We start from the raw sequence: 144,179 nt of genomic DNA on the forward strand, positions 1-144,179 counted from the left end.
ACTTCTTTAATAAACGAATAAACACTAAACAAACTAACAAAACAGCAAAACGACCCGTGAAGCTATTTAAACCGAGTGCAGACACGTAACTACACATAGACAACTACCCACAAATACAGGTGGGAAAAGGCAACCTAAGTATGGTTCTCAATCAGAGACAACGAAAGACAGCTGCCTCTGATTGAGAACCACACCCGGCCAAACACACAGAAATACAAATCATAGAAAAAGGAGCATAGAATGCCCACCCAAATCACATCCTGACCAAACCAAAATAGAGACATTAAAAGCTCTCTACGGTCAGGGCGTGACACTTATACAAACAATGTTGATGCAACTCTTATTGAAACAGTGTCCTTGTAGTGTTATCTTAATTCCACACTGCTCTTGTGATTAAAAACTGCAATAATGCCACAGGCGTTTCTACATGTTCAAATGAGACCCCAAAATGAAAAACCTCATAAGAGAGTTATCACCAGTGCTGTCTAGGAAAGCAAGCGGAGACAGGTCTGACGCCTGCAGGATTATTTTGTTGTTGAAATGTGTTATCTTTTCTGCCTTGATCTTGTCCTTCAAAGTGCGTTGTTAAATCGACTAAGAAGGCATCCAGACAAGAGAACTAATGTGCACTGACTCATATCCGTGTGTCCCAAATGTGTTGCGAATGTTATGTTCCAGACCATGTCCTCTCCCCAAAAATGTACAATTTGTGTAATCCTTCCTCAGCCACTCAAAACAAAGAGAGTATTGATTATTAATACAAGCTTTAACTGTTATGGAGGCTTGTGTAAGGGAGGATATCTGGATCTCTTTTCGATGTCTCCCTCATTTCACCCTCCAACTGTCTGCAGAAGAACGGAATGTTTCTTTTAACAACCTGGACAAGGCCTAGTCACTCTCCTCCATGAACTCAGGGATGAGTAGGAGAGAGTAGAAGAGAGGCGAAGATTGACTGTGGGGTGAACTTGGGTAACATTGCAATACTGTATTGCTGCTTTTACTGAATAAGACGGAGTATAAGCGAAGCAGGCCAGAATCACGCCTTGCTTTTGTCCCTTCTCTAGTTTTCTCTCTGCCTCTCTATCGCTCCATGGCAATGTCCACCCTTCGTCTTAATCAGCAAGGCTGAAATTCGTGAGGCCTCCAGGGACAAGGCGCCCTGTGTGTGTGTGTGTGTGTGTGTGTGTGTGTGTGTGTGTGTGTGTGTGTGTGTGTGTGTGTGTGTGTGTGTGTGTGTGTGTGTGTGTGTGTGTGTGTGTGTGTGTGTGTGTGTGTGTGTGTCTCGCCTGACCGAGTGTTTCTGGAACAATGTGTGGGTGCTCTTAGATGTAGGGGGTACGGGGTAGCGAGAGAGAGGGGCGGGCAGGAGCCCGGAGCCCGGAGAAGGACACATTGGTTCCTGGCAAGGACTCAGATTTATGGTGTAGGCCTCCTCAGATGTTGCTTTGTCTTTATGGGCACATTGGACATAAGATGAAAAGAAGCCCTTGTTCCAGCCCCCCCAGCACCCCCCCCCTCCCCCCTTCTCTTTCTTGTCACATCTTGCATGCAGTGTGGATCTGCAAGACGGGCAATAGGTTTCACATGGGGGAGAGGAGTGGTTTGATCCTGGCCTAAGGAGGTGGTGGAAGGTTTAGTATAGTCTATTGGGTCTGGAGGGTTGGAGAGGTTGGAGTGCATGGACCCAGGATAATCTGAGGTGACACTGAGAGGTCAAAGCGCCGTGGACATGGCTGAGAGGTCAATGGGCGACCCTCTGGGAGACCGCTTCTGGCGCAGCCCTAAGAAAGGTAGGAGACAAACCAGACTGATACGACATTCCTAAGAAAGGTAGGAGACAAACCAGACTGATACGACATTCCTAAGAAAGGTAGGAGACAAACCAGACTGCTACGACATTCCTAAGAAAGGTATTTCCTTTGGTGGATGGTTGAGGTGCATGCCTTAAAGTGTTGTTCAGAGCATTCCTCCCTCTCCCACATTATTTTTTCCCAGTTGGTTTTCAGTTTCCCACATTTCTATACGTTTTAGACGGATATGTTGTGCAGGTACTGCCATCAGCCAAGTGTGTGACTGAGATGATTTATTTTGGTCTAATTATAAATACGATAGAGTTTGTGGCTACTTTCTTTTACGTTCTAAGCGTGGCTGAAATATGACATGTCCTGCTTTCCATTCTACGTAGTCTGCCATCCAGAGGGGCTATAGCGGAGAGATTGATATGAGAGATTATTGGACCCCACAGTCTGCCCATCAATGGTTAATCCTGACTGGAGAAAAAATGAAATAATCATCCTGATGTTTTTTGGCTGCTGCAGAGCTGTGCTGTGTGGAAATCTATGGCTCTCACAGGGAATCTGTTTCACATTCCCTCCTGACCTCCGATCAGATCCCTATGTCTGCGGGAACTTGTTCACTGCACACAAAGCCTTGGTGTACAAAATGTACCACCAAACTCTCAAACCTGATTTTCATTATGAAATGTTACATGAAAATATGAGAGTTTTGGCATACACATCTTACTTTTTCTCTTCAGAATTGAAACATTGATGTGAAATGAAGCTTTGCTCAATAGTCTGACAGGTTTTTACAATAGTAATGATATAGTTGATAAATATGGTACCATAATGTAATATACTGTAAATCTGCATGCCCATGGTTTCAGCCCTTGCCCATAGTGAGTTCCATTGGGAACCTCCTCTGCCAGGGACTACAGGGGGCGCAGTTACAGTTAGGTTGGTCAGCGCGCACACCACTGTCCCCCACCAAATGTCAGCTCATTAAATTAGACAAGTAGCAACACTGGGAGAGGGAGAGGTGCTTATATTCGTTGGGTGAGGGATAATCTCTGACTTCATATCCACTTTCCACTCTGGAAAAGGAGAAGTTGTTTTTTACCTCAAGCTCTGCACCCAATTTATAGGTTTTCCATGTGTGTTTTGTGCCTCTGAGAACTCGACAACAGCCAAGCTGCTCTCCCTTACACCTACGCTGCTGCTAAAATGATTATTAATACCACTAGGCTACTGTTCATTGATTATTGATCGCCATTATTAGTATCTATCTATTTATCCTGCTACTGGTCACTTACTGCTGTTAACATATATATGACCATTAGTATATTACCATAAGTATTTGTTAGCTATATTCTTGTTATCAGTCACTTTTCAGCCCTGTTTACACGTATATCCACCTATCATGCCTACGGTGATACTCTTGCACACTCTCACACTAACACCTGTACACACATTCACCATCACGCACACACCCAGCCACCACTTATGCTGCTGCCATATTGTTTACTATTATTAATATTATTATTATTTTCTCCTGCTACCAGGCACTTTCTCCTAATCCCTGCCTACATGTACAGTTGAAGTCGGAAGTTTACATACACTTAGGTTGGAGTCATTAAAACTATTTTTCCAACCACTCCACAAATTTCTTGTTAACAAACTATAGTTTTGGCAAGTCGGTTAGGACATCTACTTTGTGCATGACACAAGTAATTTTTCCAGATGATTTCACTTATACTACACTTTATCACAATTCCAGTGGGTCAGAAGTTTACATACACTAAGTTGACTGTGCCTTTAAAAGCTTGGAAAATTCCAGAAAATGATGTCATGGCTTAAGAAGCTTTTGATAGGCTAACTGACATAATTTGAGTCAATTGGAGGTGTACCTGTGGATGTATTTCAATGCCTACATTCAAACTCAGTGCCTCTTTGCTTGACATCATAGGAAAATCAAAAGAAATCAGCCAAGACATAAGAAAAATAAATTGTAGACCTCCACAAGTCTGGTTCATCATTGGGAGCAATTTCCAAATGCCTGAAGGTACCACGTTCATCTGTACAAACAATAGTACGCAAGTATAAACACCATGGAACCACACAGCCATACCGCTCAGGAAGGAGACGCGTTCTGTCTCCTAGAGATGAACGTACTTTGGTGCGAAAAGTGCAAATCAATCACAGAACAACAGTAAAGGACCTTGTGAAGATGCTGGAGGAAACAGGTACAAAACTATCTATATCCACAGTAAAACAAGTCCTATATCGACATAACCTAAAAGGCCGCTCAGCAAGGAAGAAGCCACTGCTCCAAAACCGGCATAAAAAGCCAGACTACGGTTTGCAACAAAGATCGTACTTTTTGGAGAAATGTCCTCTGGTCTGATGAAAGAAAAATATAACTGTTTTGTCTGTATTTTGGGTTTGGTCAGGGTGTGATTTGGGTGGGCATTCTATGTTCTATTTTCTATGTTTTTGTATTTCTTTGTTTTGGCTGGGTATGGTTCTCAATCAGGGACAGCTGTCTATCGTTGTCTCTGATTGGGAACCATACTTAGGTAGCCCTTTTCTCTCCTTTCTGTGTGGGAGGTTGACTTGTGTTTGTGGCACTTAGCCCTCGTGAGCTTCACGGTTGTTTTCTTCATTTGTTGTTTTGTTGGCATCATTTTCTATAATAAAAGGATAATGTATGCTCACGACGCTGCGCTTTGGTCCACTTTGGTCCACTTCCACTTCCACATGTTTGGCCATAATGACCATCGTTATGTTTGGAGGAAAAAGGGGGAGGCTTGCAAGCCGAAGAACACCATCCCAACCGTGAAGCACGGGGGTGGCAGCATCATGTTGTGGGGATGCTTTGCTGCAGGAGGGACTGGTGCACTTCACAAAATAGATGGCATCATGAGGATGGAAAATGATGTGGATATATTGAAGCAACATCTCAAGACATCAGTCACAAAGTTCAAGCTTGGTCGCAAATGGGTCTTCCAAATGGACAATGACCCCAAGCATACTTCCAAAGTTGTGGCAAAATGGCTTAAGGACAACAAAGTCAAGGTATTGGAGTGGCCATCACAAAGCCCTAACCTCAATCCTATAGAACATTTTTGGGCAGAACTGAAAAAAGTGTGTGCGAGCAAGGAGGCCTACAAACCTGACTCAGTTACACCAGCTCTGTTAGGAGGAATGAGCCAAAATTCACCCAACTTTTTGTGGGAAGCTTGTGGAAGGCTACCAGAAACGTTTGACCCAAGTTAAGTAATTTAAAGGCAATGCTACCAAATACTAATTGAGTGTATGTAAACTTCTGACCCACTGGGAATGTGATGAAAGAAATAAAAGCTGAAATAAATCACTCTCTCATTTCACATTCTTAAAATAAAGTGGTGATCCAACTGACCTAAGACATGGAATCTTTACTAGGATTAAATGTCAGGAATTGTGAAAAACTGAGTTTAAATCTATTTGGCTCAGGTGTATGTAAACTTCCGACTTCAACTGCACATATCTACCTCAACTACTCCAGTATCCCTGCATATTGTACATTTGGTATTGATACTGACCCTGGATATAGCTTACATTCTCCTTTTTATTTAACTTTTATTGTTATACTAGTTCGATATTGAATACTGCACTGTTTGGAAGGGCTTGCACGATAAGCATTTCACTGTACTTTTGCATGTGACAAATAACACTTGAAACTTGAAACTTCCTCTTGTAAAACACACAATATGCTATTCTTCAGATGTGACATCAGCATAATTTTTATATAGGTGCCAATGACTGCCAATGACTCTGCCAATGACTGTCCAAGAGAAAAGTGCTTGGCACACTAACATCTTATGTAAACGTGTAGTTTTTACCACTTATCCATTCCGACTTTATTTACTTGATTCCAAAACTATTTCATTTATTAGGCAGCGTCTGGAGACAGTTCTAGCTTGGCTGAGTTTGCAGAACAGCTCTTGGAGTCTGACATTGATCTCTGCACAATATGTGTGTTTCTCTCTCTCTGTGCACCTCTCATGGCCTCAACATCCTCTGTGTCAACGTGCCATAACTTTCTCCCCTCGCAGTCGAAGTAGATGTTTAATTTCAATTATCCGAGAACAGTCAAGTTGTTTATTTTACTCACAATGTGTGGGAATGCCAATGGCACCTCTTTTTCTCTCCTACTCCCTCTCTCTTTTAGCCAGCTCATGAACAAAACACTGCTCCTTTGTCTGCAACAGGCCTCTGTGGTTTTCCAGTCTTTCCTTGTGGTGGTCTTTGATGGTTTACCGACAGAGGCTGTCCTTGCGATGCCAACTCACCCACCACACCTCTCTTCTCTGTTCCTCTGGTTTAGAACTTCATGCCAAGTCACACCAGTGCCCCTGAAGCACTCCATTTAGGATCTTACTAGATCATCACAATTTATTCGCCCGCTTCGTGCCAGGGGTTAATCTATGCTGCTCTGGCCCTCTTGCATTTCAAAGGTGCCACTCAAGACTGGCCAAGTTGCTAATTGGCATGGCCCGTGAAGCTGCAATGAACAAGACACACCATAGATCAAGGTTACCACAGTGAATGAGCTCTCTGGCCCTTAAGGTCACTTGATGCCGCTCTGGTCATAAACCATGTTATAACAAGTGATCACTCAAGAGATATAGAATTATGGGTTTAAAACCTGTTGACCTTTGTTATTTTTTAAAGCTGTCAGTCACCTGGATGACACTTTTAACCATTACCGTACAGAGAAGAGGTTAAAAGGTGCTTTCTAAATCTAAGTAGCATCTGTCAAGTTGCTGAGGCTCCCAAACCCTGTTACCCCAATTGGGATGGTGTTCTTCGGCTTGCAAGCCTCCCCCTTTTTCCTCCAAACATAACGATGGTCATTATGACCAAACAGTTCTATTTTTGTTTCATCAGACCAGAGGACATTTCTCCAAGTGCAGTTGCAAACTGTAGTCTGGCTTTTTTATGGTGGTTTTGGAGCAGTGGCTTCTTCCTTGCTGAGCGACCTTTTAGGTTATGTCGATATAGGACTTGTTTTACTGTGGATATAGATACTTGTGTACCTGTTTCCTCCAGCATCTTCACAAGGTCCTTTGCTGTTGTTCTGTGGTTGATTTGCACTTTTCGCACCAAAGTACGTTCATCTCTAGGAGACAGAACGCGTCTCCTTCCTGAGCGGTATGACAGCTGCATGGTCCCATGGTGTTTATACTTGCGTACTATTGTTTCTGCAGAAGAACGTGTTACCTTCAAGCATTTGGAAATTAGTCCCAAGGATGCACCAGACTTGTGGAGGTCTACAATTTTTTTTCTTAGGTCTTGGCTGATTTTTTTTGATTTTCCCACGATATCAAGCAAAGAGGCACTGCGTTTGAAGGTAGGCATTAAAATACATCCACAGATACACCTCCAATTGACTCAAATTATGTCAATTATCCTATCAGAAGCTTCTAAAGCCATGACATCATTTTCTGGAATTTTCCAAGCTGTTTAAAGGCACAGTCAACTTAGTGTATGTAAACTTCTGACCCACTGGAATTGTGATACAGTGAATTATAAGTGAAATAATCTGTCTGTAAACAATTTTTGTAAAAATTACTTGTGTCATGCACAAAGTAGATGTCCTAACCAACTTGCCAAAACTATAGTTTGTTAACAAGAAATTTGTAGTGGTTGAAAAATGAGTTTTAATGACTCCAACCTAAGTGTATGTAAACTTTCGACTTCAACTGTACATGGAGAAGACTTAATCAAGTCATCTTGACTAGTCGTCTTGACTTAATAAGCTAGTCGTCTTGACTACTTTCTTATCTATTTCTCTCTTGCATCAAAGGTTAAACATTTTTTAATAGGAGACAGAATGCGATCGGATCCTCATCTAATTGGCCTTCACATAACTCTTATAGAATTTCTACGTGGGTGGGGATATTAGAAATTTTATCAAGGTTTACTGGAGGACAACTTATTTTTAACTAACACAAAATCATTTATAACTGGATTTTTCTAGTATAATATAGGTTCATCAAATCCCCTTATTGTTTGGGATACCTTTAAATGTACCTTCACAGGTCATTCAATTCAATATTCATTAATAATAATGAAGCTGGCTAAGTTTCTGGCTAAAGAGACAAGACTAACAAGGGAAATACATGATCTAATAGTACAGGTAGATAGCAATCACAACGATACTACAGAGATGCAAAATAAGTTAGAGGAAAAACAAAAAGAACTTGAGGAACTTATTCAAGAATGATCTAATGTAATCTGTTACAAAAACAAAGCGAACTGGATGGAATATGTAGAAAAATGCACCATATTCTTCCTGAATCTCCAATACAGGAACGCTAACAAAAAGAATTTGCAGAAACTCGTTACTGAAGACGGAGTCATCTATGATTCTCCGAATATTTAGGCAGATGTTCTCTTTTCCGTCTCATCCTCTCCCACTGAAGGAAGATTAAGGTAAGGAATTGTTTCCAAATAATATAAAAAATGTAAAATTAACAAATTTACAGAAATATCAGTGCGAAGGCCAAATTACAGAGGAATAACTTTTTGAGGCTATTAAATCCTTACATTCTGGAAAAACCCCAGGGCTTGATGGCATACCGGTCGAGGTATTTCAAGCCTTTTTTGATATACTAAAAGCTCTATTGTTAGATTGTTTTAACTACTCCTATAGAAATGGTAGTCTGTCAGGTACTCAGCAAGAAGGTCTGATTTCACTATTATTAAAACAAGACCCAGATGGCAAATATAAAGATCCAGTCTATCTAAAAAACTGGAGGCCCCTTACACTTCAATGTTGTGATGCAAAAATACTAGCGAAATGCATAGCACTCAGAATTAAAAGGGTTTTACCAGGTATTGTTCATCCTGATCAGACAGGTTTTTTACATGGGCGATACATTGGAGATAATATACGACATCTACTAGAAATAATAAAACATCACGAAACATCTAAGAAGCCAGGCCTGGTATTTATAGCGGATTTTGAAAAGGAATTTGATAAATTAAGCCTGGATTTTATTTATATTTTGGGGATTCTCTTATAAAATGGGTAAAAATAATGTATAGCAACCCTAGGTGTAAAATAGTAAATAATGGCTACATCTCAGAGAGTTTTGAATTGACAAAGAGGAGTTAAACGAGGGTGTCCGCTGTCACCATATCTATTCTTTATGGCCATCGAAATGCTAGCTATTAAAATCAGATCCAATAACAACATTAGAGGATTATAAATCCAAGGCTTAAAAACAAAGGTGTCCATGTATGCCCATGACTCAAGCTTTATATTAAGTCTGCAAGCTAGATCCCTGTAATGTCTCATTGAAGATCTAGATAACTTTTCTGTACTCTCTGGACTAAAACCGAATTATGATAACTGTGAAATATTACGTATTGGATCTTTAAAAAATAAAACTTTTACATTACCCTGCAGTTTACCGATAAAATGGGCTGATGGTGAAGTAGGCATTCTTGGTATTCATATCACAAAATATATAAATAAGCTCTCCACAATGAATTTAAATAGAAAACTTGTAAAAATAGACAAGCTCCTGCAATCACGGAGAGGTAAATACCTGTCTATTTATGGAAAATTGCCCTGATTAACTTCTTAGTCATATCTCAGTTTACTCACTTACTTATGGCGCTGCCTACTCCTGATGATTTGTTTTTCAAATCATATGAGCAAAAAATATTTTGCTTTATCTGGGATGCTAAACCAGACAAAATAAAGCGTGCCTATCTGTATAATGAATATGAATTGGGTGGTTGAGATTATTAAATATAAAAGCACTAAACCTCTCTCTGAAAGCTTCACTTATTCAAAAGTTTTACTTGAACCCAAAATGGTTCTCAAGTAGATCACTAAGAAAAGCTCACCCATTGTTTAAAAATGGCCTTTTTGCCTTTGTGCAGATTGCCATCTATCATTTTCGATTATTTGAAAATTGTACTTTTTTCAAAGTATCTCTCTTTTTCAAACAAGCATTGCACAGCTGGCTACAATTTCAATTTCATCCGCCTGAAAGTTTAGAAGAAATATTATAACAAATATTAAGGCTGAACTCGAATGTGCTGGTTGATAAAATACCTGTATTTATGTATTGTATTTTGTTCTTAAGTGACATTGTAAATTGGAATGGTGGAGTTATGTCCTTCATGGAGTTATCAGAATTGTACGGGAAGGTCTGCTCAATCCAAGAGTACAACCAATTGATTACAGCATTACCTCAAAAAATGGAGTAGGCAGGTGGCAGCCCAATATAAAGGATCAAAACTGGCGGAGGAATAAAAATAGCATAAATAGGAAAGTATACCAGTTTCATTTGAGGACCAGGATGTTGACAACTGTGCCATTCAGATTGCAAAATAGTTGGGCAGAGATTTTTGATGTAACGATTCCATGGTACAGGGTGTATGAGATGATATACAGTGGGGCAAAAAAGTATTTAGTCAGCCACCAATTGTGCAAGTTCTCCCACTTAAAAAGATGAGAGAGGCCTGTAATTTTCATCATAGGTACACTTCAACAAAAATTCCAGAAAATCACATTGTAGGATTTTTAATGAATTTATTTGCAAATTATGGTGGAAAATAAGTATTTGGTCACCTACAAACAAGCAAGATTTCTGGCTCTCACAGACCTGTAACTTCTTCTTTAAGAGGCTCCTCTGTCCTCCACTCGTTACCTGTATTAATGGCACCTGTTTGAACTTGTTATCAGTATAAAAGACACCTGTCCACAACCTCAAACAGTCACACTCCAAACTCCACTATGGCCAAGACCAAAGAGCTGTCAAAGGACACCAGAAACAAAATTGTAGACCTGCACCAGGCTGGGAAGACTGAATCTGCAATGGGTAAGCAACTTGGTTTGAAGAAATCAACTGTGGGAGCAATTATTAGGAAATGGAAGACATACAAGACCACTGATAATCTCCCTCGATCTGGGGCTCCACGCAAGATCTCACCCCGTGGGGTCAAAATGATCACAAGAACGGTGAGCAAAAATCCCAGAACCACACAGGGGGACCTAGTGAATGACCTGCAGAGAGCTGGGACCAAAGTAACAAAGCATACCATCAGTAACACACTACGCCGCCAGGGACTCAAATCCTGCAGTGCCAGACGTGTCCCCCTGCTTAAGCCAGTACATGTCCAGGCCCGTCTGAAGTTTGCTAGAGAGCATTTGGATGATCCAGAAGAAGATTGGGAGAATGTCATATGGTCAGATGAAACCAAAATAGAACTTTTTGGTAAAAACTCAACTCGTCGTGTTTGGAGGACAAAGAATGCTGAGTTGCATCCAAAGAACACCATACCTACTGTGAAGCATGGGGGTGGAAACATCATGCTTTGGGGGTGTTTTTCTGCAAAGGGACCAGGACGACTGATCCGTGTAAAGGAAAGAATGAATGGGGCCATGTATCGTGAGATTTTGAGTGAAAACCTCCTTCCATCAGCAAGGGCATTGAAGATGAAACGTTGCTGGGTCTTTCAGCATGACAATGATCCCAAACACACCGCCCGGGCAACGAAGGAGTGGCTTCGTAAGAAGCATTTCAAGGTCCTGGAGTGGCCTAGCCAGTCTCCAGATCTCAACCCCATAGAAAATCTTTGGAGGGAGTTGAAAGTCTGTGTTGCCCAGCAACAGCCCCAAAACATCACTACTCTAGAGGAGATCTGCATGGAGGAATGGGCCAAAATACCAGCAACAGTGTGTGAAAACCTTGTGAAGACTTACAGAAAACATTTGACCTCTGTCATTGCCAACAAAGGGTATATAACAAAGTATTGAGATAAACTTTTGTTATTGACCAAATACTTATTTTCCACCATAATTTGCAAATAAATTCATTAAAAATCCTACAATGTGATTTTCTTTCCTCATTTTGTCTGTCATAGTTGAAGTGTACCTATGATGAAAATTACAGGCCTCTCTCATCTTTTTAAGTGGGAGAACTTGCACAATTGGTGGCTGACTAAATACTTTTTTGCCCCACTGTATAAAACAATGCAAGATTCAAGACTTCGTGCTTTTCATCTAAAATTATTATATAGAATTCTTGCCACCAACAAAATGTTGAATATTTGGGGCATAAAATCCTCAAAGCTCTGCAGATTTTGTTGTGAGGATACAGAATCAATAGAGCATTTATTTTGGTATTGCCCTCAGGTAGCCTGTTTCTGGTCTCAGGTTCAGGAATGTGTAACGGCTTTCCTCCTCCTCTTCATCCGAAGAGGAGGAGCAAGGATTGAACCAAAATGCAGCTTCTTGAGATGACATGATTTATTAAATCCTGTCTGGTTGGCGGATCTGGCAGATCCTGTCTGGTTGGCGGCTCTGGCAGATCCTGACTGACGAATGGCTCTAGCGGCTCCTGACTGACTAACGGCTCTGACGGCTCGGGACAGACGGGCGGCTCTAATGGCTCGGGACAGACGGATGGCTCAGACAGCACTGGGCAGACGGATGGCTCAGATAGCGCTGGGGAGACGGATGGCTCAGATGGCGCTGGGGAGACGGATGGCTCAGATGGCGCTGGGGAGACGGATGGCTCAGATGGCGCTGGGGAGACGGATGGCTCTGGCCGGATGAGGCGCACTGTAGGCCTGGTGCGTGGTGCCGGAACTGGAGGCACCGGGCTAAGGACACGCACCTTCAGGCTAGTGCGGGGAGCAGGGACAGGGCACACTGACCTCTCGAAGCGCACTATAGGCCTGGTGCGTGGTACCGGCACTGGAGGCACTGGGCTGGAGACACGCACCATAGGGAGAGTGCGTGGAGGAGGAACAGGGCTCTGGAAACGCACTGGAAGCCTGGTGCGTGGAGTAGGCACTGGTGGTACTGGGCTGGGGCGGGGAGGTGGCGCCGGAAATACCGGACCGTGCAGGCGTACTGGCTCCCTTGAGCATTGAGCCTGCCCAACCTTACCTGGTTGAATACTCCCCGTCGCCCGACCAGTGCGGGGAGGTGGAATAACCCGCACCGGGCTATGTAGGCGAACCGGGGACACCATGCGTAAGGCTGGTGCCATGTAAGCCGGCCCGAGGAGACGTACTGGTGGCCAGATATGTAAGGCCGGCTTCATGACATCCGGCTCAATACTCAATCTAGCCCTGCCAGTGCGGGGAGGTGGAATAACCCGCACCGGGCTATGAACACGTACAGGAGACACCGTGCGCTCTACTGCGTAACACGGTGTCTGCCCGTACTCCCGCTCTCCACGGTTAGCCTGGGAAGTGGGCGCAGGTCTCCTACCTGCCCTTGGCCCACTACCTCTTAGCCCCCCCCCCAATAAATTTTTGGGGTTTCTTCACGGGCTTCCGTGCTAGCCGCGTACCTTCATATCTCCGGTCTTGAGCTTGATTCTCCGGCTTCCAGCCACGTCTCCTTGCTGCCTCCTCATACCACCGCTCCTGGGCTCTCGCTGCTTCCATCTCCTCACGAGCGCGGCGATATTCCCCAATATGAGCCCAGTGTCCTTTTCCCTCCAATACTTCATCCCATGTCCAGGATTCCTGTGTAGCAGGCCACTGCTCGAATTCATGCTGCTTGGTTCTGGTGTGGTGGGTGGTTCTGTAACGGCTTTCCTCCTCCTCTTCATCCGAAGAGGAGGAGCAAGGATTGAACCAAAATGCAGCTTCTTGAGATGACATGATTTATTAAATACAAGACGAAAAAACACGAAAACACTTTAACAAACTACAAAACAACAAATGACGTAGACGCACCTGAACATAAGAACTTACATATAACGAAGAACGCATGAAACAGGAACAGACTACATAAACCGAACAAACGAACAAACAAACCGAAAACAGTCCCGTGTGGCGCAACGTACACAGACACAGGAGACAACCACCCACAAACAAACAGTGTGAAAACACCTACCTTAATATGGCTCTCAATCAGAGGAAATGAAAACCACCTGCCTCTAATTGAGAGCCATATCAGGTCACCCTTAACAAACATAGAAACACACAACATAGACTACCCACCCAAACTCACGCCCTGACCGTCAAACACATACAAAATAACAGAAAACCGGTCAGGAACGTGACAGAATGGCTGAAAATGCATAGCATTGATCTAAAATTGACCCTAGAAATAGTACTGTTAGGAGATCTGGAGAGACCGGGTCAGTCAATTACTAATATACTAATACTCTTAGTAAAAGTATTTATCTTCAACTCTCAATCTGTGGATTCTATTAGATTAGATAGATTGAAATTGTACGTTAAACATCACAGCATAGTTGAAAGATATGTGTATAAATCCGAAGAGGGTGGCCAGCAGAGATAGATGGGATGAGCTGAGGGAAGGTGAGGGTTGGGATGTGGAATTGGAGACAAGTGGGAGTGGAGTTGCTGTGTGGGAGATAGATTGATGGTCAAAGATAAAAGTCAAAAATAAAGTCAAAATAAAACATAATAAAAAGTGTGTTTTTACAGCTAATGCTGGTTTGCCTGAGGCTGATGCCGTGCAGGTGTTTGTACACATGCATATAAACGCACTCTCATTCAAATAAACGTATACAAGAACACACACATACGTACATGTAGTAGTGCCAGACATGCACACAAACATATACAGTTGGCATTGCTGTTATGGTTTTAGTTGTCCTTGATGTCCTTGTTTGCTGTTTTCTTTTTTAAATCTTTAGTTCATTTTCTTGGTTGTTGGTGCATTTGGGGGGGGGGTTCTTGGAGGGTTCAGGTTCACTTTTTTGGCCTACTGGGAGATCTGTCAGCATGTCCTTGAGCAGGGCATTGACCCTGGATGCTTCCGTGTGTCTCTCTGAATGGGAGTCTGTTGGATGACTGGTGTGGTGTAGTTGTTGAGCAGCTTCACTGCAAGTATATTGTATGTTTCGGGATATAAAAAAAATATAAAAAATCCTGTTGACTCGCTCTCTTTATTTCTCTCAAGTTGAGATCAGGTCAACTCCAGCCAACTTTTACATTCTTCCTCCCAGAGACAGAGGGTAGGAGTCTCAGTCATTTATTAGCAGCTGTAATTACATCTACCAGCCACATGAATTTCAGCTCCATTTGATTCCTGGACGTATTACTCTCAATGCAACAGATATACACAACTGGTCTCTAAGAAATATCCTGATGACCTTTGTTTCCCCCTGGGAGTGGCTGGAATCGCTTGGGGTCTGATATCAGAGTGGGCAGGCAGTAGGCACGTGTCTTGGATGGGCCATTGAGCCCCAGAGCACAGACCGTTTACAGTGGGCATGGAGCCCAGTTAGCGTCGCTGGTGTGGCTGCTGACATGTCTATTCTGGGCAGAGTGGGTTCTCTGACACATCCAAGCAGACTTACCAGGAACAGGTTCTGGTTGGAGTGGACTTTCCTACAATCACGCCTCTCTTTTGTTTCTGATTATCTCGTTCATCTCTCGATCTATTATCAATGTCTACTTCCACTGCCTGGCCCGACGCTGTCCCATTGCCAACTTCAGCAGTCCAGAGATAATGAACAGCTTATTCAGTACAGTGGAAACTCTTCCCCCTCCGTTAGACATCTATTTCTGACCATTAATTTGTCTGATAATGCAAACATACAGTATCGGCAATCATAAAGCAATTGCAACCATTATGACATGTTGAAAGACTGAATTGATGGTCAGCTGTGTTATAGAGTGTCATATTTTTGAGGAAGGGGTTATACATGGGTCTGGGCATTTAGCCAGTTCAGAGGTCAATGTGAGACATCGGGTGGTTCAGTGAGCACTGTGTGCACAAACAGTGGATGAAATCCCACTGATGGGCAGTTCTAAGAGGAGGGTGTACGGCATGTGGATGCAAATGATCCCTAATGAGGAGTGCTGGCATGGGTAGAGGGGCACAGCTAGGGGACATGGCATGGCACAGTGAAATTGGGGCTATTGCCAGTTTATAGTTTTTAACCAGGAGCACATTTTCTTAAGAAAGTAATCGTGTAATCTCTGTTCATTATAACCTGATAGATCATGATGCAGTGCAGGAATGCAGTTATTCCTTTTGAAATGGATGATTAATTGGACACATTTTCGTTTTTTAAAGGAAAAATTAAATAGTGACTTATAGATCTGTCGTTATCATTGAAAGCAAGTCTAAGAAGCGATAGATCTGTTCTATGTGAGCTATTTCTATGCTTCCCTTGCTTAAGTTTCGTTTTTGCTTCTTTTACTTTCGGTTTTGTACACCAGCTTCAAACACAATATTTTTGGTAATTGAAAATATATTTCACAGCGGTTTAGATGGTACAATGATTCTCCACAGTTGTTTTGTCACATAAACTGAAATTAGGTGAACTATTCGCATTTTAGCAACCAGGAAATGGCGAAGAGATTTCTGCATATTGCACCTTTTTAATAGGAGTACAAATGCACACCTGCACCACCTTCCTGTCTGTGGTTAGGCAGACTGTAGCATGTCAATGGTCATCCATTCCATTTCTTTTGTAAATCGCAAGGGATGTGTTTGCAGTAGTTACCTTCAGCATTCGTTGTGCTTTTACGCTGTTAACTGTGGCCACCGCCACTTCTTGTGAAAGAGTTGCTAGGCTTGAGCGTCGGTAAAGACATGTTAGGTTAAAAGGTTATGGTGTTTTATAATTTAGCTATCTATGTAATAGAATAAGCTTTCAAATGATATCCACCTGACCCAGATTGCGATTTATAATGGAACGTTTTTGGATTATGTCAACAACAACAGTAATTGTGTGATGGTGGGGACACAAAGCTGTGTTCCAAACAAAACAACAAATGTGCTTTCTTCAGTTCCTCAGTGGCAAAGCTTGGAGAACAAAAAAAAAAGCCCCTTACAGTTGAAAACTATTTTCTTGAGTCATAAAAATTACCCAGTTTGGACAGGTGTGTGGCCACTTGGAGACACCAGTTAGACCTCTCACTCAAACCCTTGTAATAATTTTTTTCTTCTTATGTTTCCCCTTCTCCAAAATTACAGTGAATATTCTTATTATGTTGAATATATCCAGAGTATTTTCAGATGTTGTTATTGATTGACAAATGCTGTGAAAAGTCCAGGTAAATGTCAAATGCACCAAAAAATCTACATTGTAATGTTTGGATTCAGTCTTGTGTCAGTCAGGTAAACAGTTGTGTCCTCACTTTTGGTCTGACAATTTCCAGTCTTTTCTTTCAATTGCTACCCAGCTCATGCATATGCTTTTTATAGTTCCTTTTTTTTAGAAACATTTCAATGTGTCCCTACAAGTCTTCGGTGTTCATGAAGTCGGCTATTATTGTGGCGGTATGCACTTTTTTAAATGAACGCCTTGGATTTTAATTGCATGCAGTTAGTCTTAACGAGTTGTCTGTATTCCTAAAATACAGACCTAAAGAGCGCAATTACATCAGGTGATTATTTCGGATGACTTGATTGGTGATGGAAGGCCGACATGCGCCTCATGGTTGTGGAGTTTGACAGAGAGCGCAATGCTAACTGTTGCAGACAGCTGTCTGTGAAGTGACAGTAGAGTCAAGCTGCCCTGAACAACATATTTATGCCCCACTGCAGCCCTGAAAGAGGATATAGAGAAATAGTAACGGTGTCTTTTTGTAGGCACTAACTCACCATGAGTTAGTGCCTACAACGCCAAAAATAAGGTTTGTGGTAAACACAGGCTTAGGAGATCTGTCACGTTCCTGACCTGTTTTCTGTTAGTTTTTGTATGTGTTAGTTGGTCAGGACGTGAGTTTGGGTGGGCAGTCTATGTTTTCTGTTTCTATGTTGGTTAATGGGTACCTAATATGGTTCTCAATTAGAGGCAGGTGGTTTTCATCTCCTCTGATTGAGAATCATATTAAGGTAGGTGGTGTCACATTGTTTGTTTGTGGGTGGTTGTCTTCCGTGTCTGTGTTTGTTTGCACCATACGGGACTGTTTCGTTCGTTCATCGTTTTATGTAGTCATTTTTCCTGTTCGTGCGTTCTTCGTGTTATATGTAAGTTCGTATGTTCAGGTTTGTCTACATTCGTTTTGTTATTTTGTAAGTATTCAAGTGAAGTTCGTGTTTTTCGTCTACACTTAAATAAATTCATTATGTCTAAATACAACGCTGCAGTTTGGTTCAATCCCTGCTCCTCCTCTTCGGATGAAGAGGAGGAGGAAAGCCGTTACAGAACCACCCACCGAATCAGAACCAAGCAGCGTATGTTCGAGCAGTGGAATACACAGGACTACTGGACTTGGGAGGACGAGCTGGATGGAAAAGGACCTTGGGCACAGCCGGGAGAATATCGCCGTCCCAAAGCTGAGCTGGAGGCAGCGAAAGCAGAGAGGCGGCGATATGAGGAGGCAGCAAGGAAGCAAGGCTGGAAGCCGGAGAATCAAGCTCAAGACCGGAGATATGAAGGTACGCGGCTAGCAAGGAAGCCCGAGAAGAAACCCCAAAAATTTCTTGGGGGGGGGGGCTAAGAGGTAGTGGGCCAAGGGCAGGTAGGAGACCTGCGCCCACTTCCCAGGCTAACCGTGGAGAGCGGGAGTACGGGCAGACACCGTGTTACGCAGTAGAGCGCACGGTGTCTCCTGTACGTGTGCATAGCCCGGTGCGGGTTATTCCACCTCCCCGCACTGGTAGGGCTAGATTGGGCATTGAGCCAGGTGCCATGATGCCGGCTCAACGCGTCTGGTCTCCAGTGCGTCTCCTCGGGCCGGCTTACATGGCACCAGCCTTACGCATGGTTTCCCCGGTTCGCCTACATAGCCCGGTGCGGGTTATTCCACCTCCCCGCACTGGTCGGGCGACGGGGAGCATTCAACCAGGTAAGGTTGGGCAGGCTCAATGCTCAAGGGAGCCAGTACGCCTGCACGGTCCGGTATTTCCGGCGCTACCTCCCCGCCCCAGCCCAGTACCACCAGTGCCTACACCACGCACCAGGCTTCCAGTGCGTTTTCAGAGCCCTGTTCCTCCTCCACGCACTCTCCCTATGGTACGTGTCTCCAGCCCAGTGCCTCCAGTTCCGGCACCACGCACTAAGCCACCTGTGCGTCTCCAGAGCCCTGTACACCCTGTTCCTTCTCCCCGTACTCGTCCTGATGTGCGTGCCCTCAGCCCGGTGCCACCAGTGCCGGTACCACGCACCAGGCAAATAGTACGCTTTGAGAGTCCAGTGTGCCCTGTCCCTGCTCCCCGCACTAGCATGAAGGTGCGTGTCCTTAGCCCGGTGCCTCCAGTTCCGGCACCACGCACCAGGCCTACAGTGCGCCTCATCCGGCCAGAGCCATCCGTCTCCCTAGCGTCATCTGAGCCATCCGTCTCCCCAGCGCCATCTGAGCCATCCGTCTCCCCAGCGCTATCTGAGCCATCCGTCTGCCCAGTGCCGTCTGAGCCATCCGTCTGCCCAGTGCCGTCTGAGCCATCCGTCTGTCCCGAGCCATTAGAGCCGCCCGTCTGTCCCGAGCCGTCAGAGCCGTTAGTCAGTCAGGAGCCGCTAGAGCCATTCGTCAGTCAGGATCTGCCAGAGCCGCCAACCAGACAGGATCTGCCAGAGCCGCCAACCAGACAGGATCTGCCAGAGCCGTCAGCGAGCCATGAGCGTCCAGAGCCGTCAGCCAGCCATGAGCGTCCAGAGCCGTCAGCCAGCCATGAGCGTCCAGAGCCGTCAGCCAGCCATGAGCGTCCAGAGCCGTCAGCCAGCCATGAGCGTCCAGAGCCGTCAGCCAGCCATGAGCGTCCAGAGCCGTCAGCTAGTCATGAGCGTCCAGAGCTGCCATGTATCCAGAACTGCCACTCAGTCCAGAGCTGTCTCTCTGTCCGGAGCTGCCCTTCAGTCCGGAGTTGCCCCTCTATCCTGAGCTACCTCTCTATCCTGAGCTACCTCTCTATCTTGAGCTACCTCTCTATCCTGACCTACCTCTCTGTCCTGAGCTACCTTGTCCCGGAGCTGTCCCTTATTTTTGTGTTGCCTCTTATATTAGGTGGGTGGAATAGGAGGGTGGTCATTCTGAGGGGGAGAAGTAAGCTGGGATTGACTATGGTGGGGTGGGGACCTCGCCCAGAGCCTGAGCCACCACCGTGGTCAGATGCCCACCCTGACCCTCCCCTAGACTTTGTGCTGGTGCGCCCGGAGTTCGCACCTTAAGGGGGGGGTTATGTCACGTTCCTGACCTGTTTTCTGTTAGTTTTTGTATGTGTTAGTTGGTCAGGACGTGAGTTTGGGTGGGCAGTCTATGTTTTCTGTTTCTATGTTGGTTAATGGGTACCTAATATGGTTCTCAATTAGAGGCAGGTGGTTTTCATCTCCTCTGATTGAGAATCATATTAAGGTAGGTGGTGTCACATTGTTTGTTTGTGGGTGGTTGTCTTCCGTGTCTGTGTTTGTTTGCACCATACGGGACTGTTTCGTTCGTTCATCGTTTTATGTAGTCATTTTTCCTGTTCGTGCGTTCTTCGTGTTATATGTAAGTTCGTATGTTCAGGTTTGTCTACATTCGTTTTGTTATTTTGTAAGTATTCAAGTGAAGTTCGTGTTTTTCGTCTACACTTAAATAAATTCATTATGTCTAAATACAACGCTGCAGTTTGGTTCAATCCCTGCTCCTCCTCTTCGGATGAAGAGGAGGAGGAAAGCCGTTACAAGATCTTATACGTTTTGTTCTATGAGATAATCTTCATCAGCTAACGTCACTTGTGAATTTATGTAATCGTAAAAATCATCATTCATAAAGGTCATGTTAACTGACTGATATTATCTCGTAGAACAAAACGTATTTCCTAAGCCTGTGTTGACCTCAGACCTTATTTTGGGCGTTTATCCCAAAACCTTATTCTTTCCCCATTCATTTCCCTAATAGGAATGGCTGAACGAACCAGAGGTAACTCATTTCCGGGTTTTAGGACTACAAGCCGGTGAGCTCTATTTGACTTACTCTAAACTGGAACACTGGCAATGGAACAGAAATATAAATAATTCAGTGTATGGATCTGGATCTGACTGCAACCCACTGTGGTTGGAAATAGTAGCCTATGAGTTTCCTCATGGCTTTTTTTCCGTTGTCGCCGCAGGCGTTACTCACATACAGGCACTACTCGGTGACTTTCTGTCCCAAGTTCTTCGTGTACCTGATATATGTGTGAACAGAATATAATTTAGACAAATGAAATGTTCTGCCTCGATCTCTCCTCCCCTAAGGGAACGGTTTCCAGTTCTTCTCTCTTACACACGACTGCACTAGAGGCTCTCTCTGACACATCGATGGATGTGATATCATGTTACTGGGTGCTGTGAAAGGGTAGCTATAATGCACAGGCTCTTTATATAGTCGAGTCAGGTAATACAAGTTCACTGGCTATATCAGGGCATGAACCCTCCGTATGAGCCGTTTGGACAGGGGGAATAAGTGGTTCTTACAGCCCGTTGCATCACTTTAATGGGTTACATTGGGAGAAGTTGGTGGGACTCTTTTATTTCCTCTCCACCTGGTGCTGACTGTGTAATCTATTAACAAAACACTGACGCGAATGGAGTTGAATTAAATCAATTGTTTGACTAGTTATATGAGTGGGATCTGGCTATACCTCTTTGGCTTGTAAACATTAGTGAATGATTAGTGAAATCATTTCAGTCCATAGGGCTATTTGTGTTTTCAACCGTGACTTGTCTAACTATCAAGTTACAGTAATATAGCTGTGGCTATAGCCTATCTCTCTTTTATCTCTCACACTATCTATATATGTCATACCTCATTCAAGAAGAAAGTATTTCTGCTTTTCTTAGGCATGGGGTCTGGAGACATGCAGTTCTCAGTCAGATCCTCTGTTTGTAGGGCAAAAGTCATGCAGTCAGTGATACTGGATCTTAAATGTGTAAACCAGGGTAGTTGAGGGTGCCAAGCTTCCAGTAAGTAAATGTCTAGTGTGTCTCTGCAGTGTAGGATGGTATGCCTAAAGGGTGTCTCCCTTTACTGTCGCTAGCTAATCTTTCCTGTTCCAATCCACGACATCAGTGAGTGACTGTGCGAGCACACGAATGTGGGTGGGCGTCTTCTTTTAGTAACAGCCCTGCATATGCTCAAGTACTACAGAGGTGTGTTAGTAGCTTCCATTCATTTGACTTTTCTTTCACTCGCTTATCCTAATCTAATCTCGATTGCACACATTTATTTACCCCCTCATCGGTCATTTTCGGCCTTCTGTCATTGTTTAAGTTTGTTTACTCAGAAGGTTTTTTTTCCATACCAACTTTTCCTCAACTGTAGAGAGAAGGTAGGAGGAGCCGTTTGGAGTAGTGTGCCTCTCTCTCGTTCTCTCCCTCTCTCACACACACACACACACACACACACACAGACTCTCTCTCTCTCCTTCTGTCACTGCCGCTGCATGCATCAGACCGGAGTCTGTTCACTTCCAAGCAAGTCTGACTAAAGGGGGGAACAGTACTCTTTTGACTTAGTTTCTGGATTCTTCACAACATTTTCCTCAGAAAAACGTTCTCTGTTTCCTCACGCGCTCAAAGGCAACAAGAAGAGAGTGACGAAGAAGCAATAAGAGGACTTATTCATACTTTTTGTGATTGGATTGAAAAGCACGTGCAGACGGTTTTAGCCACTGGACCCTTTCAGAGACTGAGAAGTGAGGTCATCCTGTAATACATCCTCCCTTGGCGGAGTGGCTCCAGCTTTGCTGTTAGTCATACTTTGAAGAGACAAACACACACACACACACACACAGAGCAACAATGGTGGCCGGAATGGTGATGCCCTTGGTGGACTTGAGGGCCATCTACGAGCTCCTGTTTCGCGATGGTGTCATGGTGGCCAAGAAAGACAAGCGGCCCCAGACCAAGCACCCAGAGATCCCCAGCGTGGGAAACCTGCAGGTGATCCGCGCCATGGCCTCCCTCAAGTCCAGGGGCTACTTGAGGGAGACTTTTGCCTGGAGGCACTTCTATTGGTACCTGACCAACGAGGGCATTGTTTACCTGCGCGACTACCTCCGTCTGCCTGCTGAGATCGTCCCCTCTTCCCTGCAAAGGGTTCACCGTCCAACAGCAACCTTGGCCATTGCCCAAAAGGCAGCGCGTGGGGTCCAGTCAGTGGATGGCCCCACATCTTATGTCCCCAAACCTGGCAGGGAAGAGAGTCAGGAGGCGATGGCTGAGCGCCAGGTCTACCGACACAGGAGGCTGGACGCAGCCGAGGAGGAAGGCCCCTCTGACAGGACGCCAAGGTTCAGAGGTCGCCCGATGGCCACCGAGCCGGTCAGACCAAGAGCATCATGGGAATCTGAGTCCCAGGCCCAGCCTCCCCTGTGGAAGGGGCGGGGCTTCCGCACTGAGGCTTCAATGATGGAGGAAAGCCAGGGGAAGAGGGCCTCCACGGTTACCTTCTCTCAGACCACTGAGGCTAGTAGCAGTAAAGCAGTGGCGTCCTCCCAGGAGAAGATCATCACTAAGGTTCGTGCAGAAAGGTCCCAGGTGGTTCCGGTTCAGAAAAATTCTACTTCAACACATGAATCACAGGTCAGCATCAAGTCAGTCTCCTCCAAAACAGCCCTCCCATTAGCTGTTACTGCAGTAGCTAGTGCTGCAGGAGCTGGGGCTGCATTAGTGAAGGTCTCAGCTGAATCCTCTTTCAATAAAGCAGGTATAGAGAAGCCCAAGAAAGCTGCAGCAGTTGAGGAGGCCCCCAAAGTCTCTGCTGATCCTGTACCCAGTAAGCAAGCCATCCCAGCACCCCTGCCCTCTACTAAAGAGATTAAGGAGGATAAAAAAACAGAAGTGAAGGTGATTCCAGAACCCAAGAAAGCATCAGAAATGACTGTCCCCCGAGAGACCCCCAAACTCTCAGCCGAACCCACCGAATCATTCAAAGTTGATATCACTGATCCCTTATCAGGGGTCAGTGGCAGAGACAGTGTTGTCACTGAAAAGGTTATTGAAAAGGTTATTGAAACTAAAAAAGGGATGATTGAAGAATGCTCCAAATCAAAGAAGAAGAAAAAATCTCCCAGAGAAATAACGAAGGTTGTGATGGCTGAATCACCTGTCACAAAGGTATTCCCAGAAAAAGGACTGAAGACCCCCGAGGAAGAGACACAGGAGCCCCCCAAACCCCCACCAGCTTTTACATCATCAATAAAGCCCAAGGGACCAGAATCCACTAAAGAACCTAAGGCTGAGGTTCAAAAATCAAATGAGGCTGATCATCAGACCCCCAAACCAGCAGTGGAACAGAGCAACACTAAGTCTATAGTATCACAAGCTGCAACCCATCCCATTGCAGCCCCTCAGGTGCAGGAGAAAGCTGAGACGAGCAATAAAGTGACCTCAGGCTCATCTGGAAAATTCCCCCACGTGTCAGAGATGAGTGTCACTAAAGTGGAAATGGTGAAAGTGCAGAAGACCATAAAGATGGAGATGACACAGGAAGCCCTCAAACCTGTGGAGGTTACCTTTACACTGCCACCGCAACCACCACAACCTGCCATAGTGTCGGAGGCTAAAGCCCCTATAGAAACAGCTGTGGTTGATTCATCAAAGGCAAAAAAAGCTAAAAAGAAAAAGCAGATTTCTTCCCCAGACCGTGAGACCACAACCACAAAATCATTATCTCCACCCGCAGCTAAAACATTATCACCAACAGAGAAGGTGTCGATGACCATGGCCGCCGTTAAGGTTGACCTCCTAAACACCCCTGGGGCAAAAGTAATGGACTGCTCTCCAAAGATGCCTCAGGAAGGAATGTGGTCTGAGGAAACCAGCATGGCAGCAGCTGTGCAGGCTGGGGCCCCTGCTTTAGACAAAGGAGAGGCGGAGCCTGCCCAGCTCTCTGCTGAAAAAAAACGGGAGGACTCGAAAACAAAAACCTCCTCTGCAAGGGAAGCACCCGTTGCAGCCGGAGAGACAGCGTCAGCCGGAGCCGAGGCACGGGCCAGCCTACACACTGAGCAGGGGGAGCTTCCCAGAGTTGTTGCACAACACGCTCTAACAGCAGCACAGAGCACAGAGGAGAAGAAGAAAAGTCTATCTGTTCCTCCCAAGGCCTCGGAGCAGGAGAAGGACAAGGAAACCCCACAGACCCCTGCTACCACTGCAGCCACCACCCCTCTGCCAGCACAGCCTCACCTGGAGTACACCTGTGACCAGCCTGTAGACGAGGCCAACATGAGGAAGAAGATAGTCGTGGTGGAGGAGGTGATTGAGGTGCAGCACATCACTAGCCCGCAGGCAGTGGCTGGAGGAGAGGTTCCTCCTGCTGTTGTACCTGAGATAACAGGGCAAGAGCTGGACTTTGATGTCCTGCACGCACTGGCCGTTGAACGGGCTCTCCTGGCCGGAGGAGCGGTGATCGAGTCCGCCCAGAGCACCGTCTCCGACGATGACTGGGACCACTCTCTGGACGTACCCGAGGAGAAGACCTTCCCCAACTTCATAGAAGGTTTGAGAGAATTTCTTGTTTCCCCCCTGGTTACTTCCTGTCCTGTGTGTTTGATGTGTGATGTCACTGCAGTTGCCAAGGTTTCCTCCCTTGTATGTACTGTGGGAAGTCTTAGGTGGGCGTTGTGGTGATGGCACTACCATGTCTTTTACCATGTGCTATTATGTTCTATTTGCATATGGTATAAACAGTGTTTTAGGTTATTATACTTCTCTTCACAGTATATCATTTGAAGTTGAACATATGGTATTACGTTGGTCAGCAAAAATCTGTATTATAGTCCCAAACCTTAGTTTCAGTGTTTGATCTATTCTATTATAGAGTCGGTTGCTCATTAGAGATAGTTTCAGTGAGATGATGAATGAGTACAAACCAATTACAATGAATCTGTGATTTAGGCATCTGTGAGAGAGCATGCAACTATAGTTTCACTGGCAGGGGAGATAACTCACACTACAAAGTGGCAAATGTGATAGATGTCCATGCATAACAGCATATTGTAGCATACGAAGCATGTTGAAACACGCATTCTATTGTACAGACCTCAGTGCCACATGACTTTGATTTTAGACTTGGGCAATGCACACGCGCTGTCTCCCTGTCAGAAATGATTCAGACGTGCAGTAATTCCTGTGGTGTGGCTATGTGCTACGCCTAGCTTACTCCCCTCCTGTCTTTTCTCCGTGGAGATGACCTGCGTGATAAAGGGAAGAAGAGAATGAATGAGAGAAGGGGGTGTGGTGCTTTTGGACTCTCTCTATCTCTCTCTCTCTCTCTCTCTCTGTGTGTTTTTTTAGTTAGGAAGGCTGTGTTCTTGGCACTGTGATTTTTTTGGAACGCTGGTCTCCAGTTCCTGGTTTTCCCTCTCGGGTCAGATAATAGTATGCCTTTGTATGTGTTATCTAACAACAGGCTTTGTTAGGTGGGCTTTCTGAACAATATGTTGTCACGCCTGCTGACAGCTCCCTGCCCCCCCCACCCCAGATTGGCTCATGAAAAGTGCTGGAATGTGCATAAAAATATTGGCAATGCTATCCCATGTTGTTGGCTTTGACTAAACTGAAAGTATACATCGTTGTTTCTCTGCTGTTGTTTGCTGTTATTAAAGCAAGATGCATGTTGGTAGACACTTTGGTTTTTGAGACGTGTCATGTGGGTGTTTATGAGTGTATACTGTAGCATATAACCCTTGCACAGAGTGGCAAGAGACTGCAGCACACATGGGCGTTGTCTGTACTGTTGTGTGAGAGAGAGAACAGACAGGAAATTGGAATAGTCTGCTCATACCATAGCTGTACTATTCTGGGTGTGTGTTCCCCGGTTCCACACGTGACACTGCTTCTGCAGGTCTGGAGTAAATTAGCAGCATTGCTCATATGACAGGCAGCGGTCAAGCTGTGTTAGTCATCAGGAGAATGAGTCCACTTTCAGAAATGTGAAGTTAGTGTGTGTTTACAGATCAACCGGTCAACAGCATTTGTGAGCGTTTGAGATCTGGATCAAATAACACGTCTGGAAGCAAAATCTTCTTCAAAATATCCAGTGGCATATTGTTACACTGTATGTTAGGGCCTTACATTCCTTTTGTTTTGGCATCAGTGCAAAATGTAAAGAAAATACGCTTCCTCTTTATGTGAATATCATGGGATAAAAAAGGCTGTGTAACTGATCAGGCAGGAAAGCCCATCATGCCTCAGACTGCCATCCTAACCACCGATAATAGCAATGCTTGCTAACTCACTGCTGCCACCTACAGTGGATGATCCATAATAGCCATGTGTATACGCAAATTACCCCAGAAATACCACTGTCGAAGCGTAGTGCCTTTCTCTGGGCTATTTTTATTCATTTTGGGAATGCATGTCATGTGACCAATCATGGAGTTTGTCAATCATACCGTAAGATACATTAGGCACAGTGTCTATTTGAAGGAATATATCTGGCAGTGGTTGAAAATGACGTCAAATGGAGATGTTTAGCAGACACCACATTGGTATGTGGGTGTCTCTTCATGTCTGATGATCCTAGAGCGTATTAGTATTGATAGTATTGATGGTATGAAATCGAATTATGTAGCTGTACGATTCAGTAATACCCTCGGAGTGTTCTGCACCACGCCTACTTTTACACTGCTACCGTAGCACTGTCCGAGACTCTCAGAACTCAATCAACCCTTTCTCAGACGTCTGTCAATATGGCTTCGGTAGAAATCAAAACAGGGAACTTTAGATCGGGCATTGACAGGTTTCGCACCTTGTCGCTTTAAAGCTCTTTATACATCAGGCCGAGCCAACGGTGACTCTTGATCTGGGAAATCCCAGGAAAATACATAAGCTGTGTCTGTGACATTTGCAATCATGTGTGATGAATGAATACGACTGCATGTTCAAACAAAAGTTACATTGTTTATGATTAGTGGGGCACAGGCCATTACCCTAACTCATATTTAAGACATTTCGTGTTGTTTTCCTAGGCTTCTCCCTCCACGGTGCACGACATTCCCACATATTTGTGAAATATGTGAAACTACCAGCAACTGAGGATTCTCCTTTGTCCCGTTTCATACTAATGGCTCACGATTGTGGTGTGGTGTATGTGAGTGTGTGAGCCTGACCTTTCGCGAGTGAAAAAAAAACATGGGGGTCGAGCACTGTTAGCCGTCACGCTATCAGTAGCCCGTGTTGTGATATCGCATGTTGAGTACAGTGTAAGACTGTAAATCTGGGCTTTGCTGTTGTGCTCAAAACAAAGTTGGGTAGCTCAGCTGCTCCTCTGTCTTTCCGCTGACACCACCTGGCATGTCTCCTGGGTTGGGATGGCACCTGTGCGCTTACAGGCCGCCTGATGAGGAAAACACGTGCTGCTCCGCATTTCCAAAATAACGAGATGAAATGAGAGGTCGTTCTTCGTCTGCTCGCGCAGAATTGTGAATTGCATCACATGCTTGACGTCACTGATCCAATTGTAGGAACGTTTATCAAACATTAAAACAATGTAGATACTAGTATAATGTTTCGCTGAAGTGTATACATGTTGTGTAACATGTACAAAGTCCTCTCACAGGAGCCTGCTGGGTAATGTCTTCCAGCGTAGGCAGGCAGAGTGGTTGCCAGTTGGAGCAGAGCTGGCTCACATGGAGGAAAAAGGCGGCTGGAACAACCAGCGGTAATTATAGTCTGTAATACAATGTAATGAGTGCAGCCTGGCTGGCTCACGTCAGAGTGACTGGGAGATCTACTGCCTCCATATAACAGTTAACTCACTGTAGTCTAAACTATGGAACAAACACACAAATCAATAGCATATGTTCCTGTAATGAGTACTAGTCCAAGATGAGCTGATGTTAGGTGTTTCCCACGGTACATATTGGATTTTGGTCCTTGGTCAACAACATATCTTAGAAGCTACAGTACCTTCAGAAAGTATTCACACCCCTTGACTTTTCCCACACTTTGTTGTGTTACAGCCTGAATTTAAAATAAGATTGTGTGTCACTGGCCTACACATAATACCCCATAATATCAAAGTAGACATTTTTACAAATTAATGAAAAGCTAGAATGTCTTGAGTCACTGAGTATTCAGTCCCTTTTGTTATGGCATGCCTAAATACGTTTATGAGTAAAAATGTGCTTAACAAGTCACATTGTAAGTTGTACTTTTGAAGGACTAGCTTGTCTTTGTACCCCACACATATCTCTAAGGTCAAAACACAGATTCATCCACAAAGACCAGAGAGGTTTTCTAATGATTCGCAAAGAAGGGCACCTATTGGTAGATGGGTAAAAAAAAAATGCAGACATTGAATATCCCTTTGAGCATGGTGAAGTTATAACACTTTGGATGGTGTATCAGTACACCCAGTCACTACAAAGATACAGGTGTCCTTCTTAACTCAGTTGTCGGAGAGGAAGGAAACCGCTCAGGGATTTTACCATGATGACAATGGTCACTTTAAAACAGTTAGAGTTTAATGGCTGTGATAGGAGAACTGAGAATGGATCAACAACATTGCAGTTAATCCACAATAGTAACCTAAATTACAGAAGGAAGCCTTTACAAAATTACAAAATATTCCAAAACATGCATACTGTTTGCAATAAGGCGCTAAAGTAAAACTGCAAAACATTTTGCAACGAAATTAACTTTTTGTCCCGAATACAAAGCGTTATGTTTGGGGCAAATCCAACACAACACATGACTGAATACCACTCTTCATATTGTCAAGCATGGGTGGTGGCTGCATCATGTTATGGTTATGCTTGTCATCTGCAAGGAATAGGGAGTTTTTAGGATAAAAATAAATGGAATAGAGCCGAAGCACAGGCAAAATCCTAGAGGAAAACTTGGTTCAGTCTGCTTTCCAACAGACACTGGGAGATAAATTCACCTTTCAGCAGGACAATAACCTAAAACACAAGGCCAAATATACACTGGAGTTGCTTACCAAGACAACATTGAATGTTCCTCAGTGGCGTAGTTACAGTTTTGACTTAAATCGTCTTGAAAATCTATGGCAAGAGTTGAAAATGTCTGTCAAGCAATGATCAACAACCAACTTGACAGAGCTTGAAGAATTGTTTTAATAATAATGGGCAAGTCTAACTTAGAGACTCTTAGAGACTTACCCAGAAAGACTGGGCGAGTCTAACATGTATTGACTCAGGGGTGTGAATACTTATGTAAATGAGATATTTCTATATTTCATTTTCAATATATTTTAAAAATATATATAAAAACATATTTTCACTTTGTCATTATGGGGTATTGTGTGTAGATGGTTGAGAAATCAATTTTGAATTCAGGCTGTAACACAACAAAATGTTGAATACTGTAAGTGAAGGGGTATGAATACTTTCTGAAGGCACTGTATGTGGCCCAGGTATGACTATCCTCCCCTCTGGAGACGCACAGGAGGCTTGGTGCGTGGTGCCGGAATTGGTGGTACCGGGCCGGAGACACGCACCATAGGGCGAGTGCGTGGAGGAGGAACAGGGCTCTGGAGACACACTGGAAGCCTGTTGCGTGGTGTAGGCACTGGTGGAACTGGACTGGGGCGGGGAGGTGGCGCCGGAAATACCGGACCGTGCAGGCGTACTGGCTCCCTTGAGCACCGAGCCTGCCCAACCTTACCTGGTTGAATGCTCCCCGTCGCCCGACCAGTGCGGGGAGGTGGAATAACCCGCACCGGGCTATGTAGGCGAACCGGGGACACCATGCGTAAGGCTGGTGCCATGTATGCCGGCCCGAGGAGACGCACTGGAGACCAGACGCGTTGAGCCGGCTTCATGGCACCTGGCTCAATGCCCAATCTAGCCCTACCAGTGCGGGGAGGTGGAATAACCCGCACCGGGCTATGAACACGTACAGGAGACACCGTGCGCTCTACTGCGTAACACGGTGTTCGCCCGTACTCCCGCTCTCCATTCTGTCACGATCGTCTTGCTGTGAGAGATTGGACCAAGGCGCAGCGTGTGCAAAATACATCTTCTTTATTTTTAAGAAGAGAGAAAAAACAAACAAGAAACGAACAACTAATCACGAACTAACAAAATAACAAAACTGACGACCGTGAAGCTATAAAGACAGATAGTGCTGACACAAACACTACACAGACAATTACCCACAACAGCTAAAGCCTATGGCTGCCTTAAATATGGCTCCCAATCAGAGACAACAATAACCAGCTGTCTCTAATTGAGAACCAATTCAGGCAACCATAGACTTTCCTAGACACCTACACTGAACACTAAACCATCTACTCTACTTAACCCCCTAAACCATACAACACCCTAGACAATACAAAAAACACACAAAGACAACCCACTCCAACTCACGCCCTGACCAACTAAATAAATAAAAGAAAAAGGAACAATAGGTCAGGAACGTGACAAGAGCAGAGAGGGACTCCATGGTTTAGACAGAATATCTGAGCTTTCTTCATTAGACATATACATGGGGCCCTTTTGTGGTTTGGTCGAAAATGGATGTGGTTTTATGGTCAGTTAAATGAGCAATTCTGTATGTTCCAATTGTGTGCCTTTCTTAGACACTGTTCTTGTATTTGTTACTTCCAGTCTTTCTGTTGAAAAAAATCCTTTAGAAAAAATGTATTTACAAAAGGTTTAAGGGAGATAGCAAAGATAGCTGTATTTCTCAGGTCTTCAATATTCAAAGCCTTTTTAGGCACTAACTCCTCATCACTCCAGAAATGTGAGTGATGTGTGTATGGATACCACAACGGTGAACAATAGGGGAAAGGGGATACCTAGTCAGTTGTACTGAATGCATTCAACTGAAATGTGTCTTCCGCATTTAACCCAACCCCCCTGAATCAGAGAGGTACTGGGGGCTGCCATAATCGACATCCACAACTTTGGCGCCCGGGGAACAGTGGGTTAACTGCCTTGCTCAGGGGCAGAACAACAGATTTTTACCTCGTCCACTCTGGGATTTGACCCAGCAACCTTTCGGTTACAGGCCCAACGCTCTATCTATCTGTTCACATATAGAAATGCCAATAGGAGCTCATGTCTTTGGACTACTCTATGAGCCCCCAAGGGGTGTTGTAATATAGCTCTATTTCAGAAATGACTGCGTCTCTTTATTGGTTAATTTGGTGGAACTATTCCATGTCAATATCACTAGGAACTGTGTTTGGGCCATAGATAATCCGATAAGAACATCAGTTCCTAGCAGAGAAAATATTGAAATCTTCAATATCTGTAGCTGTATTTTCAGTTTTACAGTGCTCCGAATGACCAGGCCTAGTTAACATAGAACACATAATAGTGATTTTAGAAAGGCCTATTTCATCCTCAAACATAGGGGACCAACGAAAATGTGTCTAAGACAGTAAAGTTGTGAATGGAACATACATTGTCAATACTGCAATTCACAATGCCACATGCACACTTAGATACATAGCCTCCAATAAAAATAAAAATAAATGCTATATTTAGCCAATGTTATACATTGCAGGGGTCCCCAAAGCAACAGGGGATAATTAGTTAGAGAGGCTTGGATTAGGTCATGCCAATCTATCTCTCACTAAACTGGAGTGTGTTCACTGGCATTTATGACAGTTAAGTTTGACATTCCTAAACCCAGTGCCAAAGAAGACCACCAAGCCAGCCTGAGCCGGAATAGTTTCAGTTCTGGATATGAGAAATTGTCCTTTTTTTGGGCGTTTTGTGTCATTTTGTTTTGTGTTTTTCTGTTTTCACTTTTCCATCAGGTTTATGTCAGAGTACATTGTAATTGACACAGTGCTTCATTGAGAACCATTTGTCCTGCTTCACCTGTTGATTTTTCACGTGTGTCTTCATGTCACATGGATGATAGGCTTTTGGCTCAACTGATCGTAATGGTATTAGATAATGGCTATATAGTAGGCTATTTGCTGACCGTATTAGCTGATGGACATACTTCAGGTATGTAGGCACAGTATGTGCTCAGGCAAACTGTATACATCATCAGATTCCTCTTAAATGGGTCAGGTCTCTTTCCTGGCCCGGCTGAAACCTGTGACATAATCGCACTGAATAAAGATCTCCTCATCTGAGGAGAAAAGTAGCCTGGCGTAGTGGGCTACGGCAGCAAATAATGGCCGCCAGAGTGGTTCCATCAGCTTCTAAACTGTGATGGTGTGATCATCTGTCCCTGTCTGGTATTTATAGCCCCACTGTAAGCTTCAATACCGCCCCTTGCCTCCCCCTCTCCTCCTTCCCCCTCCACGTCCCTGCCACCCCGGCCCTGTCGGGTCCCCTTGCCCCCCCTTCTAATTGTGAGGCCACTAGAGAGCAGGCTGACAAATCCTAGCAGCAGGCACGGGGCTGTCAAAATTAAGAAGGTGGAGAAACGGGGCAGCGGAGAGCAAACAAACAGGAGTCCTCCTCTTTCCCCTCATTCCCGCTGATTCGGCTCTCTCTGTTCCTCCTACTTCCTCTTCATCTCTCTTTTCCCGACAACATAGATGAAGATCATACCTGGTAGGTCAACCGACTAGGGTGACTGTTGTTGTGGTCAGTGTCTCTCTGTTGGCTGTCCGTCTGTGTGTTTTATTGGCAAACGCAGTGTGTGAAATGTTGTTGTGTTGCTGAGAGGGGGGGGGGGGGGACGACGCACATCCGTACTACACACAGACGCACATTCCCCACACACACACACACACACACACACACACACACACACACGCACATAAACACCACTGCCGCTTAACCGCAACCTTCAGCTACCGATGTAGGGATTCTATTCCATATTTAAACCTGTTGGCACTATGGCAGACTTGAATTGCGAATCATGTATATATATATATATATACAAGAGAGTTGTGACTGGCTAAAAGGATGGTGTTGCTCCTTTTGAAACTCTGTGTGTGTTTGATGGCTCTCTGTGTCTGTCCGGGCTATTTGTGAATACTGAATAGATTTTAAAAAAATACAAAAAGACAAATAAAGCCTACACATGTTTTCCTGTCTTGCACAAGCCTTGCTCAAGCCACAAGTGTCGCCAGGCCATTTGGGATTGTTGTTGTGTGTAAGCAAGTTAACCGGTAGTCTTTCTGTTTCTTTTATAGAGATTTAGAAGGCAGGATTATTTGGATGACACTTCAAATTGTCTTTGCTTAGTTCATTCTTATTCTTGAAGGAAATGATTTGCAAGATAGAGGTGACACTGTACATTGTGTGAAAGTGTAATCGATGGGCTAGTATGGTAAATATGCCGCTCCCCTCTCTATCCCTGAGACAGATAGTGAATAATGCATGTGAATGCCACAACGGTTGCGTAAAGACCTTTACCCTCGGATGATGGGCCTTACTATGATTACCATTCTTCCTTCGGGCTGGGCTTTCTTCTTTTGAAATCACTCCGTGACAGGACCATTTAGATAACACTTCCAGACCAACCAGTCCTGCTTTAATTGACCTAACAAAGACATTTGTATCACCTACTTCCTTGTTGAAATACTGTAGAACTAAATCCTTGTTCAGTTGAACTACGATGTACTGTATGTGTAGAGGTTGAAAAAGAGGGGGATCATTCATTGGGGAACATAATAGTGATTAGGCTGCAATGAGAGAGAGAATGGGGAACAAAAAGAACATCTCGGATGGAATGAGTCAGAGAGGGGGTTCAATTTAATGTGGTAAGAACACAGTACTTTCAATGTAAACTTCCACCTACTGTCAATGTTTGCTTAAATTATAAGCATATTATCAGATTGTTTTAGTGCTACTATTTCAAGAGGGAGAATAGGATTTTGACATCATTTTACAGTGGTACAGTCGTTTTTTTTAAACTGTTCCTTCATTTGAAGTCTAACTTGCCTTTGTGACTCCGTGTGTGTCTCTGTATGTTTAATGAACAGATGAACAGAGTCTAGTAAAGTGCCCAGTGTGACTAGATACACTTTAGTTTAGACAGCCCTTTGCAGTGAAAGCAGATACTGTAAACACGGAGTGGGCTGGTTATTAAAGAACAGACACACACATTATAGAAATATACATTTAGAATGTAGAGAGAGGAAGAAAAGAGAAAGGAAGAGAACGACTGAGTTGTAAACACAGAGGACTAGATGAGGGACAGAAGACGTGTTGAAAGAAGAGTAGCACCAAGTGAGAGAAAGCTAGGGGTTCACTGTTTTGGCCGGGAAAGGTTGAAACTGCCCGTCTTTATTTTTTAAACCACCCTCCCACCTTCTCTTCTCCTCTGGCACACCCACACAGCCCCACTCCTCTCACTCCATGCCATCCCACCTGTCGATCAGCGCTGCCAAAGTTTTCCTGAGTTTTATCTCTGTCCAAATGCCAGCTGTGGCAAGCCCCCCAGGACCCATGTTCCCCGCCCTGGTGGTTTTTGGGCACATAGTGACCCTGATCACAGTCTGGCGCTTGACAAGACTGAGGAGGCAAGGTAAGAGAACTTCAGGAGAGCGGAAAGGGCTTTTCAATGTTATTCTCCCACCAAGAAGACACACTAACCTTAAATTAAGGAGAGTCAAGGTCATAGAATAGCCAGCTGTACCATTCAGTAAGAGGGTGTCTCCTTTTCCCTCTAGTTCTCTCTCACCAGCCCTCTCTCTTCCTACAGTCTCGGTCTCTCTCTCATTATTGCTTTACTCTTTTCAGCCCTCTTGTGTTGGAGGTTAACCCTCTAAATGCTGGCTACTATCCTAGTCATGTTAGCAGTCATGGTATGTGGTATGAGAGGCATGAGGGAGTGTGGCTGATCTGTTCACATCACGCTAGTTGTTATTCTTTGGATCTGAATCAGTTTCCAAGGTTTGAAAGGAAGTCATTACTTATATCACAAATATATGAATTGCAAATCTGTCAAGCCTCTATGAATAAATAGTAGCTACAGTATTTACAACACTTATTGTTTATTTATTGCTTAGATCCCCACCAACCATTTCCCACATTCTTTGTGAGAAATATTGTTTCAATGTCCTATGTTTTGATGTTAAAGTCATTCCACTCTCAATACTGCAAAGGCAAGAGAGAGAAAGTTTACGACCGACATTAACTCAAGTCTATCCAAGATGGCGTAGCAGCAAGACGTGTTTGTTTTTGTCCCATTATTGTCCCATGTAAATATTCAGCTTTTTCTTTGTTTCTGTATACATTTAAATCTCTTTTTCCATTTTCAAATTAAATGTACCTTCCTGCAACCCACCTCACCCAACGTGGTACGGATCTGCTATTTCTTTTTGAAATTATAACCGGAACCCGCATCAGGGGCTAGCCTTCAGAAGCCAGCCAGCTAATTAGCTACTAGCTATTTAGTCATTGTTAGCCACTGCTAGCAGTATTTACCTTTAGCACAGACACCAGCCGCTTTAGCCCGGATAGCCCGGATAATATCCGCCAGTCTGCACAGCGCGATAACATCCCGGAGCATATCGGAATGTTTTTTTCCCCCACTACATCACCGGATTCCTGTCGCAAGCTCTGGACCATTACACCGGATCATCGCAGCTAGCTAGCTGCTAGCGAGTGGCTATCGTGGCTAATGCCCTTGTCCAGAAGCAAACACCAGTTAGCCTCGAGCTAGGCCCATTCCCCCGGCTAGCAAACGAAGAAAACCAACTACAACACCTCTCTTGCCAATTAGCCTGGACCCTTTGTCGACACGGAGCCCCGCCGATCCATCGTGACTGGTCTGTTGACGTATTTCGGTTGATGTGCTCTCGACCTCTGCGTCGTTGATGTCGGTGAGGACCCAGCTACTAGCCCCGGCCTGCTAGCTCTCTGAGTGCCGTGTCTCCCGCTCGCCTAGCGTAGTGACGACTGCCAAGCGGCTCCCTTTTTTGTCCATTGCTGCTTATTAGACCCTATGATCACTCGGCTACACAGCTGATGCCTACTGGACTGTTCATTAACACGGTACTTCATTTTGTTTATCTGTCGGCCCCTACCTTGAACTCAGGCCCTGTGTGTAGCTAACTGACCCTCTCTGCCCATTCATCGCCATTTACCCGTTGTTGTTGTCTTAGCTGGTTTACCCGTTGTTTTCTTAGCCCTCCCAATCAACACCTGTGATTGCTTTATGCCTCCCTCTAATGTCAATATGCCTTGTATACTGTTGTTTAGGGTAGCTCTCATTGTTTTGTTTTACTGCGGAGCCCCTAGTCCCGCTCTACATGCCTCGGTTAGCTCCCCTGCCCCACCTCCCACATATGCGGAGACCGCACCTAGCTTAACTGGTACTTCCAGAGATGCAGCCTCTCTCATTGTCACCCAATGCCTAGGTAGACTGGACACATGACCTTTTTAACAATGCTTTTTTCTAATAAAAAGTAGTTAATTGCATTAGCGGTGGAGCCCAGTTTCATAATATTACCATATATCCCAGCTGCCTGCCGTAGATTTGAAGTAATCACGAAAAAACAGGCCTTATTTTAGGGCATTTTTCCCTGCCAGCTCCTATTAGTTCTATTGAGCACTGTGGCACCAACTCGCCTTCCGAACGTTCTAATCCCATTTTGTTGTACTATGTCACAATGGCAGCTTCGCAATGGAGACCTGCTCACATTGTTTATAGTTCAAATGTAAACATCAAAAAATTCCTCATGTAACTCTGAGGTCATCCCATTGTTTACTATAGGGAAATATAGGTATGTCTGTCTATTTTGCCAAATATCTCGCAATGTGTATATTTTGATGTTTTCAATTCGGACACCATGCTAATCATAAGAATCTCCTCTTTCGATTTATGTAAGGCCCTTGTCTGTGCATTATGCCCTGAATCTATCCTACCACGCCCAGAAGTCTGCTCTTTTTACTCTCCGTTCCGAACGCATTAGACGACCAGTTCTTATAGCCTTTAGCCGTACCCTTATCCTACTCATCCTCTGTTCCCCTGGTGATGTAGAGGTTAACCCAGGCCCTGTGTGTCCCCAGGTGCTCTCATTTGTTGACTTCTGTAACTGGAAAAGCCTTGGGTTCATGCATGTTAACATCAGAAGCCTCCTCCCTAAGTTTGCTTTATTCACTGCTTTAGCACAGTCTGCCAACACTGATTTCCTAGCCGTGTCTGAATCCTGGTTTAGGAAGGCCACAAAAAATTCTGAAATTCTATCCCCAATTACAACATTTTCTGTCAAGAAAGGGGGCGGAGTTGCAATCTACTGTAGAGATAGCCTGCATAGTTCTGTCCTACTATCCAGGTCTATGCCCAAACAGTTAGAGCTACTACTTTTAAAAATCCATCTCCCCGGAAATAAGTCTCTCACTTTTACCGCTTGTTATAGACCCCCCTCAGCTCCCAGCTGTGCCCTGGACACCATATGTGAATTGATTGCCCCCCATCTATCGTCAGAGTTCGTACTGTTTGGTGACCTAAACTGGGATATGCTTAACACCCCGGCCTCCTACAATCTAAGCTAGATGCCCTCAATCTCACACAAATTAACAAAGAGCCTACCAGGTACAACCCCAAATCCGTAAACACGGGCACCCTCATAGATATCATCCTGACCAACTTGCCCTCTAAATACACCTCTGCTGTTTTCAACCAGGATCTCAGCTATCACTGCCTCATTGCCTCCGTCCGTTATGGGTCCGCGGTCAAACAACCACCCCTCATCACTGTCAAACGCTCCTTAAAACACTTCTGCGAGCAGGCCTTTCTAATCGACCTGGCCCGGGTATGCTGGAAGGATATTGACCTCATCCCATCAGTAGAGGATGCCTGGTTGTTCTTCAAAAGTGCCTTCCTAACCATCTTAAATAAGCATGCCCCTTTCAAGAAATTCAGAACAAAGAACAGATATAGCCCTTGGTTCACTCCAGACTTGACTGCCCTTGACCAGCACAAAAACATCCTGTGGCGCACTGCACTAGCTTCGAATAGTTCCCGCGATATGCAACTTTTCAGGGATGTCAGGAACCAATATACACAGTCAGTTAGGAAAGCAAAGGCTAGCTTTTCAAACAGAAATGTGCATCTTGCAGCACTAATTCCAAAAAGTTTTGGGACACTGTAAAGTCCAATAAGAGCACCGCCTCTCAGCTGCCCACTGCACTGAGGCTAGGAAACACTGTCACCACCGATAAATCCATGGTTATTGAGAATTTCAATAAGCATTTGTCTACAACTGGCCAGGCTTTCCACCTGGCTACCCCAACCCCAGCCAACAGCTCTGCACCCCCCGCAGCAACTGGCCCAAGCCCCCCCCTGCTTCTCCTTCACCCAAATCCAGACAGCTGATGTCCTGGAAGAGCTGCAATATCTGGATCCCTACAAATCAGCTGGGCTTGACAATCTGGCCCCTCTCTTCCTAAAATTATCCGCCGCCATTGTCGCAACCCCTTTTACTAGTCTGTTTAACCTCTCTTTCGTATCGTCTGAGATTCCTAAAGATTGGAAAGGGGCCGCGGTCATCCCCCTCTTCAAAGGGGGAGACACTCTAGACCCAAACTGTTATTGACCAAATACTTATTTTCCACCATAATTTGCAAATAAATTCATTAAAAATCCTACAATGTGATTTTCTGGATTTTTTTCCCTCATTTTGTCTGTCATAGTTGAAGTGTACCTATGATGAAAATTACAGGCCTCTCTCATTTTTTTAAGTGGGAGAACTTGCACAATTGGTGGCTGACTAAATACTTTTTTGCCCCACTGTATATCACTCCAGTGTTAATTGCTAAATTGTAATTACTTTGCCACTATTGGCCTATTTATTGCCTTACCTCCTTACTTAATTTGCACCACTGTATACAGATTTCTCTACTGTGTTATTGACTGTACATTTGTTTATGTGTTGTTTTTGTCGCACTGCTTTTGCATTATCTTGGCCAGGTCGCAGTTGTAAATGAGAACTTGTTCTCAACTGGTCTACCTGGTTAGCTAAAGAATGTAAATAAAAAATAAACCCAACTTCCCCCCTTGCTCTCTGGTGGGAGAGAGGGGCACTATATTTGATCCCCACCCGGGAGCGAGAGTCATGACATAACCAATAATAACAAATCTGAACAAATATATATATATATATATATACTGTATAATAAAGAAAACATAAGAATTAAGAGAGGAAGCTATATACTGGGTCAGTGTCATTGTAAGTGGGCGTGGCTAAGTAAAACCATTAAAACTCTCTCTCACGTACCAGGTGCATCACCTTTCATTCCCTCTCTGAACTTTAAACTTTCCATTTGTGTTTGTTTACCATAGCCCCAGGCAACCATACCTAGCAAATTCTTCCTTTAGGGGTCATGCCAAATACAGTATTTCAACTGTTGAGGGGTCTACCTTTTTGAAGGATTTTTTTTCTACACCTATTATGTATAGTGTGTATCTAGTAGGTGTGTGGTATTCAGAGGCTGGTTAGAATTGAGAGGGTGTTTCTCAGATGGTTGATGGAACGTTTGAAGTGTTTTGCGTAATTGGTACATACTTCATCAGTCTAGTTCTCAGGCATAACATGTTTTACAGGTGGTTCACAGTTTAATCAAGGCTTATAGCGATCCTTTCTCATGTAGATAGATATAGAGATTGTAAATGCAACATAGAGATTGTGCCGGGGGTTGTCACCCTACTTTTCCAGTAACTCAAGAGTTGCAACATTTTTATTAGAATTGATCTTTGCTTACATTTAACACACACAAATCATTATCTGTTGTCCAAGAGATGACACAACCAATCATAATGCTGTAGTAGGCTGATGCTATAGAAGGACTGGGGTGAGTGGCTTGGCACTGAGTCTCTGGTGTAGAGGAAAGCTCCACTGTGTTTCCTGCAAACAATCACAACTCCCACACCTTCTACTCTGGAGGCTGCGACCGACATTCCGGGAGGAAGGCAGGGAGTGATTCAATTTGATTCAACACCAACACTCTGTCTGTAAAGCTGTGTTGGTGTGGGACAGTATTCATAACAGAAAGTTCCAGAATTTCAAGATAAACAGTGGACATATGCAACATGTGCACATGGGGAGCAGAGAGTTATAAATGAGACATGTAGTTTGGTTCAGATTGTTGACTTTGGATGCTGTTCAGTGTCCTCTGGGAGAAGGGGAGAGGGGGAGAGGGCAGAGCAATTGGCCCCTGCCAAAACACAGAGGAACAACGTACAGACCTCATGTGGACCTCATGTGTGCCAGTCATTGAGGCTGTATTTTTGAGTTGCTCTGGGACCATGGAAACACATCCGGTCCTAGACTAAGAGTTTATTTATACCTCTCAGCCCTCACCGGGGGATTTCTCAACAGCACACCCTCGTTAGTATACATACGCATCATGCTGTATATCCCGAGAAGTTCTTTCTAAGTGATATTTAATCTAGGAGAAGTATCTCCCATTATCTGTGAAGCCCTAAAACCCTTAACAAAGCTATGTGACTGCCCACTAAAGAGTACTGGTTATCCCCAGTGGACAATCTCCTGATGAAAGCGGAATGACCTTAACACACAAGACAACTGTTCACCTGCAACAAGGTGCAAGAGATCCAATATACGATTATGCAAGTCGGTTCATTGGACTCCCATTATATGTAATAAATGAATGAAGAGTTCTCTGACACTTGCAGTCAGTATAAGAAGGAAAAGGCACTCGTGGCCATCTGTTTTGGACTTTAATTACAACTTTCTGGGAAAATGTCAAAATGTAGTTGGAGGGCATGTTCATGTCTTATAATAGTGGATGGACCCATGGCTATTTCCACTAGTTGTCGTCGTGAACAGGCCCTCACTTACCTTAGCACAGCTCAATCTTAAGAAATTACTCTTTGTGGCCTGCAAATGCGTTTTCCTTAACCAGATGAAAGACCAGCCACCAACAATAAATCAATGGTACTGTGAGATCTTGTGTTACCAAAGGAGAACATTGTGCTATATTTAGGAACAAGGAAGGCGAGTTCTATGCAATATGGGATCCCTTTTTACTATCCCTTCCTCCTAATCTTGCAGATACCCTAAGAAGTGTCAATATACACATTTTATGAATTTATTGGTCAACTGGACCTGGTCTCTTTCTTGTATACAGTACAATAAATATATTGTTGTATAGGCCTCTATACTCTTTGAGGGGTATTTTACACACTAAAGCCACACATTTTGCGACAGTCAAATGATTTAAGGTATGTAAGGAAAATACAAAATAACAATGTTATTGAAATATTAAAGTAATGGAAAATTAAGTGCAGAGAACTGAAAGGTAATGTATAATTGTTATTGCTTTTGTATGCTTTTGTTTTGGTGTTTGTTGGTTATGTTATTTTGGAATTAAAATATATGTACAATTTGTGAATGATGACCTGAAACAAGGAAAATTATATAATAATAAAAATGTATACTTGAAGAGTACTGGTTACATTGAATGTTCATGGCCATTGAAGAGTACAGGTTTGTTGTACTCAAACAACATAAAAGCATATACTGGAAAAAGCTATGCCTCATTTAATGATACAGAAATGGAAGCTTGTCTGAGTGACAAGTTTCCATTTACAACATACAGTGCCTTCAGAAAGTATTCATACCCCTTGACTTATTCCACATTTTGTTGTGCTACAGCCTGAATTCAAAAAGGATTAATATATTTTTTTTTCTCACCCATCTACACACAATACCCCATAATGACAATACATTTACAAATGTATTGAAAATGAAATACAGACATATCCCATTTACATAAGTGTTCACACCCCTGAGTCAATATATGTTAGAATCGTCTTTGGCAGCGATTACAGCTGTGAGTAATTCTGGGTAAGTCTCTAAGAGATTTGCACACCTGGATTGTTTAATATTTGCCAATTATTCTTTTCAAAAAACGATCACACCACACTCAAGAAATTCTTCAAGCTCTGTCAAATTGGATGTTGGTCATTGCTAGACAATCATTTTCAAGTCTTGCCATAGATTTTCAAGCAGATTTAAGTCAAAACTGTAACTCGGCCACTCAGAAACATTCACTGTCTTCATGTTAAGCAGCTCCAGTGTAGATTTGGCTTTGTGTTTTAGGTTATTGTCCTGCTGAAAGGTGAATTCATCTCCCAGTTGCTGGTGGAAAGCAGACTGATCCATGTTGTCCTCAAGGTTTTTGCCTGTGCTTAGCACCATCCCGTTTCTTTTTTATCCTGAAAAACTCCCTAGACCTTAATGATGACAAGCATATCCATAACATATCCATAAAATACAGAGAGTGTACTCAGTAATGTGTTGTATTGGATTTGCCCCAATTATAAAACGTTGTATTCAGGACAAAAGTAAATTGCTTTGCCACATTTTTTGCATTATTACTTTAGTGCCTTGTTGCAAACAGGATTCATGTTTCTGTACAGAATTCCTTCTTTTCACTCTGTCAATGTGGTTGATCCATCCTCAGTTTTATCCTATCACAGCCATTAAACTCTGTAACTATTTTGGCATGGGGAAATCCCTGAGCGGTTTTCTTCCTCTCCGGAAACTGAGTTAAGAAGGACGTCTGTATCTTTGTAGTGACTGAGTGTATTGATCCACCATCCAAAGTGTTATTAATAACTTCACCATGCTCAAAGGGATATTCAATGTCTGCATATAAAAAAATAATACCCATCTACCAATAGGTGCCCTTCTTTGCGAGGCATTGGAAAACCATACTTTTATCTCTCCTCAGGGCACATTCCTAAACCTTCCCAAATCTCTTAGTTTCACTCAATACTCATCAACAGTAAACGGTAGTGATTACGTTAGAATACACGTTAGAATGTTAGAATGTGGAACACGTTAGAATGTGGAAAAAACAAGTGACTTAAGTGACTTTGAGTGTGATGGTCAGTGCCATGCGTGCCAGATCCAGTGTCTCAGAAACGGCCCCCCATCCTGGCCTTTTCACGCAAGAATGACGTGACAAACAAAAAAACATTCGATTTGGATATGTGACCGACCACCTCGATTCGGTCTTATGATGCAACATTTGAAAATGTGTTTTTTTTAAAGTAGAGACTCAGAGCTACAAAATGGTATATAATGTACTGCAGTTGGGGAACAATGGGGAAGTAATTCTACTTTGAAAGTTGATAAACTTGTAACACCACTTTTAAGAAAATGTCCCTTGAATGTTTTGATACTACTACTACTACCTATTCAGCATAGTTCACACCCTCTTAAGCCTTAGCCCCACCCATCTCTTTAAGGATTCACGTGAGGGCATGTGCTAAACAGAGTGAGTAAGGTTAAACCACCAAAGATTCCAAGACTAAAAGTGGTGAAAGTAGAGTAGCTTACAATAAGGAAAAACTCCAGGTAAATATACACTTTATCTAGTCCTTGGCCTATATCCTAATCTGACTTTGGTGCAGGTCATGTTGTTAGTCTCTGGTAAACACACACTATATCAAATAAAATCTAAGTTTATTTGTCACATGCACAGGATATAGAAGGTGTAAATGGTACATTGAAATGGTTACTTGCATATTTGCATAGCAGCAATATAAAAAATAAAGTGTCCGGATAAAAATATTTAATTAATATTTTCTAATTATTAGATGATGCTTACCCGGACACACTTGTATAAATTGATGGGTCATGTGAAAGAAAATGCTTTAACTACCTCCCAGCCACATCTAGCTGTGGATGGGTCACTATTGTCTAGACATGTACACATGTTCATGTCATACAATAGATGGCCTTAATCACTCCCAGACACACCTGGCTAATTTGAGTCATGTAATTATCTGGCGAAGTGAAGTATTTTGTTTAGACATGTAGCTAGCTAGCTAAACAATGAACCATAATCACAATCCGTCTCTGGCGCCAGTGAAGATTGCTGACGTTTTATGTGCTCCTAACCGATTGTGTTTTTATGTTCGTTTTTTTGCGTTATTTTTTTAACTTCTGTTGTACATAATGTTGCTGCTACCGTCTCTTATGACGGAAAATAACTTCTGGACATCAGAACAGCGATTACTCACCACGAACTATCAGAAGCTTTTTTTTCCTTTAACGAGCCCGATGTGAACGACATACTGCTTTCCCGGGAACAGGCCCAAATCCCCGTCATTTGTGTGAAGAGACGACAGAAAAAAGAGGACGGAGGTCGGGCTGTCCCCACAGTGACCGTACGCACATACCCCAACCAGAAGCCAAGGATTACAGGCAACATTCGCACTGAGCTAAAGGCGAGTGCTGCCGCTTTCAAGGAGCGGGACTCCAACCCGGGAGCTAATAAGAAATCCCGCTATGCCCTCCGATGAACCATCAAGCAGGCAAAGAAGCGTCAATACAGAACTAAGATCGAATCGTACTACACCGGCTCCGACGCTCGTCAGATGTGGCAGGGCTTGCAAACCATTACAGACTACAAAGGGAAGCACAGCCGAGTGCTGCCCAGTGACACGAGCCTACCAAACGAGCTAAACTACTTCTATGCTCGCTTCGAGGCAAATAACACTGAAACATGCTTGAGAGCACCAGCTGTTCCGGACGACTGTGTGATCACACTCTCCACAGCCGATGTGAGTAAGACCTTTAAACAGGTCAGCATTCACAAGGCATACCAGGACGTGTACTCCGAGCATGCGCTGACCAACTGGCAAGTGTCTTCATTGACATTTTCAACCTCTCCCTGTCCAAGTCTGTAATACCAACATGTTTTAAGCAGACCACCATAGTCCAGGTGCCCAAGAACACTAAGTTAACCTGCCTAAATGACTACCGACCCGTAGCACTCACGTCTGTAGCCATGAAGTGCTTTGAAAGGCTGGTCATGGCTCACATGCTGACTCCTTGCTGTCCCCAGTCCACCTGGTCGTGCTGCTGCTCCAGTTTCAACTGTTCTGCCTGCGGCTATGGAACCCTGACCTGTTCACCAGATGTGCTACCTTGTCCCAGACCTGCTGTTTTCAACTCTCTAGCGACAGCAGGAGCGGTAGAGATGCTCTGAATGATCGGTTACGAAAAGCCAACTGACATTTACTCTTGAGGTGCTGACCTGTTGCACCCTCTACAACCACTCTGATTATTATTATTTGACTCTGCTGGTCATCTATGAACATTTAAACATCTTGGCCATGTTCTTTTATAATCTCCACCCAGCACAGCCAGAATAGGACTGGCCACCCCTCATAGCCTGGTTCCTCTCTAGGTTTCTTCCTAGGTTCCGGCCTTTCTAGGGAGTTTTTCTTAGCCACCGTGCTTCTACACCTGCATTGCTTGCTGTTTGGGGTTTTAGGCTGGGTTTCTGTACAGCACTTTGTGACATCTGCTGATGTAAGAAGGGCTTTATAAATACATTTGATTGATTGATGTGCTGAATACAACAACAGTGAAATACTTAAAAGCCCTTAACCAACAATGCAGTTTTAGGAAAATAAGTGTTAAGAAAGTATTTACTAAAATAAACTGAAGTAAAAATATATAAATAATGTAAATTAAAAAAAATACAATAGAAAAATAACTAATTAGAGAGCAACAATAAAATAACGGTAGCGAGGCTATATACAGGGGGTACCGGTAACTAGCAATGCTATCTCAGATAGCAATGCTTTCTGAGATACTAATAATATTACTACACAGATCATACACGTAACGTTAGCTAGCGATCCAGCAAGCTGTTGTTCACTAGATAGATAACAGTACGCTTTAACTTGCAATGAAAACGACTTTCTGACAAATTTAGAAACGTATAATATCAGAAAATGTAGCTAGACTCTTACCCGTATGCCCAGATGAAGGCTACACGGCGGACTGGAACCCCTTTTCACGCTGTTTTCTTTGTACAGATTTTTTGACCCGCTTTGTGTCAAGACACTCCGGTTCACAATGACCATGATCAGAAAGTAGTCCATCACAACTGTTTCCCACTGATCTTTGTCAACAGTGCCTGCAAGATTTTGGCAGCAATGTTGTTGAGCAGTAGCAACACTTTTGCAGTTCTCCATGGCTAACATTATAGGTCAAAAAAGCCACGGTAGCAAGGTTTATCTACACATACTGAGCAGCTTATGTTCTAGACAAAAGCATGCTACATGGCAGACCAATCCGAACTCATCTCTCGGTATGTCCAGCCCATCTATCATCTCAGCCAATCATGGCTTGCGGGAAGGTTCCGGGCTTTTTCCATGGCTAAACCAACTCGGCTCGTCATTTTAACAATAGTATTCCTATTTACAGATGGCATACACGTTTGTTGTTAAGGCACATGAAAGTTCCAGAAGGCACTTAAATAAATCAAAAATTTATTTTGATTAAAAAAATGTGTTTTTGTGCAAATTCCTCTCCTGGGAAGTAGCAACATACGCCAAACTTCCTGACATGGGTCACATAATATTGCTTAAAGGTTAGAAGTGAGAATCGTAGGTCCATTTTCCCAGACCCAGATGAAGCCTATCCATGGGCTAAAAATCACTTTCAATGAAGATTGTCCATTGTCCATATGCTTTTTAGTCCAAAGGAGGCTTTTTACAATGGGTGCGGGAAACCAGTCCTTAGTGCCTGAAGACAAGTGCAGTTGTATGTTTGTGGAGCATAGGTCAGTCATCTGTAAGAGAAGTCTCATATTCAGGCCATCAGTCTGCTTTTTCCCCTTCCTTTTACTTTCATGATAGGCTTAATGATAATTCTGCCCTAACAGTGGTAGAAGGGTTGGAGACTTGAAGTACTGTGAGTTCCAAGGTGGAATACAGTACTAAGGGAGCCTCAAAGGTAACCTGATGACAGTTTTATAATAATAAATTCCTATTATAAGATCTGTATCACCCCAGGCCACTGTTAAAACTGCCAAAGAGCCCAGATAACACACTCCATAAACCACAACAGGTTCTGAAAGGCACAAAGTGAAATAATTAAACTATGTATTTCACACTTTATATTTCCCACCGAATATAAAATTAACTGATCAAATATTTGCTTTCATTGTCATACATAAATATTGCAATTGTAATTGAACCTTATCCCAAGAATATTAAAATAAATTTGAACAAAGTTGAACAATTCATCTTTTTTTTATTTGTTTATTTATTTTTTTACATTTCACTACATTGAATGGATAGGCCTATATACTGTATATATCTATTGATATGGAACAGGGTACAAGTCCATATACCTTTGGGAAATAAAAGGACCCAAATGAGATGGGCAGGGCTGTCGTGAAAGTGAAACATTCACCCATTTTCTCTCTCCTTTGACTGTTGCACCATGGCCAGTTCGCTCTGAAAGCGGGTGCGTTTACATTCTTGCTCTCCGGATTGTCGGTGAGTGGATCTTGAGAAATCGTGTCGCTTTTCACCTGGCGACGCAGGGGAGCCCCAAAGTTCCAACTGGAGCGATGTCGTTTTTTCATCTGGGAATAGATTATGAACGGGAATGTCACCTGCACGAGATGAGCTATGCAAAAAGAAGCAAATATTTGTACAGCAAAATGTGTTGTGTAGGTGAGTGGCAGAAATACAAGTACTGGGGAATGGGGAAGGGTTGAGCAAAGTAGGCGTTCCCAACACTGGTTTTAATCCTACAGTAGTAAATATGATCACATGTAATACAATTCTAGTTACTGTTAATAATTGAAGTTTATAATGTAATAATTGGTTTAATAAGTTTAATATATGGTATAGGGCCCTGTGTTTTGCGCAATCATTTGACACAGCAAGATTTGTTCCTATATTTTAAACCTAATCCAGAAATGAGAATTGCACCAAAAATGTAAACGTTTGTCTGAGGATGGTGCTGGACCACCCTTTTCAGGCATGTAACATGATTGAGCAAAACACAGGGCCCTACAACATGATAATTAATATAGTATTATTTTCCATTTCCAAGTGAAAATGAAAATGTTCTTTCAATGAATTACCATTTAAATCTGAGGCAACTGAATGTTTTCAGAATGTATGGTATAATTCTCAAATAAATACATTATACATATTAGTAGCATGTGAGATTTGTGAATGGGGGGGGGGAGAAAGCGTAAGAGACTTGATTATCTGTCTCTTTTTAGTGTTACAGTTAAACTAGTCCTGGATTCCATTTGTATAATGTCGGATGTTTTGCTGATTGCCTCCAGCTGACTCATGTCCAACTCACTTCCATATGTGTTTAAAGTAGAACACTGAAGGAGCTCTCACTCCCCAGCTCTCACACAAATCACAAATGACTAGCATCACGGGCTTTGGCAAGCCTCTCCAATGGGGTTGGGTCTTCTTGACTCACACTCCCACATGAATATACACATGAATTAGGCTACCGGCTATTTGTTCTCTATGCGTGGGAACTGCCTACAGGTCTAACTGTTAACAGTTTAGTATTAGTCTATAGTAATTAATAACTACTCCAGTATATGGTAAGTGTTAAATAATAATGCACTTGTTATTCCTCTGTGACACAGTTCACAGGTTTTTATTGCACATCTGGGTGTGACATGGCAGCTGGGTAATATGCAGAGTGACTGGGAGGGGAGGGGTTTTATTGGGTAGGGAGGGTGCTCTGTGGATGACTCACCCTGACTGGATTAAGCAATGTCCCGACAGTTAGGCTCAAGTGTGTCATTCAACTATTATAACTATTACAATTTTAGAGACACTGATGACGAGTAGTGTCTCCAGTAACACTTCCAGTTGCTTATAACTATCTATAACCCAGTTTTAGAGTATTCAGTGGGTATGAAGTCTAGTTGTGTATCCCCTTCCATAAATGCACTCTGAGAGGGTCTGAATAGCACCATCATTATATTTGCTTTTTCATACGTTACTTTTTGTGTGATTTGAAATGTCTAATGTATGCAGGATTGGCAAGTTTTCATTACTCTGTTTTTTTATTACTTGTTCATTTTTGATGATAACTAGATCCGGGAGTTTTTCTTCCTACCATGTATCTTGACTATAACCGACCTATATGGAGCCCAGAGTTTATCCTGGTTAGGTCATGGCCACAGCAAAAAAAAGTATAGCAACATAATAACAAGGCCAGTTAAAGTCACCCTGTCCTCATTGTGCTTTGTTACCATCTAGTGTTCACTCTGTGAACGTTCTATTATTTTCTCCCTCCCGAGGAGAACCACTGTTTTCCTTTCCCTATGAAGTTAGTCAATCATGGAAGACACAGCCCCCAGTCTAAAAATACAGCCATGAGTAATATAACTCAAATAACCCAGCCACAGGCGCAAAAAGCTACCGTGTGTTTGGAGATGTTGCCACAGCAACCCCTCTCATGTTCCTCTTTTTCCATATTCAAATGTATGGAAACCAGTAATAATGATTTTTGAAGGGATAGCGAATGAAGTGAGAGTGACGTTTTGACAGTTATTCTCAATAGCAATATGTCATTTCCATTTTTACATACTTTAAATAAAGCGTCTGTTGCCCTCAGTCGAAAACTATTGTACGTAATGAGTACATAGGCTGGTGTAGTATGATACCATCTCCAAAAGAGGGAGACTGGGTGTTGTATTGCAAAGGTACTGTACCTACACCTTGATTAAACAGACACACTATAATCTCTGTGTAAGTTTACTGAAGGAAAGTCCATGAGAGTGGGCGTTAATTTACAGATGTGGGGCTTTCCACCATGGCTCCAGGAGCGGTAGACTAATTAGCCATTTTCAACCTCAGCTGTCAGGGGTAATCCATTCCTTGTTGAGTCAGAGTTAAATTGGGCTTACAGCTTCATCTTTTGATCTAATTCTGACTATGACGTTTCATCCTGCTACAGGGATTTAGATCTGGGAAGATAAAGTCGGACAGTGAGTGAGTAATTCCATAGCTATGGCAGAAACCCCCTCATGTCCTGTTATACAGACAGAAAAAGTGAATTGAAGACTGGACAATATGGCTCTTGAACTTCGTGAATATCTCAAAGGTACACTGTGCTGATGACCACAGCTGACCCAAACTGGGTGCGCGCACACACACACACACACACACACACACAGTCAAGGTGTATCCCGGTTATTCCTCTTGGTTTTATTTTATTAACATTCCGAGCACACGCTCCCACTTGCATTGGGCTGGAGTGACAGCAGAATGGGAGGGAGAGAGTCAGTGAGGTGGATGTCCCTCTTGTCAGGTTTTGGCCAAGACTGTTCGGGTTTTGGTCACTAGATGTCCCCATTGCACCTTTGTTGTACCTTTTGTTTTTCTTGCTCTAATTATTGTTTGCACCTGTAGGTCATTCCCTTGTTAGTATTTAAACCCTGTGTGTTCCTCAGTTCCTTGCTCAGTGTTTGTAAGTTAGCACCCAGCCCCTGCCCAAGCCTTGTTTTATATAGATATTTCTCTTGTTGGATTTTCCAGAGGTTCTCTGGTTTAGTTCTTGTGTATTATTTGAGTAGTCTTTTGAGGTTTGTTTTTCCCTGCTGTTTTTTTTTTTTTTTTTTTTTTTAAATGCATCCAATTATAACTCAGTATGTTTACACATATGAATATTACATCCCCCTTTTAAAACAAAAGAAAAATGTTTACATATTCTAAGCGTTTCTTTTGAAAACATGCTCTGCAGTTTGAACTCAAGGTAAGTAACCATTTATATTGCATACTACACCAACTGAATCAACAGACTCTGAAACAATGATCCTGTCAGGACCCGGTGCGAGAAACAGTCACTAATAATCGTCAGAACCCAGAAGATGAGGCAGACACAGCAGTACTAGAGATGGTGGTTTAATTAAAGAACAAAATCTTCAGGCAAAGAAACTAAATCCACAATGTCCAAAAATAAAGCCAAGAGGCACAAAGTGGAAATCCTCCAAAATACAAAAGAAACTCCACAAAGTGGTAAAAAACAGCAGGGAAAAACAAACCTCAAAAGACTACTCAAATAATACACAAGAACTAAACCAGAGAACCTCTGGAAAATCCAACAAGAGAAATATCTATATAAAACAAGGCTTGGGCTGGGGCTGGGTGCTAACTTACAAACACTGAGCAAGGAACTGAGGAACACACAGGGTTTAAATACTAACAAGGGAATGACCTACAGGTGCAAACAATAATTAGAGCAAGAAAAACAAAAGGTACAACAAAGGTGCAATGGGGACATCTAGTGACCAAAACCCGAACAGTCTTGGCCAAAACCTGACACCTGTAAGGGAGGAATGAGGCTGCTCCCTTCTCTGGAATGAATGGCATTAACCCTACCCTCCTCTCCTCACCTTTTCTCTCTCCATGATCTCAAGACTATCTAAACCATGATGGCGGATTTCTGTTCTGCTTTAATCTCTGTTTTCCGAAAGGAATCATGTTCCCTGTGACTACAAGACCGATTGTCTGAGTCAAAGATGCTTGACCGGATGATTTTTGGTTTTGACATTTCAACTTTGAAGGGTCAGGCAATAGCATTGCATTTATGTGACCGTTTACAGTTGCGAAAGAGTTTAAACAGAAAGGGCGTGAATAGTGTTGTGATTATGTTATGTTATCTTCTGTTTACTTCGGATGGTTCTCCATTTCTCTACCCTTGAACTCTGGGTTAGAATGTCTGCGGGGGACACTTTTCTATCTCTGCAGGAGTAGGCCTACCTCTCCGGAGGTTTTGCAATGGAAAACGGGAACAAACCTTTCTTATTGAACAAGTTTAGGAGGTCACTCCATGTTTCAGTCTGTTGTGTGGCTCATGAACACAACCTTGGTTTATTATGGCTGTGATGCTAATCTCTGCTGAGTTGAGATAGTGGAGTGAGTTGAGTGAGTAGGGTTGAGTACAATGAGAAGCAATTTGAAATGGAACCTAGTTGTTTTCTATTTGAAATGGAAAACAACTACCACTGTTGATTTTGGAGAAAAATCACAATTTCCGTCAACCCAATTTGACAGATCTTTCAGAGACAAGGACGTAGTATTTTGGGAACTGTTCAGAGGATTCGCAGTGACATATAGACCTGTTTGGTGTTTTCATCTGGGACTTTCTACAGATATATAGGCTTGTGGCATATTATTTTCTATTTAGTTTGGAGATGAATACACAACTGATAGTGTGGGATGCTGACTCATTCTGACATCTGACAAACATCTGACAAAGTTCGGCTTTGTAGAGTCTCTAAGTTCTTTGAATATGCATGAGCCTTGAAATTAAACATTGGGCATACAAATTAGAGGGGTGGATCCAGGGGTTTTCCCCCTTTTCCCTCCACCAGAATGATCCATTTACATCATCCACAAAGAAACGCGTGAGCTGAGTTCCCACTTCTGGCTTGGTTGAATAGCTGTATCCCTGAAAACCGGATGCATCTGGTTGTTGGCAAATCCGCTAAGGGTGTCCACATATGACGCACAGTCAGTGTGGGAACACACGAGGAGAACCCCAAGACACTCTCATACTTTAATCTGTCCCGTTCTATGTAGCAATGAGAGAACCTCAAGCATGCCATTTGGAGAGAGAGAAAAAAATCTCTTCATGTTTTCCAGTCTTTCTGTTTTTAAAAGGCCAAACGTTGCATCTGGTTTAGATGAGGGCAAATGTTATAAGCATGTGTAGACCTTAATGATACATCCTTTCTTTGCAGCGTCTTTGGCGAAAACAGTTTCATGGGTAAGATTTTCCACGGTATCTCTGACGTTGGCTGCTCTTTTGAGTTTGGGCCTTCCTGTGACATTCCACATTTCCCGTTGTTATGCCCCCCTGGGCTTGGTATTGTTATGTGTGAAGTACCTAACACCCTGGTGTTGGTACAGTGCCTTGGGAAAATATTCAGACCGCTTGACCTTTTCCACTTTTTGCTACGTTAGCCTTATTCTAAAATGGATTAAATAAAAAATGTGTCAGCAATCTACACACAGTAACCCATAATGATAAAGCGAAAACAGGTTTTTAGAAATCTTTGCAATTTATTAAAGATAAAAACCAGAAATACCTTATATGCAGACCCTTTGATATGAGACTCAAAATTGAGCTTAGATGTTTCCATTGATCATCCTTGAGATGTTTCTACAACTTGATTGGAGTCCACCTGTGGTAAATTCAATTGATTGGACATGATTTGGAAAGGCAAACACCTGTCTATATAAGGTCCCACAGTTGACAGTGCATGTCAGAGCAAAAACCAAGCCGTGAGGTCGAAGGAATTGTCCATAGAGCTCCAAGATAGGATTGTGTCGGGGCACAGATCTGCGGAAGGGTACCAAAACATTTCTTCAGCATTGAAGGTCCCCAAGAACACAGTGGTCTCCATCATTCTTAAATGGAAGAAGTTTGGAACCACCAAGACTCTTCCTAGAGCTGTCTTGGCTGTCGGGGGAGAAGGGCCTTGGTCAGGGAGGTGACCATGAACCCAATGGTCACTCTGATAGAGCTCTAGAGTACCTCTGTGGAGATGGGAGAACTTTCCAGAAGGACAACCATCTCTGCAGCACTCCACCAATCAGGTCTTTATGGTAGAGTGGCCAGATGAAAGCCACTCCTCTGTAAAAGGCACATGCCTGCTTCGAGTTTGCCAAAAGGCACCTAAATACTCTCAGACCATGAGAAACAAGATTCTCTGGTCTGATGAAACCAAGATTGAACTCTTTGGCCTGAATGCCAAGCGTCATGTCTGGAGGTAAACTGGCACCATCCCTACGGTGAAGCATGGTGGTGGCAGCATCATGCTGTGGGGATGTTTTTCAGCTGGGAGACTAGTCAGGCCGGAGGCAAAGATGAACGGAGCAAAGTATAGAGAGATCCTTGATGAAAACCTGCTCCAGAGCGCTCAGGACCTCAGACTGGGGGCGAAGGTTCACCTTAAAACAGGAGAACGACCCTAACCATACAGCCAAGACAACGCAGGAGTGGCTTCAGGACAAGTGTCTGAATGTCCTTGAGTGGCCCAGCCAGAAACTGGACTTGAACCCAATCTAACATCTCTGGAAAGACCTGAAAATAGCTGTGCAGCAACACTCCCAATCCAACCTGACAAAACTTGAGAGGATCTGCAGAGATTAATTGGAGAAACTCCCCAAATACAGGTATGCCAAACTTGAACCCATGAAGACTTGAGGCTGTAATCGCTGCCAAAGGTGCGTCAACAAAGTACTGAGTAAAGGGTCTGAATACTTTTGTAAATGTGATCTTTTTTATTTTTATTTTTTATGCATTGGCAAACATTTATAAAAAACAGTTATTCTTTGTCAATATGGGGTATTGTGTGTAGATCGATGAGGTGGGAAAAACGGTTTAATACATTTTAGAATAAGGCTGTAACGTTACAAAATGTGGAAAAAAGGGTGGTCTTGGGTCAGTTTTGCATTTCCCCCATGAATGGTTAGGGTTCAGAATGGGGCAGGGGAAGCTGATCCTAGATCTGTACCTAGGGTAAACATCACACCGGAGCTGTTCGTATCATTATGTCACACTGCTGAAGAGAAGTGCCTAACATTGGTGTTCACACCTGTGAGGGGAAAGCCCTTTGCCACTGCATAGCAGTGTTGACCTACAATACTGTACGGTCCAGTATGTCAAGCTATTAACGATCCAGTGACAAGCTATCAAGTTCTATACAATAAGCTACACCCAAGATGTACCTTTATATTTCATGCTTATTACAACACATTTTTTTATGTGATACGGCAGATGACGTGATTGTGATCTGTATGGCCAGATTTGTCACATACTGTATCAGCCTCTTGTAGGCCTACCAATCCTCGCTGTGTGGGGGGGTAAGGGTGTGTGTTTGTTTGGGGCGGTGGGTTAGGATATTTAGGTTGGGACTTTGGCCCAGTGCACCGGCCAGCCGAGAGGAGATCGCAGACACATTCCAACAGCTCATCACATCGCCGTGCTCTGTCAGCATCCTCCTAGCTGTATAAGCAGTAGTCCATATGATCAAAGCCCTTTCCTTTCACCTTTTTTCTAGCTTTCTTTCAACCCCATGCACCTTGATATTTGATTCCATAAACTCCCTCTGTTTCATAAAACTCCCAACCTGTTTTAAGGTACCAGTAGCAGTTAACGTGTTGTGGTCTGCTAAGCACATAGAAATCAATGACATCATATGTTAATCCTTTCTTTCCCAGGCTACACTATCCAAACTCTCCTGCGAGAGGTGACCATATGAATCCTCAATGTTTTTATGTTTAGCCTCCAGCACTGTCGAGGTGGGATTATGTGTGTGTTGTTATTACTATTCTCTTCCCTTGTATGTCTTGGACTGTACAGTATTATGGTATTTGCTTGCCCTCCGTAATTCCTGTTCTTGCCTAGACGTGTGGAAGTACACAAAGCTATTATTTAAGGTGTGCCTCTCCACAATTTTCAAATGTTGTGAACTTAGTGTCAAATAAAACAAACACACACACACACATCTTGACACATCAACTGCTTCATGTTCAAACAAGATGCAACTAATCACCTCACATTGGAAAGAAAAGTGTTTTTTTTACATTCTTCCTAATGTCATGTCAGACAGGGTGTGGAAATGAGACGCATTCCTTCTTAATGTTTAGCGGGCCTGTTGGTCACACCCTGTGGCATAGGTTTGGGTGTCAGCACCCTACGGTTCTTATAGGGGGTCAGACCACAGTGAAGGGACCTTAGTGAAGCCCGAAAATACACAGGCCTAGGAACCCGGAGGGGTATACTACAAAGCAGATTCAAGGAGTTAGCCAACTAACTAGCCTAAATATTGACTTGAAGTAAAATGCATGTTTCTGAAAGATCTTGAAATGGGTATGGTCTAATTGATTCAATAATCAAAAACACATATTTAAGTTGAACTTTTTTTAATGAACTAGAAAATCAAGTAATTTAGTGTGTTTACTTTGGTGTTTACCAAAGTCAGCTGGCTAGCTCCTTGATCCTACTTTGTAGTATATCTCCCTGTTCTTACCTGGGTCTGTCTTAAGTGTATTTTGGGTTTTCCCGTGTTTTGGTGTCTCATTCCCTCATAATAAGTCCTCACCGATGACCCCTCACTGATATAGTGTCTTATCAGTTATCTGAATGGTCATCTCTGGGTGAGAGGCTGATCAAGGACTGATAATCATAATCACGGGTTCAACAATACTAGCTGGTTGTAGTGGAGGTGTGCTAGAATGTCTCTGTAATGTCTTTACATGTGAGTGTTGAGTTTGAGGAAATCAGGTCTGTGAGCGTGCATGAGTGTACTTTAGTTCATGCTGGTGTAGTTAAAGGGAAAACAAAAAACACACACACTGTCAGGCCTTCAGCAGAGCAGAAGGAGTATGTACTCCTTCACTAATTGTCTATTTTGAGAATCTACATGTCGTTGATGAGGGTTTAGCTAGTACTGTATAGTCTTGTTGAGGGTTGGGTCATGGCTGATCTCTCAGTGTGTGTGGATGCCAAAGTAGCCCTTCCCTCAGCCTCCCCCTTTTCCTCATCACACTGAGTAACACCCACAGCTCTCTCAGGAATGCCGTGAGTAGGCAATGATTTATCACACTGGTACGTGCGTGCGTGTGTGCGTGCGTGTGTGTGTGATAAAAAGTAATTAGACATTGAACTGTGTTCAAAAACAATAATGAAATGATATCAAACCGTAAAACAATATTGCGTTATTTATTCCGGTGCCATTCTTCGTTATTGCTTATACAGCCATCGTAACGAAGTATAAGGATTCAGGGTGTGTACTGTGTACTCTTCTGTAAACGAAGGTAAGATGACAAGTAAAAGTGTATGCAGATGGTGTCTTTTATGGCACAACGGCCTGCTGGCCACCACACCTTGTCTGATCACTCACTCTCCTCAGTCCCCGCCCTCTTCCTGCTCTCACCAGCCACACCAATATGACAGGGCAGAGGAAGGGGTGTGGTCGAGCCTTACCCACCACAATGTCCTCCAAACACACAGGCAGTTATCATACTGTACAGATCAGCACAAGGACAGGCCCAGACACTGTACCCCACAGGCATAACCTATTGCTAAAGGAGGAGAGGGAGAGAAAAAATCAACGGGAAGAAAAGAAGAGAAGAGCTCATACGGAGGTAGAGCGAGAGAGGAATACATCATAGGCTAGATCGAAAGTGCCGACTGGAACTTAGCCACACGACTGCATGCTCCCTCTGAGCGAAAGGAGCACTGAGGAATTTGTCAGTGGAAAAAGAGCAGGAAAGAGAGAAACGTTATAGCCCCCGACAGAAACCTTGTGGTGACAAAGCGGTCACATAGAGCGCGTTAGAGGGGACTTTCGATTCATTCATTCGGAGTTGAGTGGCACCATGAGCGGTCAGCAACAGAGATACAGGAACTTCTCGACAGATAGCAGTGGTGGCAGGGATGGAAGGGACAGGGTGCCCTCAGACGAAGGCTACTACCAGGGGATGCTCAAGTCTACGGACGGCAGGAAAGGTACCAGTATGACAGCATTAACTCGGAAGCTATGTGTTTACGGTACATGAAAAGTTTGACTTTGATGAGTTTGGTTATATGTATGACAGTGTTCACCTAGACAGTGTGTCAAATAGGTTCATATGGAAAGTTTGCCCCTGATACTATGGTCCGTGATTGCATAAGGGAGAGAGTTACAATTCTGGGTGTTTTTTTTTTCCTGTGAAAGGAAAAGTTTTACTGCTGTAGTTACAGGTTTGGACCATTTTCATATCCCTGCACAGACAAGTCTCTTCAGAGGTTCAAGTCAGGGCCCGATTGGCTAGTCTGTGAAATAATGAGCCCCTTCATGATGCTGAGATACATACCAACTGTCAGTGTCAATTTAAATTGAAAGAGGGCTTGTGGCTTCCACTGTGAGCCTTTACTGCACTCTCAATTACAGTTTGAGCTTTCTCTAATCATCATCTATGGGAATACATTTAGATTTAAAGTGATGTTGTTGTTTTTTTTGCTGTAATGTCTCTCCAGTGGGCTACATTTGTGACCAAGAGTGGACACGCCCACTAATCTAACACATCAGCCGTTCCCTCCCACTCTAGTGGTCAGCGAACCCATTCACAAAATGTGGGGATGAAATCTCAGTAGGCCTATACCTTGTTGATAAAACTCCTATAGAAGGACCCAAAAACATTCCTTACCCCAGGACACTTCAACGGTTGACTATCCAGGAGAACAAAGAAAAAGGACCACTAGGTTTCCGCGTAGATCTGAAATATTTATATACGGTACACAAACAGGCTCCCGTTTCGGCGTAAAATGCCTTCAAGACTCTAATGAAGGCGTTTCACGCCGAAACAGGAAGCTGTTTGTGCCCTTTAAATTTATTTTTTGTTGTTTTCTTTCTCTTCCTGCATAGTCACCCATTGAAATGTCCTGGGGTAAGGTTTGTTTTTTTGTAATTTCAAGTCCCTCAGTCGAGTACCTGACTCCCTTTTTCATTTAAGCTGGGCTGAAGTGCGTTTGGGTATACCTTTTTTCTTATTGAATGACATTTAAAGATATTTTCTTACTTGCTCATTCACTTCTGGTTATTTTATAGTACAGTGGAGTAATAGTCATGTGTCTATTGGTTAATAATCAATTATAAATCAGGTGCTGAGAGTGACTCACTCAGGAGGAGGACCTATTAGATTACCACTTTTAAGATGGGTTGAAACACTCCTTTGTCCTGCAGTGAATCAAGGAGATGGCTTTGGGTAAAGGAGGTAGAACTTTCGCCCCTTTTACCCATTGTGAATTTGTGATCACTGTGTTTATCTTTGGCATCACACAATGCAGTTTAAATAGTTTGTCTTAGCCCGAGTCATGACTGGTGCACTGTGTATGCTGATTGCAAGCTGGACACTACTGCTGGACTAGCACAAGTATTTGTGTTAGTCCCCCTGACAATGATACTTGAGCATTCACCTCACATAAACTGTGAACAGGAGTGTCCCGTATAAATCAGGTTTGCCCTCGTATTGTAGCTTTATTGATGAACAGACAGAAAATGACAGAGGTCAACGTTCCACTAGTCTCCAGGCACACACACACCCCCTTATGGTTGCCATGGCAACGCGTTTCCATAACACAATAGCAACATGGCGGACGCGCCCACCTGAGAATACGAAAGTGTAGCCTGCGGGTTCAGTTTGCAGACACAGTGAATCAGCACACGCAGTTGTACTCTGGTTCTGCAGTGCCTAGCCTGTGAGTGGTACTTAATATGCTTTTCACTACCTCGTAAGACTGATAACGTTTAACTTATATAGCACGTTTAACAGTTCATCCAGTAACATGACCTGAGCTGTCATAGGAGTAGCTGAAGACCCGAGGCTTCCTTAAAGTCGCACTGTGCAGAAATCGCTCTGCCATTTCCTGGTTGTTAAAACTCGAATAGTTCGCCAAATGTCACTTTATGTCACAAAATAAGCTAGTTTAGTGTAGAGAATCATTTTAACATCTAACCCGCTGTGAAATATATTTTCCATAACCATGAATATTGTTGTTTCAGCTGTCTGAAGCTGGTGTACAAAACCGAAAGTAAAAAGATGCAAAAGCAAAACTTAAGAATGGGAAGCATAGAAATACCGCTTCTTAGACTTGCTTTCAAGTAGAATGATAGATCTATAACTCACAATTCTACATGACTTTGGCCGGGTCGGCCAAAAAGTAACATATTGCCACCTTAAGGGAAAATTCAAAAGAGAAATGAAACTTCGTATTCATCATCTCCAGCACCACCTCAACATATGTGAAAATGGCGCATTTTTATTTATGTTTTTGTAGAAAAGATAGAGGTAGATAAGTGTTTCCCATGACATCATTGGTGTGCATCGTGTGATTTTAACCAATTATTATTATTAGGCATTTGTCTACAAATTGTCTACTAATTGGTGATGATGATGATGTCATTGGAAACATTTTATCTTCCTCTATCTTTTTTTACTACAAAACATAGAAACGCGCCATTTTCACATAATGTTGATTTTTGGGGTGGTATTTTCCCTTTAGTGGTATGGTAGGCTTTGATGAAGAACCTTAAATGCAGTTTGTTAATGAAATATTATTAATATGGACATCCATGTCTTTTATCTGGATAACGAGATATCAGTGTATCAGTGTATCAGATATCAGTATTTTCTTCAATGCGACGTATGCCTTTCAAAACAAACCCTATTGGAATTGCTATTGGATTGGCCATCAGTACTATCTCACTTGATATAACTGATGGGCTCACTTGAAGAAGAGATGTATTTCTCAATGTGACTTCTTTGGTTAAATAACGGATGCAAAAAAAAATCAACAATCTTCCAGTGAAGTGGTGTGGCATGATGACTAACTGTTGGTGACGTGCCTCTTGGTTGGGGAGGGTCAGTGTCTACAGTTGGTACGCCCGTGTCTGCGCTCTGCAGTATGTTTTCCAGTACCCCAGGGTAGTGGGGTTTGTCCAGGTATTTGACTGAGGGTGTGTCAATTCCACTCAGTATGGTGAGGCTGAAACCGTATCTATCTGCTAGATGTGAGTATCTGCCCGTTAAGGCACCGTTGTCTTACTCTCTGAGAGCTACCATATCTCGTCATGTTCCACAAGCGCAGCAGTGTCCGTTACAGTACGTAGCAGCATATGTGTACATACAGTACCATGGCCTATAGAGATTCTGATGCTTCCACTAAGCCTCAGGCCCTGCCTGTAGTCATATCTTAGTGAATAGCATTTGCAGACACAACTCGACAATGAGGGTGTATATCTAGACACTGACTGCTATGATGATTTCTCGTGAGTCAGACATGTTTAGTCCAGACGCTCTGGTATCATGTCTCACTAGGCTAGACAAATCCCATTCCAATTACTTCTCTTTGTCTCAGGGAAGTACAAAACGATGGCGGCATCTGGAATATTTGTTTGATTTCAGCTCGTGTTGTTCATGTTAAATGTATTTTAAATCCTTTGATCTTTTCCTTATCCCTAATACCCTGCAATCTGTTTTAATTTAGACAGTTTTCTCAACCCCTGTAAAGAATACCTCAATATTTCTTATTTTAATGTACTCAGAGGGTTTATCAAATCTTTTTATTTTTTACGTTTTTTTTTTAATAATCATGTCTGACGTTTGCTCTTTGTGTCTTGCAGATGAACGGGATCGAGTACAGAAAAAAACCTTCACAAAATGGGTGAACAAACACTTGATAAAGGTATGGTCACACACTACCAGAGTACATTTATATGCTCAATAACTCAATACCTAACTCACTCTCCCTGTCTTGCTTACTTTAATGCACAGATTACTGGTATCAATAGTTTAGACACAAAGACAATCACACGCACACACACACACCGACTCATTTTTAACCAACATCAGTTTTATTTCAATAGATTTGTGTCAATTTTGTTTCTGCACTTTACTGGACTTCTCACAGTGACTCATACAGTGTTCTCAAAATTGGTATTCCTGTGTTATTATCCGTAAATATCAGTCGAATACCATAAAACGAATGAAAATGGCTGAAGTGGTTACAGAACAACCGCAGAAGTTCTCAAAGTAGGATTTATGTTGAGTTGGATCACTACTGGTCCAGAAGTGATGTGTACGAATGGCAAATGGCAGATATTTCCTTCGTGAATCATACCTCGTAATTGGCCAACCAACCACATGGGGGCTGAGCTGTGTGTTTTCTGACGGTTGCAATTTAGTCTCTCGGCAAAAATGGATTTTTAGCTTCAGAAGTAATTTTGCCACTAATGACATGAGTAGGCTAGAATCTTTGGCGGGAATCGTAACGACACCGGCCAGATACTTTATTGATGTGTTTTGGATGTGTAGTTCTGTTTCTCAAATTTAAAACGGGGACGAAGCTTAACAAACACCAGGGCTTGTATTCATAAAGCATCTCAGAGTAGGAGCGCTGGTCTAGGATCAGTTTTTATTTTACATTATAATGAATGGACATGGGGTGACCTGATCCCAGATCAGTACTTCTACTCTGGGACACTTTATGAACAAAAGCCCAAATAGTTTCTGTATCAGAGGAAGACTATGTTCTCACCTTTTTATGTTTATAATAATTATTTTGGAATAGGGGATATCTGTGTTGGTATGTTAGTAGATGAGATGTGACCATCTGAATTAACCATTACTGCATTACTATGAGTGGAGCTGGGGTCCATTTTGGTCTAGCCATGCTGAGCATGCAGGTGCCATTGAAGTCATGATCCCATGTATCCATGGACAACACAATATTATGACAGCGAGTTTTGATCCCCCATCAGACAGATATCCACAGATATCAAACCATCAAGTGTTTGTTTTTCTAATACCATCTCATCCTACTACATCAGTACAGTCAGACAGGCCAACCCCTTTGGAAGGGCTTCATTGAAAGTGACATGCATTGGTCATACACAGACGTGCAACACAGATGTGCAACACACACACGCACACACACGCACACACACACACGCACACACACGCACACACACGCACACACACACACACACACACACACACACACACACACACACACACACACACACACACACACACACACACAAACAGAAAGGTTACTGGAAGTCATGAGTGTTTGGTTTCTAGCATGGTGTTTTGATGGAAGGTTTACCAGAAGACCAGTCTCTCTTCAACTGAGTGAGTTTGTAAATGGTGCTGTTGTCACCCTTCTCTTCCCACCTACCTCACCCCTGCCCCTTCCCTTAGGGCTGAAAGCCATTCAATTCACGAGGGGTCCTCTACAGAGGAGGGGGTGGGTTAACAAACCAAACAACTCACTCTGGAGTTTCTCATTAAAAATCAAAAAATTACCCCCACCACGACAGCCCCTCCCACTAGTACATGTATAAATACCCCCGCTTGCCCCGTGTCATAATTAATTTGACAAAATCCCACCGGTAACCCAACGTTTACAGCCCAAGCCATTAAGGGACTCGTCATAATTCTCCATTCTCCCTCAAAAGAAACAAACCCATTAATTTCCCCTCGAAAAAAAAAAGGAACAAAAATAGCTACACAAAATACTATTTTCCTTTCCATGCACAGTGTATGTGCGCCGTGCGGTGCGAACATACTCTGTTCCTGATATAACACACAAGCACACAGTCTTTTCGTTAAGTGTTTTATGTGAGTCACAGACATCTGGATTCGTTTTGCTCTTTGCCTCTGAAGCACCACATTCTGTTCTGGGCCCAAGGCCCGGTGGCTGCTGGCTGGGCCAACAGTAGCACATGCGCTACACAGACTGACTGTTGAGTCTGGGTGGCTGACTGCCTGCCCGCCCTTAGCTCTTTGCTAGTCAAGGTCCTTAAGTGCTCCTTACAGACATTATCTGAGGAATCAATCTGTGTCTCTTGTCTTCCCACTACCATTATGACAAAATGGTAGGCCTATGTGACAAGATTTGGATCTCATTTAATGTTTGACAAACTGCGATGACGGTACATTTTACCGTTAGAAAGTTTAGATTAAGTAGGCTATGTATTGACATGAAGTAAACAAGTGCCTAATTAAGAGCTTTCTAAGACAGAACTGTCTTCTTAGAAATGGTTTTATACCATACACAATATGTGGTATGCAATGCTTTGTTACAGAACTAGCCTAGTCGTTAAAATGAAATAGCAACCCAAGCAAAGTTTGAAAAACCATAATTGGAAACATCATGCAGGAGAATTTTTAATATAGCATTTTGCGGTAAAACGAAAGTGTTAATATTCTGTCCATGTGAAAGCCTGCTCTTCTGATGTTGAACTAATGTTGAACTAATGCGTTTCCAGTGGGCACGTACCGGGGTGGACCGTGAGGGGTTGTAAAAGGATATGGAATAACTTTCACTCGAGCATAAATCTTGTTGTGTGTCAACAAGGGTGGGAAGACCGAATGGAGGGTTTCTCAACCATTCATTTACGGTGTTATGTAAAAGGAAATCCACTGTAGTTTACATCATTCTGTAGATTTAATGCCCCGTTCACTTTTAGTGAAGTGTACAGACCAGAGAGACATAAAGTATCCCTATTTTCTTATACAATGACGTGTGTGTTTTTTTATAGGCGTTCAACCTTATAATAATACGTGTAACCCTAGGTTAACTGAAGGACGCATCACCTACAGTGTGTTTTGTAATGGGAAAGTGGAGTCTAGCGTGTGGTTTGTGATGGATGAGGGGTTTTCAGGTTCTGAGTTGACTGGCCTAAGGGTTTTAACCTTGATGTACTCACAATGAGGACACAATCAAATGGATCACTTGACTCGAGTTGACTGGAGTGCACATGACACCACATGATCACGTTGACTCAATCTGAGCTTCTTCAACGTGGGCTATTGTGTTTTGATGACAGACAGGGTTTAAGCATATGCTACAGGATAGCAGAGAGAGACTGGTGTAGCTACCATAGAGGAACCAATGAAAGAGAAGCATTTCACACTACAATTATACTTGTAGAATGCCTTCGAATTGAAGTTGGATATTGACTGATTTGAGGTAATTTGGCCGCATTGTCGTATTGTAGCCCCACGCAGTTGAACTGACGAAAAACACTTGAATGTTATGCGATCTTGTCCCATCAGTTCCAGACATACAACTTGTATAATATTGTTGAAGTTGGAGACTCTTAGTTGAAGTTGGACAATCTTCCGCGATTAATGTGTAAACAGGGATCCCTAGTGGCCATCATCAACCCACGCTGCATTTCAAACCACCACCGATGGAGTGTGAACACCACAGGTGGGCATGAGTGAGTTACTGTGTTCACACACAGGATTGTATTACTACTTATAACACACAGTGTTATATAAGTACTTACCATTGATGCCAGTAATAAATCAAGGTAGTGGGTGTTAAAACTTGCAGGGGCGAGACTTGCATACATACTTGCATACATACCATACCTGTACATACCTGTGCGAGGACAGAGCAACACACTGACGCAGTAGCAAGGCATTACATGCAATCTCCCAACATTAACCATGTCATAAAGCACTAATATTAGTAACCGTTTTGACCATTCTCTTTTATTCTATTCATCTAACCTTTTTAATTTTCTTTCACTAAAGCGCCGTTTGAATAATGAGTCATTATAATCTCAGACTCATATTCTCTTCCTCTTTCGGTCATTCTCCCTCTCTGTTCCCTTGTTCTCTCCGTCTCATCCCCCATCCACTCGTTCTCCTCCGTCCAGCATTGGAAAGCAGAGGTAGGTACCAGCTGCCTGCAAGCCTCAGCAGGAGGGCACTGTATGTGGGACACATTCTGATGAGCATGCAGCTCACTTTCTCCCCTTCCACCTGAACACTATCCACTCCCCACACCTATGCCATCGCTGTGAAAGTATGAGGAATTAAACTGATGGTGTCACACAGAAATAGGACTATGCCTTGTGGACTGTGGGCCACAAATCCCTCAGTTTCTCTCTTTCTAAGCTTACACCCTCTTCAGCTCACGATCACAGTTTATCTTTCTGACTGGAATTGATTATAGCATGCATGCAGTCCCAAGACTCACTGGAGTATCTGTTTTCATGTGCAGGTATCTGCCTGTGTTTGCACTGTTTATGTGTATGTGCGAACGATTTAGTTGTTTTTGACCGATGCGATTTGTTTTTTTAATGAAGACTCCTTGTCCTCCGTCCATCCATCATCTCTCAGTAGATGTGGCAGCTGCCAATTAGCAGGTGTCTGAGTGTCGAACGCAGGCTGATTGGTTGCCCGCAGCCATGCGTTCCTGTCCTTTGTACAGATGTACTGGTGGAGCGAGGGAGAGAGAGAGAGAGAGAGCTGCTGCTTTATAGCATGAGCCGCGTAGACTGATCTGAGAGGAGCTTGAACATTTTGTCTCGTTTTATACTGTAAAGATTGGTTGCTCTTTCCAAGGTTTACTGTGAGAGGACGATCCCCATGTCTATCAAATCAGAATCCTAACCAGATCCAGAATATCAAAACGTTATTACATCAATACTTCTAGGTATTGTGTCTAGGTGTCGCGCACACAAACAATGCATTGTGATGATAACCCTTGCCTTACATCTCTCCCTTCTCTTTCTGTTCCACAGTCACAGCGTCAGGTCACAGACCTGTATGAAGACCTGAGAGATGGACACAACCTGATCTCCCTCCTGGAGGTCCTCTCTGGGGAGACGCTGGTGAGTACTGCTGACTTCTGATTGGTGAATGGACTGACCTCGACCACTGATCCCGACTTCTGATTGGCAAATGGACTGACCTCGACCACTGATCCCGACTTCTGATTGGCTAATGGACTGACCTCGCCATCTGCGACCAACCTCGATCCAAGTCTAACCCTTATTTTTACCTACCTAATCCAAACCGGTATACCATCCCTGAAGCAAAGCAAAACATTAGCTAGACTTTCAAGTCGTAGCACAACCTAACAAGACAGTAACTGGAAAATAAACAAAGACCCATTAACTGTCAAAGACAACCCCTGCTTACCTACCTTTCATTCCAGTCCCCGGAAATGTTAACCATTTGTAGTTGTTTCGTTTAAAAAAAAATAAGTCAGTAAGTCAACACTGGATGCTTGCACATTATGATGATGCATTATAGGTTACTGCAGATCTCTCTGGATGCCTTGCACTCTGTCTCTGCTACAGTAGCTCATCGCTGCGCTGGCTCTGCTGGTCTCTGCTCATCTACCAGACGCCTCCATGGTCCTAACACATTAACCCCACTTTGGCTTCTCTTTTTGAACTGTGTGCTCCTGTCTGACCGTTCTCTGGTTCTCCTTCTCTGCTCCTCCCCTCTCATGTCCCCCTCTTTACCCCCCTACACTTCCCCCCCCCCTTTCCTGTATGCTGACCTTTGCCCTTTGGTCTATGCCTCCTCTCTTTGCACTGCTCTTTGCTGGGGCTAGGCAAGGGAGAGAGACGTGGTCAGGAACTTGCGGTTGGTGAGTGGGGTTTTCTATAACTCGGCCGCCATTTTCTTCTTCTACTTCATGTGGCTTGAGTCATCCATTACCCAGTGGCTCGGCTGTGCATGATGTCACTTGCTGTGCTTATGATTAAAAAAAAAATTCTCCCTTTGGGCATCACCTATTTATCATTGACAAGCTTGCAAAGTCTCAGAGGTGCATTAACCATTTCGCTGCTGGCTGTGAACAAAATACCCTCTGTTATTAATAGGTGCCATGGCTGAATGAAGGAAGGACATAATTGACTAACTACTTCATTGACTAGTCATTGATGCTATAACAATACTTGAAGCACTGGAAATGATCAGTTTGAAAATAACTTTGTTTCTGTTTAGCTCAATTACTAATGCTTATTACATAGCACAAATACAGTATTCTTTGGAAGTGGAAGTCTTCAGTTCATTGTTCTCCAATCAGAACACATGTATGAAGTGGTGACACAATTTAAAACCAACCAACCAACCAAAGATTCCTGTACCTAATAACTAATCATGTTATTGGCTCAGCCAATGCATGACTGATGCTCCCCCCCTTCACTCCACATATATCTCCTATTTACCTCTGTGTTTGTCTGTCGAAGGTGAAGAGCAGGTATGATGTCATTAATGTGGTTTTATAATGAGGGAAGTTGTACTTGGGGATCTGTGAGACACATCAGTTATTCATCGTATTCTTTGTCGTTCATCTTTTCCTTTGGAGGAAAATCGTGTGTACTCTTGTCATTGAGTCTACAATTTATTTCCCTTTTCCTGTTTGTTGGATATTGTCGTAGCTGCATCACATTTTTCTCTTCCGACGTAATGTCTCACTCGCATTTCTCCATGCCTCTTCTAAGGTAGCATGAACTCCTGTCCAGTCTGTTTCTAACCCCCGACCCGGTCTGTCTCTCTCTTTCTCTCTCTCTCTCTCTCTCTTTCTCTCTCTCTCTCTCTCTCTCTCTCTCTCTCTCTCGGTCTCCCCCTTCTTTGTCTCTCTCTCTGCCGTTCTCTCTCTTGCCCCCTCTCTCTCCAGCCCAGAGAGAAAGGACGCATGAGATTCCACAAGCTGCAGAATGTACAGATTGCACTGGACTTCCTCAAACACCGACAGGTAAGAGAAACAACAATTGAAATATAATAATGGAGATAATGTAACAAATGAGTTACCCTCTGAGTTTACTTCTCTTGTACTGTATTAAGATGACTTACTGTAAGTGACATGACTGAGACAAATATCTAAATGCATTGGAACAGGGTAATAATGTATTTACTATGATGTGAACAACTATACTTGTTAAGTCTCGCTCTTCTCTGTCGTCCAATCACAGGTCAAGCTGGTGAACATCAGAAACGATGACATTGCGGATGGCAACCCCAAGCTGACCCTTGGGCTGATATGGACCATCATCCTTCACTTCCAGGTGTCCTACTCTGTCAGTGTTGTGTTCCCATATCATATAGCTCCTCATCCTCCTATCCCCTTGGCTCTGATCCAAGCCAATCAGCAACAATCACAAATTGAACTCAATCCAATCATATTTGATCTCAATCACTCTAAATGTTACCACATCGCTTTCATAAAATCACATTGCTGTCAAATCTGTTATCAAATTATTATCAAATATATTTCAATCATAGCATTATTACAGTTTAATAATTATAATTATTTTAACAGAGGTGGAAAAAGTACCCAATTGTCATACTTGATGAAAAGTATAGATACCTTAATAGAAAGTTACTCAAGTAAAAGTGAAAGTCGGCCGGTAAAATACTACTTGAATAAAAGTCTAAAAGTATTTTGGTTTTAAATGTAAGTATCAAAAGTAAATGTAATTGCTAAAATATACTTAAGTATCAAAAGTAAAAGTAAGTCATTTAAAATTCCTTATATTAAGCAAAGCAGACTGCACAATTTTCGTTCTTTTAAAATGTATGGAAAGCCAGGGGCACACTCCCACACTCAGACATTATTTACAAAAGATGCATTTGTGTATAGTGAGTCCACCATGCCAGAGGCAGTAGGGATGACCACGTGTTCTCTTGATATGTGCTTGAATTTGACAATTTTCCTGGCCTGCTAAGCATTCAAAATGTAACTAGTGCTTTTAGTTGTCAGGGAAAATGTAGGAAGTAAAAAGTACAATATTTTCTTTAGGAATGTAGTGAAGTAAAAGTTGTCAAAAATAAAAATAATAAAGTAAAGTACAGATACCCCCAAAAACGACTTAAGTAGTACATTCAAGTATTTTTTCTTATGTACTTCACACCACTGCTTTTTTTCACAACTTTTAACCAAAATCAAATGACATGGTGACATTTTTTGTTGATTTCACATTGAATTCACCTTAGTTGACAACTCAAACAATTGTAAATCAAACACTAGAAGTTGAACTGACGTCTGTGCCCAGTGGGTATACTCTACACCAGTCTTACTGCACAATTTCAATAATAATTTCAAATACTTTAGCTAGGCTTGATTGAGTTTGCCTGGCATAATGGAACCAATACAATAGTCAAACCCTGCCCAACTGGCACTCCAGGAAGGCTTAAGTAAACATGAAAAGTATTTGAAAGATGTCAAATAGTATTTGAACCCAGGTCTGTGTGGGACCTATTTTCCGATGAAGGCAGAGGAAATAAAAGAACATTGTGTCCTGCAAACTATTCTCCAAGGTAGCATTGACTATTGGTTCCATTAAACCAGGTAGTCTCAATCAAGCCTAGCTAAATTATTATAAATGATTTCAAATAGTATTTGAAAACAGGTCTGATACCTCCCTTACTTGCTATTGTTGTGCTGTAAAACCTTTGTGAAATAACACATGGACTTTCTATAACACTACATTATTTGATTAAAGAATGGCTGGCACTGCCAGTTAAAATGGAGCTATACGCCCACGTGGCAGCCTTGGTTGAGCAGGGCACAAGAAGAGATGTTGGTTGTGAAGTAAGACTGGTGTAGGGTATACCCACTGGGCACAGACATCAGTTCAACTTCTAGTTTTGTTTTACATTTACATTGGTTTACTGTACTCCATGTACTGCGTTGGATAGAGAGGGGTATCTCCCATTTCTCAGAAGGAGAAAAAAACAGCAGGGCCGGAGCCTGGTGAGTCATCATAGGCATTCTCCTCTTCTTCAGAGCGGTGAGGTTTAGGGTGGGGCCATCGAGGGTGGATTGGATCCCGAGGAGAACACACACACACACACACACTTACAGTATACACACACACACACACACCGACTACAGAAAGAGACCAGTAGGCAGAGCATTTGGTAAATGAGCGGTCTTTTGGCAAGAACAGAGATTACCCTCTGAGCCTCTGGTGACTGTGACTCATTTAATTTCCAATCCAGCCCAAATAAAGTCCTGCCACATTAGCCAATGGTGTGTGTTCCCGCACTGGACCAGATAGTGCTTAAGTTGTGTCTTGAGACCCAAAGCAGGAGCAGTCTCCGCCAGCCATCCCTCCCACCTACCCAATGACCTAGGAATTGAGATCTAGTTTGGCTGTTCCCTTTGATGTCACATATGTACTATTGATGACAGAGTTGCCACCCCTGTCTGAAAAACAGTGTTTTTTTCTTGTTTTCCACCACAGATCATTGAGGTAGACAAACCTGATTCATATTGAACCAGAATATCATGTGATTGAATCAAACACCATCCATTACAATGCATAATCAATTTTCTCAAATAGATACTATCTTTATTGTTTCAAACTATCTCCCTCTGCCACCATGACAAGCAGGGTTGGGGTCAATTCCATATCAATTCATTCAATCCAGGAAGTAAGCTGAAATTCAATTTTCTATTCCAAATCTATCTATCCTCCCCTGTTAGATCTCGGACATCCAGGTGAATGGCCAGTCAGACAACATGACGGCCAAGGAGAAGCTGCTGATGTGGTCCCAGCGCATGGTGGAGGGCTACCAGGGCATCCGTTGTGACAACTTCACCACCAGCTGGAGGGACGGCAAGCTCTTCAGCGCCGTCATCCACAAACACCAGTAAGTGGTCCTCTGTAGGTCAGTTGGTAGAATATGCTGCTTGTAATGCCAGGATACTGGGTTCGATTCCCGGGACCACCTGTACGTAAAATGTATGCACGCGTGATTGGCGAAAGGGTCTGCTAAATGGCATATATTGTTATTATTTGGCGGTCGACACCTCAAGCCACAATACGTAGTGTAAAATTGACAGTATTTAATCGCTGTACCCAGAACCAAATTTTGGATAAAGTATGTCAAAAGAGACTATACTGCACCTGATGTTCAGATACTGGCGAACATCTTTGGATTGGAACATCAGAATGTTACACGTAAGCCCCGCTGTCGCCCCCAAATGTAGCCATTTCAGGTTTATTCTTAAAGGTGAGATTAACCCCAAAAATAGTACCCCAAATGTACCCCTCAGTAGACTGTACCCACTCATGTTATTACCCACAGTAAGTGGCACTATTAGGTGTTAATATGTCTTGTCCTAGCGTCTCCGGTAGTGCTAAGCTATATGCAACGGGGTTGTCATGACACATCGCACTTACGTTTTATTTGATGTGAAGCAGATAGGGCAGGAATGGGACATATTGTAAAATGTCAAATTGTAGTGTGTGCCATGCTAGTTCTGACTAGTCCTTCAAATTATTATTATTTTATCACAAGGTCATACATAAGGTAATATATAGGTACAATCATTGGTAGGTATGCTTGGTAGAAGAGCTGCTTCAAATGTACAATATAAATAGCTAGCTTCTTGACCATTAGTATCTAAATGACCAGTAATTCATAGTGGTATTTTTCTCTTTTACATGTGTCCAAATCCCTCCCCAATCACCCTGGGCAATATTTTTTAAATATTCTTTTAATCTATTTGTATCCTCGTATTGATGTTCACATCATATTTAAATATACACTACAGTTGAAATCGGAAGTTTACATACACTTAGGTTGGAGTCATTAATATTCGTTTTTCAACCACTCCACACATGTTTTGTTAACAAACTATAGTTTTGGCAAGTCGGTTAGGACATCTACTTTGTGCATGACACAAGTAATTGTTAAAACAATTGTTTACAGACTGATTATTTAACTTATAATTCATTGTATCACAATTCCAGTGGGTCAGAAGTTTGCATACACTAAGTTGACTGTGCCTTTAAACAGCTTGGAAAATTCCAGAAAACTATGTCATGGCTTTAGAAGCTTTTGACAGGCTAATTGACATCATTTGAGTCAATTAGAGGTGTACCTGTGGATGTATTTCAAGGCCTACCTTCAAACTCTGTGCCTCTTTCCTTGACATCATGGGAAAATCAAAAGAAATCAACCAAGACCTGAAGAAAAAAATTGTGGACCTCCACAAGTCTGGTTCATCCTTGGGAGCAATTTCCAAACACCTGAAGGTACCACGTTCATATGTACAAACAATAGTACGCAAGTATTAACACCATGGGATCACGCAGCCGTCATACCGCTCAGGAAGGAGACGCGTTCTGTCTCCTAGAGATGAACGTACTTTGGTGCGAAAAGTGCAAATCAATCCCAGAACAACAGCAAAGGACCTTGTGAAGATGCTGGAGGAAACAGGTCCAATATCGACATAACCTGAAAGGCCACTCAGCAAGGAAGAAGCCACTGCTCCAAAACCACCATAAAAAAGCCAGACTACGGTTTGCAACTGCACATGGGGACAAAAATCGTACCTTTTGAAATAAAAATAGAACTGTTTGGCCATAATGACCATCGTTATGTGTGGAGGAAAAAGAGGGAGGCTTGCAAGCCGAAGAACACCATCCCAACCGTGAAGCACGGGGGTGGCAGCATCATGTTGTGGGGGTGCTTTGCTGCAGGAGGGACTGGTGCACTTCACAAAATAGATGGCATCATGAGGATGGAAAATTATGTGGATATATTGAAGCAACATCTCAAGACATCGGTCAGAAAGTTAATGCTTGGTTGCAAATGGGTCTTCCAAATGGACAATGACCACAAGCATACTTCCGAAGTTGTGGCAAAATGGCTTAAAGCCCTGACCTCAATCCCATAGAAAAATTGTGGGCAGAACTGAAAAAGCGTGTGCGAGCAAGGAGGCCTACAAACCTGACTCAGGTACACCAGCTCTGTCAGGAGGAATGGGCCAAAATTCATCCAACTTATTGTGGGAAGCTTGTGGAAGGCTACCCGAAACGTTTGACCCAATTTAAATAATTTAATGGCAATGCTACCAAATACTAATTGAGTGTATATAAACTTCTGACCCACTGGGAATGTGATGAAAAAAACTAAATGAAATAAATCATTCTCTCTGCTATTATTCTGACATTTCAAATTCTTAAAATAAAGTGGTTATCCTAACTGACCTAAGACAGGGAATTTTTACTAGGATTAAATGTCAGGAATTGTGAAAAACTAAGTTTAAATGTATTTGACTAAGGTATGTAACCTTCCGACTTCAACTGTACATCTACAAAAGTATGTGGACACCTCGTCAAATTAGTGGATTCGGATATTTCAGCCACACCCGTTGCTGATAGGTGTATAAAATCGAGCACACCGCCATGCAATCTCCATAGACAAACATTGGCAGTAGAATAGCCTTACTGAAGAGCTCAGTGACTTTCAACCTGGTACTGTCACAGGATGCCACCTTTCCAACAAGTCAGTTCGTCAAATTTCTGCCCTGCTAGAGCTGCCCCGGTCAATTGTAAGTGTTTTTATTGTGAAATGGAAACGTCTAGGAGCAACAACGGCTCAGCTGTGAAGTGGTAGGCCACACAAGCTCACAGAACGGTATCGCGGGGTGCTAAAGCGTGTAGCATGTAAAAATCGCCTGTCTTCGGTTTCAACACTTACTACCAAGTTCCAAACTGCCTCTGGAAGCAACATATGCCCAAGAACTGTTCATCGGGACCTTCATAAAATGGGTTTCCATGGCCGAGCAGCCGCACACAAGCCTAAGATCACCATGCACAATGCCAAGCATCGACTAGAGAGATATAAAGCTTTACACCGCTGGAGTGGTGTAAAGCTCGCCGCCATTAGACTCTGGAGTAGTGGAAACGCGTTCTTTGGAGTGATGAATCATGCTTCACCATCTGGCAGTCCGGCGGACGAATGTGGGTTTGGCGGATGCCAGGAGAAAGCTACCTGCCCCAATGCATAGTGCCAACTGTAAAGTTTGGTGGAGGAGGCATAATGGTCTGGGGCTGTTTTTCATGGTTCGGGCTAGGCCCTTTAGTTCCAGTGAAGGTTAAATGTTAACGCTACAGCATACAATGACATTCTAGACGATTTTGTGCTTCCATATTTGTGGCAACATTTTGGGGAAGTCCCTTTCCTGTTTCAGTATGACAATACCCCCGTGCACAAAGCGAGGTCCATACAGAAATGGTTTGTCGAGATTGGTGTGGAAGAACTTGACTGCCCTGCACAGGGCCCTGACCTCAACCCCATCGAACACCTCTGGGATGAATTGGAACACATACTGCGAGCCAGGCCTAATGGCCCAAAATCAGTGCCTGACCTCACTAATGGTCTTGTGGTTGAATGGAAGCAAGTCCCCACAGCAATGTTCCATAATCTAGTGGAAAGCCTTCCCAGAAGAGTGGGGGCTGTTATAGCAGCAAAGGGGGGACCAACTCCATATTAATTTCCATGATTTTGGAATGAGCTGTCTGACGAGCAGATGTCCACATAATTTTGGTAATGTAGTGTATATCTAGTACAAATGTAAACTCAGGTACATAATCAATCAGACACTAGTTTCAACAAAAGAGAGAGAAGTTGTCCATGTCTTATAAAATAAGTTTGTGTGTCCACTTAGTGTTTATTTCTCAGTTCTGACTAGTCCTGAGGTAAATTACATTTTTATTCTAACTCTGTAGTTGTTCAATCTCCTCTCCTGGCCGTACTTGATCGTACAGGTTTCAGGCAGCTCTAATAAGACATTTCTTTGAACTTGTCAGTGCTCTGGGCTTGGAATACCACAGGTATGTGTTGTCTCAGATGGATACAGGTACTGGCACTGATTTGAGCACTTACTGTGTATGCTGTTATTATTATGTTATTAGACTCACTAATATGCGTTCAGGTGGAGAGGGTGTTGTCTGAGGCACCTGGGTGGTGTAGAATTGGGAAAGATGGGTTTGTTTACTTATCCTTTCATAAGAAACTATTTTTCTAGGGAGCCCTGGACTAGAGGACTGACTAGATGAGTTCTCAGTGAATCATTCCTGTTAGTATTACAATGGCCTTAGAGCTGCTTTAGTCACTGTTGAAGCATACAGTTACATATAGACATGAATATGAGAGTGGATGAGTGGAGACATGTCTGTGGTCTCTCAAAGTTGAGGCGGAGTCCTGAAAAGTCAGAGACAGCCACATTATCTGTAAATAATAGTGTTTTCCAGCACATAACATGTAATGAAAGCAGCACCCTGCACATCCCCAGGGAGTCTGAATGAATCATGAGAGCGACTGAAAGAGGGACATGTGATGAGGGAAATCTGGGTAAATACCCAGCAAGGTGTGGCACTAAAGGAAGGAAGAAAGAGAGGCCCACAGGGCAGGTTCAATCAAAGCTGTGCGTGTACCTGCAAAGTTGAGCTACACCCTGCTCTCTCTCACAGAGAGCGAGAGAGAGAGATAGAGAGAACACTTTTTAAGTTGTGAGTGTCACCTAAGGCAGTCTATTTACTAGCTGATTTTCATACGGAGAGAGGTGCGTCACTGTAACACTCCTAATCAAACGACGAGCACCGCAGAGTTACTTTTTGCACAGCCTACAGTCGGCACTATCCACCAATTTGCGGCACTTTTTTAAAACCACTTATTTGGAGGATTGAATGTTGTTGTCACCCTGGGAACTAAGGACCTTACGTTGGACTGGTGAAAGTTACAGTTGATATCGGGGGAGCTGTTTTGGATAGACAGGGCTGAGGTTGGGAGGTCAGGTCAGGAGGGGATGACAGCAGTTAGTCTCCTAGTGGTACCGAGATGTTTCTTCTCTCACGGAGAGGGTTGAGCACTCCTTGTAACCTCAACATGAAGATCGTGAAGACGTCTTATTGAAGACGTCAACGCTCGGGTGGGATTTACCTGCACATTCTGCAGACTTGGACCCGGCTGTTTCCTGAACAAACGCCAAACCATCACAAGGAAGCTTGTTAAAATGATTGGAGCAGCAAGCCTTTTGGAATTGGAAGCTCACTGTTAAGTGCAACGTTTTCACTTGCCACTGGAAGAGTACGAAACACCTAGCCAGCTAGCTCTCCGTTTTGGGGAGACTACAACTCCCAGAAGGCACCATGATGTCGAGTCTGAAGAGGAAGCTGTCCTTGAAGTCCAGGAAGAGGACTGGCAGGTCGTCCAGCAAGCTCACAGGCCTGGTCAGCTCATTGGAAGACCGTGTGGTCATGCAGTGTGACGATATCCTCTCAGAAGGCTCCTCCTGCGACTCGGGCCAGGGCTCCCACAGCTCAGTGGCCCACTCCAGCTGCGACTCCCACTCAGGGGACCATGAGCTGGGCCAGGGGACAGGGCTGGGACATGACTGGAGCCCTCACAGCCTCCGGGGAGGGGAGGGGAGGCTGGTCAGCCCCAGTAGGGTAGAAGGGAGGCCCCCCAGGCCACGGCAGCAGCTCTCTCTTAGGGAGGTGCAGTGCCTGGAATCAGCCCCAAGCCCTGGGGACTACTACGCTGTCCGCTCCACCTATCACGTCAAATCGCTGTACGGATCTGCTCTAAGCTTCTCTCTTATTTGTCTTGGGCTTTACTTTCGGAGTACATCAGAATAATGTGAACGTATTGTAAAGAGAGAATGATTATACTGTGCCATAAAATAGCTCTAAACAGTGACGTTTTTACTTAATGGATGCAATGAAAAATGAATTAGAGGGAACTTTTGTTACCGATAAAAAAAATTATAATGTTGACATTGGTCAAGAATTGAATTTGAGTAACAAAACAGTATGATTTGAATGTTTCCCTATGGCTATTTTCTGTTCACTTGCTATCCTCTCCGTGGTGCAGACGAGTGTAACGGGGAGCGAGTGTAGGTGCTTATCTAATTTGAAATATGGCTGCCCTGGTTGTCTGCTGCAGCCGCATGTAACATTCCGTTCATATATAGATGCCAAGCACCTCAGGGGAGGCAGGTGTTTACTGCAGATTTATGACATACAGACGTGCCATTTTTATTTTTAGGGCAAGTGATATGTAGGTATGAATTATCAGTATCTGCCCGGCCAGTCGTTATACCCTCCTCACCTGTCTACACTGCCTTTACACCAATCATGACGGATGTCCCTTGGTTCTGTCTCCTCAGGCCTAGACTCATTGACATGAGTAAGGTGTACCGCCAGACCAACGTGCAGAACCTGGAGTACGCCTTCAACGTGGCAGAGACAGACCTGGGCGTGACACGCCTGTTGGATCCAGAGGGTAAGACTGCACAGAGATCCTCCAGTACATGTACATGTGATGACGGCTGACCTCAACACCAGGGGTGGAATCACAGGTGCACACTGCATCAAAATGTTTCGCAACGGAAAACGTTTTTTCCCGACGAAAACAGTAGGTTCTATTCGGCAAATTCCCTCCCCATTTCGTTGTTTGCTTCTGTTTTGTTCCTAGCGAATGCACCCCAAGTTTTCCGCCCACGTCCCACCTAACTTTGTACTTTTGATATTTAATGGAGGAAGAGTCAGGGGTGAGAGACTCCAGATGGAACTTGAAGAACTTGGAAATATAAACCATACCCCCCCTTCTCCAAATCCACCATGAACATGATCTAAGTGTATAACTGATGTTTACAATCATCTTCACATACCAAATAATGACTGGGTACACTTAACTTTTTGTTATACAATGAACCTCAAAGTACTTAATTCCGTTTTTGGTATTTGCAGCGTCTCCATTCCTCTTTTGCTGGGAAAAAAAATCTATAAACACACAATTATTTCCCCAGATGTTGACGTACCGCACCCTGATGAGAAGTCCATCATCACCTACGTGTCATCACTGTATGATGCCATGCCCCGGGATGTCCAGGATGGAATCCAGGCTAACGTGAGTGTATTTCTGACCACCGCTGATCTCTGATCACTTCATTCTTTTTACAAGATTGTCCCTAAACCTGATATACTCACAAACTGGACATACCTTATGTCCGAGACTCAGATTGATACATTCAAAAAGGGGCACGCTAAGCCACTGTTATTGCATTCAACTCTACTTTCAATGAGAGTGAATTCCCGAGGACCCCCCTGGATTACACAGGCTTGTGACAGTCTGAACATGTCATTTGTTTTGTTTGTGACACTGACGTCCAGAGTCGCTTCAGTTTGGAACCGCGGTGGAAGTCCTGTGATCCTTAATGGAGCTGCAGGAAATGAGCTGTGTTGACCTCAAAGAACTTTCTACCCAATAAACACCCTCTCACACCACAGCATGATCCCAGCACACAGAAGAGCCATGTTGGAAAAGCAAAATGGTGTACTGTATTGTATTGCCAAAACAGATTTTAGTGTGCCATTTGTACTCCAATGATAACTAAACATATAATGAACGTGAGTAAAGGAGGGAACTTTTGTTTATTGCACATGTGTGTACATATGCACGTGCGCACACACACACACTACTTTCTCTCTCTCTGTTGACACCTAATTGAGTGAGGGTGGTGTGTGAGCAGGCGAGTTATCATGGCTCTCCAGGAGAAGGCTCTTGCTGTCTGTTGTTAAACCCTGTTATTGTCTGCTGTTTCCTGCTGTGTCTGTGTTACAGGAGCTGGAGCTGCGCTGGACAGAGTACTATGAGCTGGTCACTATCATTCGGCAGTGGATAAGCCACCATGTCGTTATCTTCGGGGAGAGGAGGTTCCCAGGCAGCTATGAGGAGATAGAGGTGAGTCTCCTACCTGGACAGTTACTAGTAGCGCTGTTGTGACTGGGATTGGAATGCTACTTGTGGCTGGTCATATAAAGCAGTATTGCTAAACATAGGAGCGTGTATACTGGAGCTTGGATACTGAATATACTGTATGTGTTTCTGTGTCTATATATCAGGGTCTGTAGCTAAGGCATTTTTCTTATTGCTGTGAATTATGTTTATTACATTTCTCCACACACACACCTTCATTTATTTCCGGTTACCATAAGCCTATTCAGAGATGCCTTACATGATCAAATCGTTCTGGAGATTAGTTTCTCTGAGCTCTTACTGATATGTATGCACACATGCATCAACAGAAGCCGCGCACTCCTGAGACGCGTGGTCGTTAAATAGTTAAGCCATTGAGACCAAGCGGGTTGCTCTGCCATTTGATACCACATCAAACCGAGCAATTACAGTGTGTGTCCAGTCTAGAGATTGCGGGCATCGTGTGACATCTGGGTGGATGGCGGAGGAACTGAGAAAAGCTGACCTGAAGGCAAACATTATTCTACCTAAACCTCAGTGGAATCTTCCGTACTGCCCCTCCCCGTTCCCTGGCTAGCTCTGAATCGTCAAATGTTGCGTGACTGCAACTTTCTCTGTGGAGACAAAAGGGACTGTCAGATAAAAGCTAGGTCAGCTAAGTGCTCCTATTGGATAATGTATACAACATTCACGAACCTATCAGTGTCTGTAATCCGTTTCCAAATCTTGTACAGCACATACACAGGAATTGTACGGTAAAACAGAGGAGGACGCACTTCTGTGTCCAACTTCCTTTATCAACTCGAACACCTATCATAATGGGTTTAACGTGCTCACACCTCCTTTTCATCCGATGTAATGGCATGATCGGAATGAGCAGTACAAGGCTGGGTATATTGTGCTTCAAGGTAGTCTAGTTCCAAGATCTCTTTTCCTAGAAAATGGTTCCCAAAATATAGGCATAAGCAGTATCTCGAGAAGTCTCCTATTTGTTTCTATTTGTGTTGATATGCCATCTGTGTCTTCTAATAAGGCATCTGACTTTTCTATGTATTCTTTTCAACAGCCCTTATCTTTGTTAGCGTGAGTCTTTGTTTGGGAAGGCGTCAAAATAAGCGGGTTAACCACTTTAGTGATCCAGTACCATATTGGATTTAGATAATCCCATTTTTAATGGCCAATTGAAAAGGTCACGCTCTCTGTGTTTGTATGTGAATTACGGACATTGGAACATGTTATAAAGCTACAAGGTTACAATCCTTTCTCAAGTAACTCCCACTGTGAGAATGTAAACATGTCAACTAACTCATCAAGAGCTGTAGTTTTACACTTCACTGCTTTAGCAAATCAGAATCATCACCTAGACTCGAGCAGTTTGGTTAAGAACTGCTGTTGTGGTTGGGGTCAATTCCATTTCAAATGGAATTTCAGTTTACTTTCTGAATTGAATGTCTTGAAATAGAATTGTCCTCCACCCTGTTTAGTGTTATGTAGCGTTTAAAAAGGAAGCAGGATGGATTGATTCACTAGCTAGTAAGGTAGGTTGCCTTGCGGTTAGAGCGTTGGGCCAGGAACCGAAAGGTCGCTGGTTCGAATACCTGAGCCGACAATGTGAAAAATCTGCTGACGTGTCCTTGAGCAAGGCACTTAACACTAATTAGCTCCAGGGATGCCGTACTACTATAGCTGACCCTGTAAAACAACAGATTTCACTACACATTCTTTATTTTTTTTAATATATATACGCAAATGTCCCCCTTGTGACCGTTCGTTCGAGAACGTTAGGAAAATGTTCTCCTTCATTCTGTCTCTCTCTTTCAGATCCTGTGGCGTCAGTTCTTGAAGTTCAAAGAGACAGAACTGCCTGCAAAGGAGGCCGACAAGCACCGTTCCAAACTCATCTACCAGTCCTTTGAGGTTAGCCATGCACAGAGCTTCTATTCTATTATTTTCTATTCTGTTTGCATTCTAGTCTATTCGATTAATTCTATTCTATTGTATTCAATTGTACTCTACTCTATCGGATCCCATTCCATTATACTGTAGTCAGTTTTTTGACAGATTGATATAGATAGATAAAGATGGTTGTCTGATTTGTGGCTAGAGGTCTAACACTTATTATTTTACACCACCCCCTCTACAGAGTGCAGTGCATGCTGGACAGGTCAAGGTCCCTCCAGGCTACCATCCCATTGATGTGGAGAAGGAATGGGGCCGTCTGCACGTGTCCATCCTAGAGAGAGAACGACTGCTCAGGATAGAGTTTGAGAGGTGAGTGAGTGAAGCTGTGTGGTGGATATCAATGTCTGGCCATATTATTCCTGATTACACGATTCCATCAATCCTCATCTGGGTCTACACTGAACAAAAATATAAACGCAACATGTAAAGTCTTGGTGCCATGTTTCATGAACTGAAATAAAAGATCCCAGAAATATTCCATATACACAAAGTGTATTTCTCTCAAATCTTGTGCACAAATTCATTTATATCCCTGTTAGTGGGGATGCCAAGATAACCCATCCACCTGACAGGTGGAATCTGATTAAACACCATGATCATTACACAGGTGCACCTTGTGCTGGGGACAATAAAAGGGCACTCTAAAAGGTGTAGTTTTGTCACAAATCTCAATACCACAGATGTCTAAAGTTTTGAGGGAGTGTGCAATTGGTATGCTGACTTCATGAATGTCCACCAGAGCTGTGAATGTTCATTTCTTTATCATAAGCCGCCTCCAACGTAATTTAAAGTATTTGGCAGTGGGTCCTACCGGCCACACAACCGCAGACCACGTGTATGGCGCCGTGTGGGCGAGCGGTTTTCTGATATCAACGTTGTGAACAGAGTGCCCCATGGGGGTGGTGGGGTTATGGTGTGGGCAGGCATAAGCTACGGACAACGAACACAATTGCATTTTATCGATGGCAGTTTGAATGCACAAACATCTCATGACGAGATCCTAAGGCCCATTTTAAGGTCAATTTTTTTAAAGGTATCTGTTACCAACAGATGCGTATCTGTACTCTGTCATGTGAAATCCATAGATTAGGCCCTAATGGATTTATTATTTCAATTGACTGATTTCCTCATATGAACTGTAACTCAGTAAATCAGTTAAACTGTTGCTTGCTGCGTTTATATTTTTGTTTAGTGTATATCTACTCTCTTCAAGTAACCTTGTTAGTTTCTGCCTGTTTTGTTAGAAAATAATCGGTCTTCATGTTACAAAATGGGAAGAATATGTTATTGTTCGACACAAGACAGGTCATTGATTCATTGGTCTGTGTGAGAGAATCCTGGATAACTAACTCCATTAGTCGATTAAACCCAGTTTTCCTTGGTTGCACTGCTCTGGGGCCTTGTTTAGGCTGGTTTGTCTACAGCCAGCTCCTCTTGAACAGTAATGCCATTGGCACGCCCGAGGTTTGCTATCTATGATGCCGTAGGGGTTCGGACACTGTCCTGCCTGATTTCTCTAAGCTCTTCAGGGATGACTTCATGCGTCTTGACTTTAGATGGACGTTTCCACTAGTTGGTTAGAATATCAGACCGCTGACGAGTGCAATTTACTTACAGCGAATGAATCGTGATTCATATGAAAACCACAGAAAGTGACGGATGGATTCTTATCAAACACATTCTATCGGACCATTTCCTTGTAGTTACATGTGCCGTTTAAAACGCTGCAAGAACAACATCTGAGGCGAAGTAACGCACAGTAATTATATTACCCCGAATTCGGAGACTCCATATCCAGATGTTATGATTGAATCATGTTTTCCCTCTGCAATGAAAGGATTGCAAAGAAAGACATCCTCTGTTCACAAGGGCCAAGTCTTGTACAGAGCGATTTTATTTGTACAAAATGCATTCTTGCAACTTAAGCAGATATGATTATCTGTCAGAAGACATCAAATACCAATATTATCAATATCATAAGGCTAGATGGCTGGAGTGGTGTTGTGTTGCAAGTTGTCTTGAAATGGGCTGGTCCACTGTCATAAGACAGCCGTGTTTGCTGGGTCCATGTTCAGTATAATGGGCAGTTCTCGTTTGCTCATCAGTTCATCAGACTGGACAGTGCTCTATCTGGGCAGCCTTATTCATGAACTGGGATGAGAAAAGGCTGAACAAGCACAGCAGAAATGTGCCTTACACAACGCAGCAGGCAGTTGTTGTCCCTGCCAAGATGGGAGAGAATTCCCATGACACGATGGGGCTGTGTTAAGAAGAGCCACCTCTCTACCTGGGACTTTAAAAGGGAGAGCATAAGGACAAGAGTATGGCATTTGTGACGGACCCTTATAGAGTAGAGTACCTGCTGCATTCAAAGAGGCTGTAAGTGTCTTGTTCTGGACTTTCAGTGATTGCGCTGTTGTGGGTAATTGTGTTACTATGTTATGACGTTTGTAGTTGTGGCCAAGCAAGGAATATGTTACATTTGATACTTGATATTCTTAAACGTGACATAAAATATTTTCGTTTTTCTGTTCATTCGTTCACTTTTAGCATGGTACAGAAGTGAAATTCTATACCAGGTCAGTGTTTTGTCCAGATCGGTGTTAATGCTCCTCTTCTCTTCCCTCAGGCTAGAGAGACTCCAGAGGATTGTCAGTAAAGTACAGATGGAGTCAGGTGTGTGTGAGGAGCAGCTCAACCAGCTGGAGACACTGCTGCAGACGGTGAGTCTTGGACCACTGACACTCTGACTGTACAGCGAGGAGGCCTGAGGCTGGGACTGAGGCTGGGACTGAGGCTGGGACTGAGGCTGGGACAAACTAAGGACAGCCATTGTCCTCAATTATGTAAAGTTGCTATAGGCCAGTGATGTTCTAACTGGAGTCATATGCTCCAGTTAGAAAATCATTAGCTGTATGTTTACTACCTCATTCAAAACCAATGTGTCCAGTCATCACCAGTGAAAATTCTCCAATCAGAACGGTATTCCCTCTCCTGTCATACAACAGCGTGAGGTGGGCTGGATAAGTACAGTCTCACAGAACAAAATGAAGATCTGAACTACTTCCAACAACTTTGGCAAGCCATGAAATCCTTCAAGTGGAGGAAGCATTACTTGTCTGTCAATCATAGAAACCCTTTACCTTCTCTGTCTCACGAAAGCTCATAGGTTAATGACATTAATATTGGGATGCCCTCCTCCCTCTAGGACATCCGTCTCCTGAGTGCAGGGAAGCCGGCTCAGCACACTGCCGAGATGGAGCGGGACCTGGACAAGGCAGACGGCATGATCCGCCTGCTCTTCAACGACGTGCAGCTGCTCAAAGATGGACGCCACCTGCAGGCCGAGCAGATGTACCGCAGGTGTGTTGGCCGTGTCAGTTTCTCACAAAATGGATAATAAAGTATCTATGTTCTATTTGATTCTATTATATTATATACATCGATCGATTACAACAATTTGCTTTGTTAGGATAGAAACAATTTTCTCAAAATTATAAATGATATCCTCTCCCCCTCTAGTCATGAACGCTGATTGAAACCTAAGCTTGTTGCGTAACCATAGTCATGTAACTGAAGAAAATGTGTTACAGGACAGAACACTTACCTGTCAAATGCGTGTCATCCCCACAGGGTATACCGCCTTCACGAGCGTCTTGTGAACCTGCGCACCGATTACAACCTGCGTCTCAAGTCGCAGGTGACGTCCACCCAGATGCTCCAGACCCAGACCATCCAGCAGTCGTCCTCCAGGGTGCGTCCTGAGATGGACGAGGTGACCCTGCGCTACGCCCAGGACCTGCTGACCTGGGTGGAGGAGAGTCAGAGGCGGATTGACGAGGCCGAGTGGGGCTCGGACCTGCCCACCGTGGAGTCTCAGCTGGGCAGCCACCGGGGCCTGCACCAGACCGTGGAGGACTTCCGCTCCAAGATCGAACGGGCCAAGGCTGACGAGGTACTAGACCTTAAAGGGGCAAAGGTGAAATATGTTTTAGTGGGGTGTTATAATAACTTTGTTTCATAGACTCTCCATATCTCCGTATATTTCCATATCACTTTGAATGAGTTGACATCATGTTCTTTTGTATTCGATCCGAGGGAATGGAGACAGTACATACGTTCATTACCAACCTCAAGTGCTAGATCCTCTCTATCTGACTGTGACATTACATCGATGTGGCCTGTGTGTCTCTTGTGTCCCTCAGAGCCAGCTATCCCCAGTCAGTAAGGGGACATACAGTCAATACCTGGGCAAACTGGACCTTCAGTATGCCAAGCTGCTAGTAAGATCTTTATTCAGAAGCATTCTTTTGGGTTAAATGTAATATTTTTGGGTAAAGAAGCTGTTATGGCCAACTACCACCAGGATTAGTAATAATTTGTATTCTCATAAATGCACACACAGTATGTAATTTAATCTATATCTTCCCTCTTTCATCGCTCTCTCTCCTAGAACTCCTCCAAGTCTCGTCTGCGTAACCTGGACTCGCTCTATGTGTTCGTCAGCGCGGCAACCAAGGAGCTGATGTGGCTCAACGACAAAGAGGAGGAGGAGGTCAACTACGACTGGAGCGACCGCAACACCAACATGACTGCCAAGAAAGACAACTACTCGGTAGGTCTAACCGCCCACTCAGAAAACCATATACATAACTTGACAAATATATCAGAAATGCTGTTAAGACAGCTTGGTTGCTCAAATGCACAGAAGCATAGAAAAAGATTGAATAGATCATACAGTATTTCTAAACTCTGGAGTAGTGTTCATCTGAATGTAAGGCTGTTGATAGCTCATTGATAGCTCATCTTCATTCGGAAGGGTCTGATGCGTGAGCTGGAGCTGAGAGAGAAAAAGGTCAACGACATCCAGGCCACAGGAGACAAGATGCTGAAGGAGGGCCACCCCGGCAAGAAGACAGTGGAGGTGAGCACAGCACTACCCCCTAGTGGTCTCCATGTGCAATAACAGGGTAAACCTGGATGTATGCATTAGTACACAGAACTGCATACCATAGTAGATTGTTTTGCAACTGAAAACAAGCATGTCTTATTGGACAAGTTCAGGTAGTCCCTCCGTGTTTCAGTCTGTTTTACCCCGCTTGGTGCCTAATGAACACGACCCTGTTTTGCCCAACTCTTGATGTCCCCCTTTAATTTCCAGGCCTTCACAGCAGCCCTGCAGACTCAGTGGAGCTGGATCCTCCAGCTGTGTTGTTGCATCGAGGCTCACCTCAAAGAGAACACAGCGTACTACCAGGTTTGGATGTTCAGAATAATTTTCCAATTAAGAATGGCTCGTAAACCTGCATGGTTCCATAAGTAATAGTTCCAAACACAATTGTTGATGTTCTCATTGATTGTTCAAACACACATGCCCTTATCCTCTTGTGATTCTTCGCAGTTCTTCTCGGACGTGAAAGAGGCTGAGGAGAGGATGAAGAAGATGCAGGAGATGATGAAGAAGAAGTACAGCTGTGATCGCTCCACTACGGCCACGCGACTAGAGGACTTGCTGCAGGATGCTATGGTGCGTAGCCTACTACACAGCTGGACTGTGTATGGATGCCTGTGCTCACATAAAACGTGAGGTCACCTAGCTCTGGGACCCATATTCATAAATCGTAAGAGTAGGACTGCTGATCTAGAATAAGGTCTGTTTTTTATATATAATGAATGGAAAGGGGTTACATGATCCTAGATCAGTACTCGTACTCTGAGATACTTCATGAATATGGGCCCTCGTCATAGGCAGAATTTTAGTCGCTCAAATGCAGAGAAAGCAAACCAGGAAACCTCTTATCTTTTTGTTCCATCTTTTTCGGGAGATTTTGAATTATTTCCCTTCTTCACCAGGAGGAGAAGGAGCAGCTAAATGAGTTTAAGACTCACGTGGCCGGCCTGAACAAGAGGGCCAAGACCATAATCCAGTTGAAGCCCCGTAACCCCACCAAGTCCATCAAGGGTAAACTGCCCATCCAGGCCGTGTGTGACTTCAAACAGATGGAGGTAAGCATATCGTCTTTATCATCACATTTTGAAGGTATCGGGTGTAGGAATAACGCTCTACCTATAGGTAGAGGAAGTAGAGACTTACTTTTCATTTGTTTGTTTCGTTCATCACTCGTTTCCCCCCCCCCCATTCATTCATTCTTCCTGGTTCATTCATTCATGCTGGTCTAGCCATCCACCATCCATGGACTGTAACGTCTCATGGACTCTGTCTCTCTGTGCAGATCACCGTCCATAAGGGTGAGGAGTGTGCTCTCATCAACAACTCCCCACAGCCCAACAAGTGGAAGGTCCTGAACCGCTCAGGCATTGAGGCGGTGGTGCCTTCAGTCTGCTTCCTGGTTCCACCTGTCAACAAGGAGGCTATGGACAGTGTGTCCAGGTGAGACTCTTACATCAATACACGGTGCTCTCCATCAATGGATCACGCAGAGCCCATTTTTTAAATTATTATTATTTTATTTTTTTTGCCACGTCCCATATCTGTTTGCGCTGTCTTCCCTGACAATGACCATAGGAGTTGGCAAGATGATACAAACAGATCTGGGACCAGGCTGGTTTTTCGTAACCTAGCCATGAACAAACTCTGGGCCCTAGTTATATTTGTTTACAGTACAGTAACACTTCCTTCTGTCTCCTTCCTCAGTCTGGACTCTGGACACCAGTCGATGCTGATCCTGTGGCAGAGAATGCATGTGGACATGAAGAGCATGCTTTCCTGGCAGTACCTGACGAGAGACATCACACAGATACGTACCTGGAACATCACCATGGTAAACACTAGTCATCTGTGTTTTTGTTTATCTTAAAACAAAAATGTAGAAAGATATATAGTAATTAGAATAGTTTGACATTAGTTAACTGTTTGAAGTTTAGACTTGTACTCTTTTAAGTTAAAATTGATCCTCACAGACAGTCAATCAAGTGACCCCTGTGATAGGGAGTCAAGTGGTCACCCTGTTTGTGTTACTGTAAGTGTACTGAATTGAATGGGGAGATTTCCCATACCATTGTTGCTTTACGGTGAGGTTGAGTCTCGAGCTCTGTTATTTATAGAGCAGACCATGTAAACATGGTCAAGTGTTTTATTGAGTTGGAAAACCTCATGGGTTTCCAAATGGAATTATCGTCGGGGAAAGTTCTTATACTGTTACGACAGTAAGGAGCAGTGCCTACCGAAGCGTTTGCATTAGGTGACAAACAAACTAAAAGCCTTGATTGTATTGTAGATTTGATTTTATAGAATGTAACCACCTAAAACAGCGTGTGATACAAGCAGGGTACATGGACAGAATGACAGTGACAAATTGACAGGCAATTCTGATAGATTCCTCTCTCAAGGAGGTTTTGAAAGATGAGCATGCCTTAGATTGACTATTTACTTACCTCTCTCCTTATTCTACCTCTCCCTCTTTTTCCCTTGCTCTCCTACCTCTTCTTCTCTCTCTGTCTTCCCTCTCCTTCTCTCCTTTTCACCCTATTTCTTCCTCTCTTCTCCCTATCTCTCTCTCTCTTCTTTCTCTTTCTCCCTCTTTCCCCCGCCCCTCTCTTCCCTCTATAGTTTAAGACCATGAAGGTGGAGGAGTACAGGCTGATTATGAGGAACCTGGAGCTTCACTATCAGGACTTCATGCGTGACAGTCAGGATTCCCAGCTGTTTGGTCCACACGACCGTATGCAGATCGAGGGCGACTACTCAAAGACCACACAGTACTACGACAACCTTCTGCGCTCTGTGGAGAAAGGTCAGTTCCACCTACATACTCATGAACAAACACAACAAACCTCTGTAACCCTTTATTTTACAGCCTGGTACTTACCTGGTGTTTACATGATATTAACTAAGAAACGAATGGGGTATTAGTGGGTACTTTCTGGTTTGGTGACTACCTGGTTTGACAAATAATGAATGAGTAATTACCTAATAAACAGCAGGCTGTAAAATAAAGTTTTGATCTCAGTAAGGGTGGCATCTACTCTCCTTCTCTGAGTCCCACCAGCAAACAGTCTTTTATAACAGTGGATGTGTGTAGTCAGGGGTGAAAGGCGTCTTACTGTACACTCTTACCATCCTAACCAATCTCCACAATGTCCACGCTGCACACAGGTGAGCAGGACGAGTCGATGTGTGTGACCTACATCTCCCAGATCAAGGACCTGCGTCTACGGATAGAGGACTGCGAGGCTCGTACCGTGGCCCGCATCCGCAAGCCCGTGGACAAAGACCCCCTCAAAGACTGTGCCCAGAAGACCACCGACCAGAAGGTACTGTACCTACACTGTAATAACTAAATAATAAGTTCTGACTTAGGTCTAACCTGTTTATTGGACAGGTCTCCTCCGTAAAAGACGCTCAGTGAATCAACCTGTATGAATAAAGGATAATGAAGTATAACCTATATAAAGGTAAAGGGAACGGTGGGGGAGGGGCACATCAGTGCTAGTGTCCATGACACAACAGATACCGAAGTTAATCACCGAAAAACAATGGGGTTTTATTTGAACACTGGGAATAGCATCACAAAGAGCCCCGAATGTGTTTTGAACAAGGAGCTACTGTCAAACTGTTATGGAGGGGGAAGCACCAAAAATGTGATACCAAGCAGGGTTTGGTAGGTTACTTTGTAAATGTAATCCATTAGTTACATGTCCAAAATTTTTATGGATTACTTTCCCCATAAGAGGCATTAGAAGAAGGCAAACCTTTATATTACCAATTTACCGATATCTATTACAGGATAAATCAATGTTAGCGTTTACATAGCTGGCCATAAATGGATGTTACGTTTTACTTTATGGGTTGGTTATGTAGGCTTCTTCAAGCCCATTGCTTTCTACTGCATATAATAATATGATTAAATTATATATTTACATTAAAAACCAAAGTCTGTCAAATAAACCAGTCAGTCCAATTAATTGAATACCCCTTGATCTTCAAGAATAGGACTTGTAAATATGGAAATCTAGATTAGCCAAATTGTATTACCTGAGCGTAACCCCAAAAACGAAGGACTTATTAGCCAACTCTGTTGTTTATGATTTTGTTGTCATGCAGGCTCATTGCTTTGAGTTTAAAAAATAAATGCTGATCTCATGGAATGGCATTCTACGAGCACTACTGAATAGGAATAGGAATAGGAATTCTGTGTATGCTATAGGCTTATTGTTTCCGTTTTTCTTTGGTGACACTTTGATACTTCTATAATTTGCAGCATTTTAAGTCTATCAAAAGTCTGCGAGTTTGAGCACGTGTCCGTTAGGCCTATGGGCATTTTTTCTGAATCAGCACAAATTAGATCCAGCAATAAAAGCCCCATTTGTGGCCTTCTTAAATGAAACGTGTTGTTGACGGTATGGAGCACAATACCACGGAGGAGTTTAGAAGGATGGAACTCCCTGAAACTTTTTTTTCCCATAGGCTGGGCTCTGCACTCTGCAGCTGTTGCAAGATCAACATTTTCACTGGCTGTATACTGGTCACAAAAACAATGATCGATAGGCGGCTTAAACGTATTTAATTGCACCATTATTGTGTTAAAATACGCATATCCATTTGTGAACAGCCGTCCGCAACCACCACAATCCGTAAGGCGCAAATAGCTAAATGAGAGAGCACCAGTGTGATTCAAATCAATGCGCTATGTAGATATCAATAATAAGTGATATCTACTGTCGTCCTTACCTCCGAGCGTTTATTCAAGTTGGATCGTCTTTGGATGCCGACAGCAGTCGTACCATTGAAAGACACAGCTTGGACTGTAGCCTACGAAAGCCTATTCCTACTCTTTTCTTGCGACCCTAATGCATTTGCTGTGTCATCATAGTTGTCTCTGACTTGTGGTCAGATTCACTCAGGTGGAACAAACTTGAACTTTTTGCAATGGCTTTTTGCAATGCTGATTTGAATGTCATTGAGAGAAAAAAATTCACAAACGTCCTTTTTGAATGTAAAAGTAATCCTATAAGTAATCATCTAGTTTTTCAAAGGTGTCTGTAATCTGATTACAATATTTTAGCTTGTAACGTAACACATTTTTTTCTCATTTTATGTTGTTGTAATCTGTTACATGTAATACGTTACTCCCCAAGCTACAGACTGGCACCAGAAACAGGACAAAGCACTACACAGAAAAGGAGAGAGAGAGAATGAGGAAGAAAGAGAATGAGGGAGAAAGCGAGGGAATGAAATACAGAGAGAGGAGACAGCGAGGCTTAATTACAGCAGATTGCAGCTATGGATAAGGCTTTCTGCAGTGAGAGAGAGAAATGTGAGAAAGAAGGGGGCTTGAGAAAGGAGATATACACATACTGTACGGGAGCCAAGTACAGCAGGAAAGAGAGGAACGATGACTCAGTAGAAGTGTGGATAGGCGGGGCGGAGGTAGATCGAGAGGGAGGGAATGGAATGGCATGGTCGCCGCCTTCTACGCAGCCTCTGAGGGGGGAATAGGGAGAGAGGGAGAAGGCGATTCATGAGAGTAAGACAGAGAGCGCAAGAGGGAGAGAAAGAGAACATTGAGTCGTATCTAAGCTCGGAGTGTCCAGTAAGTCCCTGGGCTGTGTTTCTCTATGGAGACTGAGGGAGACTGGCTGGAAGGCCCACATCCAGCTCCTCTGGACCCTGCTGGCTCTGGGCCTAGTGGGGATCCTTTCTCTGCTTCTCCACCAAGACCCCTGGCAGCTCTTCACCCAGAGAGTCCACACACAGGTCAGGCTCAGGAACACACTGCTTCCTTGGACCTGATCGAGGGGACTCGTTCAGCATTATGATACTCGGTGGAAGTTTGTAATCAGAAGGAGGTTTTCTCCCTTTGTTTTGCTGTTTGTCCTTTCTTTACCTTAATCGTCATGTGCTTGTTTTTCTCCTCTTTCAGAAAGTCCAAGTAGAGCTTGAGGGTATCAAGAGGAACCTGGACCAGGTGGCCGTGAAGACCGAGGAGGTCCTGAGCACCACTCCTAAGCAGTCCAGCACTGCGCCTGTCCTGCGCTCTGAACTGGAGTTCACCCTGAAGAAGATGGACCATGCCTACATCCTCTCCTCTGTCTATCTAGAGAAGTGAGTTGACTCGTCGGTTTTCTTTCTGTAGCCAGTTGCCGTTTCTGGGGTTCTTATTGCCCTGACAAAAGCAACAAAACAAGCCACTTCCCTCCCCATCCCTCCTCCACTGACATTTCCTTCTCCTTGCCTGAAGGCTGAAGACGGTGGACGTGGTCATCCGCAACACGCAGGGGGCCGAGGGAGTGCTGAAGAAGTATGAGCAGCAACTGCGCGAGGTCCAAACTGTTCCCGATGACGTCAAGGAGGTGGAGACGTACCGCACCCAGCTCAAGGTGAACTGACTGGACAGCACTGGGCACAGCTTCAGCCTTTATTCTCGTGTTACGTTTCCACTGGACAACCAGGCTTCTGTTCTCAGTTCTCTCAACACTTACCTCCTATTGTATGACACAGTTGGTCCGCTTTTTCACAAGCCAGGGAGCTGGGAGAGGCTCTTGCATAAACGCTACTCAGTAGCTAGATTGTGATGTTTATTACATTAGAAACACATGCGCTCTGGGACATTAATGAACTGTGTGGGATTCGGTATGGGTTTCTCGACTGCCAACGCTCATACATTTTTTACGTTTTATATATCATTGGATTTTGAACATGGAAACAAGGCAGGTTTAAAAAGAGGGGGAAACTGTTTACGTGATGAAACACAAAAGACATACATAACTTGCTTCCATGATGAAATGTAACTTTGTCAAATATTTGTCTTGACGTCAGCTCCACTTATTGACAGCTTATTTAACATGCTAACTGTTGCTCTTCCCTCCCGTCTCTTTCCCGGTAGAAAATGCGTGCCGAAGCGGAGGGTGAAAAGCCTGCATTCGATTCCCTGGAGGGCGAGCTCGGAAAGGCAGCAGCCGTGAGCGAGAAGATGTCTCGTGTGCACAGTGAGCGTGACGCTGAGCTCGACCACTACCGCCATCTCCTGTCCGGTCTCCAGGACCGCTGGCAGGCTGTGTTCTCCCAGATGGACCTGCGTCAGCGGGAGCTGGAGCAGCTAGGCCGCCAGCTGGGGTACTACAGAGAGAGCTACGACTGGCTCATCCATTGGATCGGTGACGCCAAGCAGAGGCAGGAGAAGATCCAGGCCGTGCCCATCAGCGACAGCAAGACTCTGAAGGAGCAACTGGCCCAGGAGAAGGTAAGCTACTGTACTGATGGGGGCATATTAGGGGTCCATTACATCACTGCATTGCCCTAGGTGCTTAGCTGATCAACTGAACATTCTGGAACTTTGTGAAAATAAATCATTGACACTGTTTTTATACTTCTTATTTTGTATACTACTTGACTACGAATGTTATAAAGGTGTGTTTTGTGTAGTTCTCATCATTGAACATATACAGGCACACCTTGAAATCACATCCAGACTAATTCTGATTGTTTCCCCCAACATAGAAACTTCTGGAAGAGATCGAGCAAAACAAAGAGAAAGTTGACGAGTGTCAGAAATATGCCAAGGCGTATATCGACACTATCAAGGCAAGCATGCACAACATTAGTGTACAAACGTGGAAAGCATTATTGCATTCATATACAGCTTTATTTAAATGTCTTCATTTCGTAGGGTTTAGTGTTAAAATAGCCTGTTTCTTTTTATTAGGATTATGAACTCCAGTTGGTGGCCTACAAAGCACATGTGGACCCTCTCTCACCCCTGAAGAAAACCAAAATGGATTCTGCCTCAGATAACATCATTCAAGAGGTCTGTGCCGCTTGTGTTATCTGAACGCAGATTGTCATTCTCTGACAACCGTTTGCAATGTTAGGAGAAAAGTGTAGATCACTAGTTTAAGCCAACACACACGAAATCAAAAGTTTCCTGTTTTATTTCTCCTCCATCAGTATGTGACGCTAAGAACCCGCTACAGCGAGCTGATGACTCTGACCAGTCAGTACATCAAGTTTATCACCGACACACAGCGCCGGCTGGAGGACGAGGAGGTGCGTGACAACACACTGGGATATCCTAACCCTAACCCATTGACAACCAATGAAGAACAAATGCATGACCACTCTCTTGCACTCACAAATGCATACACACACATTAATGTATGGTTGACTTGACATTCCTACATTTTGAGGTGAAGTATGGTTTGGAACATTGGCGTTTGCATGCTGTACTGCAGCTGCAGGATGTTAGGGCACCTAAACAGACAGGAAATCCTATCGCTTAGAATGATGGCCACTCTGAGCTATTCGGGCAAATATGAACGCTCTACCAAAAATAATCCTGGTGCTAAGTGTCATGGTTTTCAGATGGGAACCAGGGACTATCAATATACATTAGAATATGGCTAGAGTGTCATATGAAATGTTTATGGTGCCTTAAAATATCCAGGACCAAGTAGATACTTATCTATTATGTGAACAGCAATGACAATTGCATACTATTTTGATAAGCAGTAGTGACCTTGTCACAAAATTCTATGAATTGATGAACCGTTTATGTTCAGTCTGAAGCAAAAGAAAGAGAGCATCTTCAAAAGATTAAGAGACCGTTGAGAGAAAAATCCAGTGGGTTTGAAGAATTATCTCATAGGATTTGCACATTTTATATTTTGGCCTATTCATTTTCATGTCATTTATTGAGGCGTGCCATAATATTTTTTTCAAAGGGCGTTATTTATTTCGCTATGTCTTTTTTCCCATTGGCAACTCTTAGATCTCAATCTAAACTCTCCCGCTATATGCTTCAGGCGGACTGCCATGTTCTTCGACATTCCTTTTTTCAGATTAACACAAATGTTCCGACTCCCGTTCTTTTCTAACCGTAATGTTTTGTGCGTTCCTTTGCTTCTCTTTAACTGCTTGCCAGTGCTTTGTCATGATGAATGCTTATCTTGTTTGGGCGTTGAAAGAGGTAAATAATCCACTACGCTCCAGTTACTATTCTCTCATTATGTGCATTACCTTCCCTGCCCTCAACAGGCTTCAATTCATCACCTAAACTGCCAAACATTTCCATATTTACCTTACATTCACTTACTTCCATGTCTTGCTTATTCTGTGTTAGCATGGGCTTTAGGTGCTATTTTCTTATTACATTTTCAGACTATCCTTGCACTATCCCTGCTTTCCCCTTTGCGCATATTCGGCTCAGTTCCTTGATAATAGTGACAGGTTGTCTAACAGTGTGAATAGATGAACTAGTTACTGGTTGATTGTGATGCCATTTTTGAATAATAACGTTGTTTGAATCATTTCAAGCTGAAAAGATAGACGATTTAAAAAATAAATGATTCACTTTCATATTTCACTTATGCAAAATGGTTTATCACAAAATAATTCCTTTATGGACACCAATATTTAAAAATATACAGTTGCATGCCACATGAGTTCCTCACTTTGTTGTGTTGTGATGTCTTGTCTCCATACATTAATTGTTACATATCCATTTTCCATCTTACTTGTTTCTACCTTGAATTGTCTTTGTCGAAGATAACTTGCTTTAACAGCATCCTCCTGAATGAATTTACATCTAAACATATATATCTTTAAGCTAACTATTAACATTAACATTTAACCTGTCATGCTTAATTTTTATATTTTCTTTACCATTTGCTTCCACTAATACAGAAAGCTGCTGAGAAAATGAAAGCGGAAGACAGGAAAAAAATGGCAGAGATGCAGGCTGAGTTAAACAAACAGAAGCAGCTAGCTGAATCTCATGCAAAGGCCATTGCCAAGGCAGAGCTGGAAGCTCAAGAGCTGAAGCTCATGATGCAGGAGGAAGTCAGCAGGAGACAAGTTGTTTCTGTAGATGCAGAAAAGCAAAAGCACAATATCCAGCTGGAACTACATGAGCTCAAAAATCTCTCAGAGCAGCAGATCAAGTCCAAGAGCCAACAGGTAGAAGAAGCCAATCAGAGCAGAGTCAAGATTGAGGAGGAAATCCGTATCATCAGGATCCAGCTGGAGACCACTGTCAAACAGAAGTCTACAGCTGAGGATGAGCTCAAGCAACTCCGGGAAAAAGCGTCTGAAGCCGAGAGGCTGAGGAAGCTTGCACAGGAGGAGGCTGAGAAGCTCCGCAAACAGGTCAACGAGGAGACCCAAAAAAAACGCAAGGCAGAGGAAGAGCTCAAGTTAAAGTCTGAGGCTGAGAAGGAGGCTGCCAAGCAGAAGCAGAAGGCTCTGGAAGACCTTGAGAAGCTGAAGATGCAGGCGGAGGAGGCGGAGAGACGCATGAAGCAAGCTGAAGTGGAGAAGGAGAGGCAGATCAAGGTTGCCCAGGAGGTGGCACAGAAAAGTGCTGCCACCGAACTCCAGAGCAAACGCATGTCCTATGTTGAAAAGACATCAAAGCTGGAGGAATCACTCAAACTAGAGCATGTCACTGTCATCCAGCTGCAGGAGGAGGCAGCTCGTCTTAAGAAGCAACAGGAAGAGGCTGATATGGCCAGGGAGGAGGCGGAGAAGGAGTTAGAGAAATGGAGGCAGAAGGCCAATGAGGCACTCCGCTTAAGGCTCCAGGCTGAGGAAGAAGCTCACAAAAAGAGCCGTGCCCAGGAGGATGCCGAGAAACAGAAGGAGGATGCTGAGCGTGAGGCCAGGAAGAGGGCTAAAGCTGAGGAGTCCGCACTGAAACAGAAAGATATGGCAGAGCAAGAGCTGGAGAGGCAGAGGAGGCTAGCTGAGGGAACTGCTCAGCAGAAACTCTCAGCAGAACAGGAGTTAATCCGGCTAAGGTCAGACTTCGACCATGCTGAGCAACAGAGATCCCTGCTTGATGACGAGCTGTACCGCCTGAAGAATGAAGTCAGTGCAGCTGAGCAGCAAAGGAAACAGCTCGAAGATGAACTGGCCAAAGTGAGGAGTGAAATGAATGTACTCCTGCAGCTAAAGTCCAAGGCAGAAAAGGATAGCATGTCCAACACTGAGAAGAGCAAACAGCTCCTCGAATCTGAAGCTGCAAAAATGAGGGACCTTGCTGAAGAGGCAGGCAAACTTAGATCCATCGCTGAGGAAGCCAAGCGACAAAGACAAGTTGCTGAGCAAGAGGCAGCTCGTCAAAGAGCAGAAGCTGAAAGGATCCTCAAGGAGAAGCTTGCTGCCATTAATGAGGCAACTCGCATGAAGACTGAGGCAGAAATTGCCCTCAAAGAAAAAGAGGCTGAGAATGAGCGACTCAGACGACAAGCTGAGGATGAAGCTTACCAGAGGAAAGCTCTGGAGGACCAAGCCAGCCAGCACAAGCAAGATATTGAAGAAAAGATCAATCAACTCAAAAAGTCATCTGAGAATGAGTTGGGAAGACAAAAGACACTTGTAGATGAAACTCTCAAGCAGAGACGAGTGGTTGAGGAGGAAATTCGCATTCTCAAGCTAAACTTTGAGAAAGCCTCATCTGGCAAGCTTGATTTGGAGCTGGAGTTGAATAAACTGAAAAACATTGCAGAGGAAACACAGCAGAGTAAACTCCAAGCTGAAAAAGAGGCTGAGAAACACAGGAAACTTGCCCTGGAGGAGGAGAAACGCAGGCGCGAAGCAGAGGAAAAGGTCAAAAAGATCACTGCTGCAGAGGAAGAAGCAGGCAGACAGTGCAAAAATGCACAGGAGGAAGTGGAGCGCCTCAAAAAGAAAGCAGATGAAGCCAAAAAGCAGAAAGAGGATGCTGATAAGGAAGCAGAAAGACAGATTATCGTATCCAAACAAGCAGCACAAAAATGCAATGCAGCAGAACAGCAAGTTCAGAGTGTCCTTGTCCAACAGAAGGAGGACAACCTCATGCAGAAACAGCTCAAGGAAGAGTATGAGAAAGCCAAGATGCTTGCAAAACAGGCAGAGCTTGCCAAGGAAAAGGCAGAGAAGGAGGCTGCTCTTCTCCGGCAACAAGCAGAGGATGCAGAACGCCAAAAACAGGCCGCTGAACTCCAAGCTGCCAACCAAGCCAAAGCTCAAGAGGAAGCCGTAAAATTGAGAAAGGAGGCAGAGTTCGAAGCTGCCAAGCGAGCACAGGCTGAGGCTGATGCAATCAAACAGAAACAACAAGCAGATGCTGAGATGGCAAAGCACAAAAAGCTTGCAGAGCAAACAATGAGTCAAAAGTCTCAGGTTGAGAAAGAGCTTACAAATGTCAGGCTTCAGCTGGATGAAACTGACAAGCAAAAATCTGTCTTAGACGAGGAGCTGCAGCGCTTAAAGGACGAAGTCGGTGATGCGGTCAAGCAGAAGGCCCAGGTGGAAGAGGAGTTATTCAAAGTCAAGATTCAGATGGAGGAGCTGGTCAAACTGAAACTCAGAATTGAGCAGGAGAACCAGCGTCTTATCAAAAAGGACAAGGATAACACTCAGAAATTCCTGGCCGAGGAAGCTGAGAACATGAAGGAGCTTGCAGAAGAAGCTGCCAGACTCAATGTGGAAGCCCAAGAAGCTGCACACATGAGACAAATCGCTGAATCTGACCTCTCCCAACAGAGGGCACTTGCAGAGAAGATGCTAAAGGAGAAGATGCTCGCCATTCAGGAAGCATGTAAACTGAAAGCAGAGGCTGAGATGCTCCAAAGACAGAAGGACCTGGCTCAAGAGCAGGCCCAGAAGCTGCTTGAGGATAAACAACTGATGCAGCAGCGTCTCGAGGAAGAGACTGAGGGCTTCCAGAAATCATTGGAAGCTGAGCGCAGGAGACAGCTGGAGATCACAGCCGAAGCTGAAAACCTCAAAGTCAAGGTGTCCCAACTTAGTGATGCTCAGTCCAAAGCAGAGAATGAGGCCAAGAAATTCAAGAAGCAAGCAGATGAGATCAGTGCCCTTCTTCATCAGACAGAGCTAGCGACTAAAGAGAAATTGACTGTTGTGGAGAAACAGAAACTGAGCAGCAACAACGAGGCTGATGAGCTACGCAAAGCCATCGCTGATCTAGAAAAGGAGAAGGCCAAACTGAAAAAGGAGGCTGAAGACCTACAGAATAACTCTAAAGAGGTATTGTGTTAGAGATGGCATAGTAGTGCAGCTTATGTCATTGTTAACCATCTCTCTGAAAACAAACCATCTTAAATTATTTTATTACATTTCTTTATCTATTCCTTCTTAAAATTAACCACTTACACAGTTTTATCATGTTGAGTTATATTTGTTTTACAGTACACTAAGCTTTAAAAGATCATATCCCTTCCAGATGTTTTCATTTTGTCCAGTTGGACAAAAGTATAGATTAATTATTGGTGGTGTTCCCCATAATGTTCTTCCCTTACTGAGAAGAGTATATATACTATTATGTAACATAGGAAAAATTTAATATATTATATATTTTTTTAACTATTTGTATCTGATTCTTATAAGTGGAGGGCATTGTACTAAAATGTTGTAATTTCTTTACTATAATGCACAATATGTCGATTGATGGAGTTTTTCGTAATATTTTAAATACAAATGAAACTAAAATTGTTCTAATTATGTTCTTGTTTTCCATTTTTCTCAATTAGATGGTCAATGCTCAGCAGAAACAAATCCAACACGAGAAGACAGTACTCCAGCAGACATTCGTCACAGAGAAGGCGGAGCTGTTGAAGAAGGAGAAACAAATTGAAGATGAGAAGAAGAAGCTGGAGAACCAGTTTGAGGAGGAGGTCAAGAAGGCCAAGGCCCTCAAAGAAGAACAGGAACGCCAGAGGAAACAAATGGAGCAGGAGAGAAATAAACTTCAGGCTACCATGGATGCTGCCCTCAACAAACAAAAAGAGGCTGAGAAAGAAATGCTCAACAAGCAAAAAGAGATGCAGGAGCTTGAAAGGAAACGACTTGAACAGGAAAAGCTGCTTGGCGAGGAGAACAAGAAACTTCGTGAGAAACTGCAGCAACTCGAGGTCGCCCATAAAGAACCAGTCTCCCACACCAGAGAAATCGATATCCAGACTGACGATGTACCTGAGGATGAACTGATCCATATGACCATGGTGGAGACATCAAAGCAGGTTATCAATGGCCAAAGTGTTGGGGATGAGGTTGACAGGAAGAAGGATACATTTTCTTTTGATGGCATCCGCGAGAAAGTACCTGCAAGCAGACTTTATGAAGTTGGCCTTTTGACGAAAAAGCAGTTTGATAAGCTGAAGAAAGGCAAAGCCACTGTGCAAGACCTCAGCCAAACTGACAAGTTAAGAACAATTCTGCAGGGCAATAACTGTATAGGGGGTGTCTTGACACAGTCTAATCAGAAAATGGCAATATATCAAGCTATGAAAGAAAAGAAAATTACTCCTGGCTGGGCTTTGATCCTCCTGGAGGCACAGGCAGCATCTGGCTATGTAGTAGACCCAGTTAAAAACAAGAAACTCTCTGTCAGTGAGGCTGTGAAGGAAGGCCTGATCGGACCTGAACTGCACAACAAAATGCTGTCTGCTGAGAAAGCTGTCACTGGTTACAAAGACCCTTACACCGGTAACAAGATCTCACTCTTTGAAGCTATGAAGAAGGGCTTGATTGACAGAGACCATGCCATTAGGCAGCTTGAGGCTCAGATAGCTACTGGTGGACTCATTGACCCCATAAACAGCCACCGTGTGCCCATCGAGACAGCATACAAACAGGGGCAGTTTGACACTGAGATGAACAAGATACTTGAGGACCCTTCGGATGACACCAAGGGATTCTTTGATCCTAACACCCAGGAGAAGTTAACATACATTCAGCTAATGCAGAGATGCAGCACAGATCCGGAGACAGGACTGCTGCTCCTTCCCATCACTGACAAGGCTGCTCTGAGCACGTCAACCTACACAGAGCAGGAGACCAAGGATGTATTCAGCAAAACGACTGTCTCTGTGCCATTTGGAAAATTCCAAGGGAAGACTGTAACTATCTGGGAAATCATCACTTCTGAGTACTTTACCGAGGACCAGAGAAAGGACCTTATTCGTCAGTACAAGACAGGAAAGATCACAGTGGAAAAAATCATCAAGATTGTTATCACTATGGCAGAGGAAAAGGAAAAAAAGAATGAAATCGCTTTTGAGGGTCTGAGGGGAAAAGTCCTTGCTACTGAACTACTGGAGTCAAAGATAATCGACAAAGACCTCTACAACAAGCTGCACACCGGCAATAAAACAATCAAAGAGGTGTCTGAAATGGAGCCTGTTCAAAAATCCTTGAAGGGTACAAACTGCATTGCAGGTGTAGTTATTGACTCAACTAAGGAGACTATGTCGTTCTATCAAGCCATGAAAAAGGATATGATGAGGGTAGGGCCTGCTTTAACTCTCCTGGAAGCACAAGCAGGAACAGGATTTGTTGTTGATCCTATAAAGAATCAGAAGTTCACTGTTGATGAAGCTGTGAAAGCAACTGTCATTGGTCCTGAGCTGCATGAAAAACTACTGTCAGCCGAAAGAGGTGTTACAGGCTACAAAGATCCTTACACGGGAAAGACTGTGTCTTTGTTCGAAGCAATGAAGAAAGAACTAATTCCAAAAGATCAGGGCATCAGACTCCTAGACGCGCAGCTTGCAACAGGAGGCATCATTGATCCAGTGAAAAGCCACCGCATCCCACATGATGTTGCCTGTAAACGAGGCTTCTTTGATGATGAAATGAACCAGATTCTGAAAAATCCAACTGATGATGTTAAAGGCTACTTTGACCCCAACACACAGGAAAATGTCACATACTCACAGCTATACAAGAGATGTGTCACTGACAAGAAATCTGGCCTTCAGCTTCTACCTCTGTCTGAGCAAGCAATCAATGCGAAGGAAGAACATGCATACACAGAGGTCCAAACCAAACAGGCCATGAGCCAAGCAACAATGGAGCTGCAGTCTGGTCCACTCAAAGGGAAGAAACTCACTATCTGGGAAATTATCCACTCTGAATATATTACAGAGGAACAGAGAATTGATCTGATGAGGCAGTATAGGTCTGGAACGATTACAATAGAAAAGATCACCAAGATTGTGATCACCATTGTAAATGAGAAAGAGGCTAAGAAACAAGAACAAGACAACTTCAAAGGGCTTAGAGCACCGGTCTCTGCCAAGTCACTGTTTGATTCCAAAATCATTGACAAAGCTACGTTTGACATGCTCCAACAAGGCAAAAAGACACCTACACAGGTCAGCGAAAATGTCAATGTAAGCAAGTACCTGCAGGGCTCTGACAGTATTGCTGGTGTCTACCTTGAACCAACAAAGGAGAAGATCAGCATCTATCAAGCTATGAAGAGAAATCTTCTGAGACACAACACAGGTCTGTCACTTCTAGAGGCCCAAGCTGCCACAGGGTTCATTATAGATCCAGTGAAGAACCAGTACCTGTCAGTGGATGATGCAGTTAAAGCAGGCATTGTCGGCCCTGAACTACATGAGAAACTGCTTGCTGCTGAAAAAGCAGTCACTGGTTACAAAGATCCCTTCACGGGCAAAACAATCTCTCTCTTCCAAGCAATGGAAAAAGATCTAATCATTAAGGAGCATGTCATGCCACTCATGGAGGCCCAACTGAGTTCCGGAGGAATCATTGATCCTGTGAACAGCCACCGCGTTCCTATTGACGTTGCCTATCAGAAGAGCCTTTTCAGCAAAGAAATGACACACACCTTCTCGGAACCATCTGACAATAACAAAGCTTTCTCAGACCCCAATTCAGATGAAAAGGTAACATACAAACAGCTGAAAGAGAAGTGCACTAGAGATCCTGATTCAGGCATGAACCTTCTACCACTTTCCAAGCCACAGGCCCCTACTGTGGTGGAGAAGACATACCTCTACACGGAGGAACAGACGCAGAATGACCTGACCACAACCAAAATTGACCTCCCCAGTTCACTTGAGTCCCTTGCTGGAGGCTCAAAAAGTCTCTGGGACATCATGAACTCAAATCTACTTCCTGCGCAAGAGAGGAAGAAGCTGATGGAGGAGTATCGCTCAGGCAGTATCACTAAAGAGCGCATGATCATCATCATTATTGAGATTATGGAGCAGAGAGAGATCATCAGAGGTGAAACTGTTAAGTCCTGCAACACAATCAGACGTAGGGTCACTATCGAGGAGCTCTACAATTCCCGTATCATTGACCTGGAGACATTCAACCTGCTGAAGCAAGACAAAAGAAACATCCGTGACATTATGGAGATGCAGAGTGTGAAGCAGTATCTGTTTGGCACGGGCTGCGTTGCTGGTGTCATGTCTGACTCCACTTCCAGGATGAGCATTTATTCAGCGATGAAGAGAGGGTTCTTGAAGCCTGAAATTGCCCTTAGTCTCTTGGAAGCACAAGCAGCAACAGGATTCATAATTGATCCTGTGAAAAACGAGACACTCACTGTTGATGAGGCTGTCCGCAAAGGTGTGGTCGGCCCTGAGATCCACGACAGACTTCTGTCAGCTGAGAGAGCGGTCACAGGCTACAAGGATCCTTACAGTGGCAAAATCATATCTCTCTTCCAAGCAATGAAAAAGGACCTTGTTATGGAGGAGTATGCTCTGAAAATGTTGGAGGCTCAGACTGCCACAGGAGGCATTATGGATCCTGAATTCTACTTCCACCTCCCAGCAGACATTGCCACACAGAGAGGATACATCAACAAGGAAACAAATAAAAGGCTTGCTGATGACGTAAAGGGATTTGTTGACCCTGTCACTGAGGAGAAACTTTCTTATGCCCAATTACTCAAGAGATGCAAGATTGACCCTACCAATGGGATGCGCTTGCTGTCACTGGGAGACAAGAGACTGATGTTCAAAGGTCTTAGAAAACAGATCACCATAGAGGAGATGTTACGCTCTCAGATCATCGACCAACAGACGGTCAATGAGCTGAATGAAGGTCTGATTTCAGTGGAAGAGGTTAGCCGTAGACTCCAAAAATACCTAGAGGGCACAAGCTGTATCGCTGGTGTTTATGTAGAGGGAACCAATGACCGTCTATCAATCTACCAAGCCATGAAAAAGAACATGATCAGGCCAGGAACTGCCTTTGAACTGCTTGAAGCTCAGGCTGCCACAGGCTATGTAATTGACCCAATCAAAAATCTCAAACTGACTGTCAATGAATCTGTCAAGATGGGAATAGTGGGGCCAGAATTCAAAGACAAGCTTCTCTCTGCTGAGCGTGCCGTGACAGGTTACAAAGACCCCTATTCCGGCAAGACAATCTCTCTGTTCCAGGCCATGAAGAAGGGGCTCATCTTAAAAGACCATGGAATACGTCTCCTTGAGGCTCAGATTGCCACTGGCGGAATCATTGACCCAGAGGAGAGTCATCGCTTGCCAGTGGAGGTGGCCTACAACCGTGGCCTCTTCGACGAGGAAATGAATGAGATTCTCACAGATCCATCAGATGACACCAAGGGTTTCTTCGATCCCAACACTGAGGAGAACCTGACCTACCTCGGGCTAATGGAGAGATGCATCACTGACCCAGCTACTGGCCTTGTCCTCCTGCTCCTGAAGGAGAAGAAGCGTGAGAGCAAGAGCTCCTCCAAATCCTCTGTCCGCAAACGCCGAGTAGTCATCGTGGACCCAGATTCAGGCAAAGAGATGACTGTCTATGAGGCATTTAGAAAGCAGCTCATTGACCATCAGACCTACCTAGAGCTTTCTGAGCAGGAGTGTGAGTGGGAAGAGATCACGCAGACATCCTCCGATGGCGTTGTCAAGTCAATGATCATCGACAGACGGTCAGGAAGACAGTATGACATTGATGACGCCCTCGCACGAGGCCTCATCGACCAGACTTCACTTAGTACATACCGCTCCGGAAACCTGTCAATCACTGAGTTTGCTGACATGCTGTCTGGAAACATGGGTGGCTTCCGCTCCCGGTCATCCTCTTTTGGTTCCACCTCTGGTTCCACCTCATCATCATACAATCCCATGAGCCCCATACCCTCCATTAGACCCCCTGCAGTCATGTGGAATGACCCCACGGAGGATACTGGCCCTGTAGCCGGAATCCTGGATACAGACACTTTGGAGAAGGTGTCAGTCACAGAGGCCATGCACCGGAACCTTGTGGACAATATCACAGGCCAAAGATTACTTGAGGCACAAGCCTGCACAGGGGGCATAATCGACCCAACTACTGGGGAACGATTCGCTGTTACTGAGGCAACCGAGAAAGGGCTTGTGGACAAGGTGATGGTGGACCGTATCAACCTGGCTCACAAAGCTTTCAATGGATTTGAGGACCCAAGAACCAAAGTGAAGATGTCTGCCTCCCAAGCTCTAAAGAAAGGCTGGCTGTATTATGAAGCTGGGCAACGTTTTCTGGAAGTCCAGTACCTTACGGGGGGGCTGATTGAACCGGATGTTGAGGGCAGAGTCTCTCTGGACGAATCCATCAGAAAGGGCACAATTGATGCTCGCACTGCTCAGAAGCTGAGAGATGTGAGTGCTTACTCCAAATACCTGACATGTCCCAAAACCAAACTAAAAATATCCTACAAAGATGCCATGGACAGAAGCATGGTTGAGGAAGGATCTGGCCTGCGACTGCTGGAGGCCTCCTCACAGTCAAGCAAAGGGCTGTACAGCCCATACAATGCCAGCAATTCCGGGTCTGCCGCTGGCTCCAGGTCCGGGTCCAGGACTGGATCCAGAACAGGATCCAGAAGAGGCAGCTTTGATGCCACAGGTTCCGGTTTCACCATGAACTTCTCATCCTCCTCCTACACCAGCTCCAGCAGTTACGGTGGCCGCCGATATGATGCAGGACCTCATAATGGGCTCAACATGGATGAGCTAGCCCAAGCCCTTACAGCTCTAGCAATGCTCAGGCCATGCAGCTCAGAAGAACAACGAGCCTTCCCAATGATGATACCAATGCATATCACGGTTGCATAATTTATAGGAAAAATCGTTTGACATTTGAAAAACAAATAATTAATTTATTCTGCTCCTCGTGTGGTCACATTAGGAAATGGCTGGAAGTAATTAAATGCAGTTCCTCATAAAGATGTCCAAAACAATGCCTTATCTCTCCAGCCTTAATTTCTTAGAATTATTAGATAAATTAAATGTTTTGTTCCGTTTAATGCAATTTTTATTGATTTGGAAGTCAATTTATATTTAAAGAGCAAAGTTTTGGATTTAGTTTTTACTTCATATAAAGTGACCACAATTGATTTTATAGTTCGCTTTAACACAACTTGTATACTTAAGCTTTCCTTAACGAACATATGTACTTCGAACAGATATATTTTTCCAGTTTTCTTTTTCTTTTTAAACTTAAGAATATTTTTATCCACTTTCTTTTATCTGTTTGACAATATTCTATGAAATATGCCAACATAGATATTATAGTGACGCTTTTAGATGTCTTCATATTTCTGAATGTCTGTATAGAGTTTGACCCAGAGTTTTTTTTAAAGTGAAATATCTTATCTGGCAAAGTAAAACAAATAGTCGCAGAGCAGAATAAAGAAACACTACATAAACAGTGGAGGAAGACTGCAACATTCAAAGTTTAATGAACTGCTTCCCTGCCTACATCCCAGACAACATTGCCCTTTCTGTTCAGTGGACAGGCCCATGCACCAAGTCATCACCTTATTCTTTCATCACCCACTCCAAAGTTCTGAACTATTATACCCATCATTATGGACTACTATACCCACCATTTACCTCTTATCAAGTGTTCCTGGTAGACTGTCCTAAGAAGATTTCAGGCTTCACCATGCTTCCTCTGACATTAGAGACAAAGATCTGCATCCTGGATGTTGCTTTGGTTCTTGTAAGTTGAAATCAGTTTTCTGATTTGTAATTTGGTAATGTAGTTTTGTTAAGTACTTTCCTTTTATCCCTTTCGTCACAGCCATACACCTTCTCTACTCTCCTCTGATTCTGTTTTTTTCTCTTCCCCCTTTATCGCTAGTATTTCAATTCTAGTTTGGAAGAAAGCGCTATCAAACGTTTTTATTGGTTGGATGATTATGATCATGCCTTTTTCACCTCAGTATTTTAAGCTGATTGATTCTCTTTTTTGACAGATGTCTCATTCCATCAGTATTCGATGGGGATTTGCAGGTACTCAGATTGGCTTGGCTGATGAGTCTCTTAACGGGGACGGTATCCCAATTCAACAGCTTCAGCATCCAGAAATTCAGGTAAATTCATCATCCACCAAATAAAGCATTAAATTATCAAATACATTTGCAATTTATTTATTTGTTTGCATTACAATTATTTTAGCTTTTTTTTCTTCTTTTTTTTTTTTTTTACTGTTGTTGGTTTTGTTGTCTCAAAATTATTATTTTTGTTTTGTTTTTAGATCTGCCATTGAGTACCTTGCTTCCATTGCACCTCCCTCATTTTTGAAGACAGTTGAGGCTTGTGACCCCTGAAGTCTCCCTGGGATACCATACTAGGAACAAACTCCATGAACTTTTGTCCAACATTCTTACTTGAATATTGATCATAATCCCCCTATTTTGGATTACACCACTCACATGTACACATCACTATGTTTATGGGCTTTCACATGGTCAGCGCCATGAAGATGAAATGCAATGTAATCTTCATTTCTGTAAGCAACATCAATGTAACATCAGTCAAAACCAAAGTAAATAGTTGCTGAGATGACATTGCAATATATGATCTGATTTTACAATACATTGAATGAATGTACATATTTTCTAGGATGAATACATTTCAAGACATTTTCCTACATTTTACATATTTCCTTAGCAAAAATAATTTTGAAGCTTTGTCATATGTTGCTTTTAAACCAGTATTGTAGCTCTTGTTTTCCATACCAAGAATGTTTTTTTTTCTGTTCTGCTTCTAGGAAGTGTTTTACTTCTGTAAATGTTCATTTTTCATCATATTTTTCTTATATTATATAATACATTTTTGCTTTGCATGTTTCACTAACTTGGTAATACATATTTTTTGAAAAAATAAATTGTAAGAAGAAGAGAATAGGACATGTATCTGCTCCGCAAAACGTGTTTCGTTAAATGCGGATTTAAGTGGTAACAAGATATTTAATCAAAACTAACTGGTTGGTTTTGCTCATTAACAGATTTTTGTGTTGAGTGGCATGGTGAATGGAACCTGGTGTATGTTTTGGTGATAACACTTTAATGTAAATAAATGTGCTATTAAAAAAGGTAATCTTGTCAACTACATTTCAATATCCAGGTAAATCACACATTCTGACAATGGACTTATCTACACAGTGACCATACAGTATTTAGAACATATCAGTATATTAAGCATAACACATAAGATTACATTGTGTGTACCTGTATGCGCATTATATATTTACACTCCAAAGGCTATGAATCAATTTATTGGTAGCAGCATCTGATATACTGTATGTTTTTTCAATTGATGCAAATTACTTCAGTTTAAGCCATTGTATTTTGTGGTAGGCCTTATACTTTAGTTTAGTCATTTTATTGTGGTATGCATATACGTATACTTAAAACCATTGTTCTGTACAGTGGTGGAAAAAGTACACAATTGTCATACTTGAGTAAAAGTAAAAATACCTTAATAGAAAATGACTCAAGTAAAAGTGAAAGTTACCCAGTAAAATACTACTTGAGTGAAAGTCTAAAAGTATTTGATTTTAAATATACTGTACTTAAGGAATCAAAAGTAAATGTAATTCCTAAAGTATACTTAAGTATCAAAGTAAAAGTATAAATCATTTCAAATTCCTTATATTAAGCAATCCAAACAGCACCATTTTCTTTTTAATTTATGGACAGCCAGGGGCACACTCCAACACACAGACATTATTTACAAATTAAGCATTTGTGTTTAGTGAGTCTGCCAGATCAGTGGCAGTAGACATGACCAGGGATGTTCTCTTGATAAGTGTGTGAATTGGACCATTTTCCTGTCCTGCTAGACGTTCAAAATATAACTAGTACTTTTGGGTGTCAGAGAAAATGCACGGAGTAAAAAGTACATTCTTTTCTGTAGGAATGTAGTGAAGTAAAAGTAGTCAAAAATATAAATAGTAAAGTACAGATACCCCAAAAAATGCCTTAAGTAGTACTTTAAAGTATTTTTACTTAATTACTTTACACCGCTGGTACTGTATACCATGTTAGTATCATTATAGGTGAATTAAGTAGTCTTTAATGCCCTCTACTTGCTGTCTGCAAGCACTACTGTCTGCATTATTTTATTTCACCATAATGAGGGCACTACTAGTTTGACTTACAAGTAATTTCTACTCATGTCCTCTTGGAATCATACGAGCAAACAATGAACCCTCATTCACGATTCAGCTACCAACTTCATTTAATGGATACATTTTCTGTCAGCGACTTGGAGAATGTTATTAGAGACTTAGATATACAGCGTCTGTGTGTTATGAATGGGCAGGTGTGGAAGTAATGCTCTATCGGCCTATCTATATGTCTGTGTGTGTCTTTCTATGCCAATGTTAGCCTTTGATATTGATGGAAGATCCAGCCAATATGAGAGATGGGCCGTCTACCTGCCAGAATACCTCTAACGACTGCCTTGACTACCCTTCACTGACCCTGTCCCTCCCACCCCTCCCAGAGAGGGGTGACGAGGAGGTAAGACAGGGAATGGGGTGAATGTATGGAGAAAATGTATGGAGTAAAAAGTATATTGTTTTCTGTAGGATTGTAGTGAAGTAAAAGTTGTCCAAAATATAAATATAAAGTACAGATACCCCAAAAAACGATTTAAGTAGTACTTCAGAGTATTTTTACTTAAGTAATTTACACAACTGGCACTGTATACCGTGGTAATATCATTATATGTGAATTAAGTAGTGTCTTTAATGTCCTATTCTTGCTGTCTGCAAGCACTACTGTCTGCATTATTTTATTTCACCATAATGAGGGCACTACTAGTTTGGCTTACAAGTAATTTCAACTCATGTCCTCTTGGAATCAGAGGTCTTGGAATACAAGCAAACAATGAACCCTCATCCCCTCATTCACGATTCAGCTACCAACTTCATAGGTAGATTTTCTGTCAGCGACTTGGAGAACGTCATTATTAGAGACTTAGATATACAGTGTATGTGTGTCTGTGTGTTATGAATGGGCAGGTGTGGAAGTAGTGCTCTATCGGCCTATCTGTATGTCTGTGTGTGTCTTTCTATGCCAATGTTAGTCTTTGATATTGATGGAAGATCCAGCCAATATGAGAGATGGGCCGTCTACCTGCCAGAATACCTCTAATGACTGCCTTGACTACCCTTCACTGACCCTGTCCTTCCCACCCCTCCCAGAGAGGAGTGACGAGGAGGTAAGACATCAGAGAATGGGGTTGAGGCAATGCTTTGGGAAGACAATGCTGTAACAGACCTAGCAGTAGTAAAATTAAATACCTAAATTTGAACTTTGATAGTACTAATCTAATGTATCGATGAGGACAAACTCAGTGTCCTGAACACTACCAATTCAGCTGCACTACTTCATGGTATTATACTGTATATTGAGTGAAAGCAAACACAAATGAATCATCTCTGATGTATTCTTATTTTTGTTGTCTGTTTCAGGAAGAAAGGGGGAGTGTGTATGGATTGGCAACACTCACAGCCAAGGAACAGAGCTCTGGGTATGGGTAAATTCAAGAACAAAGTAGCCATGGCTCAATTCAACACATAACCATCACAACTTCCACATTTCAACAATTCACATAATTGGTGAATTTTCCTTTTTGTATGCATTTCAAGATCATAACATTTGTAATTAAATACAAATTCAATGTGTTAGACATGTTGCACTGGGCTCCATGCCCATCACCCACCATCAGTCAGGTCAAACTGAACAAATGGCTGGTGATGATGACAGTTGGTCGATTGTCACAGTTTAGTGGACCAGTGTCAAACAGAACAAAGACAATAATAAAAAGGAACTGTAAAGCACACAGTGCAAAATGTCCAGTTACAAACATTGGGTAATTGGTATGGTTACTAGTTGTTTCAGTAAACAATGATTTTACTGAAAGAAAGAAAAAACTCTCAATGGTGAAATGAAAGGTGTCTCCTCGTGCTCTCCCACACAGGTGCGGCGACTCCACTTGAAAATATGTAGAAACTGATTTTTATCAGAACCGCGCAATGTCGTTTACAGACATTTGTTTACATCCCTGTTAGTGAGCATTTCTCATTTGCCAAGATAATCCATCCACCTGACAGGTGTGACATAACAGCATGATAATTACACAGGTGTACCTTGCACTGGGGACAATAAAATGCCACTCTAATGAAGCCCTTTAATGGGGAAAATCTCATTCTGATTGGCTGGGCCTGGCTTGCCAGTGGGTGGGCCTGGCTCTCAAGAGAGTGGGCCTATGCCCACCCATGGCTGTGCCCCTGCCCAGTCATGTGAAATCCATAAATTAGAGCCTAATGAATTTATTTCAATTGACTGATTTACTTCTTTGAACTGTAACTGTAAAATCTCTGAAATTGTTGCATGTTGCATTTATTGTTGTTCAGTATATAAAAAGTTCTGATCTTTTTAAACGGCGCACCCGATATGCATGTAAATACCCTCAAATTGAAGCTGACCATCTGCACTTTAACCTCATAGTCTTTGTTTAATTTCAAATCCAAGCTTTTGAAGTATAGAGCCCAAAATAGAAGAAATGCTTCACTGTCCCAATAATTATGTATAATGACACTTTAAATTACAGTATTTATCCAGGTTATTATTCATGATAAATAGTAATTTGCTGAAAAGAAAAAAAAAGATGATCAATTCTATTATAAACTGGGTGGTTTGAGCCCTGAATGCTGATTGGCTGACAGCCGTGGTATATCACGAATATGACAAAACATTTATTTTTACTGCTCTAATTATGTTGGTAACCAATTTATAACAGCAATAATGCACCTCGGGGGTTTGTGGTGTATGGCCAATATACCACGGCTAAGGGCTGTGTATAGGGCTCCGCGATGCGTCGTGCCTATGAACAGCACTTAGCCGTGTTATATTGGCCATATACTGTACTACACCCCCTCGTGCCTTATTGCTTAAATACAAACTCCCCTTTCAGTGTAGCTGGAAAAGCAGTTTACAATACTCTAGGTATTTGAAGTTACTGTAGGTATCTGATTAGGCAGGTATTGATATATATATATGAGATTAATAGTGACATAGACACAAGCTGTGTGGGCTTGTATGCTTCCAGGAAGGAGTCAGAGGAGTGGAGCCAATGGCAGGGGGAGTTCAGAGGTCAAATCCGAGCCCTGCGACACTGGCTGAAGAGCATGGAGATGAGGCTACCTCCTCTGGACCATATGGTCAGTTGGGTTGTTGAGTTGTTAGGTTCCTTACCTTTCTCTCTTTCACTTATTTAACTCACAGCTTGAATGTCATTTGTTTTCTATATATTTCTAAGAGATTTTATGTCAACATTGCTAACATCAGTCTTTCCCCGCTGTAAAATTATTCTCAGAGGCTTAGTGCACATTACGCACTTAGCAGTAGAATGAACAGGGCCTTGACATATTTAGTAAAGCAACATCCTTGTAGTGGATTCTGCTGCAAGAGGCTATCAACCTATTGCCATCATCATCAATGGATATCCACGGAACCATTAAAGACGGACATCGTCCTCCATCCTCTGTTGCTGTGCATCCAATAACAGAGAGTAAAAGACACTGGTGGAGAGGGGGCTGGATATTAAGTCAAGGAGAAGAATGAGTGAACGATGTTGATATATTATCCATTCACAGGATGCTAGAGGACTGAACAATACCCATTCCCCATGATGCAACTTGTTGGTCTAACAGTAATTGTGTGGGCTGGGAGAAATCCAAAGAAGATTTCAAACAAAAACAGTGATTTTAGGCTGGCCCCTATTGTGTAATCTACTGTCCCCATGGCGCTGGGCTGAGCATCACTATCGAATAATATGCCCTAAGCCCCAGAGAAAGAAATGCTTTCTCACCCAGGGAGCTGGCATGATACTCCTAAACATAGAGCGAGAGAAAAACTGTACAAACAACAGAGCAAGAGTCAGAAGGGAGATACACATTACACATACAGGCGTATGACTTCAGACAGAAGGGAAAAAGAGCAAGGGAATCAGTGAGAGAGAAGAATCTAGAGCCAGATGGACTCAAGCGGAGATCGAGGTGGTGGTCTTAGCTCCTCCGTGTCCTGCAGCGAGTTTCCTTTGGGGAGAGGGGCAGGCCGGCAAGCTCTTTTGTGCTCTGCTAGGACAGGGAGGCTGGAGAGCCGCTCAGCAGTGGAGGCCCACTGCACACATGAGCGAACACCCTGAAAGGACATTAGACTCAGATGGGAGGATGAGGACAGAGAGAAAAAAAGAAAAGAAAAACAGGATCTTACAGACAGAATACTGTGGTCTGGCCATAAAGGCATTTGTTGTGTATACCCCAGACATTCGTCTTTTTTATCTGTTAGTAGCGCATAATGAGATTTAAGCGTTGCACAATAATTAGTGTGCCTTGAAGGGTGATATTTTATATCACAAACATTAACAGGGTTCTTTTAGACTGAGGATAATGAACAAGGGCCTCAAGTACGATAATTAGCCTAATCCACAGATTTAAAGCGGACTAGCATGAAACATTGATTTGACCAGACTGAAGAGCACACCAAGACTCTTTACAGCACGAACACTGATTGAATCAATCGCCATATTGTGTTTTTCAGCATCATGTTGTTACTCTCTGCATTATTTAGCCCTTTTGTCATCTTTGTGTTTGTTTTTTTGTGGTTGTGAGTACTGCGTTACCTCAGAGTGAAGGAGGACCTTATTGTGATTGATAGGTTTTGGTTGATTTAGTGTTACTAAAAGCTCCATTGTCCTAATTGTTTGTTTGATTGATTCATTGATTATAACGCTAAACGGTGTATCAACTTAACCTTTGTGTAGTCTTAACATTCTGTATACTCCCCTTGTCCTAAGGGTAAAAAATGACCTGCCTTCACTAAACCCCTAAAATAAAGCAGCTTATTTGAATTTTAAACCCCAAATCTATTTTGCATGAAGAAACAACCTGTTATTCATCACAAACTTTGTGAATATCTGGGTTTTCCCTCTTCACAGTGTAGAAAGACTGCATTTAAATCAGTGGACACCACTCGTTTTTATTACAACACACCTGTCATAATTGTTTTCTTTACTAAAGTAGAGGTTTATTATTATTATTATTATCATTGCTAAAGGTATTGCATAGGTGTAAACATCAATTTTTTAGCAAGAGTGTCACGTTCCTGACCTGTTTTCTGTTGTTTTGTATGTGTGTAGTCGGTCAGGGCGTGAGTTGGGGTGGGCATTCTATGTTATGTGTATCTATGTTGGTTAATGGGTTACCTGATATGGTTCTCAATTAGAGGCAGGTGGTTTACGTTTCCTCTGATTGAGAGCCATATTAAGGTAGGTTGTTTCACATTGTTTGTTGTGGGTGGTTGTCTCCTGTGTTTGTATGTTGGTACCACATGGGACTGTATCGTTCGTTCGTTTTGTAGTCTGTACCTGTTCGTGCGTTCTTCGTTGTATGTAAGTTCTCATGTCCAGGTCTGTCTACGTCGTTTTGTTATTTTGTTAATTATCAAGTGTAGTTCGTTTTTTCATTATGTCATCATACCTCGCTGCACATTGGTCTTCCGATCCCTCTCTCCTCTCCTCGTCCGAGGAGGAGGAAGAGCTAGAGTTTCGTTACAAAGAGATAGCACTTGTATAGCCTAAAAGAGTAGCAGAAATGCAGAAAGTAGTTTTGAATGTATTTTATTGAGATAAGACTACCTCCTCTGGACCATTTTCTGGCAACATAGTGATATATTCTTATATACTGTCAACTACAAAATACTAGTCTTTTTTCATTTGTTTAACCATTGTATAAACAGCAACAATAAGTAAGAATAAGATAATAGATACAAAACAAAAACGTGAAGAACATAAATCAATCAACTCTAATTAGCACATGTAGGACAGTATGCAACTATGTGTGCATGGACTTTGCAGATGTATTTCTCACATGTGCAGCACATAGTATTTGTTTTACAGTCCTTCTTTGTGTGGCAGAATTGGCATCTCCTCCTCTTGCCTGTCCCAGCTGCAGCCTCAGGTGTATCAGGACTAGATTCAGCCCCCTGAACAGCTTTCACAAGTGCTGCAGAGGCTGCTGTACAGGGGAGGCGCTCCCTTCTTTGAAAGTGTGGGGTTACAAGTGCCTTTCCCAGCTGCTCCAGGAACACCCTCCTCTTGTTCCGCTTATCAGGCATCCAGGTAGGGTTGATCTTGTTCCATATCACGAAGACATTGTATGAGGACACATCAATGATGTTATGAAAGATGACCAGGGGCCAGCGGGCAGTCATCCTCCTGCAGCTGTAAGTTACAATCCCCTTGTCCAGGTTGTCGACGTCTCCTTTGTTGTAGTCCAGGATGATGGCTGGCTTCCTGTCCTCACAATCACTGATCTAAGCCGTTTTGTGCAGTGTGCTCAGGAGGACCACATTCTTGTTCCTCTTTGGGAGGTAAGAAACTAGATTGGTGGTGAGGGTGAAGGCAAACTTTGATGAGAAGGCCGCTCTCCCCCTTGTTGCAAGGAGTGCAGGGGGGAGCTCAGGCTTGTTCTTTCAAACTGTGCCAACCATGGGGATCTTTCTCTTCAGGAGCTGCTGGCTGAGTTCAATCAGTAGCACACATAATCTCAATTTCTCATTGTGTGTGTGTCTTTGTGGTGTGTAAATGATTTTATAACTGCCGGGTCAAAAAGGACCCTAAGACACCCTGGTGGTGTACAGCTTTCATGGAAATATGAACAAAGGCGATGTTTCACTTTTTCTAATGTTAGGGTCACTCTAGGAAAGTCATCAAATTTCAAGTTGAAAAATATAATTTAGGGGGTTTCCTCTGCTGTTAAATATAGTGGCAGGTCATTTTTTACCCTTCAGACAACACAAGGGTTAATTATTGAATCTTATAATCAGGGCTCATGACCTTCGGGTGAACTTATCCATCAAGCCAAAGCCAATTGTTTTTCTCTAATATTGAATTGCAATTTCTTTTGGCATTATGATGCCATAATCACGCTTTGTTAAGTGTGTGACTCAACAATGTGTGTATGACACATGTATGACTCAACTCAACTTTTTATGAGCTATAAGGTTGACCGCTATGTTCAGTGGTGAACTGAGGGTCTGGGGGCTCCTGTGCCTCTCCCAGTGAGCATGGGTTAAATGCAGGTAGTCTTTTATCAGTACTGTGCCTTTATCACAGTGCACCCCTCCATAAGCCTTTGTCATGTTAATCCTGCTAGTCTGCTCCACTGCTGCTTTCAGTATGGTCTGTGGGGACTCGTTAGTTAGCTAGGCTAACTGCATGAATGAGACACAACACAACTTCCCCCAACATGCCAACAATACACAGGAGAGAGACACACCTGCTCCTTAACACAGGTCATGCTCTGACAGTGGGACACGTTCTTTAGAACATACTGTAGCAAAATGTTTCGCAACGGAAAACAAACGTTTTACTTTTGAACGACAATATCAGAAAGTACTTCACTGTTTCCCTCCGCTTCGGGATATTTTATTCTGTTCCGTGACTTACCTTGTTTCTCCATACAACCTAACAGCTTCCATAAACCAAGTTAAGGTGATTCATAAACAGCTGTGAAGCAGAAATTTGATATTTAAAAAAAAGTAGGCCTAGAGGTTTACGTTGTGAAAATGACTTGAAATGTTTGCATTGTGTAAGAAGTGCTGTATTGCGTCACTCAAAAGTCAGAAAAGCAATCTCTCCATTCAGAGAAACAAATGAAGGCCAAAAGTTCCTCTCTTCTTTGTCGTGTCCCCCCACTAATGAGGAACTGCTGGATAAAGGGTGTTTGTGTGCCTCTGTCTCCAAAGGTCTCTAATTTCCCTGGGTCCGCTGCAAAGTCTGCATCTCAAATAAGCCCTGCACACATAACCTGCAAACAGACCAGGCAGAGCGATGAGAGAGTGCAGTCTATTCTCCTCTCCTCTGTCTTGATGGCAGTGGGCAAACAGTAGTCCCTCTCCGATGAAGGCAGATAATGACTTGGAAAGATTTGTTTGTGTTGATTGCTGTGAATCACCAAGTGGTAAAGATAGGGAGGGAAGGAATTGTGTGTGTGCATGTGTGTATGTATGTGAGTGTGCGTGCGTGTGTTCATAATATTTTGAATTGTGATTGTCCACTTCTTTATGGTCCTGGGATTGGTTGTGTTTTTGTGATTCTTTAGCATTTGTTGTGATCAACTTAACTAAGGTTATTGACAATGTAGCCGCTTATTTTATGTTCTGACTCTTTACAATCTAATCTTCCGGCAGGTAGCCTAGTGGTTAGAGTGTTGGGCCAGTAACCGAAAAGTTGCTAGATCAAATCCCTGAGCTGACAAGGTAAAAATATGCTGTTCTGCCCCTGAACAGGGCAGCTAACCCACTGTTCCTAGGTTGTCATTGTAAATAAGAATTTGTTCTTAACTGACTTGCCTGGTTAAATAAAGGTTAAATAAGAAAACATGAAATTCCTGTGAACAGACCAATCACATATAGGGGTTGGGTTGCTGATTTTGTTGTTGAATCCCTCCACCCTCCATCCTGTGACTAAAATGTCCAGTATCCAGGCACCCCAGGGAAGCCCCTAACTCCTTTTCACCTAAACCCACACATTTCTGGGAAGCAATCCCTTTAGTGATAAAGAACTGTGTGTGTGTGTGCGTGTGCGTGCGTGCATGTGAGTATGTGTGTGTGTAAGGGTGTTGAATGGTGCTTTAGTTTTGACCCATAAAAGGGACCCCTTTTTCATTTCCTCGTGAAGAGGGCTCCCCATGTGAGGGGTGGGGATGGCTGCAGAAGTGCTAATTACCACATAGGCTAGTAGAGCCATAGAGGAGCCACTGAGGTCTTATTTAATTGGAAGGCAGAGAAGAGAGGGAAGAGAAGGAAGATTGTGGAGGAGAAGGGGGGACATGCTATGCAGCCATTAGGATTCATATACTTTAGTGCTGTCAGGTCTTCTGGCGCATGGGGTCTGTGATCAAATTTGGCCCCATTGGCAAACAATTTGGAATTGTGTACTTTTAGACCCGAATATCCCACCTCCCCATATCAGAACCTACACTTCCCAGTCTTACTTCTCAGTCTTAGATGGGAGGTTAATGGTAGAGCAACTGAGAAATGATCAACTGCCTGGCTGCCCAGCCTGTTAATAGTATGTTGCTTCATAGCCCCATTGATAACCAGTGTGCCAGTGGTTCTTCAACTACACCAGCCAGTCTTTTGGAACAGGGGGTACGTGTGGTTGGGGCCATGGTGTGAAATGGAAAGGGACAGCGGGTTTGGTGAAACGATTCAATTATTTCTAAGAGGATTTGGAGCTAGCTGAAAACCAGGATCAGGTGTTGTGGGTTTAGAACAGTGGCACTGGCATACCGGGGTATCACCCATGCCAGACCCACTCAGGGAGAAGAAGGAGGGCCGGCTCACTTGCTCTTTGTTAAACAGCTGAAGACACTGCTGCTCTCTTATGGGACCAACCAAACCCTTATCTGGAGTATTGCTACTACTTTGAAAGCTTGATATTGTCAGCCTACAGTATCAATCTCTCTGTCAGTTGCAGATGTCTGTGCATTTCTGTCATTGCCTGCAGGTTCAGATCTTTGGCACAGAGAAGCTAAAGTATGGGAGGTCCTAATATGTGAGACTAGTATAATTTAGGACAGACAGGGATGGAGTAGTCACAGGGTTAAATAACTTGACCCCATGGGAGTGACGCTATTGAATTCACTTTTCCTTCGCAGCCAGGGCATTTTCAGTCTCCTTTGTGATTCATGTTATCACCTCTTTCCCAGTTACTCCTTGTCCCTCACTGTTTTCAAAGTGGCAAGTAACACTGTCATAAACCAAAATTCACTCCTGGGAAAATAAGACTAAGCAAGGTTAAATCTTGCATGAAGACATGCAATATCAGTATGACAATATCTTGGCATCAGTGTAAAACATGTTACGTTTACACGACAGAAAGACGGTGTATCGGTAATCAGCTAGTCTTGGCACAGTGAAACGGGAGGGACATGTGATTTCATGTCCCCTTCTGTCTTTGCACAGAAATAGTCAATATTTCGCTCCCTATTCCATCTGCCATGCATTTTCTCCTCTGACTAATCATTCTAGACATGGACTCCATTGAAAGACTGTGTAGATTATGGAAGAGGGAGACCGAGAGTGTGTGAGAGAGTGAGAGAGAACGAGAATATTGGAGGAGGGAGAGAGAAAGATAAGGAGAGAGAGACAGACAGACAGACAGACAGACAGACAGATAGACAGACAGACAGACAGACAGACAGACAGACAGACAGACAGACAGACAGAGATAGATGTTAAATTAGGTTGTTCAGGGCTTCAGGGAATAAACACCTCTTTGAAGGGGGTGACCTAAAATGCGCCTGTCCTCCAGGGCTTCCAGTGCACCTGCTGCCCTGCACCTGTCCACTTACTCACAGCTAGTAATAATCCCAGCGCTGATCCCGGGGGAGATCACTACACACATCATCTCCAGGTGATCACATGAGTGTGTGATTAGCTGGTTTCATTCAACTGGGGTGTTGGTTTCCCTAGTCTTAGTCTCCATATAGTAGATAGGATAGGAAATAAAGCAATTAGGTTACATAGTGTTAATGTAAAAACACAAATCACATGTAGATGCTATTGTATATTTGAGATGTAGTTAGATGCACATGTAGTTTGATAAATGACATCCACAGGGTTCCATTATAGCTTTCCCAGGAGTCAGAGAGGTCTATTTTGCCCACATCCAATTTTCTCAGTTTCGTCTTCATTTACGTTTTTTGATTTTTCATTGGAGTTGTAAGGGTCTAGAAGTGATTTGAAAAAAGTAATCAGAGATCTTTTACAGTAATTAGTTGTCTTTGTTTCTGCTGTGGAGGCTGCTGCACTCACTCTGAATGGAGATGGGGGTTGGGTGTGGGTGGGTGAAGGTCCCTCCTTTTGTGGCCTTGCGTTGCTCGACCCTGCCGGCGCTGTGTGAGCTAGAGACAGAGAGAAGGGGCTGGAGGCAGCTGGAGGCATGTGAATGTTTCGAGGAGGGCGGCCCGGGGCTCTTTAGAAAGCTTTTTTCTCACTCTCTCTTTTTTCACCAGAAGCAGCATGGAGTTTCAGAGCCAAAATAAAACCTTCTAGGGGAGGGGCTATCAAAGGAGGGGAATTGAGGGAGGGAAAGCGAAAGGAGCAAGGTAAAGGGAAGCACTTCGCTGTCTAACTGTCTGGTACGGGAGCACAAGCGGTGTAGATTGTGCCACTGGTCTACGGTCATATCGAGCTACCAGAGTGTGACCTCAACGTGAGAACTATTCCTGGCTGGGAACTGAGGGAATCTAGTTGAGCCGTTGGGACTACATTGTCTTGATCCGGGTGCACCATCATCCTATTGGTGGTGTGAACAAGGAAGGAATTCCTCTATCGGAGCTCCAACAACAAAGGAGAGAAGGAGAGGAGCGGAGCCGGTGGGAGGGGAGAAGGGTGGTGCTGTGAGAGGGGAGAGGAGGACATTGTTTGCCTGTGGCTGTGGGCAACGGAAAGCATGGGTTATCAGGCCTTGTGTGTTTTTGTTTAGAAAGTGTGTTTTGATATGTGGATGTCTGAGTGAGTTGTGAGTGTATGTGTGTGAGAGAATATGCATGTGTGTGAGGAGACTTCTTGGGAGGGGAGGGAGGCCATTTAAAGGATGCTCTAACAAGGCAGGATTTTTTTCTCTCCTTTTTGAATGGTGACTGAGGACTAGCTGAATTCCTTTGCTCGAGCCGTTGTGCTCGTCTCTGCTCCAGGGTAAGTGTGCGTCACCTAAATCTCAAACCGCCAAAACTGCCACCAGGCCTGGATTGGCTTATAGGAAAAGTTCAGTAGGAGTTTACTCTTCTGTGATTGCAGCTTGGAAGCGCATGTGATGATGCAAAGTGGCTATGGCCATTGGTTCACTGGTCCACATTGGCTCAAAAGGGACATTTCCGAGTCTGAACAGTGAATGTGAACCTAGAAGTATGTTTTTTATTTTTACTCCCCACGTAGGAAATATGTATTTTTGATTGTTTCATACAGTTGTAAGTATAATGTCTTCACGATAATGGTAATGTGCAGTAATAATGTGCAAAATAGAATATTCTAATTTACAGATTTGATTCAGGAAGAAAGTAGTGAGTTTGATATGTGAAATTGGGAAAGTTGTATGCACCATTGCTACATTTTGTCAGGATCAGAATGATAAAAATAGCATTGTGGTGTTAGAACCAACATGTGCTGTTTTAAATGCAATTCACCAAAATATCAAACAATTTCACCATTGGATGCAACCATCACATAATGTCTTACCATAGCCAATTTGCATCTTGGGTTTAATTTATTCGAGATGTAATATTATTTCCTAGATGCAATGTGAGGTGTTTAAATCAACAAAACAGTTTGATACAATCGTTTGTGGCACGCTTTGTTCCGTTTTAGTCATGAACGGATTACCTTTTTTTAAATATCTGTCATAAGAAATCTCACTGGTGAATGCACAGCTGTCAACTTTAATTAGAAGACCACTATCTTGATTACCACATAGAGGCCCTCCATGAATTGCGACTGGCCTATCTTTGTGGGGCTCTAAGATTGTAATTCATGATTATTATTCTATGGTTGATGGAATCAATGGTCTGGTTTGCCCATCATTGGATGCATTTTTTGGGTTTGGATACACGCTGAAATAATTGTGCCAAAACACCAGACTCTCTTTTGTGTGTGAGTGTATGTTGGTGTAGGTGTGGGATGGGACTCTGCTTCTCACAGACACTCACCGAAACAGAAACTCACACACATTCAAACTGTCTCGTGTCTTTATCAGTGATACACAGATTTCAATTTGTAATGATTGAGTTGATAGCATCAGACATTTTACTGCCCTTTCAGGTCTCATTGCATGTTCCATATGTTGCAGAGTAGCCCTTTATTGTGACTCAATTTGATTCATCGGGAAATGGGTCTGCAGGGATGGATCATACATCAGTCTTGAGAGCACACAAAGGGCAGAGTCTAAATCAAGGGTCATTTCTCGGGGAGGTGAAGTGGTGGAATGGACCGGGTCCATGGGTTAAGTGAAATGGTTGTCTGGCTTCAGCTTCAGCGCAGAACTAGCTACTGTGCACATTCGTATCATATAGCAACATAGTCTTATTAAAATATGTCAAAACAGTATCATTGAACCATTGGTTAGCCTGTTGTAGAATGATTGCTTGGGTTGTTTGAATTCTTAGTTAAATTGCAGTATGGCCTTGCAGATTATTTTACATTTTGATGGACCTGGAAGATGAGCTCTCAGAATGACCCAATTACCTCATACAGTAGAGTTGAAATACATAACTGATCGTTTGGTCGTTATAATAGTTAAACAAATAGCTACCTGGACTATCTGCATTGATCCCTTTTTGCACTGCATTTTGACTCTTCACATATGCTGCTGCTGCTGTTTATTATCTATACTGGTGCTTAGTCACTTTACCCATACCTATATGTACATGTCTACCTCAATTACCTCGTACCCCTGCAAATCGACTCGGTACTAGTACTTTGTGTATATGGCAAGGTAATCGTTACTCATTATGCATTTATTCCTTGTGCTATTATTTTCTATTTTTCTCTCTGCGTTGTTGGGAAGGGCCGTAAAGAAAGCATTTAACTGTTAGACTACACCTGTTGTTAACTAAGCATGTGACAAGTAGAGTTAGATTTTATTTTATTAGATTGATGCGGTAATTAGCAACCTCAGTGTTTGTTTTCAGATGGCATTTCACTGTTAATGTAGTAAATGTGTCAGTAGGATAACACACAGCATCATCACGCTACATACAGTATGTCTCATAGGAATAGTTTACAATAGCACACTCATGTAGCCTGGAATCCAAGCTGATATGCTCTGTTTCCATTGTCTTCTATTTTGAAGTGAAACAGTGGGGAAACAGGACATATCAGTTTGAATTCCAGGCTACACATTTTTTATTTAACGCGGTACGTCAGTTAAGAAAACAATGGCGGCCTACCCCGGCCAAACCCTTACCCGGATGACGCTGGGCCAATTGTGCACCGCCCTATCACTCCCAATCACAGCCGGTTGTGACACAGCTTTGGAATCGAACCAGGGTCTGTAGTAACACCTTTTGCACTGAGATGCAGTGCCTTAGACCGCTGCGCCACATGGGAGCGCATCAGGTGCAATAGCCAGTCAGACATGGCACACCCTTTGCCTTGGTTTGTTAACCTACTGAACATGGACACAGCCGCCTGGCCGCAGATACTCTCTGGTTCTCCTCTGGGGAATATGAGGCTGTGATTAAGGCTAACAGGGTAATCATTGATCTTGAGCTGGGGCTTTGTCTGTGAGCCACTCTCCTCTCTGATTCCCCCTGGGTTCCATGCAATGGCCGACATCATCTGCGTTGCAGACATGTGCATAATATGACTGTAATTACTCAAATGCACATGGAGAGGTCTAATCAAAATGTTCATTTCAGCTACAGCCTTATTGTATAATAGAAGACAGATACATCCTGGTATTTAATGTGGATCATGGCTGTGAAACAGAATGAACTGAATAGAATGATGAATAGAATAGAATTACAGTATGACATGAAATTGCTGACAGAGACACAATGAGGTTGTATTGTACTACAAGCAAAGCAAGCTGTTTTATCTCCAGGAAAGAGAACAGCCGAATCTAGTCATTCAGCTAATTGTTTCGAGCTCCTAACCTGTCAATACTGAATATTCATTGTAACCAAAAAACAAAGAGCGGATACAGCCAGCAAGACGGCACTGTAAAATTTGGCGTCATCTGGTCCAGCGAACCAGAAAACAGAAAACCCTCTTGGCAGGTTTTTTGGAGCGAACTTCCCCAATTTATCTGACCTGACCAGCCGAGACCAGTTGCGACCAGCCATGACCTGGAATGACCTGTTGTCGATCCACAGGCACTAATCCACTCTGACCTCAGAGGAATCAGTAACAGCAGAGTATAGCAGAGCCCCTCCCTGGTAGCCCCTGATGGGCCCACCTCAGCCCCTATAGGCCAGGATAATTACACTCTTCTTTGAACCCTCTGTCATTACAATGACCATACTGTGGAGAAGTAACAGACAGTCTGAAACCGTCCCTAGTCATGGATAAAACTCATGGCAGTTATGTTGGAATTAGTCAATGAACTCTTGGAAAAGGATGCATTGTAAGCCATGAAAATATGTTTATTACTTGAAAATGTTAGCTTTACAGTCCAAATTGTTGGGATGATCTGATTTGTTAGTGATCAGCCACAGCAGCAATCATGCTCCTATTATCATTCAAAATACTGTTTACAATACTTCTTGAGCCAAGTGTCTCTGCAGTTATGTCAGGTCATCACAAGCAGATCAGAAAGCGGAACGGTGTCCTGTGTCGTCATAGACATCTTTTATCTGTGATTCCCCGACTACGCATCACTGCCCTCACCCATCACTGCCCTCAACCGTCACGCCCCCCCCCCCCCCTTCCTCCCCCAGCCCAGCCACCCCTACTTCCTCCACTCCCTCCTCAGCACACAAAAAAAGAGGGGGCGTTTTTATGCATGTCATATTTGATTATGGACTAAATAGTGTCCCCAGGGCCGGGCCGGGCTCGGAGAGGGCTAGAGCTGGCAGGGGAGAACTGGTCCTGCCTGCCAGAGCTCAACAGTGGGTTTCCTAACAGTGGGTATCCTTCAACATTCTGCTTTCAGTGGACAGGCCTGTCACACACATTTCAATAGCCAGAACGTTTTAGCTGGTGCCTGTTGCAGGCCATCCAAGACCAAGAGAGCCCAGATCAGTGCATGTGGTCCAAGGATGACAAAGAACCAGCCTTGTCTGCACAGTAAGCCAGCCAGGAGTCCCTGGCTCTGCTGTGCTTCAGTTGATTTTACTGTACTACTCCCTCTCTCTCAACAAATGGGCTGTGACGGCGCGTGGTTAGAGATGGAGTGAATAGGTAGTTAACCTCTCATGGATATGTTTCTGCAGTTGTAGTGGTTTCCACCATATTTCAGTTAGTGATTACCTTCACAAGTCATGCACATTGCAAATAATATGATATTTAGAATTATCCAAAGTAGGTCCAATAACATCAGAGATCAACAAAACATTTCATATAAATCAAACTGTTTTGGGGGGGGTCAAAGAGGAATGATTTTACACTTGGATGCTCACCCCAAGCCCCCTTGTCTCACTCTAGGCATCTGAAGGATCTCCTGCATGCATGGCAGAGGGGCCCACTCTCGCCTATTACCTCACTATCTCCTGGGCTGAAGGATTATGGGTAATCTGATCAGCCGACCCAGCTGCCTGGGCCAGAAGTCCAAGCAGGTGAGGTCCGACGAGGACTTCCTGAAGGAGTGCTTCCAGCGACGCCGCGAATGGCAAGCTCCGCCCCTGACGCACCATGGGGAGGCCAGGCGGGAGGAGGTGGTCAGAGAGAGGGAGGAGGAGGAGGAGAGGGTAACAGACAGGACAAAGGAGGATGAGGTGGAGGATGAGGTGTCTCACGGCACCACCCCTCCCTCGGACAAACCCCTCAGGACCAACCCCTCCCCCGCCACCACGGTCACCACCATCAGTACTCTGGACGATGCCTGGCACGGCACCCCCTCCCCTATCAAGACATCCAGGAACAGCACCCTGACCAGGAAGGCCGTGGTCCAAGAGATCCCCTATGGGAGATCCCCTCTAGCCCAGCCTGGCTCAGTCCCAGGCTCAGCGGAGAGGAGGGCCAGCTTCCAGAGGAGAGACTCCAGAGAAGGAAGCCTCCAGAGGAGAGACTCTAGAGAGGGAAGCCTCCAGAGGAGAGACTCTAGAGAGGGCAGCCCCTGGTCCTGGAAGACCTTGGCCTCCCACGAGGTCACGGAGGTGACGGAAGTGACGGAGACAGTTGTGACAGAAATTGTGGAGGTGACGGAGTACCCTTCTGGAGAGAAGGGCGGAGATCCCATAGTCACCAGGACTGTTAGGGTTCTGACTGGAGCAGCTGAGGAACTCGCTGAGGTCAATATAACGTCAACAGCCAACAGCCTCTCTAAAGTGTCTTATTATTCACTACAGTAGACTAGGATTTGACTCCTTTTTTCCCCCCTTTCCATTCCATTCTTTCATTGAACGTCTGACATTCAACTTATCATCTTTACCGCTCTGCAATTTCCTTTACATCTCTTCAGCAGCATGTGCTACAGAACGTGTTATGTTTTTGACCGGTGCTCTTTTTCAGAAAAGTAGTTTGTGCAGTGTGTTGACTTTTATATTTCTATCCCAGCTGCATAGCGACGGACATTCTAGTTCAGACCAAGATTCCAGCTTGGACCGTTGGAGGGTAAGATATCCAGTGCATTGCTCTGTTTTTTATGTGATTTACTATTTAGCATTATCTCAATCGCCTCTGCACAGTATGAAGGTAACACTGATATTACAGCATGGTTCCATGGTGTCCGTGGTTTCATATTGTATAGTTACCATAAACAGTGTTAATGCTGTGTCATGCTCTCTTTTCCCCCAGGGACTGAGATCTGCCTTGAGTCTGAGAGATGATTTTGCGGATTCGGAAACGTTCCATCAATCCCTGGAAGCACTGTTGACCTGGGTCTGTGACATAGAGGAGCTGACAGCCAATCAGAAGCCTCCATCTTCAGAGGTCAAAGTGGTGAAAGCACAGCTACAAGAGCAGAAGGTACAGTACCAGTCAAAAGTTTGGACACACTTTTCTTTATTTTTACTATTTTCTACATTGTATAATAATAGTGAAGACATCAACATCATGAAATAACACATATGGAATCATGTACAGTAGTAACCAAAAAGGTGTTGAACAAATCAAAACATATTTTTCCAAGTAGCCACCCTTTGCCTTGATGACAGCTTTGCACACTCTTGGCATTCTCTCAACCAGCTTCATGAGGTAGACCTGGAATGCATTTCAATTAACACGTGTGCCTTGTTAAAAGTTAATTTGTGGAATTTCTTTCCTTAATGCGTTTGAGCCAATCAGTTGTGTTGTGACAAGGTAGGGGTGGTATACAGAAGATAGCCCTATTTGGTAAAAGACCAAGTCCATATTATGGCAAGAACAGCTCAAATAAGCAAAGATAGATGACAGTCCGTCATTACTTTAAGACATGAAGGTCCGTCAATCCGGAAAATTTCAAGAACTTTGAAAGTTTCTTCAAGGGCAGTCGCAAAAACCATCAAACGCTATGATGAAACTGGCTCTCATGAGCACCGTCACAGGAAAGGAAGACCCAGAGTTACCTTTGCTGCAGAGGATAAGTTCATTAGAGTTAACTGCAACTCAGATTGCAGCCCAAACTAATACTTCACAGAATTCAAATAACAGACACATGTCAACATCAACTGTTCAGAGTTGACTGCATGAATCAGGCCTTCATGGTCAAATTGGTGAAAAGAAACCACTACTAAAGGACACCAATAATAAGAAGAGACTTGCTTGGGCCAAGAAACATGAGCAATGGACATTAGACCGTTGGAAATCTATCCTTTGGTCTGATGAGTCCAAATTAGAGATTTTTGTTTCTAACCGCTGTGTCTTTGTGAGATGCAGAGTAGGTGAACGGATGATCTCCGCATGTGTGGTTCCCACCGTGAAGCATGGAGGAGGAGGTGTGATGGTGTGGGGGTGAAATTCAAGGCACACTTAACCAACATGGCTACCACAGCATTCTGCGGCGATACGCCATCCCATCTGGTTTGCGCTTAGTGGGACTATCATTTGTTTTTCAAAAGGACAATGACCCAACACACCTCCAGGCTGTGTAAGGGCTATTTGACCAAGGAGAGTGACGGAGTGCTGCATCAGATGACCTGGCCTCCACAATCACCCGACCTCAACCCAATTGAGATGGTTTGGGATGAGCTGGACCGCAGAGTGAAGGAAAAGCAGCCAACAAGTGCTCAGCATATGTGGGAACTCCTTCAAGACTGTTGGAAAAGCATTCCTCATGAAGCTGGTTGAGAGAATACCAAGAGTGTGCAAAGCTGTCATCAAGGCAAAGGGTGGCTACTATGAAGAATCAAAAATATATTTTGGTTTGTTTAACACCTTTTTGCTTACTACATGATTCCATATGTGTTATTTCATAGTTTTTATTCTACAATGTAGAAAATAGTAAAAATAAAGAAAAACCCTTGAATGAGTAAATGTGTACTAACTTTTGACTGGTACAGCAATTTACAACACGGTACACAAAATGTCTAAACTTACACAAAGCACCCACGGCTAAGTAACTATAATGTTTGATCAATTGCATGAGGATACTTTATGTATGTAAAATGGCGCTGAGATCATAGAAATAGTAAAATGCTCCCTTTATTATATGAAATCCCTTGAATTCAGGGCTGAATAAGGAAGGCTCACTCTTACAATTCCTGGCGTGAATTTTTTTCTCCAGCAATTTACCTTTCAGTGTGAACCAGCTCCCATTGTGAGTACAGTGGGTGAGGTGAAACCTGCCTGGCTCCTCACAATGCAAGCCTAACACTTGAGATGGGGCTTTCACTGCACTCACACAAAGGAAGGAGAGACAAGAATAAGGCACATGTACCCAAATGTAAATTCTCAGGACTAGCAAGTAGCAATGACTCTCTGAAGCTAAGACTGGAGTCGTCTGAGCTGTAGTTGTCCTAACTCCTAATACATCTATTTGAGGTATTCTCTGGCTTTACACTTCACTTCTCAATAGTTGTAGCCTATTTTCAAGCATTTGTAAGATTACACTGGATGATCCAAAGTAGCTCATCCCCAATTTATCGCAGGTTTTGACTTTTTATCATTGTGAAAATATCCATGAGTTCAGAAAGACAATGAGTAAGACTTGGCATTTTCCCTGGTCAGGTACTGTGGTCAGGTAAAACTCCTTGACATAACAACAGTAAGGCAATGGCTGAGTATCCATTATCATCTTACAGCTCCTGCAGCGTCTCCTGGAGGACCGGAGGCATAGTATGGAGACCATGATGCTGGAGGGCCCTCATATGGCCGAGGCCTTCCCAGGGAAGGAGGGGGAGCAGGCCAGGGTCCAGCTCTCCACGCTCAGACACAAATGGGAGGCCTTACTGGTAGATGCAGTGAACAGGTCAGCTGATTTAACTGTGGTGCTGTCCCTTCATGTTATGCTATGCTATGCTATGGTATGCTATGTCATGTTGTGTTGTGTTTTGCTTTGCTTTGCAATGCTATGCTATGCAATCATGCTGTTGGCAGCGTGGGCTGAGCTGTAATGTAATGGGTGTTGTGTATTGGGGTTGACAGGCGGGGCAGTCTGGAGCTCATCCTGCCCAGGGCCAAGCTCTTCCAGGAGAGGGTGGACAGCCTGCAGCAATGGCTCATCTCTGTGGAGCAGGACCTGGCCGAGCTACGCAATGCTGAGAGGGAAATGCTACACCTCCCCGAGGGTACGGAGAAAGCCAAGGTAGGATATCATCTATGTATAAGTTTCTTCTGTATGCAAGCCTACCATGCCTTGCAAAAGTATTCACCCCCTTGGCGTTTTTCCTATTTTGTTGCATTACAACCTGTAATTGAAATTCATTTTTATTTGTTTTTCATGTAATAGACATACACAACATAGTCCAAATTGGTGAAGTGAAATGTAAAAAATTACTTATTTCAAAAAACAAAAACAATAAAAAAATGGAAAAGTGGTGCATGCATATGTATTCACCCCCTTTGCTATGAAGCCCCTAAATAAGATCCGGTGCAACCAATTACTTTCAAAAGTCACATAATTAAATAAATAAAGTCCACCTGTGTCCAGTCTGAGTGTCACATGATCTGTCACATGATCTCAGTATATATACACCTGTTCTGAAAGGCCCCAGAGTCAGCAACACCACTAAGCAAGTGGCACCACTAAGCAAGCGGCACCATGAAGACCAAGGAGCTCTCCAAACAGGTCAGGATAAAGTTGTGTAGAAGTACAGATCAGGGTTGGGTTATAAACTCATGGACCAGGCAAGGAGGGCATTAATCAGAGAGACAAAAAAGAGACCAAAGATAACCCTGAAGGAGCTGCAAAGCTCCACAGCGGAAATTGGAGTATCTGTCCATAGGACCACTTTAAGCCGTACACTCCACAGAGCTGGGCTTTACGGAAGAGTGGCCATTGCTTAAAACCTTTTCTCAATAGGGGTGCTGTTTTCACTTTGTAAAAATTTCGTTCCCAAATTAAACTGCCTCGTACTCAATTCTTGCTCGTACAATATGCATATTATTATTACTATTGGATAGAAAACACTCTCTAGTTTCTAAAACCGTTTGAATTATATCTGTGAGTAAAACAGAACTCAAGTTGGAGCAATTTTCCTGTGAGGAAGTGAGAAATCTGAAATCAGGCAGGCTGTTCTGAGGTCAGTTTATTAATTTGCATGTCTTCTATTGGTCGAGATGCACTGCATACGCCTTCCCCTAGATGTCAGCAAATAGTGAGAATTGGAATGGAGTTGCTAGGCAGATCTGAGGCCATATAAAGGGTTTGGGAACGTGGGGTCCAGTCTTTTCTTCATTCGCCATGACGCAAGACAGACCTCAGGATTGCGTTCTGGAAAGCTCCCGTTATAGGCCTTAGATATATCCGGCTCTGATTTTATTCGTTATAGGTGTTAAAGACATCATAATGTTGTTATTTTAAACCGAGTTATATCAGTTTATATCAGTATATTGCGATTTTCGGATATTTCTTAGTGCTGCGTTATAGTGAGTTGGACACGTCTTCGCCACATGGCTAATGTTTACTGCTAATTCCAAAGTTGAAGGCGACAATCTACAACCGAGCAACGATTCCTTTGGACAAAGGACAACTTGCCCAAGATTCTGATGGGAGCTCATCAAAAAGTAAGAAGTATTTATGATGTTAATTCGTTGTCCTGTTGAAAAATGTAAAAATACTATTCCGCCATTAATTTCGGTGCGGTCTCGCTTTAACGCACGCTGTATGTCGTAGTAACGTTAATTTTAAAAATCTAACACAGCGGTTGCATTAAGAACTAATGTATCTTTCATTTGCTGTCCAACCTGTATTTTTTAGTCAAGTTTATGATTAGTTACTGATTAGATTAGGTGCCTCTCCCAAGATTTCTCCCGACATTTTGTTGGCAGCTTGGCTACTATTCTCATTGTATAACCACGATTTGTGCCGCTAAATATGCACATTTTCGAACAAACTCTATATGTATTGTGTAATATGATCTTATAGGACTGTCATCTGAAGAAGGTTAGTGAAAAAATGTATATCTTTTGCTGGTTTATTCGTTATCGCTATTGTTGGCTTGAATCAATGCTGTTGTGTGGTTGGCTATTGTAGGAAGCTAATATAATGCTATATTGTGTTTTCGCTGTAAAACACTTAAAAAATCTGAAATATTGTCTGGATTCACAAGATCTTTGTCTTTCATTTGCTGTACGCTGTGTATTTTTCATAAATGTTTTATGATGAGTATTTAAGTAATTCACGTTGGTCTCTGTAGTTATTCTAGTTGCTTTGGTGAGAGTTGTGATGGTGGCTGCAATGTAAAACTATGATTTATACCTGAAATATGCACATTTTTCTAACAAAACATATGCTATACAATAAATATGTTATCAGACTGTCATCTGATAAAGTTGTTTCTTGGTTAGTGGCTATTTATATCTTTATTTGGTCGAAATTGTGATAGCTACCTATGCAGGAAAAAAATGGTGGGAAAAAAAAGTTGTGTCTTTTGCTATCGTGGTTAGCTAATAGAAATACATATTGTGTCTTCCCTGTAAAACATTTTAAAAATCAGAAATGATGGCTGGATTCACAAGATGTGTATCTTTCATCTGGTGTCTTGGACTTGTGATTTAATGATATTTAGATGCTAGTATTTACTTGTGACGCTAGGCTATACTAGTCAGCTTTTTTACTGATGGGGGTGCTCCCGGATCCGGGATTGTGATGAAGTAGAAGTTAAAGAAAGAAATAAGCAAACACGTTTGGTGTTCGCCAAAAGGCATGTGGGAAACTCCACAAACATATGAAAGAATGTACTCTGGTCATATGAGACTAAAATTGAGCTTTTTGCCCATCAAGGAAAACGCCATGTCTGGCACAAACCCAACACCTCTCATCACCCCGAGAACCCCATCCCCACAGTAAAGCATGGTGGTGGCAGCATCATGTGGTGGGATGTTTTTCATCGGCAGGGACTGGGAAACTGGTCAGAATTGAAAGAATGGTTGATGGCGCTAAATACAGGGAAATTCTTGAGGCAAACCTGTTTCAGTCTTCTAGAGATTTGAGACTGGGATGGAGGTTCACCTTCCAGCATGACAATGACCCTAAGCATACTGCTAAAGCAACACTTGAGTGGTATAAGGGGAAACATTTAAAGGTCTTGGAATGGCCTAGTCAAAGCCCAGACCTCAATCCAATTGAGAATCTGTGGTATGACTTAAATATTTCTGTACACCAGCAGGAACCCATCCAACTTGAAGGAGGTGGAGCAGTTTTGCCTTGAATGGACAAAAATCCCAGTGGCTAGATGTGCAAAGCTTATAGAGACATATCCCAAAAGACTTGCAGCTGTAATTGCTGCAAAGATGGCTCTACAAAGTATTGAGTTTGGGGGAGTGAATAGTTATGCACACTCAAGTGTTCTGTTTTTTTGTCTTATTTCTTTCTTGTTTGTTTCGCAATTAAAAAATATTTTGCATCTTCAAAGTGGAAGGCATGTTGTGTAAATCCAATGACACAAACCCCCCCAAAATCTATTTAATTCCAGGTTGTAAGGCAACAAAATAGGAAAAATGCCAAGGGGGGTGAATACTTTCGCAAGGCACTGTATACCCTGTGCCATATACTGCATGTTTATGTACCAGTGGAGGCTGGTGGGTGAAGAAATCATATTTTTGTAATACCCCTCAGGCTGTGGTGGAAGAGATCAAGGCGAAAAACGCTGACTTGGTGAAAATTCAACAGAGCGGTCATGATCTCAAGGAGATGATTTCAGGTAACATAAATGAATGTTGCAAAATCAATGTGTTTGTAAATATTTACCCTTACCAATACACAAAATCCACCAACAGATGACTTACATAGAGAAACAACATGAGTAGTGACATGTTACAGGGGGCTGTTGAGGGATAGAAAGACACATAATAATGGCCGGAGCGTAGCAAATGGAATGGCATCAAACACATGGAAACCATGTGGTTGATGTATTTGATACCATTCCACCTATTCCACTCCAGTCATTACCACGAGCCCCTTTCCCCAATTAAGTTGCCACAATCTCCTGTGCTACATACTAATAGTACCAACATGCTAAGAGTACCAACATGCTAAGAGTACCAACATGCTAACAGCACCAACATGCTAACAGCACCAAAATGATAAGATTATCCACATGTTAAGATTAGCAACATGCTAATCCTACACGTCTTTGTGTTGGTGTGGTCCCCACAGAGGAGGAAGCCCAGCAGGTGCAAGAGCGTGTGGACAGCCTGAGGATACGCTGCTCAGTGTTGAGCCTGACCAGTGGTGACGTCCTGCAGAGACTGGAACAGGCGCTGGAGGCATCCAGCCGCTGCACATCCAGCCAGGAAGACCTCCACTTGTGGCTGGGCCGCATCGAGAGAGAACTGCTGGGGCCTGCTGGAGGGCAGACTGGGGGTGGAGACGCGGTGCTCTGTGCTGCAGAGAGACAGAGGGTAAGAGGCGGGGCTTAGCAATGTTGCCTGTGTGCGTAACTGATATGAGGTTGATGGACTGCTTACTCACGAGTCATGACTACTCATTGGGTTCCGTGCATTTAGGCAATATTGATAGTCTTCTGATAAGGATGAAGTAGTAGGAACTCGGCACACACTTCGGCTAGACAGCAATGTGTACTTTTATTAACCTTTTATTAACCTTTAACGAGTCACCAACCCGGATCCGGGATCACCCCCCACTCCCCCCCCACTGAGTAGCATAGCTAGCATAGCGTCACAAGTAAATTGTAGCATCTAAATATCATTAAATCACAAGTCCAAGACACCAGATGAAAGATACAGATCGTGTGAATAAAGCCACCATTTCAGATTTTTAAAATGTTTTACAGGGAAGACACAATATGTAAATCTATTAGCTAACCACGTTAGCATAAGACACAATTTTTTTACTCCAACAGTTTTTTCCTGCGTCAGTAGCTATCACTAATTCGACTAAATAAAAATATATATAGCCACTAACCAAGAAACAACTTCATAAGATGACAGTCTGATAACATATTTATGGTATAGCATAGTTTTTTTTTGAAAAATGTGCATTTTTCAGGTATAAATCACAGTTCTACATTGCAGCTGCAATCTGAAATAGTGCTGACGCAGCCAGAACAATTACAGAGACCAACGTCATATAACTAATTACTTATCTTAAAATATTTCAGAAAAATACACAGCGTACAGATATTGAAAGCCCAACATCTGGTGAATCCAAACAATATTTCAGATTTATTAAATGTTTTATAGCGAAAACAAAATGTAGCGCTAAATTAGCATAGCCACGCCAGCCAGAACCAGCTGGGCGCCCGCGACCAGTTCACATGCACGACAGATATATGAAATAACATCGTAAATTGGGTCTTACTATTGCTGATCTTTCATCAGAATGTTGATCAATGTGTCCTTAGTCCTGATGAGTCGTTCAATCCATTCATAATGGCAACTTTCCCTCTTCATTTAGCATATGTACTGGTCGACTGGCCAAAGTAAAAAAAGTCACAGAACGGAACACGGCAAAACTCCCGAAAAAATTCAAATAATCTGATTAAACTATATTGAAAAAACATACATTAAGATGATATGGTCACATGTATCAAACAAACTTCGAGACGGAGATAGTTTTCATCCGTAACGGCAGCAAAACAGTAGACAATCGCACCTCCAAATAGCGCGAATCAGAGAACCGGAAGTTGTCGGTCACGCCAAAGAAATAGGTCTTATTTCACGTCAGTACAAGGTAAACAAAAAATTTCTCCTCTGACGTCCTCTTGACACCCAGAGGAAGACGAATGAAGTGTGTTTCGGGTCATAGGTGGCGTGACCATATATAGGCAGAGCGTTGAAGCGAGCATACACATCTTGCATTCTTCTTCTTGGTCAGGGAAAGTGCTGTCAAATGACTTCTGTTTAACTCAGAGACAAAATTGAAACGGTTTTAGAAACTATAGATTGTTTTCTATCCAATGGTATTAATTATATGCATATAGTAAGAGCAATAATTGAATAAGAGGCAGTTTAATCTGTAGAGGAAATTATGCTAATGCGAAAACAGCACCCCCTATAGTGGCAAGAAGTTTTAACCTGTCTGTATGTGTATGTTATTGTCAGTTGGAGCAGGCTGTGGTGAAGGAGATGGCCTGGTTCAGAGACACTGCCCTGGGCCTGGAGCAACTCAAGGCTATTACTCTGGAGCCTGAGCTTATCTCTGCCCAACTCTATGAACAGAAGGTGAAGAGACCCATTGGAACTACATTTTAGAAGCTACTTTGTCCCTTAGGGCCACCCTATACAAGCCTGTTCATCCACCTCTACATATGCTTTGTTTTGTTCTACAACCACCTATGCAGATTTGTATAGAGGTCTGATGATGTGTGATGTTTGAACATATGTCTTGGTTTGCAAAGGCGTGTGTGTTTGCACAGCATTTTACATTACCTTCATTTTAGATGGTAAAATATGCCATGCTTTTGTGTTGTGTACATGAAGATCCTTGCAGTGGAGATTCTGCAACACAAGTTCAACATTGAGAAGATGGTGAAGATCGCTGAAATCTTGCAGACATACGGTGATGAAGGGGAAATAGGGGATCTGCAGGTACACACTGTACCATCTTCCCCATGATAACATTTGACTATAAAACGTTCAAACAAATGAGACAAGCTAATAGCATACGGGTCACGTTAAAGCTGTTGTCATCCGATCTCCCCAGATCCCGTTGGATGCCTTACAGGAACAATGCAACGTCACGTCAGCCACCAACTCCCATGTGGTCCTGCAGCTGGAGCATGCCCAGTCCCTCTTGGTCCAGTTCACTGAGGGCCTTGCTGAGGTGTCACCATGGCTACAGGAAACCCAAGCGCTCATTGGCCAGCTCTCCCTGAGCACCATTAGCTACAAGGCATTCCGAGAACAACAGGACCTCTTACAGGTAGCTGAGACATGCCTTTTTCTTTTTTAGTTTTTTCCCCCTCCGTTCAACAATGATGCCCTTTTAGACTTCATAGCTCCCCCTCCGTTTTCTGCTCAACTGTGCTGCTCCACTGTTCTTCCCTTGTAGATTATTCAGCTCCGTTCATTAGAGTACTTTAGTCTTCTTGAAAGGATAACATTCAACATTCCCGCAGGTATATAAAAGACATCTCTATTCTCCTAGGTAGTTCATGGAAAGTGAGACAAGGTGACCCGTGTTACCTTTCCTCTTCAACAGTTCTCAGGGATAGAAAAGAGACTCCTCGTTTTTCAAAGATAGCCATTTACGTGCACTCTACAATTCCTTTACCATGCCTCAAAAATCATCTGGGTCGTATACATTAGGTACCAAACGGTAGAAAACGTGGAGGAACTACCTGAACTTGTCCAATAAGAAACTGTCCTTTTTGTTTTCAGTTGCAAAACATTTTACTACTGTGTGCCCCAATGAATAAAACCCAGATCTATGTGTCTAAGGATCTATTTCTATAACCCCTAACCGTTTCTCACCTAGGGCCTAAGGGAGTCCATAGCAGAGCATAGACCTCTGATAGCACGGCTGTGCTCGCTGGGGAAACGTCTGTCAGAGCTTAGTCCCGCCCAGGGGGAGGAGTTATGTCATAGCGCCACAAAGGCTGAGGAGCAGCACAGGGCCATCAGGGACAGGGTCAGAGAGGCTGCCAATCTACTGGAAGAGTCCCTGCCCAGATACACACAGGTGACAGTATGCACACACTGCTGCATGAACGCACGCAAGCATGCATGAAGACACACATGCAACACAAACACACACACACCCGAAACGCACGCACGCACGCACGCACGCACGCACGCACGCACGCACGCACGCACGCACGCACGCACCCACCCACACACACATATATAAAGACACACACATGAAGACACACACACGGTACATGTATACTTACTGTAAATACAGTACATATAGCAGTCTCGCCAGACTCTGCATACTGTGAGAATAGACTATACACATAGAAACATGTAAATATTTATTTGACCATCACATACACACAGTAACACAATGGTGTCTTGTCTCTGTAGTTGAATGAGAGGATGACGCTGGTTAGAGAGAGTCTGGACCGTCTGCTTGGTCACATGCAGTCCCCAGCCTCTCTGCAGGGTCAGACCCCACGCATCCAGGAGCAGCTACAGGACAACAAGCACACTCTGGCTGAGCTCTCCAAGCTGGAGCTGGGCCTAGGGAGTATCCGGACCCAGGCTGACGAGCTCCTGGCCAACACACAGGCAGCTGGGAACGCCTCCATCGGTATAGGTACACTCATCACAAAGTGCCGAAATGTTGGTTCTTTGCATTCAATTGTTGGGAGTATAAAGGGTGTGTAACTTTCTTTTATGTGAGTTGTTTAAATCAATTTGGAACTTTTCTGTTTAGCAGCACACATCTGGAGAGGGAGAATCTTGAATTTATCTTGAAACACCTTTGACAGAGATGCTGCCTAAGTTACCTACAATGGGTTACATTTTTTTGGAGTGTGTAGTCAAGTCATTTGAGAGAAAATACAGATGTCACTGTGACTTGCAATGATTGTGATATGTGGTTGACATGTGTATGAGTGTCTGCTAAATGACTAAAATGCAATGTATTATAATGACTGTATTCTGTCTTCTCCCTAGCAATCCAGGAGCGGGTGTCCAGCCTGACCCAGCTGTGGGAGGAGGCTCAGAGGCAGGCTCAGGAGAGAGATGGCTGGCTGCTCAACCTGCTGGACCTGGCTCTCAAGTTCTGGAGCGATGTTAGTGACGTGACGGCCGGCCTGAACGATGCCCAACAGGCTGTCCTGGACCTGAACGCCAGTAGGACAGACTCAGAGACCATCCGCCAGAGCCTGGAGACCATGCAGGTAACTGTGGACAGTGGAGCTGTTGGTTTGATCTTAGCTGCTTAAGATGAATGAAATAGTTCAGTACAATTTCCAGTGAATGTGTTTTTTTTTCCATCCTCTGTCAGGTACTAGGATGATCCAAGACGATCTATTTCAACGAATGTACTTTACGCTGTCTGCTTCAATTTATCTCCCTTCTTACTGATTCCATTGTGGGGTCTCTCACCCCTGCCTATATCGCCTTACAGACACTCAGGGAGGACATCGACAATCTACAGGGGGACCTGGACACGCTTGGCATTCTGGGAATGGACCTGATGTCAGCATGTGGGGATACAGACAAACCTGATGTCACCAAGAGCTTAGATGAGGTGAGGAGTGAGAGGAGGTAACATTTATGTTAATATTCATTTTCCGTAAGACAATAATTTTTCTATGTGTTTCTAAACAACTACATCACTGACTCCATAGCTCTACTGCACATGGAACAACCTGAGTAAACTCTGGAGTGAGTGTCACAAAAAGCTGGAGGAATCTTTACAGATGGCTCTACATTACCAGGACACCATGCAGGTACGTGTGTACAGTATGTGTGCGTGCATGCATGTGTAGTGCATGCGTGCATTCGTGAGTGTGTCTGTGTGTGGGAGCCGGTCACTAACATATCCGTATTGTCACTTAGCTTTGCTTGGCTGCCGCTTCTCCTCTTAACTCCCCCGGTGCAGTGGCAATCAGCCAACAATAAACTCCACTAGTCTTTTATGTCCATTGCAATGGCAGAAACCAGACTCTAGCTCCCTGTAGTGTTGGTGATGAGTGACTGACAGACTGTGCACTTCCCTGCCAATGGGAAACAAATGGTGTTAACTGTGAGAGACACAGTCTATACCCGAGGTCTGGGAAGCCAGCCTCAGTGTCGCCACTTGTACCAGTCAGCAGGATCGTATGTTTCATTGTTCAATATGGAAGTTATTTAACCACTTCAAAATACATACAGTTGAAGTCGGAAGTTTACATACACTTAGGTTGGAGTCATTAAAACTTGTTTTTCAACCACTCCACACATTTCCTGTTGACAAACTATAGTTTTGGCAATTCGGTTCGAACATCTACTTTGTGCATGACACAAGTAATTTTCCAATTGTTTCCAATTGTTTACAGACTGATTATTTCACTTATAATCAATTATTATTTCACTGTATCACAATTCCAGTGGGTCAGAAGTTTACATACACTAAGTTGACTGTGCCTTTAAACAGCTTGGAAAATTCCAGAAAATTATGTCTTGGCTTTAGAAGCTTCTGATAGGCTAATAGGCTAATCAATCAATTTGGGGTGTACCTGTGGATGTATTTCAAGGCCTACCTGCAAACTCAGTGCATATTTACTTGACATCATGGGAAAATCTAAATAAATCAGCCAAGACCTCAGAAAAAAAATTGTAGACCTCCACAAGTCTGCTTCATCCTTGGGAGCAATTTCCAAACGCCTGAAGGTACCACGTTCATCTGTACAAACAATAGTACGCAAGTATAAACACCATGGGACCACACAGCCGTCATACCGCTCAGGAAGGAGATGCATTCTGTCTCCTAGAGATGAATGTACTTTGGTGCGAAAAGTGCAAATCAATCCCAAAACAACAGCAAAGGACCTTGTGAAGATGCTGGAGGAAACAGGTACAAAATAATCTATTTCCACAGTAAAACGAGTCCTATGTTGACATAACCTGAAAGGCCGCCCAGCAAGAAGGAAGCCACTGCTCCAAAACCGGCATAAAAAAAGCCCGACTATGGTTTGCAACTGCACATGGGGACAAAGATCGTACTTTTTGGAGAAATTCCCTCTGGTCTGATGAAACAAAAATATAACTTTTTGGCCATAATGACCATCGTTATGTTTGGAGGAAAAAGGGGGAGGCTTGCAAGCCGACGAACACCATCCCAACCGTGAAGCACGGGGGTGGCAGCATCATGTTGTGCGGGTGCTTTGCTGCAGGAGGGACTGGTGCACTTCACAAAATAGATGGCATCATGAGGTAGGAAAATGATGTGGATATATTGAAGCAACATCTCAAGACATCAGTCAGGAAGTTCAAGCTTGGTCGCAAATGGGTCTTCCAAATGGACAATGACCCCAAGCATATTTCCATAGCATATTTCCATAGTTCCATAGCTTAAGGACAACAAAGTCAAGGTATTGGAGTGGCCATCACAATGCCCTGACCTCAATGCTATAGAAAATGTGTTGGCAGAACTGAAAAAGCATGTGCGAGCAAGGAAGCCTACAAACCTGACTCGGTTACACCAGCTCTGTCAGGAGGATTGGGCCAAAATTAACCACTTATTGTGGGAAGCTTGTGGAAGGTTACCTGAAACGTTTGACCCAAGTTAAGGCAAAGCTACCAAATACTAATTGAGTGTATGTAAACTTTGACCCACTGGGAATGTGATGAAAGAAATAAAAGCTGAAATAAATAATTCTCTCTACTATTATTCTGACATTTCACATTCTTAAAATAAAGTGGTGATCCTAACATGGCATATTTACTCGGATTAAATGTCAGGAATTGTGAAACTGAGTTTAAATGTATTTGCCTGAGGTGTATGTAAACTTCCAACTTCAACTGTAGCAATTCATAGTCTCTTGTGACAAACTTGTGTGTATATGAATTCATGATGTTTTTAAGCATATAAAAACAATCAATTTCTTGTTTTTCCATAGGGGCTTTTTGAGTGGCTCAAGTCAGCAGAGCTGAGATCCACAGAGGAGTTCTTGGTAGGAACTGACCTGGAGTCAGTCAAAGAGCAGCTGTGTGATCTCAAGGTGAGTCTACTCTACACAAACAGAACCCACTGAAGAGCTCCCACTCTTTCCTAAACTCAAACCAATAATTTATCATGGGAGCAAAAGCAAGACATTCCATAATTGTCACTTTAAGCCTTTGAGTCTTTTGCTGAATCTGACAGTTCTTTCTACATTGCCAGCTCTGTAAAGTATATGAAACCTGAGCTGTTTCTCCTCAGGAGTTTAAAAGGGAGCTATACCAGAAGAAGATCGAGATGGAGAGCATGAACCACCGCTTTGTGTGCAGGCTGTCTCCAGGCTCTGAGCGTCCCGGATCTGTCTCTCCCCTGTGTGACTTCAGACAGCGCTGGGACAGCCTGGAGGCGGAGACTGTCAGCAGACAGGTTAGACTCCACTCAATCACTCATCAATATGTGCAATTCAATTGGCTGGGACTGGTTTCCCAGACACAGATTAATCCTAGTACTGGATTAAGAAATTCCAATGAGGATGTTTTTTAGTCTAGGATAAGGCTTAGCCTGTGTTCAGGAAACCGACACCTATTCAGTCTTTTTTTAATGGCTAGGGTTATGGTATTGAAGAGGTCGGACAATGCGTTAATGTGTTTTCACTACTTGTGGTTGCAGCATCAGCTGGAGTGTTCCCTGCTGGGTCTGGGTCAGTTCCAGAACACTCTGGATGAGCTGCACACCTGGCTCTCCCACACAGCCGACCTCCTCCAGGGCAGTCGGCCAATCAGCATCGACCTGCAGGCATGCGAGATTGAGCTGGCCAAACACAAGGTGTGTGACTTAAATGAATCAACACAATGTATTGGGATCAATGCCATTTTGAAGCTTCTGACACCTATGGGTGTGTGTGTGTTTGAGGAAGGATGATACTATTGGATCATTTCTCTGAGCATAAGATGTTTGTATGCAAATATCATGTGTATTACAGTATTGTCATCAAGTGTGCTGCTATGTTCTTCTCCACTCTAGGTGCTGCGTAATGACGTCATGTCCCACGTGCGTACGGTGGAGTCTTTGAACCAGGCGGGGCGGGGCCTGTTGGAGGTGGGGACTGGGGACAGCCCTCACGGTCTGCACCCACAGCTGGAGCAGCTGAATGAACGCTGGGAGTTTGTCCGCTGTGAGACAGAGCGCAGACAGCTAGAGCTCGAGAACAACCTCAGTCAGGTGAGGAGAGATTGGGAATAGACCAAGTGGCAAGTTAAAGGTTATTTTTCATGATCCCTCCATCCCTCTTTGTCTTATTCACTATCACATATGCAAAGAGATGCCAAACTTATTAGAACTCTTAGGCCAAACTACTTATTAGGTTTCTCCCAACATTGCGATATCACTAGTACTGAATGACTATCTGCTTTGTGGTGCCCTCTAGGGGTGAATCAGACTTAGTCAAATCTAAAATATTGCAATCATAACAGATTAGTAATTGATAAATAAATATGGTTTTCAGAGGTGTATTTATGTTTTTTTTCTACCCTAGGTCCAAGATGTTACCATGGAGATCCAGGATCTTCTTCAGTGGTTGGAGAACACAGACCTGAGGCTGTACTCCAGTAAGACAGTGTGGGGGATGCCTGACTTTGCCAGCGAGAGGCTCAACGCACATCTGGTAAGGCCAACCCAACACCTCACACCAACTCTACCGCACCTCAATAACTGAACTAGCCAGTGGCGATTTTAGCATGTAAATCTTGGTGGGGAAAACCCCTCCCCCCCAAAAAATTGTTTATTCATGCCAGCAAAGCCACACAACTACAAAACACAACTCTAAACAATACATTAATTGCACTATAACGGTGACAAATGGTGCCCACAAACTGTTAGGGCCTACATAAAGCTGTCCCAACAGCAGAGTCTAAACAGCAGTCCCAACACCTTACCACTGCTATCAGCGGAGCCTTGTCTGGCAGCAAAACAGTTCATATAGCCTCGTTTACTGCCTTTTAAAAAAACATAGCTGATATGGCTGACTTGCTTAAACAAATATGGTTTCAACTGACAATTGAGATGTACGAACTATGGCATGAAGGGACGACGAGCAGATAAGAAGCAATCTGTAATTTTGATTAAGGCATTAATGAGCAAGCTAGGACGTAGTCATTCGGAAAGTATTCAGACCCCTTCCGTTTTCCCACATTTTGTTACGTTAAAGCCTTATTCTAAAATGTATTAAATAAAACATTTTCCTCATCAACCTATACACAATACCACATAATGGCAAAGTGAAAACATATATATATATTTTTTGCACATTTATTTTAATTTAAAAAAATAAAATACCTTAAGTATTCAGACCCTTTGCTATGAAACTTGAAATTAAGCTCAGGTGCATCCTGTTTCCATTGATCGTCCTTGAGATGTTTCTACAACTTGGAGTCCACCTCTGGCAAATTCAATTGATTGGACATGATTTGGAAAGGCATACACCTTTCTATATATGGTCCCACAGTTGACAGTGCATGTCAGAGCAAAAATCAAGCTATGAGGTCAAAGGAATTGTCCATAGAGCTCCGAGAAAGGATTGTGTCGAGGCACAGATCTGGGGAAGGGTACCAAAACATTTTTGTAGCATTGAATGTCCCCAAGGACACAGTAACCTTTTGGAAGTTTGGAACCACCAAGCCTCTTCCTAGAGCTGGCCGCCCGGCCAAAATGAGCAATCAGGGGAGAAGGGCCTTGGTCAGGGAGGTGACCAAGAACCTGATGGTCACACTGACAGAACACCAGAGTTCCTCTGTGGAGATGGGAGAACCTTCCAGAAGGACAACCATCTCTGCAGCACTCCACCAATACGGTCTTTATGGTAGAGTTGCCAGACGGAAGCCACTCCTCAGTAAAAGGCACATGACAGCCCGCTTGGAGTTTGCCAAAAGGCACCTAAAGGACTTTCAGACCATGAGAAACGAGATTCTCTGGTCTGATGAAACCAAGATTGAACCCTTTGGCCTGAATTCCAAGTGTCACGTCTGGAGGAAAGCTGGTACCATCCCTACGGTGGCAGCATCATGCTGTTGGGATGTTTTTTAGCAGCAGGGACTGGGAG

The 144,179-nt window shown here is 43.3% G+C and overlaps 1 protein-coding gene across 1 annotated transcript; it reads left to right on the forward strand.

Moving 5' to 3' along the window:
• The first annotated feature begins 22,495 nt into the window (after window positions 1-22,495).
• LOC120048273 (plectin-like) lies at window positions 22,496-108,307 on the forward strand. Its single transcript, XM_038994118.1, has 36 exons — window positions 22,496-22,937; window positions 24,810-24,888; window positions 54,525-54,541; window positions 61,537-61,598; window positions 66,457-66,546; window positions 68,349-68,426; window positions 68,644-68,736; window positions 71,160-71,326; window positions 77,640-77,755; window positions 78,282-78,382; window positions 79,097-79,216; window positions 81,053-81,148; window positions 81,375-81,502; window positions 83,823-83,916; window positions 84,402-84,556; window positions 84,827-85,148; window positions 85,399-85,476; window positions 85,647-85,808; window positions 86,013-86,117; window positions 86,355-86,450; window positions 86,595-86,720; window positions 87,047-87,199; window positions 87,427-87,584; window positions 87,849-87,975; window positions 88,764-88,947; window positions 89,310-89,467; window positions 92,077-92,258; window positions 92,395-92,533; window positions 93,040-93,396; window positions 93,654-93,737; window positions 93,859-93,960; window positions 94,101-94,199; window positions 95,835-99,179; window positions 99,683-106,925; window positions 107,182-107,298; window positions 107,463-108,307. Exons 1-34 carry the CDS (start codon window positions 22,496-22,498, stop codon window positions 106,034-106,036), a joined length of 14,169 nt encoding a protein of 4,722 aa, XP_038850046.1. The 3' UTR covers window positions 106,037-106,925; window positions 107,182-107,298; window positions 107,463-108,307.
• The last annotated feature ends 35,872 nt before the right edge of the window (window positions 108,308-144,179 follow it).

Source organism: Salvelinus namaycush, chromosome 5, assembly GCF_016432855.1.
Source record: "Salvelinus namaycush isolate Seneca chromosome 5, SaNama_1.0, whole genome shotgun sequence".
NCBI classification, from domain to species: Eukaryota; Metazoa; Chordata; class Actinopteri; order Salmoniformes; family Salmonidae; genus Salvelinus; species Salvelinus namaycush.

Excerpts from the sequence above, each read along its gene's own strand:
- LOC120048273 (XM_038994118.1), top strand. The coding sequence starts at position 22,496 with ATGGTGGCCGGAATGGTGATGCCCTTGGTGGACTTGAGGGCCATCTAC. Across the intron at positions 81,503-83,822 it reads CTCAGGATAGAGTTTGAGAG|GCTAGAGAGACTCCAGAGGA; the intron begins GTGAGTGAGTGA and ends CTCTTCCCTCAG. Across the intron at positions 92,534-93,039 it reads CGTACCGCACCCAGCTCAAG|AAAATGCGTGCCGAAGCGGA; the intron begins GTGAACTGACTG and ends CTTTCCCGGTAG.